This window comes from Thermobia domestica, chromosome 10 (assembly GCF_964235325.1).
Source record: "Thermobia domestica chromosome 10, izTheDome1.hap1.1, whole genome shotgun sequence".
NCBI lineage: Eukaryota > Metazoa > Arthropoda > Insecta > Zygentoma > Lepismatidae > Thermobia > Thermobia domestica.
In genome coordinates this window covers 170,167,689-170,295,162 of record NC_137463.1, presented here as the reverse complement: position 1 = coordinate 170,295,162, position 127,474 = coordinate 170,167,689, and the positions used below count along the sequence as shown (strand labels likewise).

The window sequence follows — 127,474 nt, the reverse complement described above, 5'->3', positions numbered from 1 at the left end:
AGTTCTATCCAAGCGATGGAATTCATGGCCTTCCATAACGTTGGCACAAGGTTGTCAATGCTGATGGTTACTATTTTTGATCTTTCAGGTACATCTTAAGTAACATATCGATATTCGAAGGTGGTGGGGGAAAAAGCGATAGAACTTTCTTGGTCACTTTTATATTTCCTCACTTGCTAATGAGGCCAAAAGTACAAGCAGATCAATATCTTTCCCAATAATTGATATGGATGTGGCTGTTTGAGAGAGAGTGCTATTGCTGTATGCAAATCTGGGTATGTGCATCTCCAGAGACTTGAAGAACACTGATGCCAGCAGCCGTGAGATGATTAGAAAGTATTCCAATAAATCTAGATTTGCTCTTCAGATTCACAAAGAACTTCTCTGGAGATGTGACAACTAGCGCTGAAGAAGTAAACATAGCAGTTGGGGAATGTAGCTTGACAGAGTGCCTTATTCGCTCTATGCGTAGTTAAGGAGTAGTACTTAACGAAGTTATATTTATCATTCCAATTCTATCACTATGATTTGAATGAAACTTGGATGTTATATTGTGTGTGTTATGGTGCTTTTAATGTGAGATTAATTGCTACTCTCAGAGGACGAGATTGTTAACAGATTAAGAAAAAGGAATCTGAAGAAGAAAAGTTTAGGAATTTTAAAAAAAAATCCTCCGTAACTTCCCTCATGTGTGTAGTAGATTGGTAAGTGTCTGTAACCGTAATCCTTTGTTATTCGAATGAACTAAAAGTAACATCAATAGTGCAAATACAATGTGAGTTATAGCTATTAAAGTGAGAACATATTATTATCTTTAAAAACCTCCATTTTCCAATATGGCGGCCAAACCCGTTACCGGATATTTCAGGACTTTTAGTATGTTGTTATACATACATTCCCAAAGGTATGTGCAAAATTGCACCTTGTTATGATTTTTTTCCTGGGTTAATGTATATGAAAACTAATGTTCAGAAGGAAAATTTGGTGATTTTTAAAAAGAAACCCCTCCGTTGGTTCCTGCGTGACGAGTAAACTGGTAAGTGTAATACGTGGTCTGTAAACGTAGCCCTTTGTTCTTCAAATGAAATGAAAATAACATCAATAATACAAATACAACGTGAGTTATAGCTATTAAAGTGGGAATCAGTCATTACGTTGAAAAACTACACTTTGTCGACAATTTTCCAATGTGGCGGCCAAACCCGTCACCAGATTTTTCAGGTCTTTTAGTATGTTGTTATATATACCTTTCGAAAAGAATGTGCAAAATTTCAGCTTGTTATGATTTTTTTCTGGGTTAATGTAGAAGAAAACTAATAGGAAGGAGTGGTGTAAATTGGTAAGTGAAATAGGTGGTCTACTGTATAAGCGTAGTCGTTTGTTATTCGAATGAAGTAAAAATAATATCAATAGTGCAAATACAACGTGAGTTACAGCTATTAAAGTGAGAATCAATCATTACGTTGAAAAACCACACTTTGTCGGCCATTTTCCAATATGGCGGCCAAACCCGCGATCGGATATTTCTGGACTTTTAGTATGTTGTTACTATATACACTTTCCCAAAGGTATGTACAAATTTCAGCTTGTTATGATTTCTTTCCGGGTTTAGCCCCTTTTTTGTGTAATTTGACTGGACTAAATAGAGTATGCAAAGGGCGTAATCATATTCCTTACAATAGCTTCCTTTTTGGTAAATAATTAGCATTATTTCCTTCCGTAAGGGAGACCAGAGTTCGACTCTCACAAGGAACGGACATGAACAATGTGTATTGTTATACAAGCTTTTCCCTCATATCTATTCCGTCTATCAATACAAAACTTGGTACACTCATTTTCTAACCCCTATAGTGTTTTCAGAGATACTATATTTGGATTGTATGCTTTTACTCGGAGCCACTGCAGAGGGGTCCAAAGTTGATGGTAGGGATTTCTGGAGGGAATTTTCGGACATTCTTCCAATTCCTAAGTACATTATGGGCCTCAATACATAGCACTTCTGGAAAGCTTGTTTCATGCTGAAGAGAATGAACTATAAACCAGGACTTTCCAATGAACAGTGTTGATGCAATAGCTATTTAACTGCGAGTCTACGATTTTCTTTGTACAAACAGAGTTAATGGGCCCCAGGAACTTATTCTGTTGTCCATGGCACCTAAAGTTTTTGTTTATGAACATATCTTTGTTACCGTAATTGCGGGCTACTTGGACCCTTAAGGGGCTACTTGGACCCATACCAAAAATTCGTTTATAGTACCATATGCAATGCAAGAATGAGTGAGTTCAGAGTTAGATCCGTTAGATGCGATCATAATGCAGGCGTACACATATTGAAACTAGTTCTGTGGTAGGCTACGATTGAGCAGCATTGGTGAGAAACGTCGTTGACGAAAAGAATGTATTTATTGACCGCCAAACTTTTATGTGTGGACACTATTTGCAAGGAAGTGGAACCAATGCTTAGTAAACACATAAGTAGTTACATATAGGTTAATGAAACTGACATGGTAAACTTTCTCATATACAATAAGATGTGTGCGTAATTGCATTATTTATGAAGTGTATACATATGACTGGAAAACATGGATATTTTGTCCCACCACATCTTTTGTTATCTTTATCCCACCCCATCCTTTGTTATCTTTATCAATGAAAAATAAAGGTCTGTTGTCACGTGTCACACAAGTAAGGACTTTTTATTGTTTCCTTAGGACTAGGCTAGTCGACAAAGCGTTACCCCCCACAGTGAACGCGGCCTAAGTGGCTAAACGGTAATTTTAGTTTCACCAAAGTTGTAAATCATACTATGAGCCAGTCAGGGTTTCCAGGTCTTTTCTTTTCATTTCCCGCGCCAGAAGTGGTAGACCTGGATTCGATTCTAGGCAGGAGGTTATGTGGTTAGGGTCCCACGTTGAGCTGTAGTTCACGTCTGATGTAGCCTCGCTGATATAGTCGAAAGAGACGAAGCAAGAGGCATTTTTTTTAAAGATATCCTCTGTATCGAAAACAAATATTAGACCCCAATCAATAAATTCCAACATTTACACTACTTTATACTTTACTAGCTATGCACGTGCCTTTGGAGAATGGGGTTCCGGATTCGAATCCTGTGGGAGATCATTGAAAAGTTTCAGCGCATAAAGGTAGTTTAGATTCCACCTTAAACTGTAGGTTCACATCTTGTATAGCTTCGGTGCTGAAAGGACCGCTAAATTCCAAGCCACCAAGTATAAAATTTACATCATGATATTTTTAACCAATTCTCTGGTTTAATCTTTTAATTTTTTTCCTCTCTTGATTTTGGCTTCTTCTGAAATTCCTACTCTCTTCCAATTTTAGCACCTTATTTTCAGTTTCAGAACAAAGTTGATAAAACACGAGCAGTTACAGTTAAAATAAATAAATAAAATAAAATAAACATATCTTTCCCAGGAATATTTCTAAGCTGCATGGAAAGAAATGTCTGGAAACTGAAACATTATGTGTTTGTTTTACAAAACTAAGTTTCGAAATAATTTGGCAACGTAGTTTTTCGGTCATTTCAAAGACTGGAAAGAGAATAAGATGTATTGAACCCCAATTTAAAATTATGGTCTTTGCTGTTTAAAACATTTTCGATATACCTAAGTACCAAACTATTAGAGGTGGCATTTTCCGCCTTTCTACTGTGCACACATCTATGGCTTAAACCATCTAAGGGCAATTGTTCCATCATCCACCCCATAAAATGACGCATAGGCGACCCTGGCCCTTTCGGACTGTTGCGCCTGAAGGTTTGGTATATATTAGGTATATTGGAAGTTGGCACAACTTTAACAAAGTATTTATTATTATTATTATTATTATTATTATTATTATTATTATTATTATTATTATTATTATTATTATTATTATTATTATTATTATTATTATTATTCATAGTGAACATCAATTTGGCTCGATGTAGCTCTACTTAACAGTATTAAATGAAATCATAAAATAAGAATATTCTTACCTTCTTCATTCTGAGAATTCCGTTCCATTCCCTTTCAGTCTGGAACAAATATCGCAGCCACTTCTCTTCACATTTTTATTTTTAAGTCACGATTCATGTAGTTCGGATCTCTTAAATCATATAGGCATGGCATATTTTGTATTTCGATTATAAACGCCTCTGTGTTAAACACACTAACCATGACTGGATATGTACACAGGACACGTTTTCAAACACAACTGATAATTTCTCTTTGTGATTACACTTGTGGTTATCTGTTTGGGGGTGGAGTTCGAGCTTCGGAGATAGGGGCTCAAATTCAAGTTATTTCGTTGTTTCATCTTTTGCCTAAAGCCAAATATTTTGCTTATAGATTACCATGGCATCAGCTAACTGTCAATCAAGTGTATCACGAGAAATCACCCTATTGTGTTACATAGATTTTTCTGTAATTAGCTAATTTTTCGGAATTTCCTTCTATTTTTGTGAATTTTCTTTTGTTATACACATATACTTTATAATAGCAGAGTTCCATTCTCTGCACAAAGCGTCTTCCAAGCAGCTGTTTCTTGCTACAATCCCCTTGCCTGGCAACACGTCTTTCTTTTCTGTCCTTCCTTTTGAAATCTTTTAAACAGCAGGCGGTCTATTGTTCCGACCTGCACCAAATACGCTCGAGCCGGCGTTTTTTCAGCGATTTTATTGCTTTCGCGTTCATGTTTAGCCGCTCAGATTTAAATACATGGTCAGCGTATTTCAAGCATACGCAGGAGCAATAAATACGCTTTGCGATCGCTTAAAGTAGCCGGGGACTTAAGGATACCGGTACAAAATGGTACATAAATATAGAAGATTGCCTGCAGGTCAAAAATATGCTGATTTTTCATAACAGCTTGAAGAATGTTTACCAGCAATTCAGTCGGGGAAAATGTCGCAAAAAGAAACAGAAGCTGACTTCAAGATAAGTCTTTCCACCATAGAAAGAAGATTAAAAAACAGGTCAAGGCAGAACCCGGGCCATCTGAAAGTGTTCACTGAAGAAGAAGAATTAGCCTTCACTAGTCATCTTCATAAAGTTTGTGATTTCGGATTCCTCGTTAATTAACTTGATTTCAGATTTATTGTGAAGTCCTATTTAGCCATGCATGGGAGAACTGTCATTTCTTTCTAAGACAATCGGCTGCAATGATATTGCGCACACTTTTCCGGTTTTATCAGTTTTACCTGATAAGCCGTTGACAACCTGTCATAATGTACAGGATTGCGCACAAAAAAATAAGCAATGTTGTCAGAGTGAAAATATTTTCTCTTCTGTTATGTTTGTATATATGTATGACTTTATTGACAAGTTGAATGTATTTTTTTATACCTTCTTTGGGTTTGTGTTGTGACTGCCTTGTTTTGACACTGGAGAATGGCGGATTTCCGAGTAAGTGTTACTGAAAAAGGAGTTGCTTGTGTGATTAAAGATGGTTTTAAGTATCGTCGATTTCGGGAGAATAAGAAAGGATCACAGTAACGGTAAGTAAAGTATAATTATTAATTATTTATTTGATGAGGAAAAGAGCATAGGATAACTATAAATAATTATATTTTTTGTATTACAGTATATACAGTATAATTTTAATATTATATAGCAAAGTAAATTTGCTAACGATATACTACATGTATATCTGACACTCTTGACAAATTTATTTTCCAGATGTAAGTTAAAATCATGTTGTGCCGTCATTATCACTGATTGCGACAGAACTGTTATTTTGGAAGAAAGAGGACAGCACAATCACTTGAGCGATTTTTCAAGGGTTCAAAGTCACGAGTTACGAAAAATCTGTAAGAAAAGAGCAGCGGTATACCCGAAAATACAGGGAAATTAACGCATAAGGATATGAAGAGGTGTAGAGAAGCGATGTACTGTATTCGAAAAAGAAAGACACACCAGTTCGTCCAAGAAATATTACAGAGGCTGTTGAGCAAATGATTGAAAGAGAAGATGAGTTCAGTCATGATGGAGAAAAGTTTCTATTTGTAAATAAAGAAGCTAAGATTATCGTCCTAACTTGTGCGAGTAACATTAGGTACGTATAATGATAACATTTACTGTACATAGTCGTAGTGTATGTAATAATATTTAGTATAGTTTCAATATTTCAATATTGTTGGCTGTTTTTTTCCTTTAAGCTTTTCATTTGACATTTTAGACTTGATTATGATGAACAGCTGAATAGTAGGAATTGTTAGATTTGTAGTATTAGTGTTAATAAATTTAATGCAACTGAAGTAACATTTCTCCTCGTCTCACTTTTCAGATTTATATTTGAGACAAATGATGTTGAGATGTACGCAGATGGTACATTTACATATGCTCCTCGTCATTTTCATCAGCTGTATACTATTCACGCATACAAAAACCAATTTTATTTGCCTCTATATTATGCGTTTTTGCCGGGGAAGGATAAGGAAACTTACAAGGCAATGTGGGAAATGATAAGAAGTTTAGAACCTGAAATAAATTTGAAGACGATCCATGTAGACTTTGAAACTGCAGCTCACGAAGCTATCAGGGAGGTATTTCCAGAATGTAACATCATTGGATGTCGATTCCACTTGGGTCAATCTTGGTGGAGAAAGATCCAGGGCAACAAGCACTTATATCGAGCCTACTTGAATCCTCAGTCTGAGTTAGGTAGGTACTGTAAGTGATTTTCCTTCATAAAGTTTTGCTTGTTAGCCAACTAATCAAGACAGTGAAATTAATAAACTTTCAGTAAACAAAATTGATTCCTCTGAGATGTCATTGGTTTTAGTACCAGATAAAGATGGCATGTAATAATATATTTTTTAAATAATAAAAGCTTTTAATTGTTAACAAGTAAAACAATTGATTATACCTTGTTCAAAGTAATTCCAATCTGAATTGTTATTATACACATTTCGTTAATAGTCTTCCAACATTGTGACATCTTACCGTCGTTGGCACTCAGAGACTAAGTCGTTCCTATTCGATTCTACTTTTGTGAACTACATATCGTTGAGTTAAATAGAAATTCTTCTGAATAATTATGGGGTTCCTTATATAAGAAGGATTCCCTCTTGTCTCATATAAAAGAGAAGAAATACAATATATCGTTGTCTGGGATTAAACAGCTCGTATGTCTCCAATTTTGGCGAACTTGAGTGTTTGATACTATTAGAATCAGTATAAGGTTGTGCACAATCTGGTTAACGATAGATGATTTTGTTATTCCCTAAAAGGCTAAAATTATTTTAGCCTGCTTATATTAAGGCTAAAATTATTTTTGTAAACGTTTTTTTTTCTCCTGTAAAATTAGCGAAGGGTTACTTACGCGGTGTTGAATCTCAGACGACGATATAATAAATTGTCAATATTAACTATAATGATCATCAGACTTGTTATATTTTAAATTACATTAGAAATCATAAAATACCGAAACAGTAGTGTAATTGAGGGGTTTAATTGTATTTTACAGGGATGTAGTTAAAGTCGTTTTACGGTCTTTCATATTTACATCCAACTGAAGTATCCGATGCGTTTGCAGATTTGATATCAGTTGCACCGGACAATGAAGGTCTTCGCTTCTCCGACTACGTACTCGAAAATTACATTGAAGAAACTAGCAGGTAGGTACAAAATACTGTTTCTAACTAGATTTAGGAAGGTGATTTAACATATATTGACAGATTCCATATTATTAATAAGTAAATCGTGTAATATTGCAAGGATTATATTGGAATAATCAGTATTTATATGAGGAAGTCGATTATAAACATCAATGTTTGTATTAATAGTATTGTAATCTAAGTTTATTGTATAGTATATTATTGTAACAAGTATATTATATGGCTGAAAAAAAAAAGATGTTAAGGACAGACGTTAATAAATTTATAAAAGCAAAGTTTTACGACAAGGGAGAACATTATTCATTTTGATTTTCAATTGTCAATTTTTCCATAAAACTTGGATAATAGTGAGAAGCATGCCTACTGTACTATATTATTATTATTATTATTATTATTATTATTATTATTATTATTATTATTATTATTATTATTATTATTATTATTATTATTGAGTATGTTTTTAATAATTGTTTGCTTCGTTTTATTTAGATTTCCACCTAGAATATGGGCTTGAGAACCCTCAGTAGCTCCTCGAAAGACGAATGGGGCGGAAGCATTCCATAAACATTACAATGAACAGTTCTATTCACCGAGTCCGGATATTTATCAGGTGATTTCATCTTCGTTGAAGACACAATCCGAAACAAAATTGAAATTAAGATCAATTACTTACTAATGGAGATACCAATACACAAAGAAAGGAAGATGTGAAGAGATATAATTTCATATAGAAGCAGTATGAGATGCTTAAAAGTGGTGCATATTCAGAGTATCAGACAAGGAGAATTAAATTTCTAAAAACTGTAGGCTTAAAATTACAACCAAGAAAATTTTAACATGTAGATTATAAATATAGAGAAACTTGGTTTTGGAGGTATCTTGTATTGTATTTACTGATCCAATTATATTTAGTTCATGCCTAAAAATGTTTAAAGGTGATACATATTCAGAGTATGAGATAAGGAGGATTACATTTCTAAAAATTGTAGGTTTAAAATTGGAACCAAGAAAATTTTAACATGTGGCTTGTACATGTAAATACTTGGTTTTGGAGATGTATTGTATTCATTGATCAAATTATATTTATTCAATCCAATTTGTATTTTATTTCTAATTTCTGTTTCTATCCTAGTCTGAAAGAAAACCTTGTTTGCGCACAATATTAAAGCTGACATTGTAGCAACGTTGGACAAAAATATGTGTTAAAAGAGGCCAACAGAGATTTGTGCGCAATTCGGGATCTAGAGTGTGTGCAATCCAGGTGCTCCCAGACAATCTTCCCAGTCGAGATTGGGTGAAGTTATTTTATAAACTGCACCTCCAGTCAACGACTAGATTCGCTGCTAATATAGATAGGGCTCGTGCAGCTGTAGAAGAAAACGTGATCAGCTAATACAGTCATTATATTTGATAGTACCTCTTAACATGTTCTCTTTTTGGTTTGCAGTAAATAAAAAGTGTTGTTCTTGGAACACCTACGTCCTACTAAGTCTCAGAGCAGATTTCAATGGTTTTCTGTACGAAAATATGGGAGTGGGTTCAAGTAGCCCGAACGTGAGTCTTACTTGGACCCATTTTTTTTTACAATAATTGTCTGTGCTTTATTTTCAATATATGAAACTAAAACTGTCCTCGATATGTAAAACAGAGCCTGTAGTTCCACTTAATATGGGTTATGACAATAACTTTCGAGTTTTCGTGGATGAAAACAGGCCGAAAGAACGAATTTATTGCAAAATTGGGTCCAAGTAGCCCGCATCTACGGTATATTTATCGAATAGACTAGGTTTAATTAGGAAGTCCCGTTGACAGGTTCATGTCCTTTCCTTGTCAGTAAGAGCTCAGATGGTCGGATCCCATGAATTTGTAGGCCCACTTCTCACATAGCCTCAGTAATTAAAAAAAAAGTATCTAAACTCCAAAGCAACCAAGCAACAAACCTTACTGGATTGGATCAGTACATGATTGGATTAGAATTCTTTTACAGGCTCTTGTTTCTGGGTGTTGAATCACCGAATTCTTGCACCCAAAAAGTTAGTTAATTAGTGTACTTCTGTAGCGTACACATAAGAAATGTGACAGTATGTCACTATTAGGACAATACAAACAACAATAGATACACCTGATATATATTTAATATGTTCCAATAGAATGAAAACTATCAATAGGATTAGCAAAGATCGACATACTTTTACCATATAATAATAAAAATTAGTTTTCTTTTCTTTTCTCGAAAAATACTCACGGGAATTTACCCTTAAGCATCTCTTTTTGTTCAGCTTGATATGATTTACGGATTAATACTTGTGTCACCTTTGAATAAAACAAAAATTAAAGTTCCTAAGTGTTATTATAATTTTGAACTATATCTCATTAACGGCTCCGGTGTTTCAGGGGTATAGCGTTCAGCTCTAGTGCATAGGGTCCCTGGTTCGATTCCAGCTCGCGCAAAGTAGACTTTGTGATGGACAAACACCGTGTTCGTGGGTTTTCTCGGGTTGTCCCATTTCTTCCCACTTTATTCATTTATTTCTCATCGTTACCGCCACGTTTAGCCTATTCGGCATTACCGTTCGACGTAAAACTTCATTAATTATACTGAATGAAGGCACGCTGACACAGTGGTAGAGTACTTACCCCCTGGTGCGTGGAGTCCCTAATTCGGTCCTTGGCCAAGTGAGTTTGCAGTGGACAACATCGTGTCTGTGTGTTTTTTTCTGGATACTCCCGTTTCCTCCCACATTTTCTTTCCACCAATTCTGTCATCATCATTTACTTGTCTCAATCCCTCCCCTACCCTAAAGGAGATAATAGTGGGACGATAAACTGAACGATTTCATTTTCATTATACTGTGCTCTGTTCTGTTGATAGTCCCACAACAAAATGCTTGGTGAGGATATACCTCAATGTCAGCTTCATCCTAACAGGTGTGTTGCTTATCGTACAGTATCAATTTTTAAGTTTAGAATAAAATATGTTTTTCTCGATTTCCTCGAAAACTACGCATGAGGATTCGCAGTCACCCATATAATTTTGTTTAGTTCAATATTTATCGATTGGTATATGTCACATCTTTGGTCAACTGTTTTCACTGTTGGCGGGCGCGGTGGCTCAGTGGTAGAGCGTTCACCTCTGGTGCTTGGGGTCTCTGGTTCGATCCCAGCTCGTGCCGTGTGAACTTTGTGGTGGACAAAGACCGTGCTCGTAGGTTTTCTCGGGGTTCTCCCGTTTCCTCCCACTTTCTTCATACTACCATTTCACTCACCTCTCATCATCACCGTCTCCTTTAGCCTAATCGGCATAACCCTGGGACGGAAAATTCAAAGATTTTTTCTCTGTTATAGCTGATAATATTGAATAATTTACTTATTTTAAATTTAATAGCTACTCCACAAGCGTTTTCAGTAGCTTGATATGCATGCATTTGAAAATTTCTCCACTTTGCTGTATTTCCAAAGACTCTCACTTGTGCCTCTGTTTGTGTTGTGTGTGTGTGTGTGTGTGTGTGTGTGTGTGTGTGTGTGTGTGTGTCATGTGCGTAGTAGTTAGGCATGAAATCTTGGTAGTTAGGGTGTGTAAGCAGATGGTGAGTATAGTCTCTTTATTCCGTCTGCTTCCTGAAACTTCTTTTTTACAAGATCAAGTTCAGGTGTCCCAATACGTTGCAGCTGTCCGTAGCTGGCACGCGCCTGTGAAAGGGAAAAAAATACACCTCTCCTCCTTACAGAATCGCCATTTGTTCGCCTCTGTACTACTTTGACCAAAAATAACTCAACCATCTACGTCTTTGTCTCTTCAGGACTATTACGCTATGCACAACATTTCTGGCAATAATAATAAAAATGAGAAGATTCGAGGAGTATTGAGTTTCTCGATTTATTATTTTCTTTCCCTTTGTTCAACTGTCCAGAAAATGTTCCTTTTCAATGAATTGCACTTGCAAAACTATGTCAATTGTGTAAATTGATAAACTTTATCAATTGATAAACTATGTCAATTGTGTAGGACAAGTATGATTTTGGATCTATTATTCTATATCTTTGGTAATCTCTCAGTCAGTTAAATAAATCGTCTCACTGCTATGCGTATCTGACAATGACGATGCAAGCTTTAATTTTGAGCGATGGGGTGGAAACGGAGGGACAGATAAAATTTGGGGGAGCAGCTACGTCTTTGTATAGCTTTATGTTATTTGATTTCAGGGGCGTCATTTAGGGGGGCATGGGGACAATTGCCCCCCCTGAGTTTGATATAGATTTTATCAATAAAATAGTAGTACACGAGTGAAAAACGCGAAATTTTACTTATATCAAGGGGCTTTGTCCCCCCCCCCAAGCAAAGTTTGAAATGACGCTCCTGTTTGATCTAAATTACAGCATGTCTGAGGGGGATAATCTGGAGAGGCACTTAGTCACATTGGCCCCTCTGACGTCGTCACTGGTATAAACAACTTACGAGAAGATTATACAACTGACGTTTTGTAGGGCATGAATAAAATAAAATAAATAAATATTTCCATTTTTTAAGTGCTTAACTGTGTAACTTTAAATTCTGCAGCCCACTTTAAAAAATAATGTTTTTACCTTTTTGCATAGCTATTGCCAAGTTAATTTGTAATTTTGGTCACAAAGAAACATTATAATATGCAAAAGAAATGCAATTCAATAACAGAAAACCATTACAGTTGATGTTATGTATAGGCTATATATATATATATATATATATATATATATATATATATATATATACCAATAGATAGAAATTGTTTAGCTATAAACTCCTAAATTTTCATTTCTATTTAACTCAAATATTGCCAAAAGACAAACACAAATATCAGTCGATTTGATTTGATTTGATAGCAGCGAGGCTATATCAGGTGCGGATCTACAACTTATTGTAGGTTTCGAAAAATGAAAAATGAAATGAAATCTTTGAGTTTTACGTCCCACGGTTATGCCGGTTAGGCTAAAAGAGACAGTGATGATGAGTAATGAAAGAAATGGTGGAATGAAGAAAGTGGGAGTAAACGGGACAACCCGAGAAAACCCACGCACACGGTGTTTGTCCACCGGAAGGTTCACTTCGCGGGAGCTGAGATCGAACCCGGGACCCCAAACACCAGAGGTGAATGCTCTACCACTGAGCCACCGCGGACCCGTAATGTAGGATTCGAAGCACATCCTATCGAACCGAAAATCGAACCCGGGCCTCCCACGCGAAAGGCGCGTACGCTAACCGTTTCGCCACGAGGGAGCTCATCAAGGGATAAACTCATATGCGTAGTTTACGAGAAAATAAAAAAATAACTTTTGTAGCTCTAAAAAGTATATCGTTGATTGGAAACAGGTACGTGCGCAGGAATTTATTTCAAAGTGGAGCTCCAAATTTAATATGAGGATAAATTGTATTACAATTTGTAAAATTACCCCTAAAATTAGACATTTACAGAAAAGTCACGATTTCAAGGACAGGGGCAATCACCTGAATACGTCCCTGGTTGGAAATAATAATTCAGTGTTTTTATTGTTCTGCTGCAAATTATTATTTATTTATGTACTAAGAGATCCATTGTTTTCTGTCTTTCTAGCATAAATATCATTATCTGCATCAATATAAATTATACATGGGGATCTGCACAATTAGTTAGTTCAATGTCCTAACTTACTCCTGGCACACCAATTTCGTCAAGCCACACTTGTGTGCCGGGGCACTAATCTCTGGGACAGGACTTTTCTTCTGATCACCCGGCTCTAGATTTGGTTTCTCTTGAATATAATTTATGGTCGTCATTCTCCCCTGAGAAATAATGCAGTGATTTTAAACACAGACCATACAGAAATACTTAACAAAATAGTGTTTGGGCCTAGTTGAACTTTTTCTCTTTTTTTTTTGAAGTGACCATTTGGGGCAGATATTTCATTCCACCATCCCAATACCTACTTTCCATGAGTATGACAATGCTTCGTCATATCTTGGACCATACTGGATCTTTATGGGTAACGGGTTACGAACCATGTAACGTTTCATCACTGCGAGGCATTCCTTTTGAAAATAACTAAAAATAAATGAATAAATTCTTTAATGAAAAATTTGAATGGTATATTATAATTTAATTAATAATCAATATTATTTCACTCATCAAAAATTTGAAATTCCTAGATTTCTTCATTATAGATTTATTTAAGAAACAAAGCAAGTTTGAGCATATCCTGTTTTACACGTGATAGAACGGTTTAACAATTAATGATTTATTTTACTTAGTGTTGCAATTAAGTAGGTGCAACAAGATGTAACTTGGATTTTATTTTCGTCTGCATTATGTGGTTAGCATATTAACATGATCTCCAGCAAGGTCACCTTTTGAGACTGAAGTTTACTTGTTCAAATGTCCGTAACAGTATCTGATGTCCGATTGATTTTTTTTTTTTTTTTTTTTTTGGCACTGTAATGTAATCTACTTTACACCTTGTTTGTGTCCATGGGAAATCCGGTGATTGTGTATCAGTAGTTAAATACTTGTATTCAAAGATGTCCATGCAAGATCGTTTATGTTATAGACATTTCTAGTATGCACGTTATAAACTTGTAAAATTCTACTAATTTCATATACTCATCAATGCGAATTAGCAAAACATATTATTGGTAAATTACATTACTTTAGATTTTCTATTGAATATTTAAATTCAAGCATCTATTTCACATCTAATAGAGCATACATATACCGTAAAACGGGGCTACTTTGACATTTAGGGTTACTTTGACATAGAGTGGGGCTACTTTGACAGATGAGCAATTCGTGCTTCCTGTGAGAATTGTCGCATATACTTTCATAGATAAAGGCTGGTATGGTGTCTACGGTGCAAATTGCCGGAGGGGATGGGGGATTTCTCCCATTGTATTTCTACCTCCTCTCAATATCCTTCCTGTCCCCCAATATATAATATAAGGACTTCTAGATCCACCACTGTTTATTCCCCCCCAAAATAAATAATCCAATTCGCACTCTGACGATATAAACAGTGGATTCAATGTGTCATGTGCAAAAAATGGGTGTATGGGTTTTGTAATGGTGGATCAAAAAAATCCTCAATATGCTTGTTATGACTGTGATGTTGACGACTAAGGTTTTCTTTCCAGTGTTACATGTAAAGATAACATACCGGTACATACGGTATGTAATTATGTTAAAAGTAAAGTAAAAAAAATAAAGTAGAGTAAAAAATAAAGTAACAATGTAAGGTAAAGCACCGTGTATGTTCAAAGTAAAAGATGTTAAAAGTAAAGCTTTAGAAAAACTTGTATAGTGGTGTATTATGATGTACCACAACAAAATAAAGATTTCGTGCTTATCAAGTATACAACATACCGTACCTTACACACGACCAAAACAGTGTTTTATACACTTTACATAAATTCCATGTCGAAATAACTCCATACGTTTAGTAACTTTGACCTTATGCAGCAAATACATAAGATGTCAAAGTAGCCCCACCCCCGGGGCTACTTTGAACGATATTTCTTAATTTCTTCCCGCCAAAACTTACTTGTAGAAACTTAGGTTTAGTAGTGGATGTGATAGCCTAGATACCTATTGTTATGATGAGAAGAGTACCATTCATTGGTTGCAGAAAGTGTCCCGTGTACACATCTAAACTAGTCTAAAACCTGTCAAAGTAGCCCCGTTTTACGGTACTAAATAGTCCAATCTTTGTAATCCAACTGTTTACTATTCGGACTTTCGAGGAAATGGCTTATCGGTGATTTACACGTCCTTGTAAGAAGTCCTAAATAGGGGCGCACCTAGAAAGTTTTGTTGGTAGGGGTACAAGATTTGTGGGGAGGTCTGATATTACAAGCCACTACGTATATGTAGTATTGACCGGATATTATTATGTACCCGAAAAGATGATACTTTCATCTATATTTTCAGAAATATAGGTAGAACTAGAATGTTTTTATAAGAGAGAGAGTACAGATGAAGTGCAAGTTCAAATTTTCAAGCTACATCAATCATCTCTCTGTTAAATAAGTCTAGTTTTATTGGCAAAGTGTACAAATGTATGTTGAGTTAGGAAGTTTTGGCGGGAATCCTGAACCAGTGGACTCCGGTGAGTGCACCCTTGGTTCTAGCTCAATGTTTTCAGTAGTCCGATGTCTTTGTGGTCTGAAATGTGCCAGATTACTGTGGCTTTACTTTATTCTCACATTTTTCTAACAGAAATAAATAAATAAATAAATAAAATCATAACTAGCGATTCTCAATACCGATTGGACATCCCATACACAAGATGTGGAGGATATTCAGTGGACGTCTTTTGGATATGCATTTCATGGAAGTGGGACATATTTCCCCAATATTTTCACGAAGGTGGATGAACACCAAAAAATTCTGCATTGTCAATTATTACTATCCAACTCCGCTATCCATAAACGCTGGAAATCTTACAGAACGACTATCTCAGTCTGTCTGTTGACAGGTATAGAAGTAAAAGCAGTAAGAGATAGTGAGAAATGATTTCTTAATTTAGTTTCGGGACCCAAAAGTAGTTTCCATCACTTTTTTTTTTTTAACCTTTATCTCGCGAACTCTAATCAGAAGTGTATCCCTGAAAATGAGAACTAACCAGAAAAATAAAAGCCTATCATAATTTTTCAGGTTGCTCGTTATGTATGTAACGCCTACTCCAAGAATAAGTCCTACCCTACAGTATGCTCCAGTAGTTGCTGGGCTCGAAACAGATTAATTTATAGTCGTTAGAAAGTTACTTCATATATATATATATATATATATATATATATATATATATATATATATATATATATATATAGGTTACATTTTTAAATACGATAAATTAATTTTATTATTATCACTATAAACCTCTCGTAACAACCAGAGAACACGTTAGAATATAATTAAGCCCAGAGTTGACAGGCATTACTGTATGTCCTGAAAATAAACCCTTGGAGGGGAGGGTATAATAATAAAAAAAAAAGCTGGTCTTAGTTTCGGGAAACCTCGGTAGAAATTTGTCATTTCCGGTTTCAATATTAATCGCAATATAGCGAAACGGCAATTGATAGTGAGAAGCACAGTCGGATCCAGGATTTTCTGAGGTGAAGGTGCACCGAGACCAAAATAAACAACCACACTAAAACTCTTCAAAGTGACATGTGCCAATATTCTTTACCCTGACAACGCTGATGCACAGAACGGAGGAAAGTATTTTAAAGAGGGTGTTATGCAGAAAAAAAAGTTCTCTCCTCCTGGTTTCTGTTTTTTCCGTACTTGATAAATGTTATATTATTTTGTTTGGCGAATCCTTTTCCTTCAACCTACAGAAAATCTACTTAAACTATTGCTTTAGCAAAGCTTTGCTTTCTTTTAAGACCCAAACGGAAACGTGTTGACAGAAAGTATCGGAAAGTGTTGCTATTTTCACTACTAGCTTCTGATTTTAGATAGTGTATATTTACAACGAAGTGGGGAGGGGTGCAAGTGCACCAGTGCACCCTCCCTAAATCCGGCCCCGGTGGGCAGTGGTTTTCTGATATGAATTTAACCTTGAAAGAATACGTAGGATCCTTGTTCACTCTACTCTCTGTAATAAGATCGAAAGTGGCGGAAATCTACTACTACTAGTTCTGGTTTCAATACTGATCCTCATAGAGCAGAAACTGGTAATAGTTAACGAGAAACATTTTTTTTTTTAAATGTAGATCTAGGTTCTTAAAATAAATTCCATTTCAGCTGTTATTCTTCTATTAAAACAGTGAAATGGTAGAAAATAATTCAGAAGCCCGTAACAGAAAGGGAGAAACTATTTCTGAGGTATGGATTCAACGTCACAAGAACAGGTTCCATTTCCGACCTAATCTCTCTAATAAAACATAAAATTAGTTGTCCGTCGTTGTAAACAAAACCAATTTTTCTGTATGCAATAACACGTTAATTTGAGCAGAATTAATAAATTTTATAGAATATTGAGAACATTGTATCACATACTTGAAAATGTAATAAATTCCATGGTTGTTGCAAATTTATTAAAAAATGCACTTTGCTTAATGTTCGTAGTAAGCCCTACGTACAGAGTGACCACAAATTCCCGTTACCCCTTGATAAATGCTAATGTAAGTTTTACCGTTATCCCTTGATAAATGCTAATGTAATGTTTTCCCGTTACCCCTTTATAAATGCTAATGTAAAGTTTTCCCGTTACTAGGGATGCGCACGAGTCGAGTCGAGACAGAATTTTCCTGACAAAATTCGAGTCGAGACACAGCTCTTCCAATAGAAAAAGATACGTTTTTCGAGTCGAGACATCACTTTTACAGCACATTTTCGGGACGAGACAGCCTCAAATCTTGTCTCGTGCGCATCCCTACCCGTTACCCCTTTATAAATGCTAATGTAAGGTTTTCCATTGTTTCGGATTATGAACGATGGCTGATACACTAGACTCTCGCTAATCCGGCCATCTCTGGCACACATGGGTGCCGGATTAATGGAAGTGCCGGATTATTGAGTGTCTGACTTTTATTTGATTTATTCATTTATCTTGTTTTTTTTTATTTATTTTGAAAACATAGGGGATTTAGTGTACTGTACTTTATTAAATCGAAGGATATAATTTTGAAATATAGAGGATATACTTTATTAAATCCAAATATCTTCTTTCTTTTTGATGTCATAAATAGTTGTTCGTCCAACATTGAACTCAGCAGCAATGGCTTTCTGCGAATAACCTCGATTTACCTTATCTAAAATTTCAAGTTTCTTCTTGAGGTCTTGATTCCGAACTGTAAAGAATGCTACCATTTCGAGTACGTACAGTATATAAAGCATTGTTTAACTAAGCATTGTTGCGTATGCGCTCGATAATTCATTGTGCACTTGTTTTAGGTTGGATGTGCGCCGGATTACTGAGAGGCCGGACTACTGAGGGCTGGATTAGCGATAGTCTAGTGTACTTCCAGTTACAGTATTGAAGAATGTGTCATTCTTCACCCGACCACCACGAAGAATACATATCATCACCTGTGATAATGCACTATGGGGGGTTCATAAAGGATATTGTTGCACAAAATCGTTACGATACTACTGCCGAACTGACAGAAGCTGTGAAACAAGCTTTCACTCAAGTTACACCTGCAATGATCCGCAAAATGTCACACAGAACCTGGCGGCGGATTATCCTTTGTCATGAGAATGACGGTCGAGAGACTGATTCTTTGACTTAATGTTTCCTATGTCAATAAAACTTCTCGAAAGCATTAGGGATGCACACGAGTCGAGTCGAGACAGAATTTTCGTGAGAAAATTCGAGTCGAGACACAGCTCTTCCAATAGAAAAATATACATTTTTCGAGTCGAGACATTACTTTTACAGCATATTTTCGAGACGAGACAGCCTCAAATCTTGTCTCGTGCGCATCCCTAGAAAGCATTGTTGTTCATGTCATTCAGATCTATCCGTGTAGTTATTTACGTACGTTTAGTGGTTTATCTTACTTATTTTCAGGGGTAACAGGACTTTGTGGCCACCCTGTAGAAGTGATATGATAAACATTTTATTCTGTGTGTATATAAAACAACTTATCGCAAGAGGATACCGGTACTTTAAAAAGATTAACAAGATTGGATAGACAGGGCGCGCTCGGTAGTTCAACACCTATGGGGCTAGAAAGGTGTTAAACTACCGGAAATATTGGACTACTGGATATATTTGTAAAAAACGTGGAGACTGTTACATTGAGTGTAAATACGTAATAAAGCGGCATTACTGTATGTACTGTACTCAGTGATGCCAACCTGAAACGTTATAAAATCCCATCTCGAGAAGCAGAAATTCCCATTTTACTCTTGAATTTCCCATGCTATACTGAAAACAAAATTTTCCAAACGTAGAAAATATGAATAGTGAAATTAGAGTATATAAGTCATTTTCTTCAATATATGAGTGAATGATCCAAAAATTCCGATCGTCCAAGTTGATCAAACACCTTATGATCATATTACCCTTAATTGAAAGAGATAAATGAAAATGCTGATAAAAATAAGTATATTTTGTTGTGAGTTTTCTATTTCCATCACTAGTGTTGCCACGAGACGAGACATTTCTCGTGTCCCGTCTCGTCTCGTCTCGTAAACGAGACGAGACACAAAACCAGACGGAACCCTTTTAGACGAGACACGAGGCGAGACAGACTACTTGTCCCGTCTCGAAAACGAGACGAGACACGAGACGAGACGGGACGTATCGTGAAATGTCTCGTCTCGTCTCGTGTCTCGAAAATGAAAACGCTGGCGGGAATGGCCAAGATTGAAATTGCCAGTGCTCATATAGATTGCAAAAGGAAAATCCCCTTTGTGAGAAAACATGTTGAAAAGCCTTCATAGAAAAGTGTCCTCTGTCTATTGAATGAATCAATCGTGATACATGAGCTTCCAGGAATATCATCCTTAATGTCTTGTCCCCAATTCCCCGTGCTGTAAACTGAGGAATTCTCATTTTTTTTCATTTCTGGCTGGAATGTTGACAAACATAATCAAAGACAGGGAAGATTTTTACAAGGTCAAGAAACAGAACTACCACCCCATCTATTCAATTTGAAAACTGGATAAGGTCTACACTCATTACAGGCTGTAGTTGAAATTCTGGTTGAGATGGCGGATTCTCTGGTGGCGGTATCCTTTTTGCTATATGAACCGAAATTAACCGAAAACGGCAATTGAAGTATGTCATCTTGCAACTAAAATTTGTCTTCTCTCTCGTTCTCTCTCTCTCTCTCTCTCTCTCTCTCTCTCTCTCTCTCACACACACACACACATACACATAAAAATACACTTTTACCATTTTACCAATCGCTCGCTTATTATACAGCAGTCATGTTGTAAAATTCACCTCTTCGTTTGGTAGGCGGGCGCAGGACAAAAAAAGCAGATATTATCGACGAACCCTTCAAATTGTTTGCTTTCAGCAAATTTATGATACTAACAATAACACTTTAAATGAAGAGGTTTTACAGGGGGACCTTCGTTTTGTTACGCGGAAATGTTTGATCTGACCAGTGTGCGAAATTGCCCTCTGCTTCCAAGGTTCGTTGACCCTACTGTTCCTTTCCTCTTTTAAGGTCGCGTCATAACTACCCTTCTTTGAAAACCGAAGATGCAGTAAAATTGTGACGTCACGGCGGGAGCAGAAACAGCTTTCACCCAAGGTCCTTGTCATTCACCCTTGTTTGTTTCTTTGATTTTTGCAGGAAAGTGAGTGATTCTTGCTTTCCTGTATTAAGAAAACATTAATTACTGTAGTGGTCGTGTTAGCCTATAAGCATGTCGAATTCTACACTAAGTACTTGTCGCAATTATAGTAGAAATACTACGGGTTCCAAAGTTATTTATCATGTATTTCCCTCGGTTCCTTTGCGGAAAGTTTGGCAAAAGAAATGCTGTCGGAAAGACATCTTTAAAGTTGAAAACGCCAGCGTCTATTCCGATCATTTTATTCCCGAAGCTTATGGACATAATTTAAAATGTGAGCTTCTAAATATTCTACCCAGGAAAAAGTTTAAACAAGACGTGCCTTCACTAAACTTACCTTTACTATACGGAACCGTGTTGATGTAAATACTGAAAGAATTAAATGTACGGAAGTTAGGTGTTTAAAGAAAAAACAAATCAGACATTGGGGTGCAGCCAGATGAAATAACTATTGTGACTGAAATAAAAAATAACTCTTTGTTTATGTTATTTTTCGTTTGTTTTGTGGAGAGTGAGGGGCATAAACCAAAGGAAGAGCTCTCCTTTTTGCGTAAAGAGAACGAAAAACTGAAGTCTAACAGTATGTACAAAGCCAAAATAATATGTTTACAAACGAAGTTAAAAGAATTGGAAAGCAAATATAATAAAGAATTAATTTCAAAGGCCAGTTCTAAAATATAATATTGTGATCGTTTCAATAAAGTGGTTAATAACTGGTGGTGGATATATTACGAAAAAGTTTTATACAGGACCAAGTAAATATGCTAATGAATGGCAAGAAAAAACTAAGATGGATTGATTAAGATATCATTCGTGCATTAACACAACACGCCTCATTGATAAATTATACAATCATTTGTGGTTACAAGTTCGAATCCCCGTACCCAATGTGTCGACATTTCGACGTTCTATGCAAAAATTACCGTTTTTTCCCGGTATTCCTACCCCAGTTTTGAAAATTTTGACTTAGCAAGGACGCTACTTAAAGAGTGTGGAAAAATTTTCAGTGCTTATATTTGAAGAATTGAATGTTAATAGGCGTGTATGCTATGACCAAAACGTTTATTTATTTTTAGGACCACACAGAAATGTATAGGTGCCAATGATTCGAGGCTTAATAGATGTGTGGAAACAGCCAGTGTATTATGATTTCGATAAGACTATGAAAAGTAAAAATTACTCTTTGAAATCATATCGAAAGTTGAAGTCTCAGGATTTAAGATAGTTGCGATTCTTTCGAAGTTCAATGGTGGCAATATGAGGCTATGTGGTGGTCTCGTTTCACCTTCTTCCAGGTGGATGGAAGCAATAAAATAATATGAAGTTATATTTCGAATATTTCACAAAAAACTGTAAACCGAAGAAAAGAAAAAGAATGTGATTGGCTGACCGTTTTATGTCCTAAGAAAGACACTTCGATCTTGAAACTATTCGACAAGGCTAAGACATACTTCAGAATTCGGTTTTTGAGTAGAAAAACACAGGAACTGCTCAGGAGGAATGTTCTTTAAGACAGTGGATGCAAAGCTGTTCTTCAAGTGATACTCAATGCTATAGTGAGTACATATTGTATCTGTATGTAGTCTTTACTTTTATTGCATTTAAAAATTTGTTTTCCTTTGCAAATCGCTAAGGCGGAACATAGACTTACCACACGATATTTGTCCCAGGCTTACCACACGATATTTGTCCCTGCTTCACCACGGTGTCGTTACACTACAGCTGGAGAAAGTGGCTACGCAGAAACAGCGAGTTGTGAAGGGACCTGTAAAAGCGTGGAACAGTACGGTCGACGGACCTTGCTCTGCTTCCATGTTGAGTGGAGGGGAATACTACCTTTCCTAGTGAATAATATTCATTATGGCCTAAATTATCTTCAGAAATGGTTTCTTACAGAGTAAAGAACATTTGGTATAATATTCATGGAACTCCATAGAAAGCAGAAAATATCATGAGAATGATCAAAATTCGAACATTGAAGAACATAATTAACAGAAAAGAAATAGGATACCCAAACCATAATTTTAAACCTGCTATAAAATGTATATCCTATATTTTTGCTAATTCCTTACTCCCATGAAAGTATCCTGGAGAGGATATTCTCTCCAATTTTTTTCAGACTGAAATCCTTTTATCCCGTACGATTTCGCCCCCTGACACAAGACGAAAAAACAAATGCTGTTAAAATCCATACACATGACCCTTCCGGGACTCAACCCGGAACCCGGAGCCGATGGTCTATCGCCGCAGACCGCTCAGCTTGGTATGAAGATGTACGTTGTATGATTGCGAATAGATCACGACAATATAAGAAACTTTAATCCAAAATGGCCAACCAAAAATCAATTTTCTTTTTAGACCACTAGCTAATCTGGGTGTACTGTCATGAGTTTGTTACAAACGGGGCAACCACCATATAGTGGCACACACCCCGCGGTTATGGGAACAGATTTGTACCATGGAGGTGAAGACTGGCCCCAAGCATTCTTTGGTCCGATGTGTCGTTCAGCTCCCATTACTATGGCACTTTAAGTAGAGCTTACTGTGCAGTAACATATAAAATTTCAATCAAATACTTTCCATTACTCAATAAAATTATTTGGTTCCGAGCTTTTTTTTTTTTTTTTTTAAATAATAATTGCAACAAATCTAAACATGCTAAAATGGAAAGTAGTTTTTGGATTGGTATGGAAACCTAAAGGCTGGAATATATGAAATCAAAGTGTACACACATATCTATCTCTCTATTTATCTATATATCTTTCCATCTCTCTCTCTCTCTCTCTCTCTCTCTCTCTCTATATATATATATATATATATATATATATATATATATATATATATATATATATATATATATATATATATATATATGTATATATATATACAGACACTATAAAGCAAGTGGGCTGATAGTATACGATAGTGTCGTGGATGGTGACACTTTTACATCGAACTTTTCTTGTCGTGTAAACATTATTTGACATTAGTGTCTTCATCTTCGACGTACCTATGAGCATTTTACTGCATATTCGTGTATTGAAACTGGTGAAACAAATTTCAGTTTCAGAATGTAAAAAAAAAAAAAAAAAAAAAAAAAAAAGCAGGGTCGAGAAGCCTCAGACAACTAACAGCAGAGATATATTATCTTGTAAACTATTTGTCCTTGCCTTGTGAGCTTATTTGAATTTATTTTTAAGACCTTTAGGCAACTTTGGCCCACCCCGAATGGATGATGATGGGAAAATTAGTGGAATGAAGAAAGTGGTAGGATACTAGACAACTTCGAGAAAACACACACATTCGAAAAATGAAATGAAATGAAATTAAATCTTTGAGTTTTAGGTCCCACGGTTATGCCGGTTAGGCTAAAGGAGACGGTGATGATGAGTAATGAATGAAATGGTGGAATGAAGAAAGTGGGAGGAAACGGGAGAACCCTGAGAAAACCCACGCACACGGTGTTTGTCCACCACAAAGTTCACTTGGCAGGGGCTGAGATCGAACCCGAGACCCCAAGCACCAGAGATGAACGCTCTACCACTGAGCTACCGCGGCCCCCACACACATTCGATGTTTGTCCACCACAAAGCTCACATGGCACTAACCGAGATCGAACCGACTACCACATACACCAGAGGTGAAGGCTTCACGGTGTAGTTACCGTGACATTTCTTGTCTTTGTGTTCTGGTTAATACTTGTAACTTAGTTGTATCTTGATTAGCATGGTGCAGCCTGCTACATTTAACATTCGTTCCCATGGTATGCTGCTATATTTTTTACGAGACAAGACGAGACAAAATGAGACAAACGAGACGGGACGAGACGAGACGGGACAGAACCTCTCGAGACGAGACACGAGACGGGACGAGCACATTTTTTCGAGACGAGACACGAGACGAGACATGCTTTGCACGAGACGAGACGAGACAGCCTGAAGTCTCGTCTCGTCTCGTCTCGTGGCAACACTATCCATCACGCTTTTGAGCCATGATCTTCCACTGAACGTAATAAAACTAGATAAACTTCATTCTTCAGTCTTTTCGTATGAAGCGTTTTGAAAGTTGACGTTTCTCGTTTTACCTTCTTCGGTTAATTCTGTTCTTTCTTTCATTTTTCTCTTTAAAAAAATACCAGAGTACATTTAACAGTTTTTGATACTTGTTTTTTGAGATTTACAAGTCATTGCACAAATTACTTTAGCACTAACATGAATTTTATAGCAACAAAATTTGACAATTAGCATTAATTTCAGGTTTATTAAACTCGCCTATAGTAAATTTTGTTGGCCTCAATGAAATCCCGCCAATAATACGAAAAAAAAAAAAAAACGTAAATCCTTCCAATTTTTACGAAAATTCCCTTTATCCCATTTCGAGAAATAATTGTCACAAAATCCCATAATATGGGATTTTTCCCACGGTTTGGCATCACTGACTGTACTTAAGAAAAGCATTTACTGGTAAAAAAAATTTAAGTCAAATTTAGAATGACATTTTTCAATCAAAATCATATACAGTACATTTGAAACAAAGAAATTCAACAATGCATGCTTTAAATTACTCGCTTGCATCGCGTCGTCCGGCTCGGCGGTGAAATAGAGGGGAGAAGAGAAGGAGTTTGTTTACATCTACAGTAGAGACCTGCACGGGTTGGGCCCGGCCCTAGGCCCGAAGCCCGGCCTGGCCCGCGGGTCGGGCTTGGGCGGGCCAACACTGATTTCTCTTCAGGTCGGGCTGGGGCTGATTAATTGCAATTCTTTAATAATTATTGACTTTTGTTAAACGATAATTAGAATAAAGGCAAACGTTGAAGAAGTGTGCCGGTGAAAAATGTTATAAAATGAAACTTAAAATTTATCGGGCCCGGGCCGGGCTTGGGCCAAAAATTTTAAATAACTTATCGGGCCGGGCTGGGATCGGGCCAAAAATCTCCAAAACTTTTCGGGCCCGGGCTGGGCCGGGCCTAGGTACATTCGGGCTGGATTGGGCTCGGGCCGAAACATTCGGCCCGTGCAGGTCTCTAATCTACAGTACAATCCTGTGGTAGCGCCTTCTCTCAGGTCTGTCAACAGCGCGTTGAACTACTGGCCGGCTGAACCTCAAAACAGTTGAAGTACAGAGCAATTTGCTAGCCATTTTGCCAAATGTTGAACTACCGAACATGGGGCTGCGAAACTGTTGAACTGTACAGCTGGCCGAGGAAAATACTAAAAAATGTTGAACTACTGGCTTGTTGAAGTATCGAATGTTGAACTACCGAACGCGCCCTGTACTATGGTTTCCTGGCAAAACAAATTAATGTTTTGAAACCCAAATTTTATGTTTCTATCTTTAATAGTATTGCCTGGACTTTGAACAATCACTGGCTTCTACTCTTTTCTATAATACAGTGGATTATTGTTACTCGTTTGTTTCTTTTCAACACTGATACTATATGAAACTTGGACCTACAGTTTAAAGTGGAATCCAAACACTTAGATCTAATGCATTCAATGCTCTACCACAGGGGATCGAAAGCGGGACACATACAAAACGCACACAGTATCCACTGGGCAATTGGGAGGATAGATTTTCATGATGCTTATTAAAACATGGGTATTGTCAATACGTCAAGTTAGAATTACAAGTTATAGGAAATAATAAATAAGCTATTCATAAGATTGAAATCCTTTAGTTAGACTGCGTTTAAATGGGTACAAATGATATTAGAAAATTCGAAAACAAATCTAACTTAGATACTTATGCAACAGTATAGCAATAAATGAGCAACGTTTGCATCCAATTAGGCAAATGAGAGTAACAAAGTGAATTACTCATTTCAGTTGTTTTAATTATTATATTTTAAATGTTAGCATGTTTTCTTTAATAAATATATATTTCTTTTTTTATTCTAATTATAAACATCCATCATTGGCTGTTAATTAACACGTAACAGACGAACTCCATTTGAGAGGCAGGCCCTTATTTGCCCCCTGTGGCTACACCTCTGCAGTAACTATTAGAATCATTGGATGGTTAAGGGAGGCACTATTGTCTACTTTGCCCCTGTAGATACCCACTTTTTTTTTTTTTTTTTTTTTTTAAATAAATAAAACAATATTCTTCCTCACCGAAGTTTGGTATATATTTCGTTCTCCAATAAGTTCAGACTAACGTGAAGTGGATTTCCAAGAAATGCTTTCGGCAAATGGATGCTAGGTGACTCCACATGTACTCTCAAGTCGCGGCACTCCTGACATCTTCTAACACACAACTGAACTACGTAGTCCTACGCACGAATAAAAATTAAACCGTTTTATACTTCGAAGAAGGGATAAAAAAATGAAATGTTTTTGAGTTTCATGTCCCATGATTATGCCGGTGAGGCTAAAGGGGACGGTGATGATGAGTAATGAATGAAATAGTGGAATGAAGAAAGTGGGATTATGTGTAGAACCATGGGCGGCGATTAGGGGGGCAAAGGGGGCAGTTGCCCCCGCACTTTTTTGAAGTAACCCATTAATATATATATACGAGGGCTATCCAGAAAGTAGATTACGTTTTGGAATAAAAAATCAACAAAGTATAGGAAACAAATTTTATTATATACAGATGAAAGCCACACACAAATACTACTTTTCGACATAGTCACCATTCAAATTAAGGCATTTATCGTAGCGATGTACGAGCTTGGAAATTCCTTCGTCGAAAAATTCGGCCGCCTGCGACTTCAACCACTTCGTTACCTCTTCTTGCAGCTGTTCGTCGTCATCAAAACGCTGCATAGCCAGCCACTTCTTCATTGCTGGGAATAGGTGGAAGTCGCTCGGTGCCAGGTCGGGACTGTACGGCGGATGAGGAAACAATTCCCACTGAAAAGATTCAAGAACTTCACGCGTGACATTTGCCGTGTGGGGCCGGGCGTTATCGTGAATCAACAAGATCTTAGAGCTCAACATTCCTCTGCGCTTGTTTTGAATTGCTCTTTTGAGGTTTTGCAGAGTTTGGCAATACCTTTGATCGTTTATTGTAGTGCCTCTTTCCAGGAAGTCCACCAAAATCACACTTTTTCTGTCCCAAAAAACAGTCGCCATCATCTTCCTTGCCGACATTGTTTGCATGCATTTCTTGGGTTTTTGGGGAGAACCTGTGTGCCCCCACTGCATTGATTGCAATTTCGTTTCACAGTTCACGTGTTTCACCCATGTTTCGTCACCAGTAACGATGCGATCGAGTAAAGAGTCACCATCCTTATTGTAGGCGTCCAAAAAGTGCAACGCTGCAGCCATTCGCTGATTTTTGTGGTCCTCTGTCAAGATTTTTGGAATCCATCTTGCACAAAACTTGTGGTAACCAAGCTTTTCGCTGATGATTTCGTGCAACAAACTTCGCGAAATTTGTGGAAAACTCAAAGAAAGTCCCGTTATTGTGAACTTTCGATTTTCACGGACTTTAACATCGACTTTTTCGACAAGTTCGGCAGTCACTTTGCTGGGTCTCCCACTTCGATCTTCGTCGTGAACATTGGTTCGGCCATTTTTAAATCTTATGACCCACTGTCGCACTCCACCTTCAGTGATAATGTTGTCCCCATACACTTCACACAGCTGCCGATAGATTTCTATCGGTTTACAGTTTTTTGCTGTCAGAAACCTTATTACTGCACGCACCTCGCAGCTCGCGGGATTTTCAATTAACGCAGACATTTCAAACCGTCACAGTATCTTAACGGAGCACAGCACGAACCTCTCACTAGCACGGCTAGATGCCGACTGAGCTGCGCAACGCTCTAACCCCAAGATGGCCGCGCTAGCCCCGCCCCTAGCGGACACAGACGAAAACGTAATCTACTTTCTGGATAGCCCTCGTAGTTTCATTTAGAAATGGAAAGTTTTTGTAGTACAGTAGGACGTTGATAATCCGAACGTAAAAAATCCGAACGCGATCCATAGGAGCTTTAGCGGTACACAAACTTGTGAAGTCAGTGTTTGTACAAAAGCTCATTCATGTGTAATTGTTTGTCATGCATATTTTTATTTTTATTTTCTCTTAGGCCTATACAAATTAAGTTTTAAGTGTGAGTTACAAGAACAGTGTAATTTAGTGTAGGAGCAGGTTCTTTAGAAACATTAAATGTAAGTAGCCTTAAGTACGGTATTGTAATTACTGTATATACTATATAACCACTGTATCGATAAAAGAGCATACCGTACAGTATAGTTAAGTGGCATTTTCTTGGTCATTTTCGAAAATCCAAAGAATTTGAAAATCCGAACTACCTGTGGTCCCAATTAGTTCGGATTATCGACGTCCTACTGTATATTATTGGTTCATAGAAAAAATGGTGCCATATATTTGCCGTTCGGCAAGTGCGTATTGGTTGTGTTCCCGTGGAGTAAAGAAAACTACAGGAATCGCGTTTTGATTGCCACAGAAAATAACCCAAAATTAACCTATTGGAGTACAACAATTTCAGCATACTTTCACTACTTACGAGGGTTCGATATGTTAGTCAGCCGCTTTCCAACTAATTGAGAGAACATTTCGAAAAAAAAAAAAGTCTTTCACAAGTTATTCTTTACTTGCACAAAGTTGACAGTTCCTAAAATGTAAGGGAAAACAGCGTAATAAGAAACAACTTCTACCTTTTCCATTGTTTTGTAGTGTAATATACGAGTGAAGTGGTATGTTAGGGGTGTACGAGTGTATATGCAATTAAATTTAGTGAATTCAACGTAATTCTAGGTTTTAGGATTATTTTATATAACTGGAGTATGGAGTGATTCTAAGTATTGTTGTGTTTTGATGTGCTCCAAGTAGTGCTCTCAAACGGGTCGGGTTGTCGGGTCAGGCTACTCGGGTCGGGTTGTCGGGTCGGGTCAGTCGGGTCAGCTCGGGTCGGGTCGGGTTGTCGGATCGGGTCAATCGGGTCAGCTCGGGTCGGGTCAGTTCACTTTGGTCAACTGAGTTTAGGTTGAGCTTAAACTCGGCTGGAGTCGAAAGCTGCTGTTTTTCACTAGCTGCCTAATTAAAAATAGCAATTTTCAATTGATTTTATAGAAACCATAAATCTATTTTGAACACTTGCAGCTAGTGTTTTTATGGTAAATGCTTATTTTTGTACTTGTGTGTACTTTAATTTTTAAATGTGGAAGATTAATTTTACCAATCGACTGTAATATTAATATCTACGCCAATATGGAGTCTGGATTTAGAACAAAACTAGAAGTTGTTTAACCAAGGCCAAAAGAAAGATTGGATATGGACGACCAAGCCCAAGCAGGGCTGCGGTGGCTCAGTGGTAGAGATTTCATCTCTGGTGCATGGTGTCCATGGTTCGATCCCAGCTTGTGCTAAGTGGGCTTTGTGGTGGAGAAACGCAGTGTGGTGGGTTTTCTCGAGGTTCTCCTGTTTCCTCCCACTCTCTTCATTCCACCATTGCATTCATTTCTCTTGGTCACCATATCCCTTAGCCTTGGTGCAGAATCGAGGAACCTCAAACTGAATATTTCATGTTATTTCACCAAGCCCAAGAACATCGATACAAGAATAAGATAAAGATTGGATATGCAAGACGAAGTGCATAGTAATCTTGCTCTTGGCCTTGTTTTGGTGATCACAAAGTAGCGATGAGCATATTTTCTTGCTTTCCGTATAGTACGAAAGACCATAATCAAAATCACACTTGGTCTTCATTTGTACCGATGAGGCGAGCATTCTTGGCTCTTGTATAGCATGAAAGACCACCAAGACTACGAAATGCAGGACCAAGACTTGACTGTGCAAGACAAAGAATAATACGCAGTATTGATGACCAAGATACAGGGTGCGAATTGTTTGAATTTCATTTGTTGGGCTGAAAGTGATGAAATAAAATTAGTACTTTATAATTAATTATCATACAATATTTTTAAATTTTAATACGATATGTTCAAAATTGCAGCTTTTAAGTGGAGTTAGACCCTTTAAATTGAAAGCTCAAATTCCTAGAGTTGTTTTTTTTGAAAGCTCAAACTCTACTGAATATCTGGACATAGTTTGAGAATTTGAACTTTAGGTGGTCCTGCAGCGTGAAGTTGGCAGGACCACCTTTCACATGGACTTAGAGCCTTTAAATTGAAAGCTCAAATTCTGGGAGTTGGTTTTTCTGAGAGCTGAAATTCTACTCAATATCTGCACGGAGTTTCAGAATTTGAGCTGTTGGTATCCTGGTATGATGTGTTCAAAATTGCAGCTTTTAAGTGGACTTAGACCATTTAAATTGAAAGCTCAAATTCCTAGAGTTGGTTTTCTTGAAAGCTCAAGTTCTACTGAATATCTGTAGGGATGCGCTCGAGTCGAGACATGTCTCGAATCTCGACTCGACTCGACTCGAATTCGAGTCGAGATTCGAGTCGAGACACTCTTTGTAAAATTCGAGACGAGTCGAGACAAACGTATTTCTCGACTCGAATTTTCGAGTCGAGACTCGAGTCGAGTCGAGACAGCTGGTAAAAATCTCGACTCGACTCGAATGTCTCGAAAATCTTTCTATAATTTTTAATAATATTTTGAAGAAAGTACTCGCTCAGAAACACTCGGCACGAGAATTTCGGAAACTGCAGGACTTATCAGGTGTTCGAAGAGTGCTGTGGTGATTGTCTTCAACAAGTGGCGAAACCAAGAGGAAAAGACGTCCAAATGTCGAGGGGTTGGGCGCCCCCTACTTCATTAAAGATGTGGAGAATAAGAACGAGGACAGAAAAAGAGAAAGAGAACACTGACCGTTGGGAATTATCCCTTGTTGAAGCGATGGTTGGAGTAATAAAACCAGTTAGTATTTCCGCTGTTGTATTGTTGATTTCACAGAAATGTTCAAAAATAAGCAAAACGTGACTCTGCACAAGATGTTTACTTACCCATAGTTTTATTATTGTCAACTGAACCCTGAGTGTCTGGGATGTTTCTGTCCCTTCTCACTTTACAACTTGAGAGGGGAGGGGGTATTATCACCAGGGTACCACTAGTAGTACACCGCTAAAAGAAATGCTTTAGTGCTGCATCGGAAGCGGCATGTTTTGTATATATTTCTTAAAATGTTATCCATTCATAAAGTATAAATTCCCCCACCCTCCCCTCATTCTGTTTCCAATACAGAGAACCGACTCTTTAAATGAAGAACGAACCCTGAACCTTCCCGAAAATGCTAAAATAATTGATGCGTACAAATAAGAAATCTGTGGATGAATCAGAAAATGCAGATACATGAGAAGATACTTGATGCAGTGCAGTCCAACACATGTAAATAGATTTGAAGTGTTCATATTTGTGTATGTATACGTGTGTATGTGCTTGTTTCTGAGTATTTATATGCGCGTGTGTCTCGTAATTGTTATATTAATATCCACTGGATTAAGTGAAAGTATAAAATGGATTTGATGACTGCCAAATTGACGTCACATTGATAAGTCATTATTTTTTAATATTAATAATATTAAATTAGATTATAGTTTAGCGTCGTTTTTAGGAGCAAAGCTCTACAAGACGTGAACGTACAGTTTAATGTCGGATTTGAAACACATGAGCTCCTACCATGAATCAAACCTCGTTCGAGAAAGGCGCATCGCTAACAACATAGCAACGGGGAGCTAAACATTTAGTAATATGTATATTAAGTTGTAAAATTATATTCGTTTAATTTTCACTAATATAATCTTCACAATGTAAAGCATTCGCTAGACACGTTATCTTGTTTAAAAACAAAAAGCCTATCTCTTATGTTTCCGTCTCGGATTGGAATGCGGGATAATAGAAATCCGAAAGAGATGTTTTTATTATATTTTGTACAGTAGATCTGCTCCTTCATAATCTCCGTGTTTGATAAGAATGAACCTCCCTGGCTCACGAAAATGTATACGTAATATAACAAACCATGAATATTAAATGCCAGACTAATATAGCAAACATTGAAGATGTTCCCCTAGAAAATTTTCTTCGGCCGTTCATGTTTGGAGGTACACAATTTCGCAACTCAGTGGATACGATGTGGATGTATTCAAAGTCCACTGATTTACCCATCAAATTTAAATTTTATAAAAATATTATCAGTGAATACTAATCTGAGGAGAACTATTTTTTTTAATTCGAACGCAAAAGCAGTTTTTTTTTTCCCACCAGGTCTCGGTAATCATCCGGTACGAAAACTGAAGTTTGTACAAGTGTTTGAGAAAGGGGTCCTCCAGGAGTGTTATTTATGGGGTAATTCCTGCGTTTGTTATATACATATATAGATATAAATATAGATATACTGTATACATATAAAGATAAGTAGGAGCGGGTCTTTAAAATTAGTTCGGAAAGATAATATGAAAATCTGGTATAATTTCCAAGAATCTATCTAGTCTAATATAAATAAAATAAACAGTTTGTTTGTGAGTTTGTCTGTCTGTATGCGGCCTGGGGACCAGACGAGTGGACCGAGAGTTACCAAATTTTGGTCAGGGGTACCTTGGCCTAGGCCCGAGATCAAGACGAAAAGTTGTTTTCAAATTTCGAACCAGGGGAGTCTCATGGGGAGGCGTTTACCGGAACCGGCTTGGGAACCAGACAAATTGACCGAGAGTTACCAAATTTTAGTCACGAATACCTTGGTCCAGGCTCCAGACCAGAGTTAAACGATTTTGTCAAAATTCGAACCAGGGGGGTCTCAGGGGTTGTTTACCGGGACATGTAAAAGTAGTAGAAAATAACAGATATGAGTGTTGAATTCATAGTTTTCGCGGTCGCTGAAATCAATGGTGAAACTCCGATCGCATTAACTTCCAAATTCATGCTATGCGGCACCGGGTCGGGGATCAACGGGAAGGGGGAGTTGAGATATCGAGACATATAAAAGTAATCCACAATGACCGATATTAGTGTCAAATCCATAGTTTTCGCGGTCTCTGAGATCAATAGTGACACTTCCATTAGCGATGATTTACAAATTCAGCTACAATCGCATGTGGGCCGGGAGTCAGCGGGGAGGGGGGGAAAACCGAGACAAGTAAAAGTAATCCAAAATGACCGATATTAGTGTCAAATCCATACTTTCGCGGTTGCTGAGATGAATGGTGACACTTTCATTAGTGATCACTTGCAAATTCAGCTACCATTGTATGCGGGCCGGGAGTAAGCGGGGGCGGGGATACCGAAACATGTAAAAGTAATACAAAATGACCAATATTAGTGTCAAATCCATAGTTTTCGTGATCGCTGAGAACAATGGTGACACTTCCATTAGCGATATTTGCAAATTCAGATACCATTGTATGCGGGCCGAGAATCAGCGGGGGGGGGGGGATACCGAAACATGTAAAAGTAATTCACAATGACCGATATTAGTGTCAAATCCATAGTTTTCGCGGTCGCTGAGATGAATGGTGACACTTTCATTAGTGATCACTTGCTAATTCAGCTACCATTGTATGTGGGCCGGGAGTCAGCGGGGGGTGGGGATACCGAAACATGTAAAAGTAATCCACAATGACCGATATTAGTGTCAAATCCATAGTTTTCGCAGTCGCTGAGATGAATGGTGACACTTTCATTAGTGATCACTTGCAAATTCAGCTACCATTGTATGCGGACCGAGAATCAGCGGGGAGGGGAGGATATACCGAGACATGTAAAAGTAATCCAAAATGATCGATTTAGTCTCAGATCCATAGTTTTCGCGGTCGCGGAAATGAGGGTAATACTTCCACAGGCCTTGACTTCCATGCGAAGAATGGGTATATTTATCTAATATATATCTACATCTATCTATCTATCTATCTATCTATATCTATATATCTATATATATATATATATATATATATATATATATATATATATATATATATATATATATATATATATATATATATATATATATATATATATATATATATATATGATGAAAACACATGTAAAACTTCTTACGAATAATGTGAGAACACTGTATCTTGTCCAGTTCAAATTAAAATCCTGAAGGCCCAACGTGCAAACGAACCGTTTGAAACATCTGTGCACGTGATCAGTGACGTGGCGCTAACAGATATAATTTTGTAGTGTGGCGCTGCCAATACATTCCAGCTCCAGGATACCTTTGTTTTCATTGTGTTTAGTGCGTCACAAATCTACGTAGTGAAATTGCGCAACAACGTGATTTGCCAGAATCGTTGGCATGGCGAGCTGTCGGCAGGTTGGAAGCTGGTCAGTTACAGCGGGAGGTGTCACATGCCATAGGAGTGGCACAAAGTGTGATTTCCCGATTGTGGAATCGATTACAAACAACTTGAAGTGTTCGAAGAAGACAAAGACAGAGCCGTCCACTAGCAACCAAAGCCAGAGACGATCGTTATCTCTTGTTAACAGCCCGTCAAAACCGGCGTCAGAATACAACTCTGCTCCCGCAAGCCTTCCGAACAACAACAGGACGCACAATATCCACTCAAACGGTCCGCAATCGCCTTCGAGAAGGTGGTCTCTACGCACGTAGGCCTATGGTGTGTGTCCCATTAACTGCACGACACCGTGTTGATCGAAGAGCGAAGGTAGAGGAACATCGTGGGTTGGGACGCAATGAATGGGGCAATGTTTTGTTCTCTGACGAATCTCGATTCAGTGTGGAGCCTGATAATCGACGTGTTTTCATCTGGAGAGATTGTGGAACACGACAGAATGCCATGTTTGTGCGAGAAAGATCCCAGTATCATGGTGGTGGACTGATGGTTTGGGCAGGAATCAGCATTGGTGAGCGTACTGAGCTCCACATCATCCGAAATGGCTCTTTGACGGCTCTCAGATATAGGGATGAGATTATGAAAACTTTTGCTCTTCCCTATGCTGGTGCCATTGGTGATTCGTTCCTTTTCATGGATGACAATACTCGTCCTCACAGAGCTCGGTTAGTGGATGAGATGCTGGATGCTGAGGGTATCGCTCGGATGAAGTGGCTAGCATGCTCTCCGGATCTCATTCCAATTGAGCATGTCTGGAATATGCATGGCAACGAATTGCCGTTAGGCCAGTAAATCCATTAACCATTCCAGAGCTGGAAGTCGCTCTTCTGGATGAGTGGCACAACATTCCCCAAGAACTCATCGATAATCTGATTGAATCCATGCCACGCAGGTGCGAGGCTCTGTTGGCTATTCGAAGTGATCATATGACATATTAAGGAACAATCAGTGTTGTTGCCTTGCCTGTTTGTGAGCAGTTCGAGAGGTACACACATAACCGTCTTGTGTCATGAGCGATGTGAACAAGGTTTTCCGTGCCCCAACACCAGTATGTGCCCCATTTTTCTAGTGTATCTTAAAGCATTCCTTTTTGTAAGATATATATGAGTCAAACACAAGCTTATTCATACACTATCTTAAGGTCTTGTGTGATGTTTCAGCTGAACCCCTAATTTTTTTGAGAATTATATACAGTATAGTGGCGGATCCAGGATATGATCAAGGGAGGGGCTAAACCATAGTTTGCAGTTTTATCCAGTGTAAAGCAGGATTGAAGCCCATTTTATGCAGTGTATACTTGAGTGTGAAGAGAGGGGGGCGATAGCCCCCTTGGATCCGCCTCTGTGTGTATATATGTATATATATCTACCTATATATACATACATGATCGAAAATGGCCTCGAATCCATACTCGCTGAGATGAACAGAAGATGCCGTTTAAATCCACAAATTCAGCCCCATTAGTACTCTAAGGGGGATGGTGACATGTAAAGATAATTGAAAATTATCGGTATTAATGTCAAATTCATAGTTTTGGGGCTTCACAACTTCATTGGGGACAGTTTTGGTGCCCTTTGCGTCCAAAATGAAACGTATTCTCTCCGTGCGAAGAACGGATATTCTGCTAGTCTGTAATAATAACTAACGGAAGTTTCACTTAATATATTTCTCGCTGCTCAAATTTACTCACTTGTGCGGTATATGTGTGTAAAGTAGAACTAAAACCTGTTGCTTTAAGTATTTTTCCGTTAGCGAAATACATTGCATATATAGTAGGACGTCGATAATCCTAACGTCAAAATCCGAACGCGGTCCCTAGAAGCTTTTTACATTTTGTCTTAACGCGAGAAACAAACAATATCGTGTCCATCGACGTTATGTGAAGTCAGTGTTTTTACAAAAGTTCATTTATATGTAATTGTTCGTCATGTATTTTTATTTTTATTTTTTTTATTAGGCCTATAAATTTTAAGTGTGACTTACAAGAACAGTGTTATTTAGAGTACAAGCAGGTTCTTCAGAAACATTAAATGTAAGTAGCCTTACGTACGGTATTGTAATTACTGTATGTACTGAATAACCACTGTATCGATAGAAGAACATACCGTACAGCATATGTAAGCCTAAATGGCATTTTCTTGGTCATTTTCGAAAATCCGAACAATTTGAAAATCCGAACTACCTGTGGTCCCAATTAGTTCGAATTTTCGACTTCCCACTGTATATGTTGCAGACATGTTACAGCAAGTAAGATTACTAGCATCAGGCCAACAAATAGTTTTTAAACTATATTTTCCTGTTTTTGCCAATATTTCCGAACAAATGATATTTTTTCTAATGGTTTCAAAATTTCCGGAATTTTACATACAACAATGAAGATATCTCTATGAAATATGTTTGATTTAACATATTAACTAAAATGATTCTGTGATTAGCAAAAATGATGATTCTGATAATACCCAAATTTTCCGTTTTTTCCCCAGCTCGGGAAAACCGTAAAAAACTGTTTTTTTTACCCAAAATCTCTGTTTTTTTCACAGACCTTTACAACACTAGTCTGAACACACGGTGCACCGAACACTCCTACCGATGGCGAATGTTAACACCACGACATCGGCAACTACAACTGAAATGAATACGTTACCATCGCCACTAGAGCTTGGCACAATGGCAGAGCGTTGCATTATCTGATGAATCCCGATATCATCTTCATCATGACGATGTGAGGGTGCGAATCCGTCGTGTTCCAAGGGAACAGCTCCTTGACATCTGTACTGGGGGGCGGAGACAAACTGGCTGCGGCTTAATTATTATCTGGGGAACATTCAGGTGAGCATCCATGTGTCTATTGGAGCTCGAGGAAGGCACCATGACGACCGAGGCGTCACACGCTGCTTGCAGACTACGTACATCCCTTCATGACGGCCATGTTTCTCATCGGTAGTGGCATTTTTCGACAAGATAATGCACCATGTCACAAGGCCAGGAGTGTGATGGAGTGGTTCGAGGAACACAGGAGCGAGTTCCAAGTGCAAACTCTCCGGATCTGAACCCAATCGATCACATCTGGGATGTGATTGAACGTGACCTGAGGGCGCATCACCCCCTCCCCGGAATTTACGGGAATTAGATGACCTGTGTGTGCATATGTGGTGCCAACTCTCTCCAGCAACCCACCGAGGAACATTGCGACCACGCCAAGACGCGTTGCCGTTGTTATTCGTGCCAAAAGGTGGACATACTAACAATTAGATAGGTAGTCATAATGGTCTGGCTGATGTGTGTGTATATTTTAACTCATATATTTTGTCTCGACTCGAATTTCGAGACGTCTCGACTCGAATTCGAGTCGAGTCGAGACAGAGACTGTCGAGTCGAGACTCGAGTCGAGACAGCAACATATTTTCGAGTCGAGACACGAGTCGAGTCAACATTTTCTCGAGTCGAGTCGAGCCAGACTTAAATCTCGACTCGACTCGACTCGAATGCATCCCTAAATATCTGGACGGAGTTTGAGAATTTGAGCTTTCGGTGGTCCTGCAGCGTGAAGTTGGCAGGACCACCTTTCACATGGACTTAGAGCTTTTAAATTGAAAGATCAAATTCTGGGAGTTGGTTTTTCTGAGAGCTGAAATTCTACTCAATATCTGCACGGAGTTTCAGAATTTGAGCTGTTGTTGTCCTGTACGATGTGTTCAAAATTGCAGCTTTTAAGTGGACTTAGACCCTTTAAATTGAAAGCTCAAATTCCTAGAGTTGGTTTTCTTGAAAGCTCAAATTCTAGTGAATATCTGGACCGAGTTTGAGAATTTGAGCTTTCGGTGGTCCTGCAGCGTGAAATTGGCAGGACCACCTTTCACATGGACTTAGAGCTTTTAAATTGAAAGCTCAAATTCTGGGAGTTGGTTTTTCTGGGAGCTGAAATTCTACTCAATATCTGCACGGAGTTTCAGAATTTGAGCTGTTGGTGTCCTGTACGATGTGTTCAAAATTGCAGCTTTTAAGTGGACTTAGACCCTTTAAATTGAAAGCTCAAATTCCTAGAGTTGGTTTTTTTGAAAGCTCAAATTCTGGTGAATATCTGGACGGAGTTTGAGAATTTGAGCTTTAGATGGTCCAGCAGCGTGAAGTTGGCAGGACCACCTTTTACATGGATTTAGATCCTTTAAATTGAAAGCTCAAATTCTGGGAGTTGGTTTTTCTGAGAGCTGAAATTCTACTCAATATCTGCACGGAGTTTCAGAATTTGAGCTGTTGGTGTCCTGTACGATGTGTTCAAAATTGCAGCTTTTAAGTGGACTTAGACCCTTTAAATTGAAAGCTCAAATTCTGGAAGTTGGATTTTCTGAGAGCTCAAATTCTACTGAATATCTGGACGGAGTTTGCGAATTTGAGCTTTCGGTGGTCCTGCAGCGTGAAGTTGGCAGGACCACCTTTCACATGGACTTAGAGCCTTTAAATTGAAAGCTCAAATTCTGGGAGTTGGTTTTTCTGAGAGCTCAAATTCTGCACCGAGTTTCAGAATTTGAGCTGTTAGTGGTCCTGCCAACTTCACGCACGCCTTTAACTAACTACTAGTTATTTTATACTTCAATCTGACCGAAGAACTGCTTCATTGTTGGAACTTTAGTAAACAAGGAGATACTGCTCTTAGTCGCTGCATATTATCCGCGTTTAAACTATTTCCTTTTGTCTGTCGTCTTCTGAGGCACAATTTTACAACAGTGACGACGCGAACTTTAATTTCTTAGGGGCAAAGGAGGGACAGGGACTTTTTTGAAGGTGGCTATTGTTGCATACCAAAAATGATATTTTTATAATGTTTGACTTAAATACAGTAAAACTGCATTTTGTTCTTTTCATATTATGTAAATTATATAAATTAAATTTATTTCAAGTAAAATTTGCAACTAACAAATAAGGTAACGTCTACATATCAAATATTCGATTCTCGGCGGAAGAGTATTGACATTTGAACCAGGGCCAGATTAAGGGGGCTTAGGGAGATATAGCCCCGGGCCTAGAGGTGGGTATCTAAAAAGAATAATAAAGATGCAATCATCACCATAAAATAAAATATGACCAAAAGTATGAAACATATTCCCTTAACTTTACTACTGTACTTCCATAGAAATGTATTAGGCGAAGTCCTCAGGGGACACATATTTTTTTTCTATCCCCGATTCTCCAGATGGGTTATTCCTGCCCTGATTTGAGCCTCTTGCAGTGGGTCGAATTTCACTTTAAATGGTCTATCTACATTTTATATAGCCTCGGTGCTGAGAAAGACACTAAACTCTTATCTAATCAACCTCATTGAAGATACCTTAGTGAACCTAGACTTACCTGATTACACCACCACCTACCAGAGTTCGAAAAAATGTTTCGAATAAAATTTACATATTTTCCCCCTAGAACCCGAATAAACAATTAAAATGACAGAGTTCCCATATCAGTTTTCAGTTTCTTCCGTCCCGGCCCTAAGTGAGGAAGTAGAGGTTAATTTTAGCATATACGTAAATTTCTCTCTGGAAAATATTAACTTTTTATTTCATACATTTTTGTTTCGTCCGATGTGTATTTCTCAAGATATTTTGCAGTATGGAGTAACAAAATTCACTCCAATCTAGCTCCCCCAACAACTCAGTTTCTGTAACACAATACAGTACCAACTGTCATGAACTATTGCCAGTGAAAGTGTTCCACTACTTAGTGCTTCTTTCAACGGAAGCAAAATCGACCCCTGTTTCTATTTGAAATTTTGAAGTTGGCCGCCCGCCCCCAATAGACGTATTCCCGAGACACCATTGTTTTCGAAAATTGCACCGTTTGTTTCCTATGTTCACTTTCGTACTTCACGTTAGTTTCAAACACTTATTTGCTATTTCTTTTGAGTTGCAGTATGGGAAAATCCTCGCATTGAAGTATTAATGAGCTCATGTAGCTCCCAAACGGTGAGAGATATGACAAAGTGTTTCGTCTCGCAGTTGTTCAAAATTTAGCGATTGTTTCAATGGAGGCAAAACAAATACATTTAAAACATTCCATTTAAAATTTTGAACTTGTCCCTCCGTAGAGGAATTTCTGAGACGCCCCCATGTGAATTCGGCATGTGTACTTTGGTAATACTTTTCTGTTTCAAAGATTTCTGTGCAATAGGACCTGGGTTAAGGCTCTGTTATGGATTTCGTGAATCACCCGGTATAGCCTGAGATTGGTGTCCCGGTTTTTCGTTTACAAAATCTGGCAACCCTAGCCTCCGCCAAGAAAGATACTTGATAGTTCTAACCAATTCTCTGGCTTAATCTGATACTTTTCCCCTTTCCATTTTCTTGTCCCTTCCAATTAGGGAATTTCTGCTCCTATTCTCTCCCAATCTTAGCACATTATCCTCAGTTTCAGAACAAAGTTGATATGCACCATTTTTTACCCTTACAGTCAAACAACAAGGAAACTTTAAACATGTATTTCCCAGAATTTGTATGGAAAAATAATGTTGGGAAGTTGAAACCTTATATGTTTGCTGTATAAAATTTTCAAAACATTTTGTCAGCATGGTTCAGAACATTTAAATGACTGGAAAAAGAATAGAATATATTGAACCCTAGCACAAAATTTGTGCTGCTTAATATATTTTCAATATACCCAAGTACCAAGTGATCATTTGCTCCCCTTTCTCCCGTGTATGCACCTATGACCAAGAGCAATCGTTCCACTATCTTACTATAGCATAACATACGACGAATTCTGAGTAAATAATGTAATTTGAGTAATTTCTGTTAATATTCGAGACGAGGCTTTTGAGACTAGACTTAGTCTCGACTCGAAATACAAGTGTCTTTCTTGATCTCGTCTTGCGTAAGCTTCGTTGTGTTGAATCTTGGTGTCGTCTCGTCTCAATGTCGTCTCGAAATTTCGTCTAGTCTTGGTCTCGGTACCATCCTAGTGCAATCATACTTTACAGCTCACTTGTAGAGGAAGTTCGGGTATTATGGAATACCATTTTTGTTTCGCTTGTAACTCAGTTAATAACTGAACATTGAAACAATAAGGAAAACAAGTATATGCCTTACATATTTGGCTTTATTTATGCGTATCTTGATAAAGAAGTTTCGTTACAGGCGTGGGAAAAACTTATAATTTGTAAAGAAATCACTTTGGAGGGTAGTATGAAATAGTCGGGTAATATGGAATACAAATGCTATATAGAAAAGAAATGAGTTTTGTGTTGAACATACAATGAACACAGTGACAATATATGAAAATTCTGAATGCCAAGGCATACCTGAATGTGACTACTTACAAAAGTCACAAATATATACTCTGCTTCAGAATCAGTACAGTCATTGCGCGCTGACCTTAAACATGATGAAAGCTGGACCCAACGTCACCCCTTGTATCATCAGAAAATTTGCTGTAATAAAAAATACACTTAGCATTGTTGCAATCACAAATGTATGTTTAATTGAACAATATTAATAGATATTTTTGTAATCGGAATACCATACGGAATACGCTTTTCTTGCGGGTATTTCATATTGCCCTCCAAGCCACCTTGGAAGCGAAAGAGCTGTTAAACGCATTCGAAGGCGTATAGGATAATGGCGCTTATCAAATTACCATTCTGTCTATCCAACGTCATAGTAAACAAAGAATTGTTGTTCTATTACATTTCAATAGGAAAATACAAGTTGTAAAACACTTACCTATAAAAGTTTTCACGAATAAGAAATCAGATTTTCACGTCTGCCAACACAACGAATGTCACAATTAGTGCTGTCGAAATCGGTTTTTGAAAAAACCGAAAACCGGTTTTTGAAAAAAGTGAAATTTCATAAAACCGAAATGTCGGTTTTGAAAACCGCATTTGCGGTTTCGGTTTTCAAAACCGCATTTGCGGTTTCGGTTTCGAAAACCGCTTTTGCGGTTTCGGTTTTGAAAACCGCATTTGCGGTTTCGGTTTCGAAAACCGATTTTGCGGTTTCGGTTTTGAAAACCGCTTTTGCGGTTTCGGTTTTGAAAACCGCATTTGCGGTTTCGGTTTTGAAAATCGCTTTTGCGATTTCGGTTTTGAAAACCGCATTTGCGGTTTCGGTTTTGAAAACCGATTTTGCGGTTTCGGTTTTGAAAACCGATTTTGCGGTTTCGGTTTTGAAAACCGATTTTCTCAAAAATCGAAAACTGCAGAAGTCAAAAAAATCGAGAGCTTTATTATCAAGTAACGACGAGGAAACAGCAAAGAATCTTTCCCATCTTTCTTTTTTTTTAAGAAAGGGAGGTGGTGTTTTTTTGTTAACAAAAGAAAGAGTGGCAGTACTATTTAGAAACAAAGTGAAAGAGTAATGATAATATAAAAGATCTCAGTCTAAGTGGATGAGATTTCAAATTGGATTTCATGGGTTGCAGGTGTGGTGATCTTAAATAGGGATATACCTTATTTTCTATTTAGCTTAGTGTTGTCATATTACCCGATTTTTGCAGGTTCTATATTCGTCCCTCGCTATCTTAATCACGAAAAACCACCCGCTTTTTGGGATTGGAGAAAAATCTAAGACGACTTAGTGAATAAAGTGTTGGTATATTCAACGTAAACCGCTACATCTTTGACAATCTTAATCGCGATTGAGTTAAATTTGGACTTGCGCTCAGGCTCAGGCTGTGAGCTATCTGAGCAGTGCGCGGGTGTAGGGCCATTCGCTAATAAGAGATCTGCTCTAATGCACAATAGTTTTCTTTGTGTAATTCATGTGTTTTTAATGTAATGTATTGGAGGTTCTATACGAATGAATATTCTTTTGTAGATGTTGTGACAAACATACTTGAATTATTCATGCCTTCATAAGCTACAAGAATGCCGAACGACAATTTCAAGTGTAACTTTAACGACACTTATAGAAGCGAATTTACGTATGTTAGCCAGGGCAGAACTCAGTTTGAAGCAAAATGTACACTCTGGAAAACTTAGTTTCGTTTGAAAAGTAGGCTGCAGGGAAGCAAAGTGGACCCCACCTGATTTTTATATATTTTGTAAACTAGATCACGAGGAACACGAATCTGGAGTTTTGACATTCCGACTTCCGGAGCTCGAGATATTAAAACTAAGTTTAATATAAATATATTCTCTATACGAAACATACGATATCCTGTGAGATATATAAATGTAACCAAGAAAGTTCTGTCGCTTTTTGTGGAGGTCTGTGTTCAATTGATCCTTACACCGTGAGTTGAATGCGAATGGAGTAAAGGCGAAGGTCAGATGTCGGTGTGGGTATATCCAACATTCTACCTGCTTGTGGCAGTTCAGTTACAACATGAACTTGTGTAAGGACATAGTGAATATGGAACCTCCACAGAGCGTCATAAGGGCTTGTATGCTGTACGAGTTCAAACTTGGATCAAACGCCACTGCAGTGGGGCGGAAGATATCTCAGGCCTTTCGTGAGGGTGTCGTGATTACGCAGACAGTGCAAGGGTGGTTTAGAAAGTTTAAGGACGGTGACAAAACACTCACGAAAGACGCACCACGTGCCGGAAGACCAACACATGTACAAAATGAAGATCTTCAGGTAGCAATTGAGGCGAACAGTGGAGAGACCTGTGAGTAACTGGGGCTAACATTCAATGTGAGTGGAGAAACCATCTGGCAGCACCTCCATCAACTTGGGAAACACTACAATTTGAGTCTATTGGTCCCACATGAATTAACTCCGGGCCAGAAGACTACGCGTGCACACACCTGTGTTTCTGTGCTGTCTCGTCTGAGGAAGAAACCATTTCTGGACAGGATGTTGACATGTGATGAGAAGCTCCTTGGCGTCGTCATCATTGGTTAAAATCCCATGAACTGGTTCCAAAACAGCTGAAACCAGTAATGCAGCAGAAAGTCCTGCTGTGTGTCGACATCGTGCATCGGGAACTGCTACCGCTGGTCAGAGCAGAACATTAATGCAACTGTCTACTGTCAGCAGTTGAGCCGTGTTCAAGAAAAACTCAAAACCCTGGAGCCAGCACTTCTCAATCGCTAAGGGGTTCTCCCGTTACGGGAAACGCTAAGCCTCACATGATTAGAGTGACCCGGGACACCATCCTACGCCTTAAATGGGAAACACTATTGCAACCGCCATACTCCCTGGACAATGCACCGTCCGATTATCTCTGAACCATTTCTTGGACACTCACATTAGAGAACTAAAGTTCAACTCCGTAGTAAAGGTGCAAAATGCACTTGATACCTTCTTTGCTTCACGGCAAACCAAGTTCTACCGCGAAGGAATCCATGCCCATCCCGAACGTTTTCAGAAGGTCGTTGATACTGATGGGTACTATTTTTGATCTTCCAGATACGTTTTAGGCAGGGGTGTAGCCACGGGGGGCCCATCGGGGCCAGGCTCCCCAAATGATTTCCTAGCCCCCCTAATGACCAGATGTTAAAACATCATCGTGAGATTACTTCGCTTCAGTCATTTAAAAATAACAATGTTTATGTTTACATATAATTAATAATTTACGGTAAAATAGTATGGAAAAATAGTATTTTACCATACCGATCACAAAATAGTATGGTATTTCTTCCTTATAGCGATCCGAAAATAGTATGGTATACTTTTTGTGACAGTAGATTACACAATTTACGGCGATTTGTATTTGACAGTTTGAAGACAAACGTTTTGACAAGGTACTATAAATTCTATGAAATGAAATGAAATCTTTGAGTTTAACGTCCCACGCCTATGCCGGTTAGGCCAAAGGAGACGGTGATCATGAGAAATGAATGAAATGGTGGAATGAAGAAAGTGGGAGGAAACGGAACCCCGAGAAAACCCATGAGCACGGTTGTTTGTCCATCACAAAGTCCACACGGCGCGAGCTGGGATCGAACCAGGGACCCCAAGCACCGAAGGTGAACGCTCTACCACTGAGCCACCGCGCCCCCCACTATAAATTCTATCATAAAACAATAGTACTATACTAAATCGTAAGTACATTATATTATTTATATGCTGTAATTAGTGTTTCAAGAAAACTTTTTATCAGATGGAAAATTTGGTGAAAAGCAACGTTTTTATTCAGTTTTTCAGTTTGGATTTCATTCGCTTTTTAAAATGCTATTTCGTGTAAAACAGGAAGTGAGATATAGCTGTTAATAAAATAATTATGTCTTTTTAATCACGAATAATAAATAAACATTTTTTCAGAAAATCTTAAAATAAATTAAGTGCAATTTCAAAGAAAATCAGTCTTATGTATAAAAGTAACCAAGAAAGTTCTGTCGCTTTTTGCGTAGGTCTGCGATAGTTGGCCCTCACTGGCGGCCGGGTTTCGTCGAGTCGAAACATATATCTCGCATCGGGGTGTTGAAGTACCACCGCGTAGCAGCGACCAGCGAGAACTTCGTCTTGGTCCGCACTTCTTAGATTCTTCGCGGAGAATCGTGAAGGGACCAACACGAACTGTCGCCAGTCATGTGCATGCGGTTATTATTATATATTATTTTTTGCTGACGAATTGTTCCTAAAGTGAGCTCCGAGGGTCAAGAATAACCTCTGCCTCAACATCATGACGTGAAAAATCTTGAGATAAGTGCGATAATTGTATGAATTTAGATGACAACTGTCGTCGATCATTAGAAAGTGAGTATGCGAGAACTATGGAATAAAGTAAATAGACACGCGTCATTTTGTTACAAAATTACATGGCGAACACATTTTATCTAATTCCAAACAGTTATCGTCGAATATACACGGTTGAAGGAGCACTGTGATTGACCAAATTAAAAAGATCTTAACGATTTACATATCCCTTTACAAGCGACGTTTCGTTCATCGCCATCGTAGCGAAGTAGGAAGAACACTTGCCTAGTAATCATAAGGTTGGTGGTTTGAGTCCCTTTCGGGGTAATTTTTTGGTACTTTTTAAAAGTGTTTTTTAGACTCACCTTAATGTAACTAAATCACACATATAGCCGATTTAACATTTTGGGGGAGTAATTTTGTGGTTCATTGGCGTTTTGTCGCATCTCTGCCGCTGGTGGCATAATTTTCAAAACGGTAGAGGGGCCACCGGGGATCGTCGCTGCGGCGCCGCCAATGTTTGGCGTGATGTAGCTAATTGCCCATTTGTGGTCCACCGACGCTTACGGCATGGGGACAATTCAGTGTGAGTGGCGAAACCATTCAGCAGCACCTTCAACTGAGGAAACACTAGAAGTTGGGTCGATGGGTCCCACATAACTTGATTCCGGGTCAAAAGGCAACGCAAGCAGACACCTGTGTTTCTTTGCTGTCTCGTCTGAGGAAGGAGCCATTTCTGGACAAGGTGTTGTCATGTGATGAGAAATGGGTCCTGTACGAAGTTCCACGGCGCCGTCGTAATTGGTTAGCATCCCATGAACGGTTTCAAGACAGCCGAAACCAGTACTACACCAGAAGAAAGTCCTCCTGTGTGTTGATGAACTGCTCGTGGCATCGTGCATCGGGAACTGCTACCAGCTGGTCATCGCATCAATCCAACTGTGTACTGTCAGCAGTTGAGCCGTGTTCAAGAGAAACTCAAAACTCCCAAAGGGGTCCTTATGTTACAGGACAACGCTAAGCCCCTCGTGGCTAGGATGACCCGGGACACCATTTTACGCCTTGGATAGAAAACACTATTGCATCCGCCATACTCCCTGGACATTGCACCGTCCGATTATCATCTGTTCCCTTCCTTGGACAATCACTTTAAAGGATGCCAGCTCAAATTCCAAGTAGAGGTGCAAAATGCACTTGATAACTTCTTCACTTCACGGAACACCAACCTCTACCGCGATGGAATAAATGGCCTTCCAGAACGTTTGCAGAAGGTTGTCGATCTATTCTTGATCTTCCAGATACGTGTTAGGTGACATATGAATGTCCGGAGGTGGTGAGTGAGAAAGCGATAGAACTTTCTTGTTTACCTATATAGATCGGTTCTGTGTATTGAAATAGTTATGCACAAAGGTATAATGTTTGGTCGGGGGCAGTAGTTCTTGGTTAAACATAATACAAACTATCTGTAATATAATTTATGAAATTACTATTATTATTATTATTATTATTATTATTATTATTATTATTATTATTATTATTATTATTATTATTATTATTATTAATAATAATAATAATAATAATAATAATAATAATAATAATAATAATAATAATAAGCTAAAACAGTGTTTTTAGTTTTCCGGAAGGAAACCAAAATTTTCCAGTTTTTTTCAGGCTTCAAAAACACTAGCTGTAACACATTTTTTTTTAGATTGTAGCTGCCCCCCTTCAAAAACGACGGGCCCCTTCTACAGAAACCTGCTGGCTACACCCCTGGTCTTAGGTGACATATCGATGTTCTAAGGTGATAGGTCAAAAAGCGACAGAACTTTATTCGTTAATTTTATACATACTATGTAAAACTACTGTATAAGTTCTAGTATCTCGAGTTCGGGAAGTCGGAATGTCAAAATTCTTTAAGATTCGTATTCCTCGTGCTCTACTTTACAAAATATATAAAAATCAGGTGGGGTCCAGTTTGCTTCCCTGCAACCGAAACGTACCTTGGAAGTGTCATCAAAGAAGTAACTAAAAAAAAAGTGCAAATGATCCCCGGTCAGTATTTGTAACACACAAGTTCACATCAGTACTTACGGAGTTCTAAACTTTAAGAAAGTGGAAGGAAACGGGAGCAAATAAAAAAAAGTTGAAAAACAGACATAAATCAATACAATTGTCTCGATCGATAGATGCTTTCACAATTGTTAAAAGATGTAATTAAAAACATTGTTTTCGGTTTTGAAAAACGCATTTGCGGTTTCGGTTTTGAAAACCGCTTTTGCGGTTTCGGTTTTGAAAACCGCTTTTGCGGTTTCTGTTTTGAAAACCGCATTTGCGGTTTCAGTTTTGAAAACCGCATTTGCGGTTTCGGTTTTGAAAACCGCTTTTGCGGTTTCGGTTTTGAAAACCGCATTTACGGTTTTCGGTTTTCAGAAAACAGGTTTTCTCAAAAACCGAAAACCGCAAATGTCACAAAAATTCAACAGCACTAGTCACAATCACAGGGAGACTGACTGTATATTATCATAGGAAAGTGAGGTAGTACTTTCTTTCCTCTCCGCTTGGAAGCAACACATCACAGGCGAGATAATGAGGTATTCCATATTATCCGACTATTCCATAATACCCAAACTTCCCCTACTTTACAGACACCCACAAACGGCTCTCAGTGTAACACGCCCGTAATCTTTTCACCCTCCTCCAAAAAGTTCCATTTTATGAACTGTAAATTATTTGGTGCTAAAGAAAGAGGTGTAGTCCTTATAGCCTATTTTATATCCTCCGCCTATTTTCTCGAGAAGAATCAGATGGGATAAATATTTTACTTCCATTGTTTTAAAGACAGATATTGCCCAACCGTTGTCTGCGTGAAGAAATACATTAATGGTACATACAGTACAACGAAATATTAATTGTAATAAAAACCTACACTCCTGGCCCAGGATCTACCATTGGACTTGTGGCTCTTACATGGGGCCATTTCTATGGGGGAAAGTGGCTCGGGCTTCCCTTGAAGTTTTCTTGGGCCTACGTATTTGTATTAAAATCTTGATTGATACCTTGTTATATAATATCTGACAAACATGAATGCCTCTACCCCGGAAAAAAAAATATTATACTGAAATCTGTGTTACTGAACATTCCGCGCGTTTTGCGTTCTCTAAACCTCAGTTCGCCACTTGTTTCTTCCAAGTAGCTCCCCAATTGTCTTCACGACGCTGGGTTGACACCACAATACTAACTTCATCTACTGTTTGCTAACGGTAATCCATTTTTGCTTGGACGGACCAAACTCAGCACCGCTTTTATTTCACGAGAAGCGTAGTCCAGTGCGGCTACGGCGTTGCCACATAATATGAGGATATAAGTCTCGATATTTAATTCTATATCTAAATTAGATTTTCAAATGAATTATTTAAAGAGTCAGTTAAGTATGTAAACTTTAATGTAAGTGTAAATTGGCACGAACAATGTGTTGCGTATTACAAGACAAGCAAATTCTCTCAGTAACATATAATAATTCTTCCAAAATTTAGAACTTCATACAGAAAACAAGGAGCATGTTGCAGATTATACTTGTTTGCAAAGGCAAATGCTGTGTGGAAATAAAAAATACAGCTCGATTGAACATTTTCTGCTCAAAGACTATTTTTCTTGATGTTTTTTTTTTTAAACTTAGTTTCGCTTTTATTTAATAATTAATCTTTTAAAGAGACAATGTTGTAAATTGTATATTGTTCGAAACTTTAACATTAATTGTAAATGTTCTCCCATTACTAAACTATTCATTTTGTTACTCTTTATACTACAGACATATCTTAATTAATGTAAACTACTAATCATGCGAACTTTCTTGAGCAATATAGGTCGTAAAATGTTGTGAGTTGACTATTGTACTGCTGTATATGGGTTCAGATATTAGATACTACGAACAATTTTGACAAAGTGCTAGCAGCGTTCCAAATGCGAATATGCAGAAGAGAAAGAAAGAGAGAGAGAAACAAAGAGCGCACAGCGAGAAAATATTTCTAAAAGGAAGTGAAATTGCTTTCTCATTGAGAAACTATGGTAGATTTCCAGACTACAAGGGTCCAAAATTCTAACCAGAAGTGATAGCTATAGCCAGTGGCGTATTTACGATTTTGTTTCGGGGGAGCTTTGCCTGAAAATGTGAAAATTCTTCAAGATATTTCATATACTTTACTATAGTAAGTAAGATTTCGGGGGGGGGGGGATTAAGCCCGGAAGCCTCCCCCCTAAATACGCCACTGGCTATAGCTCTGATTTCAGTAGATAGTTACGGGGGAGAAGGAACATACTCATGGAACGATGAATTGATATCAAGGAACAATTTCTTGCTGTGTCTTACAGTTTTTGGTATGATACCTATCGACAGCTAACCAAGAATAGTTTCTACCTAATTCCTTAAAACTCTATTGTTCGGATTCCACGTTAATCAGTAGGTCCACGTCTCATATAGCCTCGCTGCTGAACGGGACGTTAAACTCAAAACCAACTCAACTCAACTCTATTCTTATCATAAATTGCACAAATGTATAATTTCTGGTTTTAATATTGGTCACTATACGTATTGACAAAACGGTAATATGGTAGATAGCGAGAAACGGTTTTTCAAAATGGATTCAGTGTCCGAAAGAAAGGGTCTAGTGTCGAGATAGACCCTAATCTCTCTCATATAAAATGGAAAGCAATAGGAGTGTACCTGCACTTTTGGTTTCAACATTGACATCGTTATTGCAAAAACGGTAATAGGTAGCGAGAAACGTTTTTGAGATGGATTCTGGATCCTAGAAATAGATCCAATCGTAGCTGCTATTCTTCTATTGGAACCAAAAATTGTAGAAACCTATTAGCATTTCTGATTTCAATATTGGTTTCCGTAGAGCAAGAACTGCAAAAGACAGCGAGAAACTGTTTTTAATATGGGTTTAGTAACCCAAGAACAAGTTTCGTTTCTGACATTGTCCATTTATTGAAAGTCCATAATTTAGAAGTTTACCATAGTTTGGCAATGTGAAACAAAACTCACATGTTTGGAAGGAAGCTCTTCAGTTACTAGTGATAGCGCGTGGAAACTTCTGATTATTATGCGATGATAACAATCTGTCAGTGATGAATGATATATGTGCCTTTGTTTTATATTATCTGAAAGAAAAAAGTGTCAGGAAGAGGTATTTGCTGCTAATTAATAATCAATAGTTGCATCTACTCCATACAACCACATAAGCCACTGCTTTTAGATATCGATTTCTTACCTTTTTTTATGTAAAGACGAAGACTCGTTGTCACCTGTTAGATTGAGAAAGAGTGTCTGTCCTTCTCAACATCCACCGTTTTATATTACCTAAGAGTCTGGTGCTTTCTTGACCTATGGTGAAAATAGAGAATACACATACTCAAAAGGAGTAGTATTTGTTGCTTTAGTACAACGTATCGGAAAATCGAACTTAAAAAGGAACGGAAATCTAATGACTTCTTTTCGATAACAATGTTCATGTCAGCTGGACGCAACGGCACAGGCTGGTACCTATTCATGCTTTTGTGAGTACTTTTCCTGTGTGATAACGTGTGAACAACTGGATTGACCACAGATTGTCCTTTCTTCGTTAATGATTCATTATTAGGAAGTCTTCAGCCGTTGCTGTCATTGACCGATTTCCCATTGAGAGGGCGCTTGTGTGGGTATTCAGTGAAGCGAAGTGTATTATAAGCACATACACTCTACATCGTTAATAAATTTTAAGATTTTCCAGTATGAGTAGGAGTTTTATGGAGAATGTCCACTATAATCCAATTAAATTGCAATCCAGTGTAAAACATGAGATACAATTAATATTAGTGAATAAAGAATAATGATCGACTTTAAATAATGATTAGAGACCAGATGTTCAGTCATTAAAAACCTGGAAAATAGACATTTAAAATTTAAAAAATAGGCACTAAAATAACTCGAAATAATGAAGATAAATACTCAATACATTTTTAAAAAATTCAAGTCACAGATAATGTTCAAAGAATATAGAAACATACCTATTGTTAATATCTTCTTTTAAATAGAAAAACGAAGCTTGACATATATTCCGTGTATATTTGGTAAATACATTTTATACATCACTTTATTACTACACATAACAGTCCAAATTTTATACACTTTATCAGTACACACACTAATCCAAAGTTTTACAGCACTTCATCAGTACATACAGCAGTCCAAAGTTTTACGACACCTTATCACTACAAACAACACTTATATTTCTCGGAAGAGACAGAAACCTTTCTTGAAACACTAAACTATATATTTTTCCCAAGAAAGTCTTATTGTAAAGAAAATGCATAGAATAGGCAACATTAGCCACTAAAGCAATTATTTAGGCAGGAAGGGATGAAATAGGCAAAATAAAATTGGCTTAAATTGAAACTATATCTCCCAATATAAACTTTAAAACGTTATTTTTAATCATATTTTTAATATTAAAGAGCATTTTGCCTAACTTCCGGTCCCTAATAATGATTAATAATACTAAAAATCAATCATGATTTGTTTCAAGATAACTTTATTCCTCACATATTGTACTTGACTGTAACTCGATAGCAACTTTATAACAGTATAGTTTGCAAAGATAATTATAACTGGACTGTACAATTTTACACTTTAATTACTACGTCCGATTTTTTTAACTTTAACAAAATTAGACAAACATAAACAAACAAATAACATAGGCAAACATAAACAAGACAAAACTATTTTTACGATGAAATTAATTTCTTGAAGATTTCAAAATGAAATAAAATTCTCTCTGGTGTTGACCTCTTAATGCAGTGACTTAATGCATCAAGCTAAAATTTGAAGCTTCGATATGCGTTTAATCATGGCTTGGCATGACGACTGAAATTACATCTAGTTCCTAGCTTCTTCTTCTTCTTTTTGTTACGTTAGTATTTCTATTTTTTTTATCTGATAGTAGTTCTGATCTTTATGTGCTTGTATAATGAGTTAATAATAAATTACAATACCTTAGTTGTGAAGTTCGAAGTTTCCAATTTACCGTCAACTTTAATACTATGGACCATCATTAGAGAAATTTGATCTATCCAGAAAAGTTTACAATTGGTATGGTAGTGTTGAAACTACAAGAACATGACATGGACATTGTAAAACAGATGACGTTATTTTTGTGAAACTTCCATCTATAATGCCTTCAATCGCTCTTATCTTTGAAGGGTAGTCTGTAGACTGATGTAAGCTTGTACTTTTTATACCAATCAATAACTGTAACTTATAGCAAAAACATATAGGGCTTATTAAGTTGGAGTTGTATCATTGCGGTGTCTAATTTTCAGAACTGACGTTTAGTCCAGAACAACATTTATCGAGATCTTCGTTACATGATATCACTTAATTTTTTAAAAGTACTGGCATCAATTACCCGCTTCGATGGGTTAAAATAAGAGAAAATAGTAATATGTTCTGTTAGTAACTTACTCTTTACTATTACTGAAGCACTCTTAAATCAATAGAAACAAAGAAAATATAAAGAAAAATCGGAAAATAATAAATAATATATATAAACAAAATTAAATATTACTATTGTGGGCTGAAATTGGATTTAGATGTAATCAGAAGTGTCAGTGTTCATCTCAGTGACCCTGAAAACTATGGATTTGACACTAACATAGGTCATTTTCGATCAGCGTTGCCAGATCTAGCATAATTTGCATGTCTTTAGCATCTAGCATCTTGCTTTTAGCAGCCTGCCCAAATCTAGCACAATTTTAGCAAGTTTATCAAAAAGCCGTAAAACCTGGAGATGAGAAAGAAGTTGGTCGTGGGAAGAAAAAGAACGGGAAAAATGTATCTTCTTCCATTGCTTCATACAGTCGGTAAACTATAAAGGCAGTCTTATTTTCCGAAGTAAGTTAGAAACGGCCTTTTTTTTTGTGACTCCAACCAGGGTTTTCTAATCCTTTATTTAACTGCAAGGCATGGGGCCATTCTCCCCCGAATTTTTTGACAACTTCACCATCTTTATTTCTGACTTCATGACCATCTTTATTCCTGAAATGAAAGGTCCGAGACCGACCAAAAGTCTGCTCCCCTTCCCCCCCCAGCAGACAATTCTCAACTCCGCTTATGCTGCGAGGTAATTTTCTTTCAAAATATGTAAACAAATACTGCATTCATTTATACGATATAGGCCTATACGCCACTGAGTCTGGCAACGACTGCACTAGTTTAGTTGAGTTAAAGCTTTGGTGTGTGAAGTATTGAGTTCTATCCACGCCTTCTTCGCTATGCGTATTTTAAGTTAAGTTATCGTATCTCAACTTCGTTTTTTTTCTCTTTATTTTAAAACTCTTAAATTAGTAATTATGAGGATCTAGCATAATTTCGATCAGGTTTTGGAATAATTCCGAGCTGTGAGTCTGGCAACGCTGTTTTCGATCATTTTTATATATTTCCCACTTCCCCCTAAATTGCACCGTCAAAGTGAAGTCATACAAACCATCCCAGGCCCGAATTTCATCTATGTTGAAAATTTGATCGAGATCGGTCTGGTAGTTGAAGATTTATTAAGTCACAAGTATAGTGACTTTCATTTTTATATGTAAAGATGTACTTTTCTTTTTTAAATGTTGAATTGAACGTTTTACCCGAATAATATCACGTAATAGAACTTGCAAAAGGCAAAGTTATTATTATTATTATTATTATTATTATTATTATTATTATTATTATTATTTAAAGAAATCTATGAAAGAACACCTTTCTCACCTTTCCATTTTACAAACGTATTTTACTCTTCTGTCGAATGAATATATTTCTTCATTTTACGAAGATTGCTGTGTTATAGCAATAATACATGTGATGTGAATGCAAACATGCAACTCAAACTTATTAAAAGTAAGATATTTATTTAAAAAAAAAAAAAACATTGTTTTGATATTCTGCTTACGAATATCAGAGTATTGACGATTAAATATGTCTTTTTTTTTTTTTTTTTTTTTTTTTTTAAGAAAATTAATATCCCTTTCTGGCAATGGCTGTCCTATAGTATAAGTGTAATATGAGCGCACATTCTTATGCAAAAGTTGAACTCAAGCTGCCGACACAATGGGAACTGGAAATACATGCAATATTCAAATATTGTTTAAAATATCGTTATGTTCATATCATCATAAAACTACAGTTTATTTTCGTCCTTCATCTGAATTTTCTTTTAAAATATCAATACCGAAGGGGAATATATATATATATATATATATATATATATATATATATATATATATATATATATATATATATATCGTATTCTCAGATGAATTCTCCCAATCTTCATCAAACTTAGCGTAGTGGTAGATCTTGATCTCCTTAGCATGTGTGTGGAATCAAACATTTGCTTCATAATATGGAGTTATTCAAGTGGGCTCTGAACTTAGTGAAATTTTCACCATAAATAAATAAAAATAAAAAAGCAAATAAAATGTCTAAATGCTATTTAGAAAAAAAAATATGTCTGAAAGAAACATGTTGAACAATAATTTGCTCACAAGAGAGTAAATGATGAGTCGGCTAATTAGTTATGTTGTAAAGACAATGTGCATTCATATTGATGATTTGCTAAAAAATCAATGTAGAGCACTTCTTTTTCCTTTTCAGTAGGGAAGCTTAATCGTTCTCTCACATATGTTAAATAACCTAATGTAGCAAATAGGCGTTTACAATCAGAAATTAGCGTTACGTACAGACTGTGATGTTATTTTATGTATATTTTAAGTATTATTTGTATAAAAGTACTAAGATTGTGTAACTTCTTTCCTGTTGATAATTCCATTATTGTAGTTGGTATTTTTGTAAATGTTACTGTGGTGGCATACATCTGTCTAAAAATAAAATGATGTGTTCTGCTTTTATAAATCATAAACAGTATGCTTAATAAAATTAACCCCTTTCTACATTATTTTTTTCTTTTCGCGAAAAAAAAGTAATCAGTATTGGTAATCCTCATATGGGAACTTGAAAAATGAATTAAAACTTGAATTTTAGTTCACACTTACAACTCAGAAAGAACATGTCATATGACACCAAAATCTCTTATTCGTACACGTCAATACCTCACACAGCAGACAAAACAGTCATTTGATGCCTTTGATAAATCACAAAAAAGCTAAAGTGAAAAAAGGGTATGTGCCATATATGGCACGGCATGCGGTAAGGGGTTAAGAAACTGAACTCATAGCACGAACTGAATAATAGGCAACCTGATACACACAAGAATCGTGTGGGATGTCTACTTCAAACGACACATTTTACTTCTCAAGGTTAAAGAACGCAACCAGTTGAGAATGCTCCAAGAGCATTGGCAGAACGAACTTACAAAAAGTATCAATTTTTCTTATTAACTTCTACAGGCTTATAAAAATTGTTCGATCTACTTTATTATTATCTTCATCAAGCAATTCTTGTAATATATCTATCCATTTATAACTTCCTTAAGTACCAAATTTTTCCCACATGTCATCATATCATCTCTCTATGACTTACGGTTCCCGTGATATGGCTCCTAAAATCTCCAGAAATCGGAAATTTTTTGACCAGTATTCTCGGGAGTGGTAAGAGTGACACGAAAAATTTAATCACTTTCTCAAATAGTTTTTCATGCTCTTTCGCAAGTAACACACACATACAGACATAGAGAATTCAGTAACGAACTCTTTAAGTTTTTCCTTCCCCATTTTGAACCAGTACATGGAAATGCGATTTTCTCCATGTTTGCCTGCGCAGATTTTGAAACTTCTTTCACTAATCGATTTCTCTCGTCGAATACTACAAGAATCAGAGAAAACCTCGCGGGCCCTTTTTCCTTCCCCCAACCTGTCTATGTTCACGCGTAGATTACTGTGCGCAAAAGAATGAGTTGACACCGGAAGCTTAAGCTCTAGATGTAATTACTCAACTGGGTAACTGGCATTATGCAATCAATGTATGCTAGGTGACTAACGTTAAGGTATCTGAATCCTACCACCATGTGTATAGTGAATCCGAATCAATAAAGTAATACTAACTGCTAGTCGAATTGGTATTCTTTAATTTATGAGCTCTTAATAGTTGCTGAGTATGGCTTGGAATCAATAATTGGAAATGTCTATTATGCATTAACTTATCAACTATTTTTAGAATACACTTCTGTAGTTTTTAGTGCAGTTGTTTACCTTTCACCGCGCAGGTTTACTTTTGGCGTACCACTCGAAATAATTGTTGAAAAATTATAATTTTTTCAATGATTTCTTTTTTATTGTCTTCTAAAAGGTTTGCGCTGAGCGACACGAAAAATATCTCACTTGGATAGATAAAATTCAAGGGGGCCACCAAAAGTAATTGTTAAAAAAATACAATTATTTTTCGATTTGCGTACAAATACGGCTTCCGGATGTATAACATAAAAAGTGCAGTGTAAAAACAAACCAACCTGTACTAGGTGGCTACTAAAAATCACGAATGTTATCTAACCGAGTTAGGGAAGGGCGAAGCTTCTGGACCCGCGTGGTAGTGCGGGAATGCGTCCAAAGGGAGCAGGCGCATCAGGGATGGTGAATATACGCGTAAGCGAGGATAATAAAAAGAAGTGGGTTTTGGCAAAGACACGAGTTTCTATAGCACTTCTCATGATTTCATACTAGTAATGGTCCACTTGGAAGCATAAAATACAGCTTCTGTACACTGTTCAAAAATACACCGCCGGTGGAAAATAACATTTAATAGAGTCATCTTTCATATGCACTCAGTTATTTTATCCGTCGTAAAGTACTTATAATGATTTTACACTAGTAACTCTACACTTGCAAACCTAGAATACAGCTGTATTACTTGTTATAAAATTCTGTCGCCTGCAGAAATATGTTTCTTATGAATATCTCTTTTCATACAAAGTATTCAATTTTACCTATAAAACTTCCAAAATATGGTGCGCAAAAAGTAAACCAGCACCCCTTTAACTTTTTTATACCCACCAGGGATTTGAATGAAATTGTAAATTCTCATGTTGGGGACCCTGGCGACCCCCCTAATTATCATAGAATCATGATTTATATATGGCTGGAAACCTTATGTAACACAAATTCCAACGAGGTAACATTTGTACAATTCTCGCCCTATTCGAGGAAGAAAAGTAGAAACCAAAACTAAAAATATAAAGAAAAATCTATTTTTAGCTTAGTTTGTAGAAAAGAATGTAGGGATGAAAATGATGTGCAGTTACTTTTTTCTTTCTACAAGAAATTATTGTGAGTGTATGTGCATGTGTGTCAAATAAAATATAATTTTGTGCTTTAATAAAAAGAAAAAGCGTAATGAATTCACTTCATGTAGGTAGGAAATATTTTCAAAAACTTATGCGTAGAAGAAAAAATCATTGAATTTAATATTACCCTGCCTTCCCCCCACCATGGTACTAGGTTATACGCATATCATTTTTGCTGCATACATCATGTACAACAACAAGAACTATGCCTCTAGACCAATTCAGTAAAAATATATCTTGTCTTATATGGAACCGTCCTGAAAATAAATGTAATTTACGTCAAAAAAACTGAGACTCAAAAAATTGACCAACTTTATCCCTTCTCCTCGTCCCATATAAGCAACAAGTACACATACAGGGTATTATCATGTAATAGACTACTTTACAGCTTTATATACTAATTTTTATGAGTGTATCCCAAAGGAAAAATGGCCTTCCCAAATACCTGATGTAAAAAAAAAAAAAAGAAAAAGAAATTTACCATCCCTCTCCGACATAGTACCTCCACATACATAAAGTGCATATCAGCTTAAAGCTTCATCTTTCAGAAATACATTGATGCCAAAATTATCTTCCTAGCATAATTAGGAGCTAAGCTATTGAGATTTAAAACCTCGACGCAGCAGTTGCGTTAATTGGTGTGTAAAGGTTAAAAATTTAATGCTTTATTTGTTTATATTTTAGCTAACCAAGTTCATTAGAATATGCTATTAGGTTTGTTGTTTGTTTGTTGAAATTTAGCGTCCCTTTTCAGCACTCAGGCGATATGAGACGTGGACCTACAGTTTTTTAAAATAAATTAAGAACCACTGCAATGTGTCTATATAGAGCACAATACTCTCCCACAGGGAATCAAGTCTGGGACCACGTACACCAAAGATGCAAACGTTAGTCACTATACCAGCAGGGAGAGTACTATAAAACTGGGAAACATGCTGTTGTGGCAGAACTTAATTTGCTCTAACACATTTTGCACAAGAAAACAAGATAACAACTTAAATACTGTAATTTGTGGTTTGTTTTACGTTTTCAATTCTATTTAATGAAGTGTTTTATTTGTTAAGAGTAACCGCATAAAACCTTGTGGGTGTATAATCAAGAAGTCATTCATAATAATTACAAGTCATCATGTCCTTTCTATCACTATTATCAAGAGCCATGCAATGACCCAGATAGTCAACAGCACACCAGAAAGGATTAGGATTGTAAATCTCGGCTACAAAACTATTTGGAGTGAATCTCATTCTTTAACAAAGTAGAACATCTCTTAAGTATCATTAGCCTGAAGGAAGAAACAAATTCCTTTTTGCGTTCTTGATTGCGGAAACATCGCAAGGAAGGAAGGCTTCCAATTTCACTGATAAGAACCGTCTGTTTCGGACAAGAAGTTTGAGGTTAAGAAGTTTTCATGCAATTTCTGTTGCTTCTTCAGCAATCAATAGGTAGGTGCTCTTGCAAGCAGAGAAAACCATTCTGTTGTTTTCGTGACTTTTTACCATTTGTGTGTGTGAGTTAAGTCTACGTAGCTACGTGTTGCCCTATCCTGAAATAAACAGGTTCTTGACCGTTTCATTACATAAAAAACCTTCATTCCTGAACTCAGAAAACTGCATTAATATATATATATATATATATATATATATATATATATATATATATATATATATATATATATATATATATATATATATGAACTATTAATACCGTTTACCTTTACAGTAGAAACATACCTTTACAATATTGCTATTGATTGCTCAAAATTCAGAATTTGTCTTTGCAAGGAATCAGAAACGCTGCTAATTTCGACAGTAGGAAAAAATGATATTAAAAATTAGGATCAGAAAGTGAAATGTGTACTCACGGACGATGTACGGCAGTTTTTCCGAAATGAATATCTGACAATTGCGACCTGTTATAATTGCGATTACATGAAAACCCAAGACAGTTGCAGTAACTTTCTTTTGAAGGATTTCAAAAATGTGAATTCTGACAATTGCTATCAAGTCGTTAATCATCTTATATGTTTGTATCAAATTTAGAATTAATATTTTATATTGAGGCTTAAAACCAGCAGAAGACTGTTCAGTGAGAATATTGCTCACGTAAAGGTATATGACAAACTGATACATAGCTAAGATAATTAAGACAACACAGCGTTTTGCTTATTCTGTTTGTTGTGTGTAAATACCCAGGTATTCAATGTGGATTTCGAAACAGCAGCCTAAACCTCCTTGCTGGTCTAGTGGCTAGCGTATGTGCTTGTGCTGTACGTAGTCCTTGGTTCGATTCCCAGTGGGAGAACATAAAAACTTAATTTTACAATCATTCTCTTTCACTAAGCGTTCTGTCTCCTTTAGTCTAAACGGCTATAACCGTGGGCTGTTAAACTAAATATTTCATTTAATTTCTTCGAAGCAGCCGCCATATGCGTATTAAGAGGAGCGTTTCAGTTAATGCATGTGACTGGTTGTTCTTTTTGATAGGAAGATCTGGAATTATGGAGGAAGATATAGAAATTAGTCTTCATCTGTGAATACAATAGTTGTGGTGAAATATAGGAGTATATTTCGTATCGAAAAATGAAATTATATGAAATATTCCAGTTTTACATCCAACGGTTATGCCGGCTAGGCTAAAGGAGACGGTGATGATGAGTAATGGATGTAATGGTGGAATGAAGAAAGTGGGAGGAAACGGAAGAACATCGAGAAAACTCATGCACACGATATTTGTCCACCACAAAGTTCACTTGGCGCAAGTTGGGATCGAACCACGGATTCCAAACACCAGAGCTGAGCGCTCTACCACTGAGCCACCGCGGCCCTATATTCCGTATCGATATTAGCCTAATCTTGTGTATCACAACGCAACACAAACAATGCAAAAAAAAACAAAACAAAAAAACAAAAAACAATGATAATCGCTACACCTATTACAACAAACAAAAATGCAAATTTTACCTTGCTTCTACGCAAACTCCTTTGGAAAGAGGCACACGATTACAATTTAAATGTATCCAGGTCTAGATTTCTTGAAACCACAGGACATAGTTGAAGGCTGATTATTCATCCATGCTGAAGCTCCTGCTAACTTGGGTTATTTTCTACATCAATGGCTGGAAAACTAAGATATTCTGTGGTATATGGACTTGCTACCAATGGAGACACAGAACTAATAGCGCAGTAGAAAGATGGAATCTATAAAATAATATGTCTGTCTGTCTGTGTGTGGATCTTTTGTCTATTACACAAATAGTTCTTATCAGATCTAACTGTGTACGAAGCCGTTTGTCGACTTTCGGCCCAAAGAAGGGGTCGGGAAGATCAAAAGTTATGCACATTTTTGTATGGTTATTTCTAAGAACGCCTTGCTCATATGGAACTCGTATTACTTCGATGATCGCTGGCTTATATAACTACATAGGATACTTACTTGGAAAAGGGAATAAAGGTATTTGTATTCCTCATTTTTTTTAAATCCAGATTCTGAATTAAGACCAAGCAACGACGGATGTCTAAACTATTTTTCAGGTTCTAAATTAATACCCGGCAACGACGGGCATTTACAGCTAGTAGTAAAATAAACGCATTGCTCGGTAGACTCCATTCGATGATTCAAGTTTTGATTTCCTGCCTCAAGTCGGAAGCAGAATACACGAATGTGATGTTTATCAGAATGGAACTTCACTAGACAGAGATGGGAAGAAAGAAAAATATATAGAGAGATGGATGAGAGGATTGAGAGAATTGTGATGATTTCAGAAAATATCTGAAATTTTGGCTTATGTTCAAAAACTGGATTAATGCACAATCTCCGGTGACACTGGTGACGGATATGGTGCTGATAACTCATTATTTATTTATGATATATTATAGTCGTACTAGATAAATAAGTTTTTAAAAATTACTGTGAAGTGAAAATTAACATTGATTTTAAGTACACCAAAATAGTTGCGCAACAGCACGGTGTTCCCACTATTTTGCCAGTCTCAAGGGTAGAAAAAAAGTGAGAGAAATTAGTATTTTAACATTTAACGTTCCTATGTCTATATAATGATAATAAATATTATTTAAGTTAAGCAATCTCAATAACAAGTATTTCGATACTTCCAGTCGATCTAATTGTGACTGGGGTCTTAAGATTAAGATTATTCCCTTGATATTAGCAAGGCAAACAGTCACCATGTTTTGTTGCCACTTGTATGTGTGAAAGTTTAAGTACCCGAATTCCTGCATTGATTTTGTGCAGTGTTGGGTAAGTTACTTGTAAAAATGTAACGCGTTACAAGTTACTTTACTTTCTCTTAAATTGTAACGCGTTAGCAACGCGTTACTTGCCTCAAAAAGTAACTGTTACTTTACTGCGAAAGTAACACGTTACTCTTAGGTCCGAAACTTTAAATATGTGAAAAAAATATTACTTCAATTTTCCGCTATTATTACTACCGCTATTATTATTATTATTATTATTATTATTATTATTATTATTAATAATAATAATAATAATAATAATAATAATAATAATAATAATAATAATAATAATAATAATAATAATAATAATAATGATATTGCACTTTCTGAATCGCTTTAAGTAAATGCAAGGACAAATTTTTACTTGATATATGAACATTTTCATATAATCTAATATTGATAAAATGCCATACTGCGTTACTCGTAGGGATGGGTACGAGCGAGTTTTCTTTGAAACTCGATTCGACTAGAAACAGACATCTTTGAGCTCGACCCGAGAACTCGGCTCGAAAAATTTCCTCCAACTTGATTCGAATTTTGGTCGAGTTTCGAGTCGAGTCGAGCCAAATTCGATGTGTAGTTTCGAGTACGTTCTTCAAGTATATTACATAGACAATATAATTATTATCAATGACACTACTACTACTACAACTTTTATTATTATTATTATTATTATTATTATTATTATTATTATTATTATTATTATTATTATTATTATTATTATTATTATTATTATTATTATTATTATTAATTATAGCAACACTGTATATAAACATGAAAGATAGGCGGTTTGTATTTGAATACTAAAAAACTAGTTGATCGCCAACCTCGGTAGTCGTGAAGTCTAGGAGTGAAGGACGTTGTTTACGAGCTTCTGAATTTGGGTTGAAGGTCTAGGTTGAGTATTCGAGCTCGAGCCAAACACTGTTAAAAGTTATAGGGCACTGGCCACATATCTTCAAAACTGCTCGGCCCGGGTGTAGAATTGTCAACTACTCGAGCAGATCGGCTCACAGCTCATTCACTATCGACTCGAACCGAGAAGTGAGCCGAGCCAACAGCTCACCCAACCGACTCGGCTAGAGCCCTCGCTCGGTTCAGTTGAGCCGAACCGAGCAGATGGCTCATCTCTACCAAGCCAGCCTACCGATGGTCCACCCGAAGCGAGCCGGCTCGAGCCATCTTCTCAGTTGAGCCGAGCCGAGCCGAGTCGAGCTAAGCTTGTTACAAAAAATCTCTTGTGGTCTCGCTATCGAGACAAGACGAGATGCGAGCAGTGTCCCCTCTCGTGAGCTCCCGGCGGGAGCTCATGTGGTTCGGATTCCACGTTAATCAGTAGGTCCACGTCTCATATAGCCTCGCTGCTGAACGGGACGTAAAACTCAAAATCAATCAATCAATCCCCTCTCGTGAGCAACACCAAAAGTATTCCATATTACTGTTTAGCTTACATTTCTCATGGCTTTTGCTTTCCAGTGTAATCACGGCGTGATTTCACTACGAGTTAAAACTAACGAGCCATTTATCAAACTCGACTGGACTCGAAACTCGACTTGAATTCGAGTCGAGTCGAGTTTTAGCTTGGTTCGTATTCATCTCTATGCGTTAGAAAAAATTGTTGCTTATCACTATTCTGCTAAACTGCTTATAACTATTCTGCTAATGTTATGTAAAATTAAAAATACAGAATATAGAGAAACATTACACTACAATTAATAAAATGAGAACACATGAACTGGGGGTGAATGAAAACTTGCCAGTAACTCTAAAATCGATACATGCTTTTTAAAGCTAGTTTCAAACTCTATAATCAACGGGACTCTAGGATAGGTAAACTGATCTGAAAGAACTCCAATATTATATACCGTCAGCAAACTATTTTCTAATAATAAAGTAGGCCTGCTCATCAGATCACAGTTTATTCATATTAACCCCTTACTGTATATCGCTAATTATGGCACCCTAGTTGTTGATAAATATTTTCCGCCGGGGCACTTCAGACACTTTACTTTTAAATTCTGTCAACCATCATCCTCAGCTCTTAAGAAAAAAATATTCTTTCAAATGTTCGAACGGTAAAATATTTCGTTCTCCATCTTTATAAAAACAACACCAATCAAAATAGAATAGACTACCGGTATAATTGCACTCCTAGTTCACTCACTGAATGTATTGATTTGGAGGTCAAAATCTACGACAAAATTTCCAGGTGCTTGCAATCAGTACAGGATCAAAAACACCCTTATCTGTGCTCATGTTCCAAAAGCAGCTAGTGGCACTATGATCTTATTTGTTTCTCTGTGTGTCGGTGACTGTCGGTCACTGACATACGTAGTTCATGCTTGGTTGTTTCATTCTGAGAAATTCACTTACAGGAAAGAAACATTTGTTATCGAATAAAAAAAATATATATTGTATATTGTATTGTATATTGTATATTGTATATTGTATATTTTATATTGTAGTATATATATGAATATATTGTAGTTACTCATCCGAAATGTAACGCGAAAAAAGTAACGCAAATTAGGTACGTTACTTAAAAATTTGTAACGCGTTATCGTAACTTTCGAAAAAATGTAACACGTTACTAGGAAACGTTACTTAAAAAGTAACGCGTTACAAGTAACGCATTATTTGCATTCCGTTACTTCCCAAGACTGATTTTGCGTAACCCGACCAAATGGGACACGGAGACATCCTATAACTTCAGATTATTATATACTTGGAAGCCTCCAAGAAAATGGTTACTTCATTTTGCTCCGCGCTAGTCATGCTGGATATACTGGCCCCATTACTAAATTTATCCTACCAACGCTGCTCTTTGTACTATTTCCTAAATTCGAATACAGTAGATTATCCGGCTCGCAACTGTCCTGTCTGTACTATGCAGTCTAGTTAAAAAAAAACGGACTAGTTTATTTTATGCTATTTACTAGATTTGTAACTGTCCTTCCGCTTTCACAATAACGTCACTCTGCCAAGGAGAAGTGGTCATCAATCAATGATAGTTTCAAAAAACTAAGAACTGAAATTTTAGAATCTTTTAGACTATCTTTCCACACATTTGTGTAATCATTTATCAACAATTATATTTTGTTTTAATATATATATACCTAAGTATTGTTCGTATGTGTCTCCAACATCAGAATAAAAAAAGACTCCCCTAATGAAAAGTTGAGATGTATCGGCATTTGTACACGAGCCGCTGCTGTGTGTATGCCAGTAGAAAAATTGAGAATCCTTTGTTTACATTGCTTCATGTTAATGCAATTAAGCTAAACATTAAATTATTATGTGTACAATAGCTATTTTTATTCTTGAACTTTCTTTTTTCATAATATATTTTTTAAACGTAGAGTACAACTCATAACAAATATTTATTCAGTACTAGTCTACAGTAAAATGTCAAAAATATTAATAAGAGTGGGATTTTATACATACAGCCTGTTTTTAATGGTATGGGTGGGGTAAAAAGTGAGTAACTATAGAACTCCCGCCTATCCGGCTTTTTGTTATCCGGTCTGTCCTTCCGCCACATTAGACATTCCGCTGAATAGATCATAGTCTACAGTATATACACTTATATTGCCAGTCGAGACAAGATAAGGAAGTTTTGAAACCAGACGAGAAGAAGCTTGATGAGGAAAGATAATTTGAGAATCGAGACGAAACGATACTTAACAAAAATTAGAGAAGAGAAAGGAAATTTTACTTCTCGTCTCGTCTCATGGACGACACTAAGAGTGGACTGTAGAGACTCTGGCTAACAAAATTGGTTCTCATTTCAGAAAAGCTTGATAAACGCTGGTATACAAAATTTGACGCTTGTCGCAAGATGCACTTGGTAACTTTATTCCAAACTTATTGGGAAATTAAAGTTCTAAGATGGGAAAATACTGTTGCTCCCGACTGTACATGGCATCATTTAAACCTGTTTTTAATGAGTGTTCGTGCATCGATAGAACTTGACTCAGAATTGGCAAGGACATTCTTTCCGTGTGAGAAATCCAATTTTGCCTTGTTTTATTTTAACCTCTTGACGTTTAGATTTTACTTTTAAGATTGACCAAATTGTCTTAAAGTAAGTGTTCACGCTTCTCGTTACATAAAGTTCTAAAGTAATTAAAACTCAGCAAATTGTTTGAATCAATTGTCTTCTTACAGCGTATCTCATGGCGTGACCTGTAAAGTCATAATGATTCAGCATTGTGGATGACCTTAATGTTGTGATGAAGCATTAATCCTTTACTTGAATGTTCTGCTAGCAAGCTGTCATCTGAAAGAGAAAAAGAAACATCAATATAGGGATCCAATTCATAAGCTAAAGTTTATAATGAAAATCACAAAAGCATCATTGGATAATAACAATGTTGATGTCATTTACATGGATATCGAATTCGTTATTTCTTTGCTTGTTAGAAGTACAATTATTTGGAGAGATTCAACCAAGAAAGTATTCATTAAAAAACGCTACAGAATTTTCTTATTGTACATAACAAATCGACACAAAAACTACTTTTAGATCGCAGTTTCTGGCAGGAATATGTCATATTTCTGTAAAACAAGCTTGTTTCTAGTCAGAAAGACATAAGAAAAAGACTTCCAAGAGTTTGTTTCTTTTGTGGGAGCTTAGTACAAAGGGTGTTCAAAAAGTTTTGCACAGTGGTCTGTAATTTTTTTATTTGTTGCAGGAGGAGAATGAAATTTTTTGTGAACATACTTGGAACATTTAGCTATAAGTTGGTGTATAAAAGTATTTTCTTTTATTTACAGGTGAGCCATAATGGACCGTGAAGTAGATATCAGATTGCGACAACGGTCGGTGATGGAGTTCCTCTTCAAGACCGGCGATGACTCTGTCACATCGATTCACAGAAAGTTTCTCCCTGTTTATGGGGAGGACACATTGGATCGCAGCAGTATCCAGCGGTGGTTGCAGAGGTTTAAAGAAGGTTATTTCTCTCTACTGGACAATCCATGATGCGGTAGAACATCGACGGTAGTGAGTGATGTGAATAAGGAGACCATTAATCAAATCATCCAAAATGGCAGATGTGTGACGACACGACAGCTTGCTGAAATGTCTGGTTTGTCATTGGGTAGTGTGGTATCAGTGGTACAGTCACTAAGTTACAGAAAAATATGTGCACGTTGGGTGCCTAGATTATTGACAAGAGAAATGAAAAAGATGAGGAAGGATGTGTGCGAGGGTCTCATGACGACTTTTACTGAAGAGTAGAAACAGTGTTTAAACGGCGTCATTACCCAGGATGAAACATGGTTGTTTTTTCCTCTTTGGTCGTCTGAAGGCCCACCTGCGCGGTAAAACATTTGATAGTAACAAAGACCTTGTTTCCTGTGTCAAGCAATGGGGTAAAAGTCAATCCCCAGAATTTTACCAAAGTGCATTTACATCATGGAAAGAACGTTGAACCAGATGCGTCACAGCTGATGGAAGCTACATTGAGTAGACTCAGTGTATAGCTAAACGTTCCCAGTATGTTCACAAAAAATTCATTCTAATGCAACAAATAAAAAAATAGAGACCACTGTGCAAAACTTTTTGAACACCTTTTGTATTTTAGAGTTTGTTAAGTTGGACATTCCCTATACCAGTGATTCCCAACCATTTTTGATTGACGACACACTTTACAGAACCATCAAGACATCACGGCACCCTGATTAAACTTTTATTAATGGTAATAATCTATATTGATAATATTAGTATAAAACTATAATTTCTACGTAGACATAACCTAAGTATATTCGCAAGTAGAACTTAGAATTAAGAATTGCTGCTGACGTGCACTGGTACAAAGAGATGCCCACAGCCGGGCTTTAGGGTGTAGGTTTTGCCCGTGAGATTATTTGGGGGATTATAACTTCTCATTGAAATTGATACAATCAAACTGGATAATGCTCAATCTGGGAGGAAGAAAGGTAAATTTTGAGTACAGGGTAGTAAATAGGGGAGGAAAGGTATATCTGGAGCAGAAATGGTAAGTTTGGAGGAGAACGACAAACTCAAAGATTTGTGCCGAAGCCTTTGAGCGAATGGGCACCTCTCGTGATCCAGATGTATCAAAATTGATTTCAACTCAATATTAAAGGCTACATGTTATAAATAAAATGTCATATGAAGTATAGATCCTTTCTAGGATAAAATATTTATTTTTATATTCGAAAAGTTCGCGACATGCTCCATAAGGCTATGCAACACATTAGTGTCGCGACAAACTGGTTGGTAATCACTGCCTTATACCATACTTACATAATGTTCTACTCTTAATATAAGGGAATCAATCGTTTTGAAAAACGAGTCAGAAAATAACGAGTTTGCGTTGAGTACACTTTTTGTTGATATCAATTCCTCTAAACAAGTTGTTGATTACGTACAATGACAAGAAAACTCTACTTTCTCAAACGTCGGTCATTTCATGTCTAGCAGGAGTTTGAAAAATTAAACAGGCTTTTGTTCGATTTTTTCATAACTTTTTCTGTTCTGACTCATGACCTTTTCAAAACTACTGATTCAAATGGGGTGACGGTGTCTCAGTGGGAGATCATCACATCGATTGCAGGTCATCTAAGTTTCTAAGCTCTTGATGAAATAATCTTGTTCTTTTCTTAGGTGCTCTTGTTTTCTCATATAATCTATTTCACCAACTATTTTATCATCATTAATTTACTGTAAGCAACCTTCTCCATTTTCCATAGCATAACTATGGAACGTTAAACTGAATATACGCTGATCACCAGTTGAATTAGAGACACCTACCTAATACCGTGTAGCACCACCTTTCGCTCTGATAGCGTCGGCTACTTGCCGCGGCATGGACTCCACGAGGCGCCTGAAATGTTGTGGCATCTTAATTCAACTCTGCTGCAAAGTCTCCCACAGAGTCCGCAGATTGGTCAGAAGAGAGTCCACAGCCCGAAGGCGTTGTTCCATAATGCCTCAGATGTGTTCGATGGAATTGAGGTCTGGTGATCGTGATGGCCAGGGAAGTGTTGCCAGATCATAGGAGTGCTCATCAAAGCAGTCTGCTGCCATCCTAGAGTGGTGGACCGGCTCATTGTTCTGCTGAAAGAAGAGTTCACCATCTGGATGTTGCAACCAAGCAAATGACAGGACAAGCCATCCAGAAGATCGCGGTAGCGTTCAATTGTAAGGAACTGTGTCACAAGTGTTAGGGGACACATTTCAGTCTACGTAAACATGCCCCAGATGCGAATAACACAACCACCAGCCTGCACAGTTCCCTGCTGGCACGATGGATCCATTGTCTTATGCGCTTGGCGACGTACCAGTACCGGTACCTTTCTATCGGCATGTACCAATGTATTCAACTGTCCTATCAACCTTTTTGCACATTTCCACGGTCAAGTGGCGGTCTTCCTTTGCCTATATATATTCTGTTTCTGTTAAAGAAGTATCAGTGGACCACTGATCGCTTAATCTACACCTGCTCCTGAAGTCGCCCTGGAGGAAGGAGTATTACCTTACCCATATCCCTGGAAGCTGCCATGAGCTAAGGGGATTGCTAACTACAACCTAAACCTCTGGAGCTTGCCATGAGCTAAGAGGGTTACCAAAGTACCATATCCTGAAGTAGCTACAGACGCCCAGGAGGCTGCCATGAGCTAAAGGGTTCCCGTATAAAACGTTTCCTTCCTCCACCTCACTTGTTATAAGGAAGATTCTGACATAGTCTCTTTGAAGATGCAAAGACTGTTTTGTAATATTTTATAAAATAAATTAGGAGAAGGGCTAAATCCCGGACTGTTATTGCCTGTACCTAACAGACATTACAATATTGAGGCTCGGAAGGGAATTTAAGAATACTAATGTGCTTAAAATTCTATATAATGCGTATATAGTCGCCAACTAGAGTACGTGTCGATAAGTTGAAACTTTAGTGAACAATAATAAACGTATAGACCATCTAGAGTCAATTAAATCCAAATTTGTGCGTTATTTGATATACAAGGATCCAGGAATATATCCTCGATATGAAAAATATGTTTGATTCCTATCAAACTATTTATTGAATTCTCTTGAATCAAGAAGAGCTCATTTGCTTTTGTGTTTTCTAAAGAAACTTATTCATAAATAAGATCGGTTCACCAACATTACTATAAGAAATATCCTATCATGTTCCGAACAGAACAATGAGCTCACGGTTACAAAAATTTCATGAAACGTCTTATCCACTGGTCGAAGTGGGACGGTATGCGGTGGTATGCCATACTGCCTCTGGTTTTTCATGGTGAAGACATACCGTCTCTGGTTTGTCAGTGATCAAGACATACTGTCACGGGAGAATATATGATAAATATCTTTAATAAATCTATTTCTATACACAGAATTGACGAATAGCTTTGCACGTAAAAAGATTTTATTTCTTATGTAGAAATAATTTCTAACTTGACAACACCAATATTTTTGCTATCTTTTTCCTACCTTTCCTAAGGTGTCTTCAAGGGAGTTCATCTAGTTTATATTTTGATATGCCATACTGAATTGTATGTGTGTATGTATGTGTGTGTCTTTTTGACTTAATTCATATAAATGTCGTGGTTTGAGCATGAGCGGATTTAGGGATTGTCTGCTCTGGGGACGATTCTTCCGAGGGTTTGGAATACCCCTCAGTCGAGTTGGGGGTCCGGGAGTTTTCCTGCAAGAAATTCTTAATATAAAATCTCTCTCTCTTTTTTTAAACATTTTCGTGTATACTTTTCTATAATACAACATAAGGGGGGTATTTAGAAAGTTGTTGGGAGGGATCAAAGTCTCTCCATGCTCTTCTGTAACTAAAGAAAAGCTCTAGAGTCGTTTTCAGTCATTATATAAATAGAAATACAATCTTTTAGGCAACATACCCTCACTGTATTTCAACATTTAGATAGCTGGTATGTCAAGTCAAAATCGTAATAAAGCATACCACCTCTGCTTTTTTTACACTTCGAACACTGGTCTTATCTTATGAATATAAGGGGTATATCGCCTATTCAAAGAATGTGCACTTTGCATAATACAATCCAAATAATAAGACCTATAATACAATACACCAAGCACATAATTTAGTACATAGAAGGATTTATAAATTGTAACTCTGTATGTATTGTGTACTGCTGAACACTATCAAAAGGTATGCTGTATCGATTTTACAACAAAATAAAATAAAGAAAATGATGATGAGTAAATCCAGTCAGGACTTTCATTATTCTTCTCCCGCAGAACCTGCTTCGTATTATTCTTCCATACTTCCCTAGTAGCAAGAAAACTTTCGGTCAGTTGGCGAGTGCTTGCCTTGTGGCTTTCTACACTTGCATTTGAAATGCATGCTTTCATGCAATCTGCCTTTTGTTGTACTTGCAAGTGATGCTTTAGACCCTTCGCAGAGCGCCATAGCATCACTCGCCGTTTGTTTTCTATTGACTTGAGTTGACTTGTAAAACGCTTGCGTCAAGTTTGAATGGAACACTGAATGCAAGGTTGCCCCCCATGTAACTTTGTTACTGGAATCTAGCATGCGGCATGCTTGCAAGTTTTCCAATCAAGCTGGATGCAAACTTGGTCGACTTCAGGCACGTAGCCAGGATTTCGTGAAGGGGGGGGGGAGGTCCGTGACATAAAATACTGTGGCCATCACAAAAGGGCTCGATCACTCTAAACTATTTTACTGGAACATATATTGGTTCGTTTAGCCAGGATTTCGTAACGGGGGGGGGGGGAAAGGGGGAAGAGTGACATGAAATTCTGAGGGTCCAGGAGCTCGATCAATCTAAACTACTTTACTATCAACATATATTGGTTTGTTAGGACAATAAAATGAGGATATGTTGGCAAGTATTTTAATAACAAACTATGAAGAAATTTCGAGCAAAATAATAAAAAAAAAGTATTCAAAAAGATTTTGCAATATTTACGTCCTTCTCCTGTTTATTCAAATATAACAATTTTCCTTTCGTTATGACCTCAATTATTATAAAAAGTACATACTGAATACTGTCTTGTAAACTATCTTCTAGTATAAATAAAATACAGTTTGTTTGTGTGTTTGTCTGTCTGTCTGTCTGTGTGGGGCCTGCGGACCAGACGAGTGGACCAAGAGTTACCAAATTTTGGTCAGGGGTACCTTGGCCCAGGCTCCAGATCAAGACGAAGCATTTTTTCAAATTTCGAAACAGTGGGGTCTCGGGGGGGGGGCGTTTACCGGAACCGGCTTGGGAACCAGACAACTTGACCGATAGTTACCAAATTTTAGTCACGAATACCTTGGTCCAGGCTACAGACCAGAGTTAAACGTTTTTGTCGAAATTCGAACCAAGGGGTCTCAGGAGGGCGTTTACCGGGACATGTAAAAGTAGTAGAAAATGACCGATATTTATTTATTTATTTATTTAACAATCACCAGATACAGCTCAGAGGCCATTTTACATTGGATATCCAACAACATTAACAATGGAAAGGATTTGGGAAGGTATCGGCCAGGGCCTGTTTAGTAGGTGCAATCCCGGCATTTGCCTGGTAGGACTGAGGGAAATCCTGGAAAACCTGTCAGGATGGTAGGCAGCGGGATTCGAAGGCACGACTTCCCGAATGCGAAGCCAACGCTTTACCACTTCAGCTATTAGTGTCGAATTCATATTTTCGCAGTCGCTGAAATCAATGGTGAAACTCCAGTCGCATTAACTTCCAAATTCACGCTATTCGTCTCCGGGCCGGAAGTCACCGGAGGGGGGGGGGGGTTCCAAGACATATAAATGTAATCCAAAATGACTTGTATTAGTGTCAAATCCATAGTTTTCGCGGTCGTTGAAATCAATGGTGACACTTCCATTAGCGATGACTTGCAAGTATGCGGGCCGGGAGTCAGCGGGGGGTGGAGACCGAGACATGTAAAAAATAGCCCAGAATGACCGATATTAGTATCAAATCCATAGTTTTCGCGGTCGCTGAGATCAATGGTGATACTCCCACAGGCGTTGACTTCCAAAGACAGCTCCTGCTCGAAGCATGTGTATATTCAACTAGTTTTACAATATATGCGTTCCTTTCTCTGTTGAATCAAATGCTAACAGAACTTTCTTTCAACATATTTTTTTGTTTTTATTATTCCGTCAACTACTGTCGGTTTCAAATGACAGGTTAAAGGAGCAACAGAAAATTATCCTTGAAATAACATGTTTGATACTGCAAGGATGCGATGACGAAAAGTTATGATTAAAAATGTCCACGCTGTTACACAACGGCACTTATGCTTTCGAAAGCTTGAAATCTGCCTGACTAGTAGCAGGAATTCTGAGAATTCCATAACTTTTCTTGAAATTTCAAATTCCCTGACTCTTCCAGAATACCTCGTTTATCTCGCCACCATATTGCAAGTAATACAAATCCCGTCATAAGAAAGAGTAAGCAAAAGCTTCCTGTAGTTTTCTTTTTAATTTTTAACGCTAATCCTTCTTTTTGTCATTTCATTCTGTTTTATCCTTCCTTAATTTTTCATTTCTGGTCTCAAAGGGGGGGGGGGGGTCCGGACCCCCCAGACCCCCCTTGCCTACGTGCCTGTCGACTTGCAATTCAAATTTACAGGAAACGGTTTGCAAGTTGTATCTGCTACTAGGGTTACCTCGAAGAACACCCAAACGCATTTCTACAACCATTCCTGCTATGCATTTCTCAACTAAACCACATACCTTGTTTATTTCACATACATAAACTGAAGTTCTAATCTATTTTATAGCTTTTTTTAAAAAAATATATTGCATTACTTTTTAATCCTTACATTTTAAGGTACTATCTAATATATTACTTGTAAGGTATTTGTTGATGCATGGTAAATATGTAACTTTCTTGAGCAGAAGATGTAGATCTTGGAATAAATTAGAAGTAGTTTCGATCCCAATGTAATTTCAACTTCTAAATTCTGATATTCTCAAAGTTTTAACATTTCTTCATAAAATGATTTCTCCGTACTAATAAAATCAGCTTGTTTGGTTCGTTTTTTTTTCTAATGGTATGGTTTATTAACAGGCATGCCTAATTTAAGTATACATTGAAGGAAAAAAAGGGATTAAATTACACAATAGATAATTTGTAGCTTTTCAACTTCCGAAATTGAAGCGAAGAAATGAAGTGAAAACAAGTTGTATTTTAATGTGAATATCTTTAATATGAAACTCCTAAAATAGATCATTCTGCTGAAGGTCTCTGCTCTGAGAGCTCAATACTGTTAAACACAGTAAAATTCTGTTGCTGATAGCAACGGGAACAAAGATGGAGTGGGTCAGTGGGTCAAGTGGGTCGTGGGTCAACAGGACGCGACCCACTGACCCCTCTGAGCCACCGATCCTCATGACCCACTCCGACCCATTTTGTTCAGTGCATTGTGGACAGCATCTTCTGAACACTGGTGAATTTGTCTACGTTTTACTTTCAAGGCCTCAATTTTTCTTCCTTTTTTTTATTTGTTTTTGTTTACTTACCTGAGATGAGTATATCTAAGCGAAAAAAGAACTTCAGGCACTTTTGGATATTGATATTTGTAATTGTAATAATAGCAATAGGACTTACTACTTGGCTTTCGAGAGACAGCCTGTGAGATTTTAGAGAAGTTACTACTGGAAAAAAAAATATTTTTGAATCACCTGTAATATATGAATTATTATATAAAAATTTGAATTTAACGTGAGCGTGATAATCACAGCCAAATGGCAAAGCCAAATGAAAGAAATTTTCGTATATAGTTAGGCTCCACCAATCCCAACTGGGATGTTATCATATCGCTTTTATTATAATACTATCCAAAAGGAGAGTTGAGGTCCGAATTTTTGCGAAAAATTCAGTATCTCAGGAACCGTTCAACTTTGGAAGCTGAACATAACGTCTCCTAGTACTTCTTAAATTCTCTTTTAATGGAGGTGGCACTTTCTATATGGATAATTAGTAGTGGGTTGATATGTAAAAGTAATCGAAAACGATCGATATTTGTTGAAAAATAAGTTGAAAAACATTATTAATTGAGGAACAACTACGGTGCTTCAAATTTTATGTCCATTGCTTTCTATTATAATAATTGCTGAACTTTGTGTTTATTGTTTGGAGCGTTCAGAGCACAAGGCAATCAAACCATAAAATTGTGAGCAAGATAGACAAAAAATGTACTGTAAGCCAGTGGCGGCCGGTGGATTGTGGTTTCCGGTGTTGCAGTACGAACGATAAGAGACAGAAGATATAAAGTTGATTCATTGACTAATCAGCATAACTTTAGATGCAAATGCTATGTGACATGTTAAATTAAATAAAATTCTGTTTTGAAAAAATAAAAAACACAGAACATTTTATCCGATTAATCACCTTAATTAATTAGTAAGTTCATTATCCTCTCTTTGATTGGAACAAATCTGTCTAATACATGCTGGTTGAACTCTGGTATTCTTATTGTCAGGCCTTTTTCGATGGAAAGCATAACCAATGGTGATAACCTTTCTTGGGACATCTAATTCCTTGAAAGTGTCAATTCTTTCTCATGTGGAAAAAAAAGTTTTCGTCTTTTGCTGACGCCATAGGTACAGTTAATATTAATTTCAGAAGCTTTGTAGATTCACTAAATATTTTTTTCTAGATTATTGCGAACGATTCATTCTAGCAAACTCAGTCCCTGACAGTGATCCGGATTCCTCTTCAGCGTTGACTGAAGAGAGTTCGTAGCAGAGATTAGTGTTATAAAAAAAAGTACATTGAACACACTTTATTCACAGTTTATCCAGGAAAATTTAAAATAAATTGGGGAAATGTATCTGGTGCAAACAACACTACTGTCGTAAAATATCCTGTAAATTCAAACTGGATTTTTTTTTCGAACACTCTCCTGAATTGCCCTTTGCTTGTTTTGTCTAAGCCTTAATTGCAAATTTTTCCTGAGTTGAAAGCTGGTCAATGTTTTTTGTAAGTTATTTACAGAAGTCATGGTATACAATTCATTCAGAATTTGTAGGTTATTTACAGAATTAAAGCACACACAATAAAATTAAACCTAATAATTAAAAACCAAAACAGCTGATACAAAAGAGGTACTGGTATATGAATTCCGAATGCCACATATTTATACATCAATACACACACACGTGCGTAAAAGAAAAAACTACATTCCAAATCATCCGTCTTGGTTATTACGCAATGCACGATGAACACAATATGCTTCCAAATGAGGAGAAACAATGCTTACCAATGTGATATGTTCTGGAAAGGAAATCTCGAAACCCGCCAGATAAAGGATCAGCATGTAACAGAAGCCAAAAATCAAAGAACATCAAAACAAACAGCACTGCCAGTTCTACATCCAGAAATGTTAACTGGGAAGGGTCCAAAGTATTTGAGGGAGGTCCAATACGTCTACATAATATGAACCTGTCTTATACTGCACCCGAAAAGACGATAAGTAACTCTTACTTACTGTTACCTATATTTTTAGAAAAAATGATAGAACGATTATTTTTATAAGAAAAGAAAGAGTACATGATGAGGCGTAAAATAAAATATTTAGGCTACATCAATCGTTTCTCTGTTAAACAAATATAGTTCGTTAAGAAAGTCTACAAATGTTAGTCAAGTTTCGAAATTTTTGGGAGGTCCGGACCCGGCGGACCCTCTCGTGGCTACGCCCCTGAGCATTGCTAACTAGTCCCAAATTCAATATGGCATTTCCCTTCATACAGTTTTCATGTGGAAATTATCAAGAGTATAAAATATACTTATTTTATGAAAGAAATATGTTTATACTAAAATACTATCCACAGAGGGGGGGGGGGGAGCGATTCTACATACTGACTTATTAATATTTGATTCACAAATTACTGTAGAAGAAGCCTTCATTATCAATATAAGCTAAGAATTAACTCGTAAATGCGGGTCTACTTTCATTTGTTTTCTCCTCTACTAGATATTTTCTTTCTTATTTTGTAATTCTGCAATCACTTTTTTTTAATTGTCATTATATTGATTTGCTTCAGTATGGTCCGTAATTTAAAAATATGAATGCATAAAAACAAATTCCATTTGTTAATATTGCTAGTGAAAGAAAATTCAGAAATCTTGTTTTGCGCGAAAAACCTTCTCGTTCACTGGAAACCGTGCTGTGTTGCAGAAGCGCTGCAACGACCAGTCCCTTTAACTTCTGAGATAGGGGAAAGGAGACTTAACATTTGCTCCAATTGCCGCGCTGAAGGAATCTGGTCGTTGCATGCTCGCTGCAACACAATATAAATTAGAGATTCTGTGACGGATTATTTTTCGCTTTTTAAAACTGATTAACGGAGCGGACAGTTACAGAAGTAAAAAAAATATGTTATTTAAAGTGTATATATGCGAGTATTAAAAAGTACTTTTTCTGTTCTTTACTAGTATTGATAATATTTTTTCTTGAAATACTTTGGTCGTTGCGCAACGCTGCAACACTAACATTAGCCGCCACTGCTGTAAGCTTAATTACATAGAAATTTTAAGTTTGTAGAAAATGCTTAATTATATGGAAAAAAATTGCACTTATTTTTTACTTCACGTTGACCTATTTTACCTTGATTTGAAACCTTCAAATTTCATCCTATTTTTCACTGGAAAGTATCTGTAATTCAACAAGGAAAATATTATATATGATAATTAAATTGAAATTCATCGTATGACAAACACTTTACCATTTTACATCTTAAAGGTCAGGTTTATCGGTATGGTAACAAAGCGGCGATTGACCGTAGAAATTCAAACTCCAATTAGAGAGTCCACAGCGTTGTTTTATTACAAGTGTAAACTCAGTAAAGTCACTGGAGAGGAGGGCGTGGATCATTGGTCAGAGTTGATTACAATAGGGTTTTGTGGGTGATGGATCAGAGTGGGTCATGATGGATGGTGGGTCGGAGTGTATCATGGTGGGTGGTGAGTCAGAGTGGGTTACGTTGATTCATAGATTCAGTGGGTCGTCGTGCACGAAGAATGGTGGGTCAGTGGGTCGTAGATCAACTTTTCATTGACCCACGACTCTCTGAAAGGGAAACAGACAGGCTGAGTAATCTCGTTACTAGTTGTATCCTCAGTTCATATAAGGTAGGTGCAGGTAGATACGCCATGTTAAGGGTGTTGGATTTTTATGGCTTTAATTTTCATGAAATACGAAGAAAAAGACATGGGCGTTGCAGAATAGCCTTTTCCGTGTGGAGAAAAAATGTGGCAATGATGCGACTCCCTTCTGTTTTGTACCCAAGGTAAAAGAGAAAAAGTGTTACAAAGTGGCGTATTTTCCAACACGTGCAGGTAATTACGCCAAGTCTAGGATACTACTAGAAATTTGTAATAAATCTGGTATTGATTTAGTGACCATGGAATCACAAATACTGAAATTACACTTACAAAACAAAGTGTTCCTAGACGGACACGAAATAAGGCGTATATTGTTGTAAACAATCGGCAATGTTCTGAGTTAACATGGTACTAATAACGGATTCTTATCTTTATTGAAATAATAACGTCCTTTCACGGAACCTTCCCGAAGCAACACTGCACGGCGTGGCAGTCTCAGCGCTGCCTCCCGGAGTATTCGTCAAATCGGACTTGTCCAAGTCCATGGTACATTTTGGAGGAGTATTCTAGCAGGTTTCATCTGAAACGTCCCTGCACTCAACACTTGGCGTATTTAGCTGCACTAGCGTATTTAGTGGGTGTTCCCCACCTGCAGCCTCCTTATTTTACAGAAATGTATATCTTATACAGGTACATATTTGGAAAGTCTGGGGATGTTTACGATCATTCATTTTGGTGCCTGGAATGAGGGGGACGTATCATTAAGGAAAAAAATCATCTCGAAGAGTTCTTAATTAATATATATTTGCACAAGATAGACCTTCGACGTCTTAAGGTTTATATCTTTTTGTTCTTGCGCAAAAGAATGGAAGATTCGGATGAGATTACCCGCTATAACATTTGAGGACATTACCTAGTTTGTAGTAAGAATAGGGCTGAGAGCTTATTAATATCTAAAATATTGAGAAAAAATATTCTTGTCGATAAAGTAACATAAAAAAGTTATTTCTTTTTTTCTTGATGGGAAGGGGCACCCTCGCGACCCCATCCGGATCTCCAGATTGTATAACTTTAATACCCTCTTTGTTTATCTAATTTTGTTCCGAAACTTGTTGATGTTAAGTTTTTGTTTTCGAACACCCTCAGGCTGTATTCATCCTAAACCAGAGAAAGAAAACAAAACAAGAAAAAAAATATTTGGATGCAGGTATCTACGTCACAAGCACTCTCGCCTAGCCTCTCTGGAATTTAATAAACGTTTAAAATAAAACACCTTCCACTCATAATAAAATTAGAGGGATGAAGCACGTGTAGGTGGTTCATCGATTTCTTTTCACCAATCCGCTAGCAACACTGCCCGCTGTAGGAGGATAAGTTCACGCGATCCCACTTGAGTATCTCACAGTGCGCGTCGGTTATCGAACAATGTTGCACGCGCTCGGAGTTCTTGTGCCTATACTAGTTCTCGTCAATGTTTCGCCCTTGACGGCGTGGCTACTACGATGGGACAACCACATGATGTTAGACTCCGAGGGCAGATTTAAATTATCTTGGACTGCGAGCAATTCGGAAATTAGAATGAAAGTTGAAGCAGCAACGACGGGGCATTTTGAACTTGGTTTCACTAATCCTTATGATCCAAACTACACTCTTGATGTACTAATAGGTTGGGTGCCCGACAATAAACAAAGATATCCAACTATTAAGGTAGGTTTTATTATTGATATTGTTTGATAGATTGCTTGGTTACAGGATTACAGGATTTTTTCCATCATGTCGTATGGAATCGAGAGATGACCCGTTCTCGTTTCATTTCACTTCGCGATCTCTGTTTTCCGATACACAAAAGTACGCACATTTATAAATAGTCACATAATGTCCCAATTTCCTCTATAGCTTAATTGTATGTTTGGCTATATTAACATTGCTATCAATTCTCAGAATGCGCAATATATATATTGAACAATATTTTGATTTCTCATTTTTTCTCCGCTAAGAAGAGTCTTAAAGCACATACCTTTAGTACGCGCGGTACTGGATTCGATTCCCTACGAAAACAGAAGTTTCGATGTTGACCAGCATTGTTAGGTAATTGAGAAGAACCCTCATTAATGTTGCTCACAAGACGAAAAGTACATTTTCAAATTCGAGTCGTGACCAGAAATATGACAATTTTTACCTCGTTTTCGAGACGAGAAACATGATAATTCTTGTCTCGTTTTCGAGACGAGAAACATGACAAATCTTGTCTCGTTTAAGAGATGAGAATTCTGAGGAGACAAGAAACGTTACAATTCTTGTCTCGTTTCCGAATTGGGACGAAACGAGAAACATGATAAATCTTGTATTGTTTTCGAAACGAAAATATGACGAGACGAGAAACATGACAATCCGTGTCTCATTTTCGAGATGAGAATTGTGACGAGACGAGAAACATGACAATCCGTGTCTCATTTTCGAGATGAGAATTGTGACGAGACGAGAAACATGACAATCCGTGTCTCATTTTCGAGATGAGAATTGTGACGAGACGAGAAACATGACAAATCTTGTCTCGTTTTCGAGATGAGAATTGTGGCGAGACGAGAAACATGACAATTTGTGTCTCATCTGCGAGATGAGAATTTTCACGAGACCAGAAACATGATGATTCGTGTCTCATTTTCGAGATGAGAATTGTGATGAGACGAGAAACATGATAATTCTTCTCTCGTTTCCGAGATGAGAATTGTGACGAGACAAGAAACATGATAATTCTTGTCTCATTTAAGAGAAGGTAATTGTGACGAAACGAGAAACATGATAATTCTTGTATTGTTTCCGAGACGAAAATTGTGACAAGACGAGAAACATGATGATTCTTGTCTCATTTAAGAGATGAGAATTATGACGAGACCAGAAACATAACAGTTCGTGCCTCATTTTCGAGATGAGAATGGTGACGAGACGAGAAACATGACAATTCGTGTCTCATTTAAGATATGAGAATTTGACGAGACGAGAATCATGGTAATTCTTGTCTCGTTTTCGAGATGAGAAATATGTCGAGTCTCATCAGCAACACTAGTTCGTCAAAGTCTTAGATATCGAACACTGATTTAGTATTGTATGGTTCATAGTATAAAAACTATAATTTGATAAAGTGATTACACGAACATCATGAAAAAGATTTATCAATGTTGAAATATACACAATATACTCCAATAATAAAATACACTTTAACCCTTTCACTACCAATTTTTTTCGGAGTGAGAAACATTAATAGATTGTTAATTTAAGTTGTTTTCAAACGTATAAATATGTATGAAAGACATTTTCTGCCGTTTCGTTTTTCGATGTGGGAAGGATGGGACATATGTATCCCACTAATATTTTTATGTGGGACCTATATGTCCCAGTAGTCGTGACATTATTGATCATCTTATATTTTCAATTATGATACGTATATTGTCAGAAAAACAGTTGGGTCGTATTTATGGTTACAAATATTTTACATTTCGGCCTCCTTTTCCAAATGACAGTACATGCAACCACTGCTTTATCACTAGCACCTTGTTCTTCCCTTTCATCTGTTCCATTATCACCACATTCACTTCCACTACTGTCTATTTGATAATGTTCATAAGAATTCTGTAAACCATTAGCAGGCTTCTCTTTACCAGTGGAACATCGATTCATAGCAATAACATGCGGTAAGTTACCACGGTTCCTCTGAGAATTAACGTGGGACACATATGTCCCAGTGGTAGTGAAAGGGTTAAATCATTAATGTGTAAGTTGGAACAGGGGTGGGCCAATCACAGAGAATTTACTGGCTTTAAGGGCTGTATGAGACCATGTATAACATTTTCATAACAATCGAATGGCCATATGTAATGGAGACACTCATTCATCACACACTAACATCACAGGAACACTGAAACTGTTATAACGGCAATCAAAATATTTTTTTACTAAAGAAAAGCAGGAAAATTTTGTTTATTTATCATTTTAGTGAGGAATTTGATTCTTCATGTTGCGAACTAGTCTCTGAATGTTCCGTGATACACTGAAATTTCCAACATGGATGATATTTTCCAAGGTGGACATTAATTATCCAGGAGACATCTTCAATTCAGTTTTAGATTATATAAGAAATATATTTTCAATTAAGAGTCAGACGGACCGGATGATAGAGTTCAGTGCGCCGGGACTAGCCAAGGGCCTTGCTGTTGCACATGGCTGCTTTAAATGTTTATATTTTGCACCTTTCATGCATTGTATTACCCAGGAGGTTTCTGAAAACTTCTAGATTGAAGGTAAGACAAAGCTCAGGGCATACATTTTGTACATTCATGAACAAAAGGAGATGAAACGAGAAGAGCTTTATGAGAATCAAGGCGAGGCAAGAAAGAATTGTTCGATAATCGAGGCAATACGATACTTTTACAAAATTTAAGAGACGGTACGAGAAAACTTTATTTCTCGACTCGTCTCGTGGGTAATACAAACTCTGATTCACAAGGTGAACATCATGTTCATTGGATGTTGATGTGCTAACCACTCACCAAATAATTAAACATGTGTCCTTTTAGTAGTCATGACATTAATAACTGGTAGCTTGTTCGTAGTTTAACTTGTATGTTTCAAACACTCCAGTCTTATTTTATTATCCCAAGCCAGGGCAAAATAAGAACCCCAACTGAAGGTTATTTTTTTAAAATCCTTCCTTTCTTAAAATCACAGTTCACTGAGTGTAAGTCATAGCTTTTCTGAAAGTTTGTTCTATTCTGCGTATTCTACGGGGGGTACGGTAGCTCAGTGTAGAGTGCTTACCTCTGGTGTGTGGAGACCTCGTTTCGATCCCCGGCCAAGTAAGTTTGGTTTGGACATCGTGTAAGTCGGTTTTCTCGAGGTACTCCCGTTTCCTCCCACATTATCATTCCATCAATTCTTCCATCATCATTCACTTTCCTTAATCATCATCTGCCTTAGCCTAAAGGACATAGTTGTAGGACATTAAACTGAAAGATTTCATTTCTGCGTATTCTACTTATCTAGGCCTATTATGATCTGAGATACCAATATTTGAAAGTGATTCTACGCAATCTAAATTTTTCTGAAAATCGACCCTGTAGAACTGTTTTATATTGTAGAACGGGTTTGCTAACCAAAAGGTTGAAAAAAAAAAGTTTTCGCAATTGAAAAAGTTAAAAACAAATTATTTTCACGGTTGAAAAGATTATAAATAGGGATGCGCATGAGACAAGATTTGTGGCTGTCTCGACTCGAAAATGTGCTGTAAAAGTGATGTCTCGACTCGAAAAATGTATGTTTCTTTAGTGGAAGAGCCGTGTCTCGACTCGAATTTTGTCAGGAAAATCCTGTCTCGACTCGTGTCGTGCGCATCCCTAATTATAAAAGAGGTTAAAATAAACAATCTTCTTCAAATACAAGATTTGTTTTTCTACTTAATTTTGAGCACCAATGACATCCTCCATTTATTAAATTAAATTTAGTCTAAACTAAATAAAGGAAATTCTTTCTTAATTTTTTATGTTATTTTACAAATTACAATTTCTTTAATCTATTTGTATCATTTATTATACAATTGGTTATTTTGTTTGGAATTTAACATTATTTTTGAATGGCGAAGGTGTACGAGGCGTGGATGTACACTAGAATATGTGATTCTGACTATATGACTCCTACTAGGAATTTAGTTTGGGACAGGGGCGGATCCAGGACCGACTTCGTGGGGGGGGGGGCGGTGGGTTGTCATACTGCTACTTAGAGCTACTTTTAACAGTTTCAAACTCTGGGATGTGTTTTATTTATATATATATAATAAGAAAGTTTCCTCTTCTGGGGTTGGCTATTGCCCCGGACGCCCCCCTCTGGATCCGCCACTGGTTTGGGAGTCCTACATCAAAGCTCTGAACGCTTTCTAACCACAAGGTAGACCAATAATATGCTATATCTTTAATGGTTCAGGTCAGATTGAATGCATTGGATATTGCAATGGAGAGAAAAAGCAGCAAAAGTGATTTGAAATTATTTCATCTAAAAGTTATCAACGTCCTTTTGGGTCCCGGGACGTCACGAAGGGTGTAATGTAACAACAATTAAACCATATTTATTATTAGAGTGTATTGTGTAATGACTTATGAATCTTTAAACGTTGATAAATTCTCTTCATTGTGTTCGTACTATTACTTCATTAATATATGTTTTTAATACTATGAGTCAATTTACACAAAAATCGTTGAGATCTAAGACTTCGATGACTTAGTGTGGCCTACGAATCTTGGAAAATTTCTTTTTTTCATCTTAAAAACAAGAATTGTTACGTTATTCATCTCGAATTTATATATATATGAGGACTGATCAGAAAGTAAGGTTACTGGTTTCACATAACCAGTACTGCCAACAGATAGTACATACATTAGGTTATTTTTCGACATAGTCTCCATATCGGTTGAGGCATTTCTCGCATTGTGGAATAAGTTTGAAGATTCCCTCGTGGTAAAAATCTTGTCCTTTTCAGTTCAGCTACGTTGTCACGAAGCCTTTCACCTCCTCGTCTGAAGTGAAGCGACGACCTCCTAGGTGCTCGTTCAAGTGCAGGCAGAGGTGAAAGTTGCTTGAAGGGAGGTCCGGGCTGTAGGGAGGGTGGTCGATAATGTCCCAGCGAAACTACTTCAACAGCATGCTGGGTCGTCACTGTGCTCCTCGTCGGTGACGTTTTCTCTACGAGCCGCAAACTTTCGACACCATTCTGCGACATGCTGTCGAGACATTACAGTCTCTCCGTAAACCTCTACCAGCTGCTGGTGAATTTCATCCACAGTTACATGTTTCGCCCACACAAATCGAATAACTGAGTGGACTTCTTCGCGAGATCAATTTTTCAAACAAGTCGCCATTTGTGTTTACCTACAACTAGCGCCGTAGGTGGCGAGTGGCTGAAACTCTGCATAGTTGCCAACTCCATATATTACAATTACAGCCACTCCTCATTCCTCTATAAGAGACGAAATTCCAGAAATATCGACCTTGTAACCTTAGTTTCTGATCGTTCCTCGTATATCTCTCGTCTTGACTCTCGTTTATTTTCGTCTCGTGGGCAATACTAAAGGTGATTTACTGCCTCGATTCTCGTTAGATCTGCAATTCTCAGTGTTCATCGAACATTGTTGAGGTAATTCGGGAGTTACTTGAATTTAGAAGTAAGTAACGGATTCTGATGAAGAGAACATGCAATGATAGATAGAATTCTCGGAGTTCTGACTACATATTTTTTCATTTTTGGCGTTTCATGTCACTTAAACTAACTAACTAACTAACTCTATGGCCTATGGAACCCGGAGGTTCAATGCCGCGTTCACAAAAGCTCTCCACTGACTTCTATCCTTAGCGAACTACATCCAGTTTCTACTTTGTATTCCAATCTCCGCGAGATCCATCTTAATATTGTCCTCCCATCTGCGCCTAGGTCTTCCTAATGGTCGTTTTCCGATTGGTCTTCCAGTCAAGACTTTGAAAGCGTTTCTACTTTCTTCCATTCTAGCTACATGACCTGCCCACCTAAGCCTCCTAGACTTGACGACCCTAACAATGTTGGGTAAACCGTATAAATTATGTAGTTCCTCGTTATGAAGTTTCCGCAATTCCCCATTCCCGTTCCTCTTAGGTCCGAATATTCGTCTCAGGATCTTGATCCCTGCTAACGCCAAGTGAACTTTGTGGTGGACAGACACCGTGTGCGTGGGTTTTCTCGGGGTTCTCCCGTTTCCTCCCACTTTCTTCATTCCACCATTTCATTCATTACTCATCATCACCGTCTCCTTTATCCTAACCGGCATAACCATGGGACGTAAAACTCAAAAATTTCATTTTTTCAGGATCTTGTTCTCAAATACTTTCAGTCTATGTTCTTCCCTCAGAGTACGCGACCATGTTTCGCAACCATACAGAACAACAGGCATGATTATCGTTTTGTATATTTTAAGCTTCAAATTCCACGACAGAATTCGCGACGACAAGAGATTTTGAACCGAATAGCAACACGAATTCCCTGCTTTTAGTCGACATTTAATTTCTCCGTGAATATGATTTTCGTCTGTTAATGCGTTTCATGTCACTTACATTTCATATATACATACCTATCCCCAGCGAGGGGCAAGGGATCGGTGTTGCCTTTCTGGATTTTTAAAGGGTGTTCAGTTTTTGGAAATACATGTCAAAACATAATAATTTTCTCTGACATACCACAGCACTTAATATATTTTCATTAAATACTATACTACTACAGCAGTTTATTTACTGTAGTTTACGTATAAGGATTTGTGCATAAATAATTGTTGTTCTATATGATGTATTATGTGCACTTTGATGATGATGTATTATGATGTATTTACAACCAGTCTTTTGACTCCCCCATGGAAAAAGTCCTGTGCGCGTAACTAACATGTATATATGTATACATATATACATGTATACATACACACACACACATATATATATATATATGTGTGTGTGTGTTTGTGTCAGAAGAAGCACTTAGTGTATGGCTTCTCGAGGAAGCGTTTCCGATACGTTACCTTGCGCAGCGTACATGACCTAGGTGGCTACTCAGTAATTTTACTTTCGCCAGAGTTATAAATCAGTCAGTAAGGGTTTCCAGGCCTTACTGCCACCCCCTTATTCTCACTCATGCGAATCACGAGAAATGATACTATTGTGTTACATGGATTTTTCTGTGATTAGCTAATTTTTCGGAATTTTCTTTATTTTTGTGAATTTTCTTTTGTTATACACGCACATACTTTATAATAGCAGAGTTCCAATACTCTGCACAAAGCATCTTCCAAGCAGGTGTTTCTTGCTAAAATCCCCTTGCCTGGCAACACGTCTTTCCTTTTTGTCCTTCCTTTAGACATCTTTTACTAATTCTGAAACAGCAGGCTGTCTATTGTTCCGAAACGCACCATTATACGCTCTGCCATTGCCAACTTGGCTCTGCGCGTTTTTATTGCTTTTGCGTTTGCAGTGCATTGTGATTAGCCATCCACATTTAAATACATGGTCAGCGTGTTCCAAGCGTACGCATGAGCTATAAAAACGCATTGCGAACGCATGAAATAGCATTTAATAGCATTTAAGAAGGAGAAAAGTATATTTTTCTGGTCGGACTTAGGATGCCACCTGTCTCGAATTAGGCGGTACATCCTACATTTTAACAAAATTTTTAGGGTGCCTAACATAGACGCATTATAAGGCGAAACGTCAAATTATTCAAAATATGTACTTATAAAGCATTCTAAGTGGTGGTGTATTCTGGTTTGCAAACCGTCCAGTTTGCAATCAATTCAATTTTTGTCATTTAGTGATCACCTCTGGGTAGAGGTCTGCACGGACCGGAATTTTTGCCCGGGCCCGGCCCGGCTCGTGAATTTACAATTTGGATCCCGATCCGAGTTCGAAATATGATTTAATATTTAGGCCCGAGCCCGGCTCGAGATCGTATGGCAATCAAATGAGCTCGAAATATGCCCGAATTACAGAAACTTAATAATTAAGGTAAAATTGTATTTTCATTTACAGCAATTAGAGGTTTAATTTTGCAGTTGTGCTTTAAAAGTTTTCCAGAAAGAACGGTGCAATATATATCGTTGTATTTACAAATTTAGGCCCGTGAAATATTTTTGTTCATTTAAAAATTTACGGCCCGAGCCCGAAATGATATATACATTGTAGGCCCGAGTCCGACCCACGGTCCGAGTCGTGCTTAAGCCCACGGGCTCGGCCCGAGCCGTGCAGACCTCATCCTGTGATTTGCAGACCTCGTCCTGAGATTTGTGAGCTATGGTAAAATAGTCCAGTTTGCGATCAAACAGTGACTCGTTCCTTGAACGAATCCTTTGGGAAGCAGGAATTGCTGAACTGGTTGTTAGGTCGTATTATTTTTAACTGTTAACACAAATAGTTTAACCAAGATAGGATAGAAAGAATGAACAATTACAAAGTTTGCTTAGATCCGTTAAGCAGGATATTGACAATTCCTCAAAATTAATAGTTTAGTTACCTAAAAGGTACACTTCTAGTCACAGAAAGTGAGACTGCCTTCCAGTGACTAAGTCCGAAAACTGATCCTAGATCCTTACAAATTCCTTTTAGGTGCTGATTTTTTTCCCTGCATTTTTTGCCAGAGTCAGGGGGTGGAAATTGAATGATAATATTGCAAAATGCATATGATAATTTCGTTGTAGAGAAACAAAGTAGTTACAATACAGGAAATTAGGGTAATTTTAAGTCGTAAATGTGATAGAATATTTATATTTTTAATCTAGAACGATTAAATAAGCAATGGAATTAAGGTATCTACAATTATTGACTATTCCCTTCAAGCAATTTTCTAATTGTTTCATTGTCAATTCGAGTGTCTCAAAAACATATCTTTGTTCAGTTATCTTCCTTGGAGCCACAACTAAGGAGTAATTTATGAAAATCCCATTGAAGTCAGCAGGATAATATTTGAAAACATTCTGTGGCCCCGCGTAGCGTAGTCGCTAACGCTCTCGTCTTCGGTGCGAGCCGTCCTGGGTTCGATTCCCGGTGGGGTCACTCAGTCGAAAAAGTGTAATACGCTTTTTCAGGCCAGCCACCCTGAATGAGGTTTTCCTCATTCAGACCAGGCAAATGCCGGGGTGGTACCTAACTTATAGGTTCCAGGCCGCTTCCTTCCTTCCCTTTTCCCCGGACGTCATCCCTAAAATCGTGACGGGCTAAATGGCCTTAGATGCCGAAAACCCAGAAATCTAAATCCCAAATCCCTTGAAAACATTCTGCTGTTTTCTATTATAACATGTGATTCATCCGATCCGTCTTTTGCACAGGAGGGTGAGATTGGGTCTAAACCTTTGTTTCTAAAAGGGTTGGAAATTTCAGAAAACAAAAGTAAAATCACATTTACGTGCAATGCCAATATTACAACCTAGCCAAAAATAAACTATCCTGAATAAATTTTGCTCTATACAAGACGAGTTATTTTTCTTTCTTTCTTTAAGCTAAGCTCTTAAAACTAACTATATATATATACAGGGTGGACAATTTATCTTGATCACCCACTATAACGGAGAAACCCAAAGAGAGAGAAAAGCGAAACTTTGCAAGAAGCAACTATAAGGAGGAGACATCTTCGCATGTATTAAACCAGGGGTGTGCATCTTGGAACAGTGGGCGGGCCAATCACAGAGCACTAAATGGCTTCGCGGGCCTCACTGTATGTATATCATTTTTATGACAATTGAATAGTATAGTAGTAAATGATGGAACATGTTCATCGTAATTTACATCACAATAACACAAAACAACTGTTATACTGGTAACCAAAATATTTATTCACTGAAGAGAAGCAGAATAATGTATTTAGAACTTTGTCGATACATCTAACAATCCTTATACCGAAGGAAATTTCCCCCAAGTACCTGCGCTTGCCAAGTGCTTATCTTCAGGGTGTTACCACGTTTCGCACTGTGATAGATGGAAAATTTCCAGTCCTTTCTTAACAGGTTTTGTAAAAGAAGAAAAATTATAATAATTATTGTTTTCAATAACTGACCAACGGGCCGGAAGACAGGGTTAGACAGGGTTAGGCGCATATGGCCCGCGAGCCGGCTGTTGCACACGGCTGTATTAAACAGAAACACATAACATGCAGTGTTGCCAACCCAATATAAAGTTATATTTTTTCAAATGGCACTACGTCAGATTATTACGTATTTCAAATCAACATGTCAAACGTAAACTTAAAATATCACTTTTATTATTCAGTGTTGCAAACTAAGGAGGTTATATTATGACAACAATCCAAAGTTTAGAAGCCTCTAACGCACACACAGCACAACGGAGATAGACAGAATAAGGCACATCTAAAGTACCTTAGCATTGGATATCATGGTCATGGTATGACTTGTATCGAATGAATAGAAATGAAGTTACAAGGGCTTGAAAATTTTAATTTTTTAAAGGCTTTATATCGAAAAAATGGTTACATAAGTGTTATATCTAGTTACTTGTATGTGTAAATTATTTTGCCGTTTACAGCACTTCGACATCTCAAACTGTTCCGGAGATATGATAAACATTGATGAAATTTGCAACACTGCTTAAATCATGTAATTACGAGAACTAGATGTAATTACAGCTACTAAAAGTATTGCTTTAATGATACGAGGGGCATTCAATAAGTAAAGAGACAAATTGCTATAGCTCAATAAAGATTTATTTCAATCTTTCAAAACTAAGGCTATTTTTCAATATAATCAACCTTTACAGTTATGCATTTGTCCCATCTTTATTGCAGCTTCCTAATTCCCTTGGCGAAGAAATCTTTCGATTTACCCCGAAGCCAGCTTTGCACCGCTGCCTTAACTTCCTCATTGTTACCAAATCTTTTTCCACGTAGGGCGTCTTTGAGTGGTCCAAACAGATAAAAATCAGATGGGGCGAGGTCTGGGCTGTAGGCAGGATGAGGTAAGACCTCCCAACCCAATTCTTGAAGCTTATCTCGGGTCAGCTGGGCTGTATGAGGGCGGGCGTTATCGTGCTGAAGAATGAATCCTTTTGACAAGAGTCCACGGCGTTTGCTCCTGATAGCTGGTTTAACTTTGTGTTCTAGCATCTCAGAATAGTATAGGCTATTGATAGTTCGCTGATCTTCAAGGAAATCCCAATAGATTGGACCCTGTGAGTCCCGAAAGATGGTCAGCAGCACTTTACCAGCGGAAGGTTGAACCTTGAATTTTTTGCGAACTGGAGAGCTAGTGTGTTTCCACTCCATACTCTGCCTTTTGGTCTCAGGGTCATAGTGATGGATCCAGGCCTCGTCGCAAGTCACTATTCTTTTTAAAAAAAGCGTCTCCTTCAATCAAACTTCGTTGCGTTAAGGCTTGACAAATGGAAAGCCTTGATTCTTTATGAGCGTCAGTAAGCTGTCTGGAAACCCATCTGGCACACGTTTTTCTGTACTTTAAAATCTTCCTAATGACATTGTGAACAGTTCCAACACTTACTTGAACTTCCTCAGCTATCATTTCAACAGTAATTCTTCTGTTATCACGAATAAGTCAGTCAATCCTCGATTCCAACGAAGAACCAGAAACTTCCACTGGACGTCCACATCGGGGTTCATCACCTACACTTGTTCGGCCACTTTTAAACCGATCAACCCACTTGTACACATTCGCACGGTTCATACAACTGTTACCATACTGTCTCAACATTCGAGAAAAAAATTCACTTGGTTTCACACCTTCTGCGACTAAAAACTTAATGACTGAGCGCTGTTCTTCTAAGGTGCAATCTTCTAGAGGACTTGCCATTATGAATTGATATTTTTGAAGTTATGTTGACATAAAATTACGAAACAGCAGATCAGAGCATATCCCAAGGCTGCCAGCTAACACTCCTGAAAAAAACCTAACACCCCTAACACCAGCTAAATACCCGTTCTTTGATGGGGACAAAGAATTATGGAAAATATTTTAACTTCTTTCCTCATTGAGATATGTATTTCAATAAAAGCGTAATTACAAAAGCCCATCAGATATTCTATTTTTGGAGTATATTTTGCACTCTCCTACACCATTGTGATATGTTCCTTAATCAACGTGACATGACAAAGACCTTGAGGCAGGAGTTCTAATCCAAGATCCATTTCAAGCGGATAAGCCATCTACCGTAATGTAATCACAGACAATATACAAGGTTTATACTAATGTGGCGGAGAAACATATAGAAATTGCAACTTCCATTCCCTTAAAACCGGAATTGTGGAAAATTCTGGTACACATGTTTCAGTAATTTGTAATGAAGAGTTTATGTGCAGGTTTCATCTTGACTTGAAGGGCTCGTGATATACTCCATCTATTTAAATCATTAATTTTGAACCCCATACCCCTTTAGCAGGGCACAAAATTTCAAAATCAGGCGCACTTGCCAATCCAAAATGATGGTCTCCAATATCTCTCACGTACAAATTATGAAAGCCCCACCCGCTACATACACACACACAACAGCCTTTGGTTTGACAAAGAAAGAGATTACATCGGGGCATAAAATTTCAAAACAAAACAATTAGATTCAGAATAATCAATTTTGAGTTGGGCAATTTGTATACATGTTAAAAAAAATACATAGGTTGGATAAAAAGTACTGGCAACCCTGCCGGCACGCGCCAGGCTAGTGACTGAGAACCGCGAGGTGGCAGCACCGGAGAAGACAATCTCAGTTGAGGAACTTAGGTAAGTGGAATCTCTGTTGAGTCAGTCAGTCAACGAGAGCAGTGGCGTCAAATTGGTATCGCGAGTGGAAGCGCTCTAAACACAATGTTCACTAAACATGAACAGCGTTCGTGGATCAAAATTGAAGTGGCACGTGGTCGTAGTGCACGAGAATGTTTTCAGGGACTGCGGGAAGCCTGTGGTGATGCAGCGTTGCCATACCGCACCGTAGCTCGATGGGTTAAAGTGTTTCGTGAAGGCAGACAGAACGTGGAAGACCGCCAACGTTCTGGACGACCTCCAGTGGTCAACATGACAATTCAGCTTTTTGCATCCTTGCTGGACGTGGATAGACGGTGGACTGCGCGTTAGTATTCGGCAGAGGTTGGGGTGTGCCATAAAACTGTGCTTCACATTTTGAACGACATCCTGCGTTTTCGCAAAATTGCAGCACGTTGGGTTCCACATGTCATTACCGAGGTGCAGAAATGGTACTGATATGCAGTGGCACAAGAATTGCTGGACCGCCACCAGAGGGAGGGTGACAATTTCTTGGGCAGGATCGTTACCACTGATGAAACCTGGGTTCGATCCTACGAACCATGTTTGAGCACCAATCCAACGAATGGAAGCGTCCTGGTTCCCCTCGGCCAAGACTGCGCCCTAGTCAGGGAGGAGTGAAGGTGATGTTGATAGTGGCGTATGATGTCCAAGGGGTTATCCTGCACCATGCTGTACCAGCAGGGCAGACTGTGAATGCGCCATATTACTGCACGTTCTTGCAACACCATCTGCGTCCCGTACTTCGGAGAGAGCGACCTGATCTTTTGGCACGGACCCCAATCATTTTGCACGACAATGCACGCTGTCACACAGCTACCGCCGTGACGGACCTTTTACGTCCATGGAACTGGGAGATTCTGGAACATCCACCATATTCGCCGTATATGAGTCCGTGCGATTAAGACCTGTTTCCCAAGATGAAGCAACCACTTCGCGGACAACGATACAACACCAGACAGGCCATCCTCAATATCGTAGAGCGGTCGCTGCGAGACATAGCCAGAGAACAACGTGCTGACGGAGTACGGCGCCTTCCGTACGTGTGGCAGAAGGTTGTGGACATGGGGGGTGATTACATTGAAGGAATGTAGAACGTATTTTACCTTCTAATACAGTCATTTGTAAATTATAACAATTGTGCCATTACTTTTTATCCATCCCTAGTATCTTACCTTAAGACTTCACGTTTGTGTAACGCTCTGTCTCTACACTGAAGTACCAGTTGTCGATTGCATTTTTAAGTGAAAGGCCATTGATGGAAATTGTCAGCAAATCGTCCAGTGTGTCAGTCTTCAGTGAATTCCTGTAGGCAGTTTTAACTCTCTTAAAACTGCACAAAAATGTGACAGTTGGAAGAAAATTTGAGAATTTCGTAATGAAGTTTTCACTGTAAATCTTTTTCAGTTTCTGATTCAACGTCAATGAGGGTGGGAAAAGAGGGGCGAATTACAACGTTGTGAAAACTTCACTTTCCATATCCATTGTGAAGACTTCACATTCCGTGTTTTCTCTCCTTCAGTGACAATTATTTTCGTGCGATACTGACACTGCGCAGCCATTTGAGTTTAGGCAGAAACCATTCCTACTCAACACTGGTCACCAGCTCTAAATTTCTAGTCGCCAATGACGACCTGGCGACCAATGAAATTTTGTGCCCTGCCTTTAGGATACGCTCTTTAATCAAAATAGTGATTGAAACCTAGCTCTAGGTAGATACTAAGAATGGCCCAAAATTAATTTGAAAGTTTTCAGCCGAGTTTTCAGTATTTCTCGTGATGTCATCCCAAATAGCAGCTAACATTGCTTTCAATAAAATAATTGAAAATATGTCTTTCCTGTTAAAAAGGATTTTTAAAAAAAATACTGGGATACGCAGCTGTTTATTTTTAATGTGGAGTTTATATGTCGAGTTTCATCTCCCTACTTCAGGGATTTGTGTGATACTCTATTATGGGTAAAACATTTCAATCACCTTTTCACCTTTACCTTCCTTAGCATACATATTTTATTTATTTTTTTAAAATGCCTGCTTATTCATTGCTCTCGTAATAAAGAGAGCATTTTTTGTTGTTATTGAAATATCACGATTCTACATATATATTAACATGATCTGAATTTTCAATGAATCGCTTTCACTCTTCCATATAGTGTTACATTTTGCCCCTTTCCTCTTCAACAAGTGGAATTTTCGAAAACGTTGAAATACTTGCTGTCTTTATTTTTAACTAAGAGTTTAATGAATTTTGCACGTGCAACTTAAGCGAGCCCTTACATTAAACTTGTTCTCAATAAATAACGGGAAATTTTAATCTTATAGAAATCAGCCCGTTACCCTTTTCAGAAGCGAAATTTTCGCAAACACTGAAATACGTATTTAATTTTTATTTAAGATTTTATATATCGATTTTCACATGTCACACTTAAGCAAATTTTTACAATGGGCACTTTCTCAATAAAGGAAGAGGGATTTATAGAATCGATCCCAGATTTCCCTCTTAGGAACGGAATTTTAGAAAAAGCTGAAATATGTGATCCCATAGTTTTATATAAGAGTTTATAAACCAATTTTTCGTCACCAACTTAAGCAAATTTCCACGTTCGATACTTTGCAAATAAATAAGGGGAAATTTCAATATTATGGAAATTGACCCCTCCTTCTTAAGAGCAGAAGTTTCAAAAACGCCGATACACGTGTTGTCTCATTTCACATCTTCAACTTAAGCGAATTCTCACACTAGACACTTTCTGAATAAATAATGGAAAATTTGGATATTATAGAAATGACCCAGTTTTTTGTCCTTAGAAGGGGAAATGCTGAAAATGTTGAAACACGTGTTGCCTTATTTTCAATCAATAGTTCATTTGCCTAGTTCCATATCTCCAACGCCAACGACTCGCGAAATACACTATTCTTGAGGTAAATTTTGAACCCCTCTGTATTTTCAAAAGTCTTTCCTTATCCCATATTTTCGTGACAAAAAGAGTATTCTCTTCAAATTTCATATTAATATCTATAGTAGTATGACTTGGGAGATGACTATTAACACATTTCTAGTTTTTTTAAATATTAGTATAGATAAAAAAGAATAGTATGCAGTTCTGACTACTACTAATATTTTGTAGTAAACAAATTCGTGTGATTGGGTTTCCTCTGGGTTCTCTCGTTTTCCTGCTTTTCCTTCACTCCACTATTTCTGTCATTTTCATGATATCCATCTCCCTTAGCCTTGGAGCATAATGGTGAAGTTCTAAAATAATAATAATAATAATAATAATAATAATAATAATAATAATAATAATAATAATAATAATAATAATAATAATAATAAACTTAGTCCCAAGTCTTTCTTACTACTCTAGTGGCTTGAACGCGCCTCTTTGCTGCATAGGATTCCAGGTTCAATTCTCGGTGAGGTAACTGTAATTTTAACGCATTACAGTAGTTCTGGTTCAACAAATTGTAAGACTATATCGATCTCATATAACTTCAGCACTGAAAAGGTACACTCAACTGCACGCAACTCTTCAACCAGAGTAAGAGAAGTTAAGAATATACATTTGATCACAAAGGTCGCTATTTTAAAGTACACATTAGAATAATTATTTAAGGGTACAGTTAAACCTCGTCTCATTAACGAGAAGTATTTTGCTTAAATTCTGTAGCCAGCCATTCTGATTATTGTTTTTCCACCTTCTGCCTCAATTTCACATGTTATGCGATGATCTTATACCTATAATATCTAGACCTTGACCCGAGTTTTCATCGACATATGCATTTCATATTAAGTTCTCAAAGATTCTGAGTGTTTATACTTTTTAAAAAATTATCATGGAAATTACATCAAACGTGAACCTATTGATTAAAGGGTTAGCGTTTAACTTTCCCGTTCAACACCGAAGCTGTATGAAACGGAACTGAAGAAATATCAATCAATTAACTGTAATGAAGAAAATAAAGCTTAAAATAACAAATAAATTCTTGTTTAATGTGAAATCCAATCTACTACTCTGGTTTACATTTGAGGCAAATATTTCTATCAGGAATCAAACGTGGGTGTACACGCGCAGTGACCAGTTCACGTGGATCTATTGCTTGATGTAGAATCTCAAGAACATGTATTTTCACAGAGAATTAAACCTATGATTTCCATGCGATGGGCTATGAAACTAAGTAACCATTAAAGTTTTTTTTTTATTTGTCCCTGTTAAATAGTTTATTTCAGTTGCCTAAAACTTTATAAGGTAACCAAGAAAATTCTTCCGCTTTTTCACCCACCACCTTCGAACATCGATATGTCACCTAAGACGTACCTGGAAGATAAAGAAAATAGTCCCAATTAGCATCGACGATCTTCTGCCAACGTTCTGGAAGGCCATGAATTCCATTGAGGTAGCACTTGGTGGGCCGTGAAGCGAAGAACGTATCAAGTGCGTTTTGCACTTCTACTAGGGATTTGAACTGGCGTCCTCTACGGTAGATTGTCCAAAGAATGAAACAGGTGATAATCGGACGCTGCAATGTCCGGGAAGTATGGTGGATGCAATAGTATTTCCCATCTAAGGCGTAGAATGGTGTTTCGGGTCATCCTAGCCACGTGGGGCTTAGCGTTGTCCTGTGTAAAAGGAGGTTTTGCTTGAACATGTCTCAACTGCTGACAGTACACAGTTGATGCTCTGACCAGCTGGTAGCAGTTTCCGATGCACGATGCCGCGAGCAATCCACCAAACACACAGGAGGATCTTCTTCTGGTGCAGTGTTGATTTTGGCTGTTTTGGAACCGGTTCATGGAATGCTAACCAATGATGACGGCGCCATGGAGCTTCGTACAGGACCCACTTCTCATCACATGTCAACACCCTGTCCAGAAATACACTGAGAAAAATAAGCGGTAACCTATTGAAGGTTAATGGACAATTTGGCTGCTAGAATTAGTTAATAATTTACAACAACCCTTCTGAGATAAAAAAGATTAACTTTGCGAGGTCACCGGCAATCAATCGAAAAAGGTTACTGGAAAATGCGTTGAAACAATCCAGTGTTTGGTTGTTATTAACCTATAAAGTAGGTTAGAAGAAGGTAACCAATTCAAGAAGGTTAATTAATTTAAAACACTCAGTTGTTATCAACCGATTTTCATACAAGGTAAATTTAACCCTCCAGAACTTGTTTACTGGGAACACTGCATTACTAGAAGCACAAACAGCAACGTCGCCATTTGCAATTTTAAGAACGAAAAGTTTTAACAATTGTGAATACATCCGAAAAAATAGGAAAACAGTTATTAAAATATGTATTCTACATGAATTAATAGAGAAATGTGAAGGAAAATTTATTTACGGAAGTTTATGCATTTTCTGACATTTAAATGAAAATAGTTTTGAGAAACATCTTTCTACTACAAATAATCACAGTAGACGGTAGCACTACTAACCATGAAACTGCCGTCAAAAAAATGGATATACTCGTACCAATAATTTTGTGATATTTACAGGAAACTTAATACGTCGTACGTTGCTTTACAGTGTTAATACCACCTTTTACAACTTTGTTTATAGGAAAGAATAATACCCAAACAAATTCTCACTGTTAGTTTTTATATACTTCTGATATGCGTGGCTTACAAGGGTATCACGTAAGCACATTCATACTCATCAGCTTGACGTACCATACATCACAAGCTGTCTTTTGTACCTAGCCTAGCTAGGAAGTGTTAACGTGCCTTCGAGGACATTGTGTTGCATACGCACAATCGAGATCAGCATGCATATGCTGTCACTGGGATTGACAGCGCTTTTCAGTGCTGGAGGGTGAAATATTTCATCATCATTACTTACCTGAAGGCGCAACACATCTTTTCATTCGTGCATTCGCCCAGGGACGGATTTTTCGATGTCGGACTTACAATTAGGCCCTGGCAAATCGACAAAAGGCAAACATCAGGGGTGACCTCAAGTTCTTGTTGGACCATCAGGGAGTCCTAGGAAGACTCAGCTTCGGAAAGATCCTAGGCAATGCCATTCATCCAGAAGTAAATCACAGCAACGCCGAGGTTCCTGAACTTCTATTGTCTCTGCTTCTTCAATTGTATCGTCCGATTCCGTCTGTAGTAGATCACCACAACCACTAGCACCGAACGATAGCTATTCTGAACGTCTTCAGCGATCTCCGCCATCAAAGAAACAACATCTTGCATCTACATCGGACCCAGATCAGATTCCAATGGACACAGCTGCATTTACAAGCAATAACAACGCGCCTCCTTTGTCATCTATCTATTTCATGCTGCTCACGAATTTCGATACAAAGATGAGCAATGCGAAGTTTGTCCAATTCAACTTCGTAACTATCTTCCTAGAGCTGTGATTTCACAAATCCTGCATACTAGAAACGGCATCATTCTAAAAACATCCGATCCAACTCTCCTTACTACCATTAAAAACATGGTGCCTATTGATACCTTTGGTCGGGACGCGAAGATTCAAGCACTCACATCATTCAGTCGCAAGCAGCCTCCACCTCCGAAACGTTCCCCATTACAATCTGTAGTCATCCGTGGGGTTGACCCATTTTGTACAGATGACGAAATACAAAACGAGCTCAAGCTGGAGGGACATACCATCACTAAGGTCTTGGGATTTCGAAATGACCAAGGACCTACATACATGGTTCGTGTCCTAACCACGCACCAAAACACTATTGATGAGTAATTAGCAACAGGTGCTTACATATACAATCATAAACACCGTGTTGAACCATCGAGGACACCTGTTTCTATGCCAGTTCGGTGTGAACGGTGTCAGGTCTATAATGCTAATCATACATCCGATTGCAAAAGCACAAGTAATTGCGGATATTATGCGGGTCCGCATACACCCGAACTTGTAGCAACTTACAGTTACCACATAAATGTGCCTCTTGCAACGATCAGCACCCGGCATATAGCTACAAGTGTAAAGCTAAACCAGAAGCTATTCAGGAACACCCAGAACTCATAGTTCCACTACGACCATCAGCAGAAGCACTGCTCCATATCCGATAGATGCACCTGTCTCGTTAGATCAACTCTTGACTTAGCTGACTTTAGCTTTACAGAACCTCCATCCCTTTATAAGGCCCCACATACTCCAGCAAATCATTCTTGCGGCAAAACGACTTTTCATGTTAATTTCACAACCACTTATTCAGGAAATACAGCTCATTTTCATAAATCCCATACAACTACTCTTGACTAGTTTACTTTATAACATGGCTGCCACACTTCTGTTTCTCAGTATCTGACCTTTACCCAAAACAAAATCTTATTCGAACAGCTTCTTCTTCAGGAACGTGTCACAGTGTTCTTACTAAATGAAACTTTCCTCACAAAATCACGAACATGTCGTTTACCACGATAAACTATGTTGCACGCTGAAAATCCTATACCTGCACTCCGAGCCAATGAGGGAGTGGCCGTTGGATTTTTCCCTCATATACCGTTTCGTCAACATAATTATACAACGACATCTCTTCCGGAATATCTCCTCGCCACTGTCTATTTCAAAAACGTCATCGTCACACTGGCAACAGTATACATCAGACCCAACCATCCTCTACCAGAGCAGTTCGCGCAATACATTTCAAATACTTATAAGACGTACATTATCATGACTAATATGCATAGCCGCACAGATGGCGAGAGTACAAATTTTGTAATTTCATTACGACCAATACCACTGGAATCATACTATATCTTCCACAAGCAACCCGTCCTATTTCCAACACAAAGGCTGATATAGTCATAACTTCAGGAAATCTCGTTTCACATTGCACGCTAGATATTATTGATCTTTTGGGTCGTGAGAATGCTCCAATTGAACTCACCTATCAGCCAAATACCCCCACCAGGCATATTTCATCTCCACCACTCCGCTTAAGCGTCCGTTACGATAAGGCCAACTGGGATAAATATCGCACACATATCTCTCACCTCACAGATCATCTTACTGAACCAAATACAGATGAAGATTTAACTGCTGTCGTTGATAATATTACTTCAGCTATTCAAGAGGCCAGTCATTTATATATATTCCAACTACCAAATCTCGTTCATATCAGCCTAAACTTCCGCCGCAATATCTCACACTGATCCAACACTCACGCAAGTTCTATAGAGATTATGTTCGCACCCGCAACCCTGAAGCACTCCGCCATCACCACCAACTACAACGCACAGTTTACAATTATATTAAAGCATATAAACTTCGTAAATGGGTAAATAATCTATCCGAGACTTCTCATTCAACCACATTTTGGAACCGTTTCAATGCATTATGTGACAAATTTACTAGCACACCCTATCCAATTCTGCAAAGCGACACGCTTGTTTCCACCGTTAGTGATAAAGCAAATGCTTCCGGAGATCACTTACAAGAGATTTTCATACCATCATCCGGCAATGCTCCAGTCGCTCCAGATAGGCTTAACACGTCCATACCACACCCTCAAACAAACGCTGCCCATATCTTACCGCCAGACACAGCCATATTTCACCCCATTAGTGTTCACGAGATCTCACAGGTTCTCCACAATAAACACAATACTGCACCTGGTCTAGATTATATAACATATCGCCACATCAAAGAATGTCCTGCTTTGTTATTACTCCTTCTCGATAATATTTATATCTTCATGTTGCGAACAGGTTTCTTTTCTTTAGCATGGAAAATCTCTAAGACACTCATGTGTCTAAAACCAAATAAACCACCTCAGAACGTTTTATCATATCGACCTATTCAGCTAACTTCGACTTTCGTAAGATCCTGGAGCGCATCCTGGTAAAACGACTCCATATCTACCTAAACGATCGCAACTTAATTCCTATTTCACAAGCCGGCTTCAGATCCTCATATACTATTAACGATCAACTTTTAAGACTCACATCACTTATTACTCAACACTACAATTCTGAAAAACCATTCTGTCTAGTCCTATTTGACTTAGAAAAGGAGTTTGATAAAGTATGACACCACGGACTAATATACACGCTTCTTCAGTTTCGACTCCCCATGTACTACATTCGCCTAATTTACAATTTCATTACCAACGTCTTGCTTATATATCAATTCATGACTGTTTATCACATCCGATCTTTCTTCTAACTGGAATGCCACAGGGGTCTGCATTATCTCCTTTACTCTACCTCTTGTACGTCGCTGACGTGCCTAGACCACCTGATAACGTTTATCTTTTTCAATATGCCGATGACACGGCTTTCCTTGGACTCGGAAACTCTCTCCAACAGATCAATACGTTCTTCAGTGTGCTATCGATCGATTCAGTACCTGATGTAATCACTGAAGACTTACTATTAACGCAACAAAAACACAAACCATGGTCTTCTTACCTCCACGACGCACTTCCAGAGCTCGCAGAAACCCACGTCACTTATCTCTCCATGTTGATCAAGTGCCCCTTCAGGCCAAAAATACAGTAACGTATCTGGGAATTACCTTTGATCCCCATCTTACTTGATCGCAACATCTGAAAACAGTCACTACTAAAGCTTATAATCGCATCAATCTTTTGAAATATCTTACGGGTACTACATGGGGTCTCAAGCCACACACAATCCTCAACACCTACAAAGTTTTCCTCCAACCTGTTTTGACATATGGTTTCACTGCCTGGATAGCCGCCCGACCTCAGTACTATCATAAACTTTTCATCTTAGAACGCCACGCTTTTCGTACAGCTTATCGCATTAAGCTCCCTAGCCCTATGCTGGAACTTTACCGCCATATTACTTTTCCAATTCTGAAATTTCACCTTGAAAAACTGCGGCTAACATACATCTCCAAACGATTTCAAACTTCTGTATTACTTCAAGATTAGTGTTGTAAATAAACGTTTTTTTCTGTGAAGTTTTTTCAATAAAATCATTGTTCTTTTTCATGTTTTTTTTCAAATGTCTGTTTTTTCTGGCAACTATTATTTATTAATTTATGTTGATTTTTATTTATTTATTTATTTATATGAAATGACACAAGCATACACCCATAACATACCTTCTTGACATACATAATTGATGGTAACATGACCTTACAAAGACGAAAAATAAAACATGGAAATAAAGGGAAAAAATAAAAGGAAAAAAACTAAAACAATAAAAAGGAAAGAATGTACAATCCAGGTATGAGAACAATAATATATCTATATATATATATATATATATATATATATATATATATATATATATATATATATATATATATATATATATATATATATATATATATATATATATATATATATATCAGTACGTTAACAAATAATGATAGATCACACATGGTCATTATTCAGTATTTCATACAGAAGTTTAACAAATTTAACTTTTCCATCTGAAAATAGGTCTATCCTATCATTTAATTTATTATAGACTCTCAGCACTCGTATAATAGGTGAGTGTGCAAGAGTTGAACTTTTCGACATAGGTATATAAAAGAAATTTTGATTTCTGGAGCGATATCTTGGTACATAGAAAGGGATATGTAGCAACAGTGTTGAACTGTTATTTCTATTCGTCAATATATTTCTTAAAATAATAAGAGAATGTACAATTCTTCTATCCTTTAAGCTAATTAGGTTCAATAGCGAGCGTAAAAGTGACACTGACAAATAAGTTGTTGAATCTGGTTTAAATGTTTTATAATATAAATGCCTCAAAAATTTGTTTTGAATCACCTCAATTGCTTGGACTCCAGATTACCGGTGATACTCTAATTTGCTTCTAACAAGGGTTGCATATAACTTAATAATTACTGATGGTCGTGAAAATATTTTTTGTGTTTCTGATAAGAAAACCTATGGCTCTATTTGCTGAGCCTATAGCACTAACTAAATGATTACCAAATGTTAATTTACAATCAAAAATTACACCAAGATCTCTAATCGATGTAACATTCTATTTGGATATTATTAATTTTGTATACAGATTAAACTAACTTGTTTTTTTTCTATTAAAAATTACACTTTTACACTTATTTACGTTCAGTTATAGTTTATTTAAACCACACCAATCTATGATTTTATTCAAGTCTTGTTGTAAAATTTTGCTATCTTCTTCAACTGTAACTGATATATAAATCTTTACATCTTCGGCAAATAACAAACATTTCGAATTTTCTACAACCTCAGGTAAATCATTAATTAGAATTAAAAACAACAAAGGACCAAGAAAGGAACCTCGCGGAACACCAGACGAACTTCCAAACTGATAAGAAATTTCTTGTTAAAACTCTACATATTGATTTCTATTATGTAAATAAGATAGAAACAACATAATTAAATTTTTGAATAATCCAAATGTTATAAGTTTCTTGATTAATATTTCATGATCTATTTTGTCAAAAGCTTTAGCAAAGTTCAAATATATTACATCCATTTGTTCCTTTTTTCAAAACAATTGTAAATCTCCTGTAAGAATTCCAACAAGTTAGTTACTGTTGATCTATTAGGGGAAAAACCATGTTGATTTCGAGAAATGCAAATTTTCAAATGATTAAGCAACTTTTCGTATAGCATGTATTCATATACTTTACACATTGAATTAATTATTGAAATAGGCCTATAATTTGTCATAACGTTCGAATTACCTAATTTCAATATTGGAGTTATTTTTCTTTCTTTCCATTTTTGAGGAAAGATATTAGTTTTCAATGACAAATTGATAGTAAATTTAATTTGTTCGGACAGAACCTCTCCACATGATTTAATAATGTAAGAAGGAATTCTATCTGGGCCACAAGATTGTTTGGGTTTGAGATGCTTAATAGCACTTTTAACCTCATCTGAAGTAACATAGTTAAAATGCAAAATATCAAGTTTGTGATATATGTTCGGAAAATCTCCAAGAACATCGTTAACTTTATAACTAAAGTTCGTTTGACTATAAACTGAAGAAAAATATTTTGTTAAACCGTTTAAAATATTGCCTTGGGAAAAGTTCTCGTTATTCAAAGTGTACACTAGATTTCTTATGTTGTTCTTTGGTATTTACAAATGACCAAAAACGTTTTATATCATCATTGACATTTATTTGGAGTTGTTCTATGTATTCATCATAAGCTCTATGTATAAGCTTTTAATTCCGACCTTAAGATCTTTCGTCATAATACCTAGAGAATTTACGCTTTTTAGCACATTTTTTCTTAATTTTAATAGTTTGAATTATTTCTCTGGTAAACCATATCGGATACCTAGATTTCCTAACTTGAGTACATATTGGTATACAATTATCAAAACATTTATATAATGAATCATATAGAAAGATTAATGCTAAGTCGACACTATCCAAATCATATAGATCTTTCCAGGCATAATCACGCAGTGTACAGTATAATTTGTAAAAGTCAGCTTTCCTATAATTATAATATTTTGTTTGTGTTGTCTTACTTATGGGCGTTTTTTTTTGACTGACGGTACTGAAATCGATAAACTAGGATGATTAACATCTTCAGGTACTAAGGGAGACTCATTTTGCTCGAGTTCCACTGTAAAATTCGCTAGAACCAAATCTAAGGTTCTTAGGTTATAATTTTGTATAGTATTATATGAAGTCATGTTAAAATATGAAATAAATTGTTGGAGTCTTTGACACGTTCTCGATCTTCCTACGAGATCATGATTTGAACTATCAATTTCTTTTATATTAAAGTCTAAAACTATAAAGATGTCGGAAGCAACTAAACAGTTGTTCTGTTCTAAATGATTAAAATAATCTTGATGTACATTTATTGGGGAAGATGGTGTCATATAAACTACACTTATAAATAACTTTTGAGTTTCATCACGAATACATATTGTGAGCGATTGACAATTTTGTGCATTATATGTTACCTCATGAATAGTTTTATATAACTTCTTAACCGACACAAGTACATCCCTATCTCCAGATTTACCTGATAACGTAAGGTCACTATCATTCCTAAAAACATTATACCTGTTATCAAATAATTCAGCAATCTTAACATCAGTATTCAAAAATGTTTCTGTTAAGGTTATAATATCATAGTTACTACTTAATATGTTTTTGAGAAAGTGATGAGTTTTAGTCCTGAGACCCCTAACATTTTGATAATACAATGACAGTTTATTTTTGTACTCCATCTCCTATACGAATAATTATAAATATTAACCAATTGATATCAGTAAGATAATAAAGCCATTATATACATGAAAAGGTACTATTATAATGAAATTAATAGGGATTTTATGACCAAAGCACAACAAATTTAACCCTGTAGTTTGTCTAAGTCCTCCTCTGAGGAGATTCCATGAATGGGTCTTTGGTCACCCTTCCTGATTTTAACTTTTCCTCTATAATCTACCCACAGATATTTATAGTTTTTGTCACGATGCAGCTGCTTTGCCTTATCAAACAATGTTTTCCTGGCTGGGGCCAAGGATTGATTAATATATATTGGATTGTCACTATTCATATATATATCAATTGTAGACAGGTTTCTCTTTACTTTTCTTCGTGATAGAATTAACTCTTTATGATGTCTTCGGACAAACTTGACTATAATACCAGTAGTAGGTCGATTATTGAATTTCTTTAACCGATGACAAACATCGATCATGGTTTCATCAATGTGTACATTTAAAGCCTTTCCAATGTTCATTACAATTTCAGGGATATCTTCTTGGGGGGATTCAGGCACTCCATATATTTCCAGGGTATTACACCGAGAGTACTGTTCCATGTCAACACACTTAGCTTTTAATTCCAGGATTTGCTTTTTCAATAATTTATTCTCACTTGTCAAACTTTCTATTAACACTTGCTGTTTTTCAATTAATTATTGTTGATTAGTAAGCAGCGTTTGATTACTGTCCAACTTTTCGTGACAAGAATCTAAGGACTTGCCTAAATCGCACTCCATTTCACGAGAAGACTTTATTATTTTACTGATTTCTTCTTTCATATTGAGCAGCAGTTTGTAAACATCCGCAATAGATTGGACAGACTCAGGTGATATTTCTGACTCCTGCATACTACTTCGGCGTTTCTTTGAACAGTTTCGGCAGCGCCAGTGTTTGTTTTGAGATTTAATAAATTCAACATCTGCCTCGTTCAATTTCACACACCGAGAATGCATCCAATTATGACAGTCTATGCACTGTAATTTAGCTGATATGTCCTGCCTCGGTACCGGTTTTGTACATTCCGAACAGACACTCATGACAACAATCGATATCTCGAATCACTGATCGACTCCGGAAATTAAGGCTTACTGATATGGCTACTCTGTTTAGCAATGTAAACAAAGAATCAAAGCGACTTATAATTAGGTTATATACTACCGTATCATATAATATGCTATAATATGCTACTGATATAATATGCTCACCAACGGCACTACTGTATATTCATAGTCATTTGTAATTACTACACATCACTACAATTAACACTTTACATTCAATTTAAGCCAGAATTCCGGAGCACAAGATTATTGAAATAATCAATAGAATTTGAGTCGAAGCCCTCGTAACTTACAAATCGTTTGTTTCTTTGTACCCATACGAGCAAAATCATGTGATTATCCCTTTCGGACCCAGGTCATTTTTGGCGTTTTCCTACATTTTCAGTTAGTGACTTATTGTTCAAAAAACATTTACCCGATTGATATGGTTAAGACCTTGCTTTTTAGAAAAGGAATGTGGCTATTCTTTGGTGTAAGTTACGTTGTAGTGTTGCAGTGGGTGGGAAGTTACTGAGGGAAATGTAGGGGTGAAAATTTACAAAATAATCCCTAACCGAATTTCAAGACTTTTTTGTATCTAGCACCACTGTTGTCATATGGGTCCAAGTCACCTAAAAAATTCTTTGGTGCGTTTACAAGGTACAGTAAAAACCTGAAGTCGCTGGTTTCCATTCAAAGAGAGAAAGAAAAAATTCTCTGTTCCGATACACATGAAATTTTGACACTTTTTACGCCTCAGAAGCAAAAATCAACAGATATGCCAGGGCTACAGTTTCTCTAATTATCCTATTGGAACTTTTTATGGTGCGTTCTGTAGGCTAAAGAGAAGGCTTTCAGGTAGTGTTACATTTGTTCCAATGTAGCGAGCAGGAGGGAAATAATAGAGGGGAAAATGGAAATTTGCCGAATTTTTCACTTATAATCGGGAATTAATTGTTTTGGCTAGAAACACTGCCATCAGACAGACACAAACTATCTGAAAGTAAACCTTAGTACCCCAAAAATATATCCTACAAGTATCATGGCGATATCTAACAAAGTAAGCATGAAATTAAAAAGAAAAAAAAAACTAATTCTACCTTAGAAATTCACAATTTTCTTACCATTTACAGAACATGGTTTATTATAAGCCTCAACTGTACTCCCCTAATTATTCTACCGAACCTTTTTATGGCGCGTTGTGTAGGCTAAGAACGAAGCTTTCAGCCAGTGGTGTGTTCGAATGTAGCCAACAAGAGGGAAATAAGAGACAAAAAGGGAATTTTTCCAAAATTTCCCCTAAAATAGGAACTTAAAATTACCTGTAGCTGGCAACAGTGCTAGCAGACACACAGAAACTATCTTAAAATAAGCTTTGGTATCCCTCTAATATATGCTACAAGTATCATGACGATATCTAGTAAAGTAAGCATGTCATTAAAAAATATCTCATTCTACCTAAAAAAAATCACAGTTAGCTTTCCACTTAGAGAAGAAGGTCTAGTGTAAACTTCAACTGTACTTCCCCTAATTATCCTATTCAAACTTTCTACAGTGCGTTGTGAAGGGCAAAGACAAGACTTTCAGATACTGGTACGTTTGTTCCGATGTAATCAACAAGAGGAAAATAATAGAGACAAAACAGGTAATTTTCCCAAAATTTTCCCCTAAAAGCTGGAATTAAAATTTTCTGCAACACTGCTAGCGGACGAAAACAATCTTAAAATAAACATTAGTACACGACTAATATATCCTACAAGTTTTTTTTTTTTAAGGAACAAAGCTTCTAATTATCAAAAATATGTTTTAGTAATCCGAATTTTTCATGCGCCCCCTAATTACCCCACTGTAACGATATTGTAATGATTTTGGTAGAGTCAATAATGGACCGAGATTTATCCCCTTCACCAATTTATTATAAATTTGTTAAATACAAAACGTCTTTGATTACAAAGAGCAAAACAGTGTCTATCTTAATAATGTCCAAATTAGAGGAAAATTGGTGTTTTGCACGGTGCCCCTTCTCTCAAGGCAGTCTCCAAGGCACCTGCTGGTTCCGGTGAGTTTGGAAGGATAGCCCCCTTAGCTCAATTCAGCTTCGCGACGCTTGGTTGTAGAAAGGACTCCTAGTCCAGTGCGACTTCGGGAAAGGATAGGTGTACTGTAGAGTGCGGGTATGTGAGAATGAATATGAGGAGTAAGGGTGGAGATAATAATGACTAATTAATATTAATGAGATGACTGAAGGCCCAAATTTATATACTTCTCACATTCAAATGATTCGGTAGAGCAAAAACATTAAAAGTAAACAAAAAGGATAAAGTGATTAGCCAAACAAAAAATATATAAGTTAAATTTTGGTGAACAGGAGACTCTAGCTTTCAGGGCTTCCTGCAGTTTTAACTCCAGGTGAATTTCCAAACAGATTACCCACACAACATGAAAGTTACTGGTTTTCATGCCTTATGGGCTTCGCATACTCCCAGCAGCTGAAAGAGAAACAGGATACATTTAGCAATCTTTTGCACATACCTTAGTTCTCCTGATGAAGAAGTCCAAGAAAGACGACACGGTTCCTTAGTGAAATCATTTAATTTCAGCAGCACACGAAAATAGACACTGTACAATTGATGCACTGACACTAATAGAATTATGTTGATAAGATATATCAATTTTGAACCTTTTTGAATTTAACTTTCCTTAGGCCTTTTTACGTTTTTTTATAAGAGATTGTTCAAGTTTGTGCACATATTTCTAGAGTTCCGTGCAGTCCGCCATCATCATCCTTGGGCGTTCCTGAAGAGTAGCATCCCACGTAGACATACCTCTTCCCTTATGGTATGCCGGGTTGATTGAAGAAGTCCTCTAATTGATACTCCAATCCCTCACTGGACCTGCAGCTTCGTGTTTGGGATGGTGTCTGCGAGTCTCGAAGATTTAGATGCCTTCGTTGTTGCCGAGTCTGGATGTCTTTAGGTTACAGTCATAAACGGCCTGGCTGTTGACCGGCTCTTGCATTGCTTTACAACACTAATACTAGTTGCACCATGATTTTGTGCGTTAATGAGTCCGCTGTTGCGCTTGGTTGGACGAAAGGTTTATGCACTGCGTCTCACACACATATTACAAATCACTAAAAAGATATAACACTTCAAATTAAACGTAGATATGAATATATATAAGTATTTACACGATGGAGCGAAAGACTGTGCCCATGGTCGATCTAACGAAGACAATTCGGTTGTCTGATCGAACACAGAAAATACTACTTCTCAGACACATCTAAGATTTCAAAAATTTAAATTGTTTTTTTTTTTCTCGTAGGCAAGTACTCGCAAACAGACCCTAATAATTTTGAATGTTTCAATTAAAAAAAAAATATGTGAGAGTCATAACGTTGCCTTGAATCTTAACCGTCACAAGTAAGGCACTTCATGGTTATCAAAGTAACCAACACTTGAAGTTAGCACAGTAAAATAAACTGATCCGAGCAAGAGCACTACCTTCTTGCTTCGCGTCCCAATGTCAACTTTTTTTCACTCCCCCTTGGAATTGTTTTTATCCTTTGCCGTTTCTAGTCCAAACTATAGGCTCGCGCTACATATAGCATGTTTTCTTATGGCGGGGAAGAGTGCAGTGGGAGGGGATCGGTCCGGTGTGTTACATACCCCTGTGACCTATTTCTGAGTCCTTCATTTGCTCATTAAGAAGTCCTAAACGTAACAAAGTAACAATGTCTGCATTGGCTTCTCGAATGGCAATTGTAAGAGGATCATTTCCTTGATTATCATGTAGATGTTGATCTGCTCTATGCTTCAACAAGAGACACACCTGTGCCGTATGGCCTAGTTCTGTAGCAAGATGAAGCGGCGTTTTCCCATCGTCATCCTGAACATTGATTTTAGCACCGTTGAGAAGGAGATATTCACAAGCCATAACAGACTCACTTATTATTGCTTGATGAATTGGTGTTCGAGATTTATCTTCCAAATTAACCCACATCTTATCTGCTCCAAGAGCTAGTGCTTTACACATTACGGGCAAATTATGTGCCGCAGCAGCTTTGTACAGAATTAAATTAGGATGCAGATTGGTAATATCCTCTTCTCCTATAAATTCATCCTCTTCCCCGCCTGTTGAATCTTGATCACTATCAAGTTCGATCGTACCTTCTAATGGTTGTTTCTCTAAGTTTTTACCAAACAATAACACTTCCGCATTTACAGCTTTAGAGTCTGGAGTATTTTCATTGACTTTGTTATCAGATTTTATCACATTTTTCTCATCAGAACTAATATCACTTTCACTATCATCACTCAAAGGTACGCCGGCTTTTTCTTGTGGAACAGACAAGACGCTACTTGTTGAGGAATGCGTTTTTCGTCCTCTTTCTACAGGCGAACTACTGTCATTAGTTAAGTCAATTACTCCACTACTTAAGTCTTTGGTTTTCTTAGTAATAGGCTGGACATGGTCAACTATAGCACTATCGGTTTTAGGAACATCAAGATCTTTCACAGGTTCTTTCTTGGAAGAAGTGGGTAGATTTGGAGTTGTCTTAGGTCTACTATCCCTACTGCGTGGCCGCCGACGCAATTTTCGCACACTCCACTTGCGTACAGTCACTAAACTTGGTCTTGATCTATCTGGGGAAGACAACTGTTTCACAAACAACTTTTCCACATACTTTGCTTTAATCCACGCCTCTCGAATGTTCCCGTGACAGTGTGGAGTTGCCCGTGCAATGCCTTTCCCAACATTAGCTTCATAAACTTTGTTTACTATTGTGTTACCCAATTCAGCCATAACCTTAAGAATCTCTATTTCCCAAGCATCCAATGTGAGAGATCGAACTTTGCTATAATGCACACCTAAACTTCGATGAACACCGGAACATTCAATGCATAGAGTAATTCCAAGATTTATACTCGCCCAACGAGGATTTTGAGCTCCGCAATCACAGCATTCATCATTACCATCAATTTTCAGTAGTTGTTCCCATACTCTAGACTTCCTTTGCCTTGCTTCTTTGGTTCGTTCCACTGACAGGTTATCATAATTATCGCTAGAAGATTTGGAAGATGATTCACCGCCAGTATTGGGATTATTTTCTTCGTGCATACTCAGTTGTATGGCAGCACCTATTCCTTGTTGCATTGAAGATATCCATGCTTGATACATTTCATCTGAATCTGCTTGGAGCATATGACTCTTCGAAGGTGAAAGTACTTCAAAACAAAACCTTCTGTAACTGCTTTTACGGTACATAACCTTAAATCTTCCTCCATCACAGTCATGGAATCTTCACCAGTTCTTTTCCTGTACACCAGTTGGTTGTCTTGTAGACAAAACCATCGACGATTCCACGTCTTAAACGCATTGGACGTCCTTTTAAAGAGATAGCCTTCCATACGATTTCCGTTTTTCATTGGAGCTGGAATATAATCTTTGTTAGTGACGTAAGTGTGGCGATTTTCCATTTCTTTCTCAAGTGTATTACTCTCGGCTCTCATGGTGGTCAAAACATCGTTGGCCACTTTCTTGAAGAAAGGGTCTAAGTCTTGGCATAAATCTGTCCCTTGATGGAAGTAAGTACTACAAGCATGCATATATGATAGTATAGTTCCAAGAACTTCGTGTCGTTTCCGCGCTTGCAAGATGCTAATACTGTGAACATGATCTAAGGCAGTGTGTCGGAAACACGACCTCGTCGCTGAGAGTAATTCTGGATCTCCTCAGATTCATGTGGCCGTCTTTTTGGAGCTTGAGAATTTCTCGATAAGGCAGCGTCTAATTAATTGGAAATTTTTTCAAAATAATGATGAGAATCTTTTACGTTCTTAATGTCATTTTTAACGAACGAAGTAATATTTTTAAGAACAGTTCGTGAAGCTTGATCCAATAATATTGTATGATATTTATTCATTTCTTGCAAAGCATTTATCATCTTATTCAATGGCATCATTATTTCTTGATCATCTCGAAAGTAAGAACTTAAGTCCCATAGGCTGTTGGTAAACTGACTTTGTTGAGCCACATAGTTCTTTCCTACATCAACCATAAGGCCACACATCTTCAGCACTTTATCAAGCTTTTGCTCCAGCTGATCTATATTGGCTTCCTGTTCCTCCAACACGGCTCTGAATTTAGGCGAATCCCGAAGACATTCTTCAAATTCTATTATTGGTTTCATGTTTCTTCTACACTAAATCACAACAATCAATTCATATAAAATACACTTTCGGCACTACAAGCGCTCTTCGTGTCACTGGCATACTAATATGTGTGACTTGTAGGCGTGGTTTGCAAAAGTCACACGTCTTTGTATTCGCCGTTTCGACATGTACATGCTAGGTTCCAGCTCCTTCATGTAACAATAGATTTTTCGGGCACTCCGGCACCGAGCGGAAATGTTACTTCCTCACGTATAAAAGACTAAATATAAGAATCCATATCTTGACATATACTTCATGTGCCTAGGTACGTCCATAAACAGGAAAGTTAGATGGATACTATTCTTCACTGTTCTCTTCCAGACCACCTAGCTTCTGCGTCCACACAAAGACTGCTTTGAAACTATTGTTTTTTTTTTTTAACTCTACGTTCTTCCAGAACGAGATACTGAAGCTTGGATTCTCTTCGAAATACATGATACATACGATTAATATTTAAATGAACACTGAATATACATAATTATATGCTTCACCTCACGATAAATAGCATAATAATATATATAAACAAATTTAAATCTGATTAATGATTCCACACCTAATCCTTTATTTTAAAAATTAAATGTAAATATAACACGAAAATTTAAATATCCCATATGCAAATAGGGCAAAAAGTTGTTATGCAAAATAGGTATATGTATGCACTGTACAGCACCCATAATCCAGTACGACCTCAGGACGGTGTAGATGATTCGATCAGTTAGACGACTGGATCCTTCGGTGGTCCTCCTTTTATTTGTCCTCTTCGGGCTCTTCCGTAAGTTCCGTTTTCTTTTGGCGTCCCTTTCTTGTCTGCTAGGTTGTTTATAATCATTAGCACGTGTTGAGTTGACACGTGCGTCTGTCGTAATGTGAGGATCCTTACAATATGTACCCTCGTTTGTTCAGTAAGGACAAATGTTCGACTGGCGTAAGTTGACTTGCACTCGGATGTATAGGTACGGATTTATAAACAAAAATTGCGAATTTTTGCCTAAATTTAAGGAAATTTTAATTTCCGTAGTTGGCAACACAGCGCGCAGGCCCGTCGAATTGATATCAACAATTAGGTATCCATCCTACGTATCTACCTGACAAGTCTTGAGGAGGTCTCTCTACAACGAATTAAGCTACAGGGGAAAAAAGTAATAAAGAAAATTCGAAATTCGAAAATTCTCGAATTTTTTACTGGGGTGAAATTTGAGAAGGAAATTCGACACACACAAGCAAAAGAAACTAATATGATAAACTATGGTCAAACCATATTTGGCAAAAAAAAATATATCCCGATATATTAATTAGTGTCCACACAGGAGCGGATTAAAAAAGTGACATACCCGTATGTGCCACTTTGGTCACCTGGGTCCGTAAGGATTATTGAACATTTGATTACTTTTTTTTTTTTTAACTAGTAACTTATGTTGTTGTTGTAGTTATAGTCTCGACTAATAATAGTATCGTTGTTTTAAAAATTACTTTATAAGAAAAATTTTCTCTCCTGTTTACATCTTAGTTCCAATACTGTTGGTGAGAAATACAGGGTGTTTCAAAATGAATATCTGGATTCTAGGACTTCGTAGTACTTACTACATTTAACGTACAATTATAAACAGTACATCAAGTAAAAGAACACCTCAGTTTTTGCTACAAGTGTTCAATGTGAGCATCATTCGTCACACGCCATACATCGAGTTGATAGGCGAGAACGGCCCATAATCTTTCCGCCATATGGCACAAAACACATCCAATTTAGGGGAGTCTCGTTGCAACTGTACCATCTCCTGAGGATTTGCTGACCGCCAGATGTGAACATTATGAGTGTTCATATTAGCACTTAGGTGAAAAGTAAATTTATCACTGAAGAAGACATGATCCAGAAAATCTTCATTGTCATGCAGCAATATTTCATTTACAAAATTGGCACGTAAAGCGTAGTCTGTAGGCTTTAGACCTGTAGCAACTGCAAACAATAAGAACGTATTTGTAAGGGTCTCCTTAAAGTTCTTCACACAGACGGTTAAACTGTAACTACAGATTCAGGCTTTGCAAAATTAAAACACGAAAAGCTTTCTGCTTTCTAGTATCCATTTTTGTTACTGGTTCTTTCTAACGGCAGACAGAGGAAACAGTGCATGTACATGCGCGCGTACAAAACTGTTTGAGTTGCTCTTTAATTTGATTTTATTTATAATTTTAATAGATACTACAAAGTTTCAAAACCTAATATTCATTTTGAAACACACTATATTGCTTCAAATTATGTTGTCCTATATTCATGTCTTGTATGTACATATCAGGGAAGGCCCTAGGCAATTTGCCACCCGGTGCAATGGCATAATTTGTCGGCTCCCCCTTTCTCCAGAAAGAACAAATCTTAAAAGTCACGATTTTAAGTATGCTACTCCAGCATGGACAATGAAGGGGAGGAAAAGTGCACTCGCACTCAGAAAGGCTTAAATACCACAAATACAATTTCATTGTGTCTTTTTTTTTCTTTCAATAGTAATATATTATGTTAGTGAAAGATAAAGCAAACACATCTGAAAGATAGAATCCTTTTTATATAATACAATATCGAGCTTCAATCTCAATATATCCGTTTGCAATTATAGTGAAACTATCTCTTTTACCTTTATTTCTTCATTTTCCTTCTACATCTTTTATTTTTTTAAAAAAGAAGTTGTTGTTTCCAACTTCAATGATAACGATCTTATTAGTGACAAAGACAAGAGTAGCTTTCATGTCAGAACTCTGATAACTAACTAAATGGAACAAGTGTTCGAGAATTGAGTTCTTGTATTTGACAATAATCAAGCAATTTGTGCTGAAATTTATTTTTCCACTTGCTTTAGCACTGTCCATGTGACTTAAACTAATGCGACCTAAACATAATTTATGAATGCAGTATTGAAATAGAAGGTCAGCTTAATAAATTTAACTACCATGATCATGAAGTCTGTTTCCAACAACAAAATATTTATTTTAAATAAAATACTTATGACAGATATTGCAACCCCGTACAAATGTGCTGCACATGTGGTAGAACCAGCAATGCTTATCATATATCTAGTCGACAAATTATTTATATATAATATTTTGAAAAATACTAGTAGGCAAATTAGTATTAGTTTTTATCTTTAGACAAGTTATTTGCATTTTATACTATTCGTGGTATTATTTTCGTATTTATTAAAGGCCTACTTTCACGAAAAAAACAAATTGTCATTTATACTTTTATTTCTTGGTTGATATTGGTGAAACACTACAGAAACCCGGATTATTAGTAGGTATACTATTCATATAGAAACTATTTCTCCCGTATCAGTATCTAGCGTTTAATTTATGTTGCATTTTACGGTAATTACACCTACATAAAAATATTTCAGATTTAAACAGACGTAAGATACATTACAAATGACTATTAAAAAAAACGAAATTTAGAAAAAAACGAGAGGCAATGTTTTATTCTTAAAAAAACGTACATTTCTGAAAAAATACGAACGTCTTTTTTTTTTCTATTTACAACACTATTCAAGACACCATGCATTATTTAGCAGTTCATCCCACGCCTTACACCTACTATTATCCACCACTGTCTCTACTGTTTACATTATATCACTATACGCTTCAACCACCAGACCCAACTTTGCAATTCATATCAGAATATGTTGTTCACGATCATCTTCCTCTCGTCCATCCATCATTTCCACACTACCTTTGTTTATTAACTTGGGCTCCCCATGTTCTCATCAGTGCCTAGAGCAGTCCCTAGGCTGAAGAATAAACTCATCTGTCTCACTAACATCACCTAAAGGTTCTATTGTGTATCGCACTTCACCTCATCTTTCATGCTCATTGAAATATTTATATTATTATTTCTATTCTTATATCTCGCGCACATTTTTCAATGCACGTTTTCATGTATTTGTAATAATAATAATAATAATATTAATATTATTAATATTATTATTATTATTATTATTATTATTATTATTATTATTATTATTATTATTATTATTATTATTATTATTGGTATATTTAACTTTGTCTTTTCAACTCACCAAATGTTAAGGATCAAAGTTCCTTAAGTCATGTTTCTTTCTTTTGTTTTTGACAATTTGAAGTTAATAAATATTTAATGAAACACTTAGCCCAACAACAGTAACATTAGCCTATTCTGTCATTGCACCACATTCCTAGTAAAGGGCATAACCCTCTTAAGGGTGGCTAGTCCTTCTGGCTAGCTAAAAAAATATCACATAAGTACAACTGAACAATAAACTTAGTTGTTACCTATTTTGATATTGCATTTTTGATGTTATCACATAATCAGAGATGTGATTGGAAGAATAATACCAATTACTGGAATTAAGTAAATATGTTATATTAATCAAAATACGCGGTTAGAAAGTTGATGCACCCTGTTTCGTTAACCGAGTAGTCAGTTGTTCTCACATTCTAACTAGGTTACCGGTTACAGGCTATGATTGGTAGTGGTAACTAAGTGATCGGTTAGCGTACCCCTCTGAGTTATTGCACTGTAACCTAGCAATATTAACCTGTAACACAAGGTTGCGATCATCTTCTCTCGTTAACCTTTTTCGCTTGGTTGCTGGTACACACGACTTTGTTGTCCATATACTGACAAACTAACTTGGTTACTGTCTACCTTTTTCTTGTTTACTAGTAACCTTTCTTTTTTTGCGTGTAGCTTCTTCCTCAGACGAGACAGTAAAGAAACACAGGATCCTTCTGGCCCGGACCCATCGATCCAACTTGTAGTGCTTCCCAAGTTGATGGAGGTGCTGCCGAATGGTTTCTCCACTTACACTGAATTGTAGTCCCAGCTCCTCACATGTCTAGCCACTGTTCGCCTCAATTGCTGCCTAAAGATCTTCATTTTGTACATGTGTTAGTCTTCCGGCAAGTAATGCGTCTTCGAGTTTTTCGACACCTTCCTTAAACTTGTTAAACCTCCCTTGCACAGTCCGCGTAGTCACGACACTCTCAACAAAGGCTTGGCATATCTTCCACCTCGCTGCAGCGGCATTTGACCCCAATTTGAACTCGTACAGCTAACACGCTCTTATGACGCTCTGTGGAAGTTCCATGTTCATTTTGTCTTTACGCAAGTTCACGGTGTAACTGAACTGCCACAACCAGGTAGTATGTTGGATATACGACAACTGACCTTCGTCTTATCTCCATTCGCATTCAATTCACGGTGTGAGGACCAATTGAACACAGACCTCCAGAAAAAGCGACTGAACTTTCTTGGTTACCTCTATATTATTAAGCAAATAATAAGAAATATGACAAATCACAGATGTGAGCTGAAATGTTGAAACTGAAGAATTATGTTATTGTGCGCGTGTACGCTTTCAAAATAATGCCTCCCATCTGCAATAACAAACTTGATAACTCTTGTTGCATTTGTGCAGATGTTATTTGTGGTTCTAGAAGACGACCATTAATTAAAGAAATGAAACAAGCATATGACTTGTATTTCGGGTGTCGAGTTGAAGCCCAAGAAAAATCGTGGCTCCACACATGTATTGCACCTCGTGTTCGTCTACGCTGAGTGCTTGGATGCATGGTAAAAACGAATTCATGAAGTTTAGTGTGCCTGTTTTTGGCGTGAATCCATAAATCACGCATCGGATTGCTATTTTTGTATGGTACCCCCCTTGAAGAAAGTAGCAAGAGAAATATTCAATACCATGGCATCCCATCTGTGATTCGCCTTGTGAATCTCGGCGGAGGATGGCTAGTTTCTGTTCTCCCACATGTACCACCATCAAGCAGTGATAGCAACGATACTGAACAGATACATACTGCGGAAAACATGCAACCATCCATCAGTGACACTGACCCTACATTTACATCATTATCATTTAGAGAGCCACACAAAATCACACGGTGTGAATTGAGCGATCTGGTTAGGGATTTAGGTATTCCAAAGCGTAAAACCGAATTCTTGTCCTCATGACTGCAGCAATGGAATCTCCTCGCTGACACAGTACCAGTGTCTGTATTTCGGGAGCGTCAGATAAAAAAAACTTAAGAGTTACTTCAGCACTGAAGGCGACATTACATTCTGCATTGACACATGGTTCAAAGTAAGGCAGTACTGTTACACAATAGTAATGAAAGGCTATCCATCCCTGTCGTATATGCTGCCTTAGCGAAAGAAATTTATACCATGTTGAAATATGATCTAAACTGTATTAATTACAATATACATGAAAATGAAATCTTAGAGTTTTACGTCCCACGGTTATGCCGGTTAGGCCAAAGGAGACGGTGATTATGAGAGATGAGTGAAATGGTGGAATGAAGAAAGTGGGAGGAAACGGGAGAACCCCGAGAAAACCCACGAGCACGGTGTTTGTCCACCACAAAGTTCACTTGGCGGGGGCTGGGATCGAACCCGGAACCCCAAGCACCAGAGGTGAACGCTCTACCACTGAGCCACAGCGCCCCCTACAATATACATGAATGTGTTGTAGTATGTGGAGACTTAAAAGAGACATTGCGATGCTGTTGGACTTGCAACGGGTTTACCTAAGTAAGTATTGCTGCTACCTGTGTGGGTGGGAGAGTCTCGCAAAAGAGAAACACTATACACAGAGGGAATGATCTTCACGAACAGCTCTGGTGTCTGAGTCAAAAAAACATTGCTGAAGAACCTCTAGTGAATGCAAACAGAATTGTCCTCCCACATTACACATTAAGTTGAGACTCATGACAGCATTTGCTAAGGCGTGCACGTGAATGAAGCAACATTTCAGTATTTGTGCAAGAAGTTTCCACGACTTAGCACAGAGAAGATCACAAAGAGGATATTCATTGGTCCACAGATACGCCAGCTGTTGGGGGACACGCACTTTGAGTCCACTGTAACCCTTGATCAGCTGCATGCGTGGCATTATTTTTGAAATGTGACAACATTGCTCTTGGGAAACAGGAGAGCCGAAAATTACAGGGACTTTGTGGACAAACTCATTCACGCTTATAAAGTCATTGACTGCAACATAACATGGAAGGTACAGTTCCTTTACTCCCTCCTCGATGTATTCCCAGAGAACTGTGGTGTATTCAGTGATGAGCATGGCGAGCAGTTCCACCAGGACATTTCTCTTATGGAACAGTGGTACAGAGAACAGTGGACTACTGCTATGTTGGCTTATTTCTGCTGGATACTACAGAGAGATGCTCCAGACATCACCCACAAGAAGAAGAAAAAGAAACGGTCTGTATAAACTAGGTAAGTTCAATTAATGTATATATCCTATTGATTACAGTCGTATAAAGGTAACCAAGAAAGTTCTGTCGCTTTTTGTGGAGGTCTGTGTTCAATTGGCCCTCACACCGTGAACTGATTGCGAATGGAGATAAGGCGAAGATCAGTTGTCGGTATGACCAACATACTACGTGGTTGCGTCAGTTCAGTTACACCGTGAACTTGCGTAAGGACAGAGTGAACATGGAACCTCCACAGAGCGTTATAAGGGCGTATGCTGTACGAGTTCAAACAGGGATCAAACGCCGCTGGAGCGGGGAGGGAGATATGCCAAGCCTTTGGTGAGGATGTCGTGACTACGTGGACAGAGCGGTAGTGGTTTAACAAGTTTAAGGACGGTGACAAAACACTCGAAGACACATTACGTGCCGGAAGACTAACACATGTACAAAATGAAGATCTTCCGGCAGCAATTGAGGCGAACAGTGGCCGGACATGTGAGAAGCTGGAACTACAGTTCAGTGTGAGTGGAGAAACCATTCGGCAGCACTTTCATCAACTTCGGAAGCACTACTAGTTGGGTCGATAGGTCCCATATGATTTGACTCAAAGCCAGAAGGCAACGCGAACAGACACCTGTGTTTCTTTGCTGTCTCATCTGAAGAAGAAGCCATTACTGGACAGGGTGTTGACATGTGATGAGAAGTGTGTCCTATACGAAGCTCCACCGGGCCGTCTTCATTGGTTAGCATCCCATGAACAGGTTCCAAAAATGCCGAAACCGTACTGCACCAAAAGAAAATCCGCCTGTGTGTTTGGTGAACTCGGCATCATGCATCGGGAACTGCTACCAGCTGGTCAAAGCATCAATGCAACTGTGCACTGTCGATAGTTGAGCCGTGCTCAAGGTAAACTCAAAGCTCTGGAGCCAGGACTTCTGAATGGCAAAGGAGTCCTCCTGTTACAAGACAACGCTAAGCCTAACGTGGCTAGGATGACCCGGGACAACATGGATGGGAAACACTATTGCATCCGCCATACTTCCCGGTCATTGCACCGTCCGATTACCACCTGTCCCATTCCTTGGATAATCACCTTAGAGGAGGCCAGTTCAAATACCTAGTAGAGGTGCGAAATGCACTTGATACCTTCTTCACTTCACGGCTTACCAAATTCTTCCGCGATAGAATTCATGGCCTTCCAGTCTTTTGGCAGAAGGTCGTTGATGCTGATAGGAATCTTCCAGGTACGTCTTAGGCGACATATCGATGTTCGAAGGTGGTGGGTGAAAAAGTGACAGAACTTCATATATGGTTGAGGCCAGTTCTCTCTTGTCTCACCTGACGAACTGTTAATGGTCATACCACTCTGGATGAAAACAAGAAAGGGCAGGACGTGTAACTGATTTTTCCCAATACCAGAATGGCAAGCGTGAACTTTCCAAGTCACGAATGCCATACGACAAATGTTTCTGAAACAGAATCATGTGTTAAGAGTCGCCTATGGAACAAGAGTTGTAATGAAAAATCTATAAGTTTTACGTCCCATGGTTATGCCGGTTAGGCTAAAGGAGACGGTGATGATGAGAAATGAATCAAATGGTGGAATGACGAAAGTGGTAGGAAACTGAAGAACCCCGAGAAAACCCACGAGCATGGTGTTTGTCCACCACAGAGTCCACACGGCACGAGCTGGGATCGAACCAGGAACACCAAGCATCGGAGGAGAACGCTCTACCACTGAACCACCGCGCCCCCATGCAACAAGAGTTGAGGCTTCCTTGTCTGGAAAAGGTACCGGTATCGTGAAAGCGTAGTCTCGTCTCGGAAAATGTTTTGTTTGTATTCGAAGACCTCTGTCTCGTCTCCTATCTTGGCACACACTCTCACACACACTCACGCACACACAGAGAGGATTCTTTCGTCTCACCTCGTGGGCAACCGTGAGTGTTATCAGTGAATACTCTGTTTGTCCAGCACTGCAATCGCTTCTAGCACCACTGAAGATGTTCTTGGCGAGCTACCTTCAACCAAGGATTGTTTAATGTCCTTGTGTTCACATAGACGTTACACTGAATAGATCGATTTTGAAACAAAAGAAATAAACCCACGCATATAAAATCAACTTTTAGATGTTCATCTCCGCCCAAAAACTTCGTACAAAGAATGTTTAAAAAATTCAGGTTTAAAAATTACGTCACAATAAAATTAAATGGAATCCAGATTAGTCCAAAAATAAAATTAACAGCTTTTAATTATAGAATTTTATTTCAAGAATAAAACAATTCATTCTTTAATTTTACCATACTATTAACAAACATGTGTATATTTGCTATCAAATTCTAAATTATAGCTTCCTTAGTTCATGCATAGTACGCAATTGAAGTTGACTTCCAACTATTGCCCATTTCAGTTTTTGCCTTCTACATGGGAACGAACATACAAGTTAATAGCAGATATAGAATTTTCTTTCTGATTCCTCAAGTTGTCGATCTATTAAATCTTCAGCTGTTTACTCTCACCTTTCTTCTTCCAAAAGTCACTCCACGGAAACTTGGTTAACACATGTGCTGCCATGAAGATTCTAGATTTTTACCAACGCATAAATCTGATGGCTTTTACAAATTATCGCTTTGCGTTAATTCTTGAACAATTCTTGAACTAGCAATGGCTTTTTGTTTTAAATGAACCACTAAACTTGCCCGTTAACCCATAATTCCTATATTTTAGTGATAACACAACCACATTTTAATTCAACAGATGAATACGCAAATTGGTATGTACATCAGTTCATTCTTTTTTTCTTTTTCTCAAACTTTCCATACACACAATAGTTGCAAACTTCTTTCCAAGTCACAATATCGAGTAATTTTTCTTAATAGTTTAGACGACTTTTAGTATCAGTTTTTCTCACAGGGAGAACAAATTGAAGATAAAAAAGAAATCAAAGTAGTTGATAAAACACACTGAAAACATTTTGCTACGATAGATCGAGGCAATGATTTGCCTACAAGACCTAATCCGAAGATAAATCTTAATTTTTTTTGTTTTTTTTTTTTATTTATTTATTTTTATGAAGTGCCAAACCTTAAGTACAGAACTAAGTTTCACCATACCAATCGGCTGTGATTGTTCTTTGCAAATCAGCAACACAACTCTCAATATATCTGCGCAGGTTTTCCTTAACTTTATTAAATTCATGCTTAATTATTTTCTTGGTGAGTTTTTTCATTACATATTTACATGTAAACAACTTTCTATAGGATTGTAAAATGCTCTCACATTCATCGTTAACTTTGCTGTGACAATCGTCAGACAAATACTTGAGGAAAAAAGCAACGTGTTTTCCCTTATATTCGCTCTGATATTTTCGTAGCAACTTTAATTTACTTCTTATAATTTTATCTACAAATATGCACATGTTTAGCTTTTCAGCAAATACTTTCTGAGTGAATATGACGTTATCATCTTCATTGCAGTCCAAATTTACATTACACGATTTATGAAAATTAATTTTAGAAGGAACCTTCTGATTAGGATTCTGGCCACTATTATTCAAAGCGTACGTTTCTTCTTTCGGCAATTTCATTTTGAGAGTTTTTGTGGGAGAATCTTTTTTGTTTAGATTGTTATTTTTGTTAGGAAGGTTTTCAAATGGTGTCATCGAAACCTCTTTCGTGTCCAAATATCTCTTGATTTCTGTTTCATCCTGGACTTCATTATTGTTCACTGAATCATCATTCACTTGGCAATCAGCAATGTTATCAACTACAAATTTTACTTTTGAACTATTAATTTTCCTATTATCTTCATCCTGAAATAGTTTTAATAGGCCGCTATTTACAAATGGAGACAAACTTTTAAGAGTATTGAGCATTAATAAAAGCACTGGTGACTGGTTCGCATCTTCTTTGGGTAGAATCTTGTGATGTTCAAAAGATATAAAATTATTACTTCTGTTTGCGAACGCAGCCAATGATGTTTCTTCAGTGTTTCTCGTGCCTTGACTACCGCTAGAATCATTATATGAAAGACTGCTCCGAGACGAATCCAATTTTACGTTCAAATCAACAAACAGCTCATGAAATTTATTGCTCTTTCGTTTGATCGTATAAAGAATCCTCCTCCTTGGTAAGACGTAGCGGGCATTTCTGCAACAAAAAGGCGATGAGCATATTGGTCTATCAAGAGGCATTATCATTTGTCTATAAAATTTGAATATGAATAAGTTTGTATCTTTTACTGCAGACAAGATAGAAGAAGCAGAAATCCGGATGTTTTGAACAGAAGCAGCAGCAAAAAATTCATATTTATGCAGCAGAAAAAATGCATTTCTTCTTGTCTGGATTGATTTCACGTTGACATCACTTTCATCGCCATCGTCGCTACTAGTTTTGTCACCCTTTTTCGCTAAGTCATCAAGAACTTCTTGTTTCTCTTTTCGACGTCTTCTTCTTCTTCTTCTTTTTCTTCCCTTCTTTTTGGGTTTGGAATCAATTTTATCGGCTGGTGTTGAGCTGTAGAAAGGCTTCCAGAATCGTCTCGGTTGTGCATAATCAAAAGTTGTCACTAAAGGCCTGTTATAATTACGATTAGCAAAATAATATGGTGGTCTATAAATATTTTCCATAAAGTAAGGCCTTGGCACAGGATACCATCTTGCATTAAATGGCGGAATTGACATTGTTTTTTTGGGTGTTAGTATTTCACTTTTGCAGAGAACTTTCAAACTACCTCTTTCCTATTCGTGTCCAATTGCTTGTCTAAGGAAACCACTCTTACGTCATTGTTAAATCACAATGCTAATTGTTGTATTTTAGTGTTGACTTTATTGTTATACATAAAAATATGTTGTATGGAAAAATATTTACAATTACGTATTTTGTATAAGTAGTAATTGAAATTGTTTAATCTAGAAATCAGAAGACACAAGGCAGTGCTTATTTACTGGCTTGTATGTCGGCGTCCTCTTACCCTTAAAGCACCCTCATCAGATGTGGATTATAATTAAAAAAAAATCTCTAAAACTTTTGAAATTAGGTTTGGACAATAAGAATTCAATTTTTGTTTCTACTTCTGTAGTTCACAAACTGGAAAGATTACCTGAACTTGTTTCAAAAAGAAAAATATATTTCAACGAGGAACGCAGCAAGAAGTAAGTAGGCCTATTTGATCATAAATGCCCATCTGGGAAGTCTTTTTGTCGAGAGAGTTTACTGCATCAATAGGTCTGTCGAATTGGAGTTCGTTCATGTAGTGCTCGTGGACATACAGTAATTAACAACAAATATTTTTTTTAATTGAAAACATACGCTGAGAAAAAAATGTATGTGGCGTACTTAAAATCGTATGTTACATGCGTAATTCCTGTAGTTTTTGGACTTAACGTACAGCAAACGTATAACTGAAAACATGTTTTATAATACTTTCTGTATAAGTGTTCCATCTATACGTACTTTCCGTATAAGAAAGACTGTTAGACATCCTGCAATGGCAACATCTAAGGGCAGTGCCTATGTAGCATACAGTGGCGAGGCTTGAGGGGAGAGAGAGTAGACAGCGTCTACCCTTTAGAATTTTATATGTATTAAACCATTAAGCCTAAATTACTAACTTAAAATTTCGTAATTTAAAGATTCTGAACTTAAAATTTCCTATAATTTATTCTGTTTTTTTTAATGCTTCCATATGAAAGACAGAAAGCAAAACGTTTCGCGAAACCTTGAACATTATTCCTCTGCTGCATCCATTTAACTTGCATCAATCTACAGAAGCGTAGGAGAAAAGCTACGTGAGAAATTAAAGTACAAAGACTCACGCTGTGTAGTAGTACTTGCGAAAAGACATTTGCTGTTCTGTCTACGTTTAGAGGGCTGCCTATCTTGTTCATTTTAAGCTGGATTTGTGACAGAAACAGACCCCTATTTCTTTTTATTTGTTTTTATTTTAAACCATCTTTCAAGCTCCCTCTATAAAATGTTAAATTGTTATAACGTACCCTTGAAGAACATTAGTATATATATATATATATATATATATATATATATATATATATATACCTTAGTATTGTTCCTATGTGTCTCCAACATCAGATTAAAAAAAAAGACTCCCCTAATGAAAAGTTGAGATGTATTGACAGTTCTATCACTTTTA

The 127,474-nt window shown here is 37.3% G+C and overlaps 1 protein-coding gene and 1 pseudogene across 1 annotated transcript; one reads left to right on the top strand and one right to left on the bottom strand.

Moving 5' to 3' along the window:
• The first annotated feature begins 5,863 nt into the window (after positions 1 to 5,863).
• LOC145661669 (uncharacterized) lies at positions 5,864 to 68,026 on the top strand. The gene is made up of 3 exons (XM_081726995.1): positions 5,864 to 6,051; positions 6,283 to 6,659; positions 68,016 to 68,026. The coding sequence occupies exons 1-3, from the start codon at positions 5,951 to 5,953 to the stop codon at positions 68,024 to 68,026; spliced, it is 489 nt and encodes a 162-aa protein (XP_081583121.1). The 5' UTR covers positions 5,864 to 5,950.
• A 43,504-nt stretch (positions 68,027 to 111,530) lies between these two features.
• LOC145661668 (arf-GAP with coiled-coil, ANK repeat and PH domain-containing protein 2 pseudogene) lies at positions 111,531 to 114,140 on the bottom strand (annotated as a pseudogene).
• Between the last annotated feature and the right edge of the window lie 13,334 nt (positions 114,141 to 127,474).

Excerpts from the sequence above, each read along its gene's own strand:
- LOC145661669 (XM_081726995.1), top strand. The coding sequence starts at position 5,951 with ATGATTGAAAGAGAAGATGAGTTCAGTCATGATGGAGAAAAGTTTCTA. Across the intron at positions 6,052-6,282 it reads ACTTGTGCGAGTAACATTAG|ATTTATATTTGAGACAAATG; the intron begins GTACGTATAATG and ends CTCACTTTTCAG.